Source organism: Magallana gigas, chromosome 4, assembly GCF_963853765.1.
Source record: "Magallana gigas chromosome 4, xbMagGiga1.1, whole genome shotgun sequence".
In the NCBI taxonomy this organism is placed as follows: Eukaryota; Metazoa; Mollusca; class Bivalvia; order Ostreida; family Ostreidae; genus Magallana; species Magallana gigas.
The window spans coordinates 53,625,767-53,741,820 of record NC_088856.1 but is presented as its reverse complement, the minus strand read 5'-3'; the positions used below and the strand labels follow the sequence as shown (position 1 = coordinate 53,741,820).

At 32.0% G+C, this 116,054-nt stretch overlaps 2 protein-coding genes and 3 long non-coding RNA genes across 5 annotated transcripts; 2 read left to right on the top strand and 3 right to left on the bottom strand.

The window, feature by feature from the left end:
- Positions 1 to 995: 995 nt before the first annotated feature.
- LOC109617258 (uncharacterized) lies at positions 996 to 4,444 on the bottom strand. The gene is made up of 2 exons (XR_002198403.3): positions 4,328 to 4,444; positions 996 to 1,334 (listed from the first exon to the last, which is right to left on the bottom strand). It is a non-coding gene; the product is annotated as an uncharacterized lncRNA (long non-coding RNA).
- A 32,606-nt stretch (positions 4,445 to 37,050) lies between these two features.
- LOC109619615 (uncharacterized) lies at positions 37,051 to 38,211 on the bottom strand. The gene is made up of 2 exons (XR_002200343.3): positions 38,078 to 38,211; positions 37,051 to 37,375 (listed from the first exon to the last, which is right to left on the bottom strand). It is a non-coding gene; the product is annotated as an uncharacterized lncRNA (long non-coding RNA).
- Positions 38,212 to 53,034: 14,823 nt separating this feature from the next.
- On the top strand, positions 53,035 to 66,472 carry LOC105335051 (protocadherin Fat 4-like). Its single transcript, XM_066082979.1, has 21 exons — positions 53,035 to 53,170; positions 53,672 to 53,912; positions 54,180 to 54,322; positions 55,477 to 55,790; positions 56,399 to 56,501; positions 58,100 to 58,329; positions 58,528 to 58,645; positions 58,796 to 59,038; positions 59,133 to 59,266; positions 59,642 to 59,738; positions 60,030 to 60,161; positions 60,465 to 60,599; positions 60,704 to 60,998; positions 61,120 to 61,626; positions 62,216 to 63,444; positions 63,610 to 63,886; positions 64,294 to 64,442; positions 64,762 to 64,972; positions 65,307 to 65,416; positions 65,755 to 65,961; positions 66,311 to 66,472. Exons 1-21 carry the CDS (start codon positions 53,125 to 53,127, stop codon positions 66,412 to 66,414), a joined length of 5,025 nt encoding a protein of 1,674 aa, XP_065939051.1. The 5' UTR covers positions 53,035 to 53,124; the 3' UTR covers positions 66,415 to 66,472.
- Positions 66,473 to 70,528: 4,056 nt separating this feature from the next.
- Positions 70,529 to 72,171, bottom strand: LOC109619617 (uncharacterized). Its single transcript, XR_010713394.1, has 2 exons — positions 72,062 to 72,171; positions 70,529 to 70,885 (listed from the first exon to the last, which is right to left on the bottom strand). It is a non-coding gene; the product is annotated as an uncharacterized lncRNA (long non-coding RNA).
- Positions 72,172 to 84,178: 12,007 nt separating this feature from the next.
- On the top strand, positions 84,179 to 107,288 carry LOC105337080 (protocadherin-23). Its single transcript, XM_066082981.1, has 6 exons — positions 84,179 to 84,282; positions 102,987 to 103,239; positions 103,368 to 103,510; positions 105,396 to 105,709; positions 106,269 to 106,365; positions 106,613 to 107,288. Exons 1-6 carry the CDS (start codon positions 84,201 to 84,203, stop codon positions 106,780 to 106,782), a joined length of 1,059 nt encoding a protein of 352 aa, XP_065939053.1. The 5' UTR covers positions 84,179 to 84,200; the 3' UTR covers positions 106,783 to 107,288.
- The last annotated feature ends 8,766 nt before the right edge of the window (positions 107,289 to 116,054 follow it).

Sequence of the window (116,054 nt, the reverse complement as noted above, 5' to 3'; positions counted from 1 at the left end):
CTTATCTTCGATAACATAAATTTTATAAACATTTACTTAACGTAAATAGACATTTAAATCAACAAATAATACATTACGGATTTTTATGTTGAAATATTATTTTTTGGTTCTTTAAAAAAAAAAAAGTAAATACGAAAAATAAAAGCCTTTTGAAAATTTCACTACATCTTACATGTTTATGTCTTCAAGATTTAGACTCTAGAAGTTGTTAGGTTTCTAGCATTCTGGTAATGTTCTCTGGCGATAAAACATACATCATTACGGTTTAAAATCACCGTGCATAATACATACTTTTTTGCAAAAAGTCTGAATCCTAATGAACAAAGTAATAACAAGATGTTTTAAATATTCAATATTATTTTCCCACGACGTCTCTATGAAAAAACCCCACACAGCACATGTTGTCATTGAACCCTATTTTGGCTCCGGTGATTAGATTGATTGAGTTTTTTCTATCAAGACTGAGATTATTAATAAGTTGATCTTTAAAAAAATAAGAGACTTTGTTTCATATACATATGTAACACTAGGAACTACAATTTGCCAAAAATTCAGAATATCATCGTTTTCAAAAAAATAAATCTTCAAAAAATAAAAGGGGGTAAGGCGTATACCACCTATTCGTCAGGTAAATGTATGTGTGCCTGCATATTTTAACTGGTTATGGAAAGACAACTTCCTCTTATTAAAATATAATTCGTTATAGCAAGTTCACTAACTCGTTGTGAGATAACAAACTTGTAATACCAGTGACTAGATTACAAATTTGTTTTAATGGTATCCTAACTTGGTATAACGAGTTAACATTATCATACTTAATTGAAATTTAGACTTTTCGGTCTTTATTTAATGCATTGATTTGCCAATAAAATGATTTTTGACATACATCAGTAAAAGTGTACAGCTAGCAAGTAAAATATCAAATCAAATTTAAACATCCCGCAAGTTAGCTGAATGTTTCTCCGCGACTTATATACAGACAAATCAACGAAATCTTGTTTTTTAATTTTGCATATTATTTAATTAATGACAACATTGGTTGGCTCAAACACATCAGTTACAATATACTGAATAATGCGTCATTTACATTTAGCTAGCAACCGTTGTAACAGGTCTTAAATGTATTGAAACATTGATTGTAACATCTGCTTTGTGCAATTATCTCAGTGCTTCTGCAGCTTTGACGGTAGCACATTAAGAAACATCTATTTCTACAAGATGCGCTGGCGTCTTCACATGCGCAGTGACACGGTTTGTTTTGGTTCCAGATTGAACACCCGGTACATGCGTGTACTAACAGACACACAGTTAAAACAAGAACAATTGTCTTCATTCTGTAACAGAAACAAAAAAATAATTTAATGAGACAAGAAACTTATGACCATTTCATTAATTTTTTAATATTTATTTTATCATCTAAACAAGACAAAATAATGTTAATGTGGATCTTTGTCAATCTGATTATAGTGCACCACATCAATCTTTATTATTTAACATAGATCGCGGGTTTCCTGACGTCACAATAGGATTCGACGTAAAGAGTTGATTGTCATAGCAAACTCATACATTTCATTTAAAAATAACAATGGATCTTTAGAAACATAAAATGGTATATTTCAAAAAGCTAAATTGCAGTTTATACAAACATTTATAATAATCAAGTGCTAAAAATCTAGCGACGTCACATACAGTGTCGTATTTAGTTCTATAGGGTATGAATGTGCGTTAAAACTCTTTCATCTAAAATCATGTTTAGAAAAGTACATTGTAAATAAATTGAGTCGTATGCATTAACTTCGCTCGTTTCTCAATCATAAATTCTGTATTTTCAAATACCGATCTATTATTAAAATTTTTTTGGATTTAGCTAGTTATCGTATAGTAACGATAACAAACTTATTAATATTTCAAGAGTTGTATAGTAATTGTTTTTGCATTGAATGATGACTGAGTTTCATGAAAAAAAAAGTAGCAATGTTTCTTCTCTTAACAACCTTACATTAATTTCATTTATGCATTCGAAAACATTCATAATAATTTAAACTAGATTCCCATGTTCTAATATGTGTTAACCAGTTAGTCTTGTCAACCAGCGCATTTTCATTTTTGGTTCTCAGACGTAAAAACATTGATGACGTCGGGCTAACGACGTGATGAAAATAAAGGTTTTTGTAAAATTGTTTAAAACGTTAACGGGTACCTGCAGCCCAGCCGATGTGAAACTTATGTCAAAGTGTTTAATTATCAACATTTAATGCAAAAAATCTCTGGGGTATGTATACACATGGTACACGAGTCTGGTGAACAAAGAGAGGGTTTCACACCTATAGACTAGTAAATTGATTTGAGTATAATTAGCTACTCAATTGTTAAAAAATAAAACAGAGAAGAAATGTGTTTAAAATCAAGCATTCGTAAACTACATATGTAATACATGTGTATAGTCCGTCAATCAGTGATTAAAGAATTATGCATAAGACAATAAAAAAGTAAACTAATGTTCGAAATAAATGCCTTTATTGTTACTCATCTAATCACTTAAATAGTGACCAAATTTACAATTCAGCAATTTAAACATTTTTTATGTGTGATCAAGTAATAATTTCGGAAGGTCTTAATTTCTTATTTAATAAAGTGCAACTTTCTTTCGAGCGCTATGGTCAGCAATTTAACGCTTTAACTCCATATAGCTGAAATTGTTTGACTGACAACGAATCATTATGAAATCTGAATAAACTTAACATTTTGACAAAGGATGTAAATAAATGTAAAATGAAATTCCATTTTAAAAGAATATGAGACAGACTTAATCATGCAGCCTTCTTGGACTTTCGCCTTGATCCGTTTATAATCTCACGTTTGTTTGTTAAAGAATGCATACTATTTTGATTGTTATTGGTCCGATATCAATATTATTGAATAATCGTGCGATATCATTTGTAATTTTATGCCTTATATGAGGAAGAGACCCCGCGTCATCTTTTACGAAATATGTGTTATCAATTTAATTATTAACCAGTTAATAATGTCACGGAAAAATCATTCGAAAGAATGAGAATATTAAAAAAATATGTTTCTTATAACAATAGGTGCTTTGATTAATTGTCATTTTGCTACATATGCTGTGTATTTAATTGCAAATTGTGTTACACATTTACTTAATTCATGAAGCAAACAATTTTCCGAATAAAGCCTTTAAAGTTGTTTTGCGAAAAATTGGCCGAAAACACATATTGATTATTTTTGTGATCGGCTTCGGCCGATTACTATTGTGTCCATATGAGGCATCCGGCAAATGCTTCCACGTGCGCACACATTCTGCCGGCATAAGTAGTTCTTATAAAACTTAAAGCTTTGGTTTAGTATTTATATAACATTTTACTCAGTTTTATTTCCATTCATTGATTTTAAGAGATGCAAACATACATTAAATACAGTTCGACCTGTTAATTCAAGAATGCACATTTTGTCTCACGCGTAAGAATTTCGATCGAAAGATTCATTCAGTAATGCAGTTGACTTCGATGAACTGACCTCGATCGTTGGAAGATGCTCAATGAACTGGCCTCGATCTATTAATGTTGCATAATAGTAGCTAGGAAGATGGCTTGATTTATAAACAAGGTTACGTTATATTGCGACCTTAATAGCAAGTTATGATGGCATTCAATGTTTTCAGTCGAATTAAATTATTTTAATACAACTCTCTCTTTGTGTACGTGTTAATAATCTTTGAAGAGCCCTACCTAGTATTCTGAAGAAGAAGAAGATACATTAACATTTAATAATTACGTTAAAAATTTAAACCAAGACAAGGATTTACGAACGGCTTTCTCCAAATTTATTTCGAAATAAATTTGTTTACGGTTTATAATAAGGAAATTATGGTGTACAGATTCAGAATATTTTATATTTTGTAAAAATACAGTATTTCATAATTAATTTACATCAAACTGATCATGTTGATTGCTTCTAGCTATCTATATATAATTATTGCCGATCATTCCTTTAAAAGGAATACTTGTTTATGAATTAATTCAAATTGATCTCTTCTGTTATTGTGTTGAGTAAAATTAAGTTCGTCTAGATCGTTTAAAAGTTTGGAGCATAGTTTTGAAATGCAGTTTTCGACTAAGATATGAGATGAGGTTTCGCAAAAGAGGTTTCGCAAAATATTTTGCGTCATGATAGAAAACCATCAAACAACTTAAATATTTATGAATTTCATAATGAAATGATCCACCTCCTATTTCGTAGGTAAAAACTTATAATAACGATTTTTATTGACAATTTCATAGTTGAATAAAGCAAAAAAGTCTTCACTTACATTTTTTCTGCCCGTGATAACAACTTTCCTGTGAAATTGCACTTTAGTTTGACAGTTGACAGTTTTGCATTTCGCTTTATATACTTACAGCTCAGTTCCCTAGGATATAGGAACAACACCTGATAATGACTACATCGTAGATTGTAACAAATGTGATCTAATTTAATAAAATAAACATTCTCATTTGTGGACACGTTAATCAATTTGCATTTTCGTATCAATATTCCACTGAAACAAACATCAACATATCCATTGCAATAGTTTACATACAAGTACTTAGATATATATTTACTCTTCTCGCACTGCGATTTACCAAAAACGCATTTTATATTTTACTCCGGTATTCTGTGTTTTTTCAGAATGTTTTTAACATCCTTATACACTTAATTTTCATATCACAAGCAAGGACTTGTAAATAAAATTGTGTGTGAAAAATTTCACGTGATAATTTAAAAAAAAATAAACACAGAATTCATGTGAAGACCGGTTAAAATGACATCATGTGACAAGAATATAAAAATGCTATTCCAAAAAATATAAACATATTTGCTGACATTAAGGGGGTTACTTTGGTTTTTCAATTTGTTTTTTTTAAACCAAAATAGCTTTAAAACAAAATATTAAAGTACATTGCAGGTTTTGAGTCCCTGCGCGGAAAACAAACGAAGCAAAACATTTATTACCTTTTATGTCAAGTTCATTTATTAATTTCGTTCATCATGGACTTACTATAACGTGTTTGCCTTTGGGTGGTTTTTTTTTCAAATTAAATATTGACACATTTTTATCACTGCATTTAGCAACGCAGTTCAGTGTATTTATTGTGCTTTATTTTGTTTTCTTCCAAACAAAATCATTATGTAATCAGAACGTTGATTCATTCATTATTTGTAAGCAATGTTACAGATGGAATTGTGAAGCAACCACCAATAAAAGTAATAATTTAATGTAAATCAAGACATATAATCGGTGAGAACTAGAAATAAATTGTTGAAAAAAAAATGGCAAACGAAATAACAAAAGAGATTCAACTGATATTTTTTTTTTGTGAAATAATTCAAATTGGCATAAATATTTGTACATTTAAATTCACTGGATGTTCCAAAGCATACAAACCTTATCGGATCATAGTAAGTCAGATAGAAAATAATTCAAATAAGCCATAAAAATAAAGATTATAGGCTTTAGAAATCGTACGGTCTCAGGGACACGATATTTTTTCAAAATTTACAAAAACCTTTTTTTTAAAATTTATTTTGTAAATCGTATGAACAGTTTCTAAGGCAAGGCAAGCTACTGACAAACAATTTGATAAAACAGGACTATCAATAGTCTCGTTTGAAGTCATCTCAGTCTCGTTTGAAGTCATCTTTTCGTATGGTCGATACAACGACCTTGTCAGCAAATACAATCTTCCAATGGGTCGCATGCTGACTGACGTTTTTCATACTAATGGTTAGACCATAATTAATCACCTAATTGTCTACGGACTTTCCTTTTTTCCCGATTACGAAAATTGCAAAGAGCACACGGCGGGTGTGAACGGTCAGCAGAGGATGGTCACTCCTCCTAGACACCTGATCCTACCTCTATCTTTTTAGAGGTCCGTGTTGCTTTGAACAAGTATTTCGTAGTGTGGATTTTTGAGATGGTTGACAGTTTGTTATAGTCATTTTTCACTCCAACCTTGTGTCTCTCCATCCAGGCGTGATAAACACAGACAATACATTGAGCGATTACAAAGCTACATATATTTTTCTAAAAACGGGTATCATAAAAAGTAAACCTTACATTAGAAAAAATTGGGACTACAAGAATTCGGAAATTACAAGCAAGACTTCATACTATTATCGAAAACACCACCTGAGATTCAATCTGGAACTTGTTAGAGAGTGTATACCTGAAAAATCGGTAACGAGTAGACCTAAAGACAAACCTTGGTTCGACTCTGATTTGGATATAACACTTAGGAAAAAATAGACTTAGACATAAAGCACTCAATAGTAATTCTCATCTAGACTGGGATAAATTCAGACACATTAAAATAAGTTCAACAACATGAAAAAAACATGCAATATAAAAATATCATAACAACACTGAATTACAGCTCACTGACAACAACATAAACAACACAAAATATTACTGCAAAATTCTGAGGGACACCTTTAAAACAAAACCACTCTCGGAAATTCCTTCTTTACAATACACAGATAGTTTTCCGATATCGATAAGATTAACGCACTGAATGAATATTTTGCTTCAATCGCCTGTGTTGATGATGATTTCTCTGTATTACCTCAAGAAATATTTATGTTTGACAGTATGTTTGACAGTATGTGTATTAATGAACAAGAAATAATCGATATACTATCTATTCTTCCTGTAAACAAGGTCATCGGTCCTTATTAGTCACAAAATGTTGAAAGCTACTAAACTTGCCATTTTTACTTACTTTTTTTCTTCAAGGATTTCTATCGTTCGTCTCTATCTCACTGGCTTTAAAAACATTTTACAAGTAATGTACAAGTACATATGTAAGTGAAATATATGTATAGTATATTGGGTCAAGTTTAGTTTAAGACAAAAAAATGATGTTTCAATAATCTATCAATACAGGTCGACAGGTTGTCAGGTCGACATTTAAATGATCGACAGGTCGACCTGTTTACCCATAGACCTGTCAACCGTCATCATGTCGACCTGTCAACCTATAGGCCTGTCAACCGTATACCTGTCGACCTGTCTGCCCGTCAACCTGTCAACTGTCGACATGTCAACCTGTCTACCCGTTTACCTGTCAGTCCATCAACCTGTCGACCTATCACCTGTCGGAAATTTCAATCGGTCTACACGTTGACCTGTCTATCCGTCAACTCGTCGACCTGTCTACCCGTCAACCTCTCAAACTGTCAACCTGTTTACACGTGGACCTGTTAACCTGTCGACCTGTATACACGTTGACCTATCAACCCGTCAACCTGTCTACACGTCGACATGTGTACACGTCGACCTGTCAACCTGTTAACCCGTCGACCTTTCAACCCATCGACCTGTCAACCCATCAACTGTCTACACGTCGACCTGTCAACTCGTCGGCCAGCCTACACGTCAACCCTTAATCCTGTGTAAACGCCGGCCCGGCTACCCGTCAACCGTCAACCTGTCAACCTTTTGACTTGTCAAGCTGTGAATAAATATCCAATCTATTTCTTGTCCATCTTTTATTGTAAAATTTAGAAAGTACATTTCTATCCATTTAAAACCAAAAAAACTTCTTGCATACCAAAAATTAATATGCCAAAACTACCGTCAATACACCACTTTAATGTCGAACCCGATTAATTATATAGATAATATATGTAATTTTGAATTGCTACGCAAAAAGTATTTGACATAAGAACCACTGTTGTCTTATTTTGAACTTGAGCCAGTATATTTCTTATGTGACATCATATTTATAAGCGAGGACTTCTTACATTGTTACTAGTATGCAATTTTTGTAATTTAATTTCATGACAATTACATTTCCCATCGACTTTTTATAGTTTTAAAGGTGCATGGTAATGATTTTGGTCAAATTCAATTTTACTACTTTTATTATTTGCAATGCTTTAGGAATGTATTTCTAATGATCAAGTGAAATTTGAGGGTCAGTCGTAAAAATATAAGCAAGATATGAGGTTCACAACTCTTCGTAATGTAAACAACGCTCGTGCCCTGTTTTTTGATTACATAGGTTGAATATATCAATAAAACATCTTTTTCAAGCTGATTTGTCGATCTTATTCATTTAAAGCATACATAAACAGTTTCTAACGTTTAATGCATTCATTTTAGGTCAAAAACCTGGAATTTTCACCTCAACATTCAAAATGTAAACAAACGATTTGTTTAAATGGCAAAGAATTGCAAGCTCTGTAACTCACTTAAAACTCAACAAATGATCCTCAAATTTTGGTTGCCTATTGAAAATGCCTTACTGAAGCATTGTACACATTAGAATCAGAAAAATAATTTTTGAACAAAATCGTGACCATGCCCCTTTAAAAATGTTTACAACCATTTAACATGAATATATTTATCAATTGCTGGTTTAAAAAAAATAATTTACAGACACAGGATTGACAACAACAGGAGTGGTTGCAGTGGCTATTCTTTCAGTTCTGCTTGGGATTTCGTTACTTGCTGTTTTCTTTCTGCTACGACAGGTATTGATCTGGCAAAGCAATAGATTTCGTTTAGAAATGCAACGGTCGTCTGAAAATAAAGAAGCATCGCAAACGTATACTAATTTGAAAGCAGTGGAAGAAGCAGGTTCTTACACAACTTTAGATTCAACAGTAGAAGAGTCGCCTTACCAAGTGTTACCGTGTTACAAGTGAAAAGCGTATCTCTGATTTGAATAGAAGTAACTCTTATTTGAATAGAAAAATATTTTAAAAGAAATCTTAGCTACTGTATACATATGCATGTGATGCATATATTTTACACCTCTTTCTTGTGTAATTTAACCTGCGGATAAATTAATTGACTTTATAGAAAAACACACAATATTAATAGTTTTTTTTTTTTTATAGATAAATCGTATGACATAAACAATCGTTTGTAAATTTTTCATGTTATAAGCCAAAATTTTGTTTTTGTTATTTAGTTAAGTTTTGATACAATTAAGCTATCATATGACATTTTTACGTCAAAGTTGTGGTTTGTTTATAAACTAGTCTTAAAATTAATAGTGAAAAGTAGATCGATCAGGCAGTCATAATACACACGTTAAATTTTTATACTCGAAGTCAATAGTCATTTTCTAAACTGTATACTTTGTCAAATCACCCCCTGGACGGGTTAAGCGTTCAATGGTTCAAGCAGTCTATTAACAAACGAAGACGACACAAGCTGTTTGCCATTAACTCGGATGACCAGAATATGCATTGTATACTTGTTTGTGATTCACATGTTTTCTTGGGAAACATAGCATGCAACTTTTGCATTTAAAGTCGGGATTAGAGAAGTGCAAATGTTTAATGCGATTTAATCTGACGTGTAACAAATATCTCTAGTTTTGTATCAAATCAACGTCGGTTGAATTAATTTTACAATTTAAATTTAGCTTTTTTAAACCATTCAAGCATTTTTCTTACAACAAAAGATTGACATAACTTACATTCAAATCGTTAACAAAAAGTACGGATGATTTAGTTTAATTTTTACTGTGTTATAGTGTCTTTGATAATTGTAAATTATGTATTACAATTAAGAATATATACACATATTTTATCAAGTTTAATACATGTAAAACGTTAAAACTTAAATTTTTTATTTATCTTAATCAATTTAATCTTTTGAAACCAAAAAGAAATTGTACATGTATAGTATGCTATGCTATGGCATTGTAAGTTAGGCAATATTATGACAAATAAGAAATAAATGGAATGCTAAGATAATTTAATGCTAAGAAATGATATTAAAATGTATAAATGCAATACTATGAAATAAACATGCTATGCAGTGGTGAATTAAATTTGTTTTCTGTTATTTTGAATTCATATCTTATTATACAATATAGTATTCCTTAATTTTTTACACAAGTGATGCGCCTTTATTATTGAAACGATGAAGATACACTTTTGTCTGTAACACCTTACCCGTAAGAAAGAGTGTTTTTTATTCTAGAATGTTTTTTAAAACCTAAAAGTTGTACGCATTTAAACTAGAAATAAAATGTTATATTGACATTTAGTTTATGGTATGCATCTTGTAACTCCGCTTAACAGCCATTACATTTAAAAGGGAAAGAAACTAACACTTTGTTGTACTATAAATCAATGAATTATCATCTACTCTGATATTCGAACTCACGGAAGCCCATTTAGGACCTATAATAGAATACTTTCGAATTTGAAATAACGAATTCTTGAATTGCATACGTTTGTCAATTGATTTTCAAACCTTTTTACATGCTAGACACTAACACTAATGAGAAGCTTGTAAGACCACTCTGAGCCCCAAAACTACTTTGAAAATTACCAATAGCACTTGACACAGAATTACGCCTCACTGCAGGTGGCTTGGGTACCTGTCAAGTGTGATTTTTGACTACAGCAGTCCTTTTTACAGCTTGTGCAATGGGAAAATGTGCTTAATTAAGCAAAAGTAAGCACAGTTCTTGTGGGTTATTTGATGTTTTTTTTTTAAGAATTTTATTTTTAATAAAACCAAATTGTCTCAAGTATGCCTTGGATTGGTAGATTCAGTCAACGCCGGAACTAGAGGGGGAAAATGAAAGCTTGTCAGGTAATCTTAAGTTAATTGGTTAATCAAGCAATTTTTCAAGCTACAGTAGTAATAGTTAATTTTCCCAAAAGTTAGATCGGTCTTAAAATGTGAATGAAGGCATATCTGTGTCATTAAGTCACGTTTCAGTAACCATTCAGTCATATTTCAGTTGACTAAATGGCACAGTTTCATCATATGGTAAGCGGAGTCAACTGTATTGCAATGCCATAAAAACGTAATATGTATATGGGAGGTATTTTAACTGTGGTGGAGGCCTGTTCCAAGACACAGTTAGATTATTCTAACTAAGCAGACTGTAGTGAAATAAAAAGCATTATTGTAGTCTTTAAGCTTGGTTATGTAAATGTCAACAATACGGTGTGTCGATGTACCTATTTCGTCAATGTCCAATATCATATGCAATGTCAACCCGTCAAAGTCTAGTTAAAATAATAAACGGTTAAATTATTTTTTGAAATTTTCTTTCAATATATTAGACTTCCCTACAAAAATAGTGTTTTATACACTTACATTACAATGCAAAAATATCTTTTATTTAATCATCAAAACACTTCTTGGAGTAAAATTATTAAAATAGTCATATATCAGTTATATTAATGTCGTCTTAAAACCCGTGATTGTACAAACGTACTCTGCATTTTTATTTACTTCTTTTTTGTGTGTGTGGTTTTTTGTTTTGTTTTTTTTTACAAAAACGAAGTTTTTTTTCTTTTGAACTACTATTTCAAATATTACCTATTTAAAATGGTTTTGTTTTCTTTATTGTTAAATCAAGCTATTTAAAAACTGTCAATTTCTCAAAAACTGTTGGATCTACACGACTATTTGCTTCCTTTAAACTTATAAAATAATATGTTAGATATCTTAATAATATATCGCTTTCTGATTTCAAATAAACAAATCTGTTTCAATGCCAAGTTTTCAAAAATTTGATCATACTATATGAAACGTGCAACCAATTTTAAATGACAAAATCTCTTTTATTAATATTCATCATTTCTGTATTTAAAATTGCTGTTTAAATCTTGTTTTAAATATTTACTACATTATTGTGGTAATTAGAGTGGAATCATGTCATTTAACAAAAAAAAATCAACAAAAAATATTTTAGATTTGTCATATTCTTTAATTAATGTCCATTTCAGTTGCTTCAAACACATTAATGGAATTGATTAATGTGTCCTATGGTTAGCAACGGTTGTAGCAGGTACTGAAAGTACTAAAACATTGATCGTAACATCTCCTTTGTGCAATTATCTCGGTGCTTCTGCACCTTTGACGATAGCACATTAAGTAACATCCATTTCTACAGGATTCGTTGGTGTCTTCACATGCGCAGTGACACGGTTTGTTCTGATTCCATGATGAACATCCGGTACATGCGTGTACAAACAGACTCACAGTTAAAACAAAAACAATTGTCTTCATTCTGTAACTGAAACAAAATATTGATTTCATGAGACAAGAAAGTTATGACCATTTCATTGATTTTTTTAAAATTTATTTTGTCATCTAAACAAGACAAAATAAGGTTAATGTGAATCTTTGTCAATCTTATTATAGTGCACCATGACAATCTTTATTATTTAACATAGATCGCGGGTTTGCTGACGTCACAATAGGATTCGACGTAAAGAGTTGACCGTCATAGCAAACTCATGCATTTCTTTGAAAAATAACAAATGATCTTTAGAAACTTAAAATGAACTATTTCAAAAAGCTAAGACCAGAAAAAAATGGCTTCATATTATTACTGAAAAAAATATGCATAAATGATGGTAAAACATTTCAACAAACTCAAAAAATATACATTAAAGCAATACTTCATTACCATTTTTTGTGAAATTACTGTAAAAGACATTTTTATGCGTGTTGTGAATATACACTAGTTATGCAGTAAGCTTTAAACCACGTAAAATACCCCCGAGGATAAGGTGAAAACATTGAGTGGTAAATCATAAGGTTAAAAACATGGAGCGGTAAATCATAAGGTTAAAACATTGAGTGGTAAACCATAAGGTTAAAAACATTGAGAGGTAAATCACGCATCCGCTTATTTTATAATCATGTGTATTCTTTGACTAAAGAAAACCCGTATTTAACCACCAGTGTAAATAACTGCTATTACAGTTTATTATTAGACTGTCTCGCAATGTTGAATGAATGAACGTTGCTTATCATTTTCATCTTTGTTTAAAGCTTTGCAGTGCTTATATCTTCTTATGTAAATTCAACTTGATACATCAAAGACTTCGTTCCATCCGAACAATAAAGCGTGACTGTTAAACATCAACTTTCTCAAAAACTTAAAAAGATAATGAACATTCTATCGGCTTATTAAATGAAACATTCATTCAGCGTTAATCTTTGTTAGTTCTCACTGCTAAAAAAATGCGTTCCTAAAGATGGCAGAAAGATAAAAAAAAAAACAATTTATTAAGATTAAAAAATATTCATTTTTTTATATAATGTTAATATTTTATTTCATAATTCAATAATGCAAAAAATTATTAAATAAATAAATAAATGAAAGAAATCATGACTCACCTTATTTCTGCCTTTGATTTGATTTTTTCAGTGAAGCTGTACTCCAGTTTGACACTCGTGTGTTTTAATTTATATAGTCTACAGTTTAGTACCCTAGGATATCAGAACAACACCTGATAATGACTCCATCGTAGATTGTAACAAATGTGATCCAATTTAATGAAATAAACATTCTACTTTGCGGACACGTTAATCAATTTGCGTTTACCTTTTTGTATAGTGATCGGATCACATCTGTCCACATTGTTTATATTTACAGGAAACTGTCACGTACCTTGTAGAATTTAGGTAAAACAACGGCACGTTTCATATCCCTATGGTGAGAATCATATCAAATGCCTCATGAACACAATTCAGTCCTCAAACTCGTTTATCATGAAGTGATTGTTTGGGGCTTGCCTTGGTTGTCTCTTTTTAAAAAGATTAAAATACGTTTTTAACGTTTCAAACACAACGTTTGGCAACCCGTTTCAGTATGTATGTCGTGTTGTACTTTGTTTTCGTTTAAACAAAATCATTAAAAAGGGAAAACAAAGAAAAGAAAACAAATGATCATAAATTCAATCTAATCAAGTACAAGTTTTCATTTCTTAGGAACATATTGCAAAGATATTGTTCTCGAATTAAATTATTATTGAAAATCACATCCATCTAATTTTAGCTCTAGACAGCACATGTATCTAATGTGGAATGATTTGAATTCGTGTAGGCTTAATTTTAATCGATTTCCGACCTCCCCCCTCTCATCACTAAATTTCAATCCCCAACGTATAATGAGAAAGGGTATTTATCTATTCATCACGCAAATCATTTTGTCCTCATGAACCTGCAAAAATTAAAATATCATGCATATTAGCCCAACTAAAGTTACTGACTCCATAGAACAGGAGAAAACCAGATACTGATCCCATAGTAATTAAAAAAATACCAAGATATTTCTGTTATAGATCTTCAATTACTTTTCTTCATTTTAATTTGTAGATATGGATGAAATAAGTTTTATTCACTTATCGCACTCTCGAAATAAACTCATGAATGAGAAAATACATTATTGTAATTTTTCTTACCGCAACAAAGCTAACATTATTCGAAGGATGTTGGGTTAAAACAAAAGTTCGCCCATATTTATAACAGTTGAAAAAAGTCGTTGTCGATTATTATTTCTTATTCCATTTTCTTTAAAAGCAATACATTTGGTTTCATCGCCAAAATTGTGCAAGAAATGCATTATGAATATAATTATTTGTATGTAGTCCATATCGGTAGAGAAGAAATTATAACTGGCAAAGTCATACAGGGTGTGACTATACTTTTAGTACTCTCAAATAATAAGTATACGAAAAACCTACAATAAATTTATAAATATTACTAACATTGCCAATGACACTTTATTATTCAATAACATTAATTTTATTACTTACACTAAATACATGATTATTATCCCTAATAGCGCCCCCCCCCCCTTGACTGTCCAAGTGCAATTCTCCCTCTACCGTTTATTTATGATTTAAGGAATTGCCAGAAATTTAGGATATCATCGTTTTTACAAAAAAAAAATCAAATAATAAAACGGGATAGAGCGTACACCACCTATTCGTCAGATACATGTATGTGTGCCTGCATTTGTATTGTGTTATATATTAACTTGTTATAAAAAGACAACTTACTCGTTATGAGTTTCAACTCGTTATAACAAGTTCAATAACTCGTATGATGAATAGATTACAAATTCGTTTTAACGAGATCCTAACTTGGTATAAGGATCGAGTTAAAATATTCTAATTAATTAAGATTGACACTTGTCGGCCTTTGTATTTGGTGCATTGATTTTGCCCATAAAATGGTTTCTGGGATACAACGGTAAACATATACCAGCAAGTAAATTATCAAATCAAAGGACTATGTGCGGTATGGTCTAATATCTGCCCCCAATTTAAGCAATCTTCATGACGCCGTCATTTCTACACTATGACGTCACTAAGGTGATAACCTTTTGCACTCTTAGTTTTAATATGATTAAAACTATTTTCACCCTTATTTTTAAAGCGCTTTATAAAACTTTAATTTTGGGGGCAAAAAATGCATAAAACCGCACATGGGCCTTTGAAAATCCCGCAAGTAATCTGCATTATTGTCAATATACAGACAAAAATCAACAAAAACACTTTTTTTTTAATTTTGCATATTATTTAATTAATGTCAACATTGGTTGTCTCAAACACATCAGTTACGATGTACTGATCAATGCGTCATTTAGCTAGCGACCGTTGTAACATGTACTCAAAGTATTCAAACATTGTTCGTAATATCTGCGTTGTGTAATTATCTCGGTGCTTCTGCGGCTTTGATGGTAGCGCATTTAGTAACATATATTTCTACAGGATGCGCTGGCATCTTCACAGTTTGTTTTGGTTCCACATTGAACATTAGGTGCATGTGTATACTAACAGACACACAGTAAAAACAAAAGCAATTGTCTTCATTCTGTAACTGGAGCAAAATAATAATTTCATGTGACAAGATTTATTTCTTTATTATTCAATTTATCAATTAAACAAAACAAAATATGGTTAATGTTGATTTCAATCAAATTATTATATTGCAACACGTCAATTGTTATAATTTATCATGTTTAGAAAAGTTTAAAGATGAGGTTTCGCAATATAGTTTGCGTTATGATAGAAAATTCTCAGAAGTAACAACTAAAATATGTATAAAGTTTATAATGAAAAGTTCGCCCTCCCATTTTATAAATGTATAAAAACGATTCTAATTATTAATTTCATAGTTCGATAAAAAAAATTCTTATTTTACATCTTTCCGCCTGTGATATTAACATTCCCGTGAAGCTACACTTCAGTTTGACAGATTTCTACATGTATTTCACTTTTGATACTCTACAGCTCAGTTCCCTAGGATATCCGACCAACACCTGATAATGACTACATCGTAAATTGTAGCAAATGTGATCAAATCTAATGAAATAAACATTCTACTTTGCGGACACGTTAATCAATTTGCGTTTACGTATCAACATTTCACTTGATCTATCTCCATTATTGTACATATGTTCAGATATATATTTACTCTTCTAGCGCTGTGATTTATTAAAAACGCATTCATATGATATTTTACTCCAGTATTGTGGGTTTTTTTTTCTCCGAATGTTTTTTACGTCTTCATACTCTCCCTTTTTTATCAAAAGCAAGCATTTGTAAATGAAAGTTTGTGTTGGAAATTTTAAATGTTCATATGTTTAAAAAATGTACACAGAATTAATATGAGATCTGTTTAAAATGATTTCATGTGACAAGAATATATAAATGCGATTCAATAGAAAATGTCTCTATAGTATGAATATATTATCTGAAATTAGGACAAACATATTAATCTATCACAACCTTTCTGTAAAATCAGCATTGAAGTATATAGTTTTTTGCCCCTTTTGGTATTTCTATTGGGTTTTTTTAAACACAAAATTGCACTTAAACAAACTATTAAACAGTTTCCATTTTGCAGATATTACTCATATAAACTGCAGATTTCAAATCTCTGCTAGGAAAACAAAACAAGCTATATCAATTACTTATTATATCAAATTCATTTATTAACCTCGTTTGTCATGGACTGACTGTTACGGGTTTGCTTAAAGCAGTTTTTTTTTTAAATTGAATTTTGACACATTTTTATTACGCCATCCAACAACGCAATCAGGTAAGTTTATTGTGTTTTATTTTGTTTTCGTCCGATCAAACTCATTATGTAATGAGAATTTTGATTCATTCATTATTTCTACAAGTAATGTCACTGATGGAATTGTGAAGCAACCGCGAATAATACATGTATTAACAATCTATTTTAAATCAAGACATATAACATTCGGCGAGAACTAGAAATATATGTTTGAAAAACAATGGCAAATGAAATAACAAAAGTGATTCAACTGATATTTGCTTTATTTTATAATTCAAATTTGCATTTGTTTTTATTCATTTACATTTGCTTGATGTTCCAAAGCATACAAACAACGGGTTATAGTAAGCCCGATATCAAATAGTTGAAAAAAACCGACAGTTATCAAAGATTATAGGCCTTTGAAATCGTACAGTCTCAGGGACACAATATATTTTTTCTCAAATTTTTCCTAACCTTTCCTTTTATAAACTGTGTATGGAAAGGGTGAAGCATACAAAATAAAATACACATGTAAGAATTTCAGCAGAACGCCTACTAAAACTAAAAATTTAAATGTAACTTTACAGTTTTCTAATGGATTTTTCAAAGTTCACATAAAACGATTTTAGACACCTTAATTTTCTTTCTGAAATGTAATGGAACTGCTCTACAGCTCTTAATTGAAAATCTGACGAGTCCTTTGAATGAAAAACTTTTTTTTAAATTTTGCGTTTATCGAAAGAGTATATTATTTTTCCTATAAAATAAACATTTCTTTAATATTTTCATTTTTATAAATGGCATCTATCCATCCTTGGTTTTACGGTTAAGGATGACAGTTGGCTCAAAGCTTATATTTTGTCATAGGCAGTATCGGTTTAATCAGTTCTACATTGTACCCATATTAAGCAACAATATGTACTTGTATGTGTGCTAAACTTAGGAAAGTCGATAAAACTAACTCTGTCACGCTTCAAGTCAGTGTTAAGTTGATTTTTCACTTGAACGAAGCATGATATAATCCTAACAATCGATAAAATGATATATAAAATGTATACTCTAGAAATTCCCAAAAATGGCAAAGCAGACTTTGAGATGTTTTTAAAACTTTATTCATGGATTTTATTTTCATGACTCGGTAAAATCTGCAGTTTTTTTAGATCTCTTAATCATTCGTGACTTAGCCAAGCAGAAAGAGACAGCTTCTGTTGCAGGAAGCGTTGTTTTCTGCACATGAGCTATTACAACGACTACGCTGTCCGCTGTCCGTCATGTCGTTACATCTGTTCTGACATGACCTCAACAGACCATAGCAGGAACAAAGACACGGGTTAATCTGTAACTTTACTAGATATCCATCGGAGGCCGTAAGGAATATAGCAACCACAAGTAGAATAATAAAGCTTTTCATCCTTGACCTATATGGTAGAAAGGGAACCAGGTCACAAAAGGGACGATTTGAATATACGTTTGTACCAAGGTGTTTGAAACTGAGAAACTGATGCCATTTACATGTATGCATCATCACATATACTTGTTACGCATTTTACGCAAAAAAAAATATTGGTTCCTACATTCCATATGAATAGTCTGCTTAAATTTGCATTAGATAATTTTTGATATGGATAAGCCGCGAAGATTGCTAGTTGGATATATTGCTGCCAGGCATATCGTTTAATATGTTTGTTTTATAAATATAGACCACAAAAGGTAACTGTTATAAATATATTAATAAAAAAATTCCGAAGTTATTACATTTTCATAAAACAAATCGGTAGTGGAGAGGAGAAAAATCAGGTTTTATGAAAAATATAGGGTTATATTTCATTAAAGGAGCATGTTTATAACTCGATAAGTTTAAGTTTTCTTTTACTGATTTTATACATTGTCAAATTGAACACAAGCACTGAAACTCTTTATTGTTGTTATCAATGATTCAGATGAAGAGTATACTTGAGAAAACATTGTAATACTTCATGTCTGTTAAACAAAATGCAACCAAATTCATTACACAGAGTTCTAATAAGATTATAACACCTTTAGCAACTAAGGATCGTTCAAACATTGGAAACTGCAGATACATGATTGCAGCGTTATATACTGAAATGTACGGTACTTACCTTTTTTTAGCGTTTATATGTTATGTATCAAAGTAACGATACTTCTAGCTCAAATTTCAGATTTTGCATGCCTATCAACCAGCTGATACTTCGACGTTTGGTTTTAGAAATTAATTAAAACTGCAACACGTTGAATATTGACGATCAAATAATCTGTTTTGTGGACGCATCGTAAATAATTTTAAAGCATAAAGATCATGCATTATTTTCATAATGATTCATTGACAAATAAAAACTACCACGTTTAATAAAGGTGGAGTAACACATCGTCACAAAATGGCTGACCTCTGATCGAAACGACATTTTGTTTTATTTAAAGGATTTTATCGACAGTTACATATAAATTATTCCATAGTCGAGTGGATAACGTGTCGGAATTGTGATCCGTACATCCCGAGTTTGAATCCTACAGGTGCTTTTGGTGTTACTTACTGAATTGAATTTTTTTATATTCAGTTTTACCCCCAATTTGCAAATTTTTTGCTTATTTGATATATGTATAATTCATTTAACATTATATCTTTAATAATCATAAAAATTACTGTTAATTTGAGTGACTTTTCCCAGGTGTGTTATTCCACCTTAAATAATCTTTTTAGCACACTGCTGATATTGGAACGTTAATCTGAGAAGTAAAACAAAGGAAAAAAATGCGAGTAAGTTTTATTAAGAAACATAAATTGTGAGAAAACGACCGATCATATGGTTGACTTCATTTAAATTGGTTTCCATGCAAATGCTGGATGGGCTCTTGCCCTTGTGAAAATTCGACATGTTAAAAAATCAAACAGTAGAACCAAAGACGGTCGCAAAGCTGTATGATAAATGACCTGATTTACATTTTCATGATTCCAATAAAAACTTTGCTTAAAATACATGTTACTGACCAGTTGGTTATATAATAAAATGAGGCATGTACGCCTGACTTAACGACAAAACGTACAAATTTATATATAAACGTGCTATTAGGAATTTAAAAGTACAAAGTACGAATGAAATTAATTGTAATGGTCCGTTTTTTTTTTCCATATATAAATTCGAAAACATTATCTTACTGAAATAAAATATAACGAAGAAGACATACGAATTGTAAGGCTTTGTCAAAAGTACGGAATAGATATGTTGGTATTCGGAATCATCTTACTTCAACAATTTGAAAGTATTATTTAGTGTTTAAAGATTTTTGTATACATGCATTCCAATAAATATCTGATCTTTTCCAGGTGTCCAAGTAGCGTAGTGGACAATGCACTTGCTTCTCACTGCTGCGACCACAGTTCGATCCTCTTGATCGACAGTGGCTGTATGTGATAGGGTCAAACGGTCGACCGCTTGGATACGTGGGTTCTCTCCGGGTACTCCGGCTTCTTCCCACAGCAATGATCCCCTCGCGCTAACATCCGTGCCAACGAGAGTTATTAATATAGTTTGTTGAAGTTTGTTTTTCAATCGTTGTAAGATGAATAAAGTTCTGGGTTTTTTTTTACGTTTAATAATTTGTTGGAAATTTTAACAAAAATATTACTACGATGGCATAGAATTTTAGCAGACAAAAAATATGAATACGAGAAATAAACTTATTTTCTAAAGGGAGTCGATCCACTTTTCCGGTAATTACAACTTCGACTTAACCGATAAATCATGAAAATGGGTCTGAAAAAACGACGGGCTTACAAATATATAAGAACAACCAAAATATGTTTCGGAGGCAGGGCGGAAAGTAGTTTGTGGATAACAAAGTTGAGAAAAAATATGTCTGCAAATACTGTATGTGTTATAAGAGGCACTATTGCCTGATTTCTTAGGTAGCATTTAGGAAATAATAATTAAAGTATTCGTTTATTTCTATCTATTGTTTTAATTGCCTGATTTTGATTGATCAATATCTCCCTTTCCTTATACATTAACCAAAACAACCATAATAATAATACATCACCATACGATATTTCAGTCTTTAACATTCAAACTGGACATTATTAATTATAATAAAAAGATATAACTTAACTTGATTCTATTTTCAAAATCATATTTCATTTGACTCGGAAGGCAATCGAAAAAAGTATCATTGTTGACAAAATGTATTTTACCTTGATAAACAACTAGAACAAAAGTTAAAGCAATGTCTTTTTAAGGTGACTAACTGCACCTTGAAATAGTTTCTCAAATCAGAAGAAAATTACTTGATTGTGATAGATAGCAGGATGGCTAAGAACAGTCTAACAAAACACTTAAATTGCCATCTTGTGACGTAGTTCTTAAAAAAGTATGTCTCGGTGAAATGAAGTACCTTAATAAGAATCGCGGTTTTTCTTTTGATCATGTTCTTGATCTTTAAAATTTGTTGTGATTTCCCATATAATTTGTTCAAGGCTATTTCACATTTTAATTATACAAATAATACACTTATGCACTTAACCAAATTCTTTATTTAGAACGTTTGTGAAGAAATTAGTATCAATCTCGAGTTTTTGATTCTTTGATAATGAACCTAATATATATTAGTCATATGTGGCAAACCAACGTCATCTTCGTAAGAATCTCCTGTTCTTTGAAAATACGGGTAAACTTTAAGGTTAAAATAATTGGTCGATGCTTATATGAGATCTTGCGATACAGTTTAAAACAAAGTACAAATTTAAAAATTCGCAAGCTATAAGTAATAACATTCAAGAAGTTCTGAATTTAGATAAAATACATCTATTGATATTTATTGTTTAATTAAAATCTATCAGCATTTTGGAAATAAAAAGTATATCAATGTAATTGAAAATAAGCTTTTTGTCTAGCATCGGCTGAAACAAAGAATTTCTTTGCCGGAACAATCTTCATAACATCTCAGTTTCTCATATCGGTTTCTTCTGCAGCCCCTGTCGTTACACGTTAGGTCTATACGGCGACACACGTTGAGACATCTGTCGTTGCTATCTTCACATGCACATTCACATGGAGTTTTTCCATCCGAGACTGAGCATCCTGCACACTTGTGTACCAACAGAAACACCGTTACAAAAATCAGAACTGTCTTCCTCCTTCAAACAAAATCTCATGATGAGTTACTACGATTTAATGTTTCAAATATGAGTAACTATTATGATATTGAAATATAACTTGTACGTAAACAGTTAGGAAAATTCTTTTCTAACAAAGGAAGTACATGAATACAAGATTCAATCAATCCACACCAAAAAAAACCTACGACAGTGTCGCCGTCTGTCGTTCATATTTCATTTCAGTCATAACTAACACATTTATTGATACGTCAACGTATATTTCATCGATTTGTGAATTTGTATTTTTTTTTATCATTTGAAAAGGTATTTTTGTAACTAGATTCTTAAAGCAGTATGTCCGACACCATGGAACACGGTATCGCCTTAATAAACATGGCGCCATGCAAAAGCATGCGAAGTTTATTAATATATCCGATCTATTTTTCAAACTTATATCTTATGCCTTTTCCACCTGAAAACGACTCTATCAGATGCCACTTAATAAATCGTATACCTTTATTCACAAAACTTTAACTGTAAGATAACAACAAGAAATTTTCTAACAAATATGTAGTGATCATCTATTTCTTTACGGGAGTTTTCCATGTCCAGGTCCCAGTTTTTCCCATTCTAAAAATTGTAAAATATTAAAACATAAGTTTGTAAAATTTCAAATTATTTGCATCATCGTGTATCTTAAGGTCAAGATCTAGTAAACGAAAGGTGCCTACAGGTTTATGATATTCGAGATATAAATTCTTTTAATGATGCTTTATAACAAATTTTAAAGGGTGTTCCGGGGCTTCAATTTTCGGTAAACACGATGAAAAATCATGTTTTTAACAACCGTTTTCTATAAAATATGAAGGATAAAAGTAACAAATCTTGGAGTTTTGTCCATTTTTGACTAATGAAATATATCCAGATTGATACAGTCTCTCCAATAACGGCTTTAAACAAGCTCTTGATCTCCTCTTTAAATGATGTCAAATTGAATAAAGGTACCGGGATTACTTTTCCCGTGATTAAATAAAGAATGTCGAAATATTGCTTTATTTTCTACATAATTCCTTTAAAGCCGGAAAACACGGGAAAAGATTCGTTAAATCGATTGTGACGTAATAATGGTTCTAACACCAAAAACACACCCTGGAATCATTTACTAGATCTTGACCTTAATACTTTGCACCGTAGTTTCCTTGAGTTGAACTGATACTGTTAACATCCGTCGAAGTTGTCATTAATAATCAAATCAAATGAGAATTATCTGTCTTTATAAAGAATTTTAGTTCAACAAAACAAGAGCCTTAGTACTTACAATTTTATCTCAATATTCATTTGAGATTTTTATATACTTGTATAATTGTTTTAGGTGTAGTTTGTAAAATTATGACTTTTAATGTTTTATGGCCAATTGTTTAAGAAATTTTAACATTCTCTTGGACGTCATTTTTTTGCAGTTTTAAAGCTGCTTGTTCCGATTTTATATCAAATTTTATGCACGCTTTTAAATGATGGTTATGCTTAGTATATGTATAATAATATACATTGCAGTAGTTTTCCCAGTCAATTAAGCCAAATTTCAATGAAGAAAAATACGTACAAAATTTGCTATCAAAACAAACGACACAAAAGGGTACCGCGTTATTTCGCCTCATGTTAAAGTTCACCCCTGACGACGAGACGGGTTTGGTTGTATTACGACTTTGAACTCTCTTTAAATAAAGGTCGAAATGATCAGACAAATTACAAATAAACATGTGTACGTTTTGTTTGCTAATATTTCTGAAGTTTTTCTTTACAATCGATGCATAGCGGGTTGAATAACCCCAATTTTTCGGGGGACGAAACCAGACGGTTTCATTTTCTAAACATTCCCGTGATGCATTTTGGTTTGTTTTTTCGTTTGCCCAAAAAGAAGTTATGTTTATTTACTTTGAATATTTCTAAATTTGAAAGGAGACTGATTCTGCTGATGTAAATAGGAGAAAGTCCATAACTTTCTAAGATAAATGTTTTGTTTAGAAAAAAAAATATACTGTAATAACCAAAAAATCGGACCAAGCAGCTTTAAGTATAAACTACTGTGTAAACAATAACAATTTTAATTTAATTTTCATTTCAAGTTAATCTGAATTATTAATAAAACTCTTAAAGTTTCCAACTGCAGAAACTTCTTACAATTGGGTACAGTCTGTCCTAAAATATTTAAGCACCACATTTGGACGATTTTTAATAAAACTACAAAAACCTGTGAAAGAAGACTTAGTGCAATAAAATTCGACGTGAAGGAAAATATTTAAAATATTTTCATTTACAAATCTTATACGTAAAAATTCACAGAAACGAAAACTGATTTTTTTAACGGAAAAATAGAAAATGTTGACATTTTTTTCCCTTTCGGATATTACTCGGAATAACTTATCATATATTATCAAAATAATAATATACATATTTACCGTTTTTATTCATGATACTTTTATGTAGTTCGCAAAAAACTTTTTCTTTATTTTGGGCTGTGTATTGCAACCTGATAAATATAAGGGGGATTCCAAAGAAGAATTTATTTTATAAATATCGAAGTGTAAGTTTGATGATTTAAGAAAATGTGCTGCAGAAATATTTGTAGACAAAATTGACCTTGAATTTTTAATCTTGTTAAATTTGAATTAGTTCAACAAAGTAAGATGTATTTCCAATCTATGTATGAATACAGCATAATGTAAATAAATCATCAAATATTAAGTTAACATTCATCCCCTAGGTTTTTTCCTTTAGAGACAAGCAAAGTAGAAACAAATGTTAGTTACCAATTTCCAAGTTCCATTATATGATCTCAGGAATAAGTTGCACTTAGTGTAAACCATTATTTTTTAAACATTTATACTCAACTGTCATGTCCCTAGGATATAAAGTTGACACATGGAAACAAGTGTATAAACGCCACAACACGTTGCTTTCTATCTAGTCATCAATCTATTTCTTTTTTGACAGATAACTTATTTAATGTTCAACATTGCAGTAATCGAGAATAAATGTTATACCTCAATACACAAAACAAAGTATCAACAGACATATACAACCTGGCGCATTTTTTTAGCATTGTGTTAAGCTAAGATGTTTATTGTAGCCATATCAACTGCATGCTATTATAAATAGATTTAAAGATTACTTTAACTTAAAGATTATAAGGTTATATTTTTAGATTACTCTAACTACTAAATAATTAAAAGCTATGATTTCATTTTTTTTGCAGATATTTATTCACATACTTGCTGAGACATGCCATTTCGCTTGAAAGTAAACCCATGTACCCAATTAAAAATGTCTTAAAAGGTAAAAAGTTAGTCTGTTGAATTTATATTGAGAGAGCAAGTTTCATCAGATTTTGATTGTCACTAGAACAAAAGAAGTATGAATGAGAAGAAATATCCCAGGAAGATTTTAAAAGACACAGGTGGTTGCAATGTGTTTACTTTTTTTAATTACTGTTTAATAATGAATTTTTAAGCAACGTATTTTGCCCTGGTTTGATATATATTTTCCATTACTCATTTCACAGCGTAAACGTTTTGAAGATCGGGTTTACAGTTTGTAAGTTCGAGCGCCTCTGCAATAATAATATGAACAGATACATCTTCATATTAGTCTTATACACATTGTTTTATTCCTAAGAATTAAAAAATGATAATCACAAACCGTGAACCATCTCAAAAATCCATTAAACGAAATACAAATTCAAAGCAGAGCAAAACAGACCTCCAAATAGATAGAAATAGGATCAGGTGCCCAGGAGGAGTGAGCATGATTTTATGTAGTGGTTGCAAGTTCTGTTTTATTTCCAAGCGTTTTTGTTAAAATTTTACGCACGTTTCACAAGTAGCACAGCCTATCGTTGATGTTGACGGTTTTATTTTGCGCTTATTTTAGTTAGAGAAATTAAGAGAGTCGGATATTTCTTGAAACAGAGAATGAAAATTTTGTGGAATAAAAGATATCCCTAATAACCATCCACCTTTTAAGGACAAAAATATTGATTAAGCTATCCTACATTACATCAAAAGTTTATAATTCAACTGTTAATTCAGAGTGATTTCTTATAAAGAAAACTGTACATTTATCTTTGCAGAATAAAAAAAAAATTAAAATAAATAGATGCAATATATTTGCATATATGTGGTTAAGCGTGAATATAAAATTACTTTAGCTTTCCAAAATAGGAGTGATTTAACTATGAATAAGTGTTTGTTAAACCCAACCTATTTTTGGTCTTTTCTGTCACGATATTTTTGCGCGATTGTGACAACTTCACGATTTCCAATCAAATGAATTTTTGTTCGTGATTTTGAATAAAACCGTCAACACGCTTTGTGGAAAGATCTATCTTGACTGACTGAGGTTCACTGGAACATATGGTGACAATTATCGGAAAATTAATGACACAATATATATATATATATATATATATATATATATATATATATATATATATATATATATATATATATATATATATATATATATATATATATATATATATATATATATATATGTGTGTGTGTGTGTTGTTTACACGTGCAGGGAGATTGTACATCGAACGCAGGAGATCTATAATAATATTTAACTAATATGATTATCATTATATCAATTGTACGATATTGTAAATTCGGGGTTTTCAACAAGGAAAGGTGATTAAAAAATGTATTTGTAATTGAGCATAATTAAATATATTTTTCATTGTAATTTTAAGTAATATGTTATTGAGCCTGTCTTCTATTACAAGTTATTGAACGTATTTAATTACATTCCAAAATATCATGTAAATTCTATTACTTTTTAATTACATTTCGTTAAAAGAAATATAAAAATTTGTATTTAACAATTGATGATCAAAATTAGTCTTTATGTATTTGTGAGAACATTTTTGTTTAATTCTAACATTCATAACCAGGCTTTGAGTCAATTACTTTGATATGTAATTAAATATTTTCAAATACATAGATCATTTTGTCAATTACCTGAAATGACAATTAAATTGATTTTTCAAAAAGATGTGGTAATAGCGAACAGTTTTGAAAATCAAAGGAGTCCAAAGGAAAAATACAAAACAGGAACAGAGCAAACACGGACTTCTACAAAATATGGAGGTAGGATCAGGTGCCATGGGGGGATAAGCACCCTCTGCAGACCTGTCACACCCGCCCTCTGTTCTTTGTCGTAATCGGGAAAATGTGATTGATTACTCAATTACTTTGACAAATGTAATCATTACTTTCCAATTACCTTTGAAAGCAAAAACATATATAAACAGCATTAAGATAAGATTTAACATATTTATATATCAAGTAATTACTTGTTTCTGTAAGGTATATCACTCGTCACGTTTTCATTTCATTGCGCACATTATTATTATATTTAAAATGAGTATGATATTATTTATGCAATCATCATAGAAAGATTATTATTTCATTATTACACAATATTCAGAAGTGAAATAAACAAAAAAAACCAAAACAGTTTATAGGGGAACTACTTTTAGGTGTGGAAGGTTTTTAAATGAAAATTACAGAATCACGCAATTTTATGAAATTTCAAAGTACTTTTCTTTTTTCTTTATTTTATTCATTTCGCACATTTTAACCATTTGATGGGTTTGAAAAACATTTTATAGATTTTGCGTGGGATGTACAATAAAAATATTGATAGAGTGATCGGTTTTTTGCAAAAAATCATGCAAATATATAGAACAAGTCTGAACATTTTAAGCCAAATTTCACAGGAATTTTACCTTTGAAGCTCTCTATCTAAATTTGTTCATTACTGACTCCTATATTCTATTATATTAAAATAATACTGAATGCATATCCAGGAAAACTTAATAAATCTTTAACTATTCTTAATATTCAAAAAGTTATTATCTTATTGAAATTGTAACTATTAAAGAAAGTTCAATACAAAATTTTTGAAGCTTTAAACATGTTCTTTTCGTAATTTCTCATCTCAGGATAATCATTATTTATTAATAAAAAAAAAATTGTTAAAATAATTCTGCTTCATTAAAATTTCTGGCAACACAAGTGAATTGGACTAAAATTGCATTTTGATGCAAAAAAAATCGAATTAAATGCACCATGAGTCAGAGGAATGAAACTTGCCTCCTCTTTTCTTTGTACTTTTTGGGAGTTGATTTTAATCAACTCTCCTATGCAGTTACTCAGACAAACCGAAAGTGAAACAGTGTTTGGACCTCAGCACAAATCATTGCTGCTGACAAGACTTAGTTCTTGAAAATAATTGATTAATTCGATGTAATGTATGCTAAAGCGTTGTTTTTGAAGGAAACGTATTTATCAATACCTTGAAAATAGTCAGATTTTAAATGGTACGAACAATTTAAATATTTTTTGTAGTCGTGTGTATTCCTACGCCAGAGTTCAATATAATCTCGTTCAACTCGACGCTCGCCTGTCTCCTAAATCCTTGTCGGAGATTTACGGTGTCAGCCGAGCGTTTGGTTGAACGAGAATAGAGTTCAATATTGCTTGGATCCATACAATTTTCGAGAAATATTTCTATTACTGATACATAGTTTAATTGAATTATTTTTATCTTTAAATATTATTTAACATGAATCATATGGTGGTTTCTCGACATTCCTGTCGAAATAGTCCAAAAATTCATATTATAAAAATGTGCGCAATTCAAATTAGAAACTACATGTAACTGTCATGCAAAGTAACATATCATTGATTTTCAAATAAATAAACATCGACAAAATCAACTCCCGTCAGTTCTTCAGTACTTTGATTAAAAATACATCTTGTCTACAGATTTCAATGGTATACTTTACATGAAATTTTTGATACGGCGTGGGGTACGTTAAAACGTTTTGAAATCAACAAATAATGTTACAGTGCTCATTCCCACATTCAGTCTGTACATCACTTTGTTGTTTTATCCAGAGTGCATGTTTTCATTCCCACATTCAGTCTGTACATCACTTTGTTGTTTTATTCAGAGTTCATGTTTTCATTCCCACATTCAGTCTGTACATTTCTTTGTTGTTTTATCCAGAGTGCATGTTTTCATTCCCACATTCAGTCTGTACATTTCTTTGTTGTTTTATCCAGAGTGTATGTTTACATTCCCACATTTTCGCTGCATAAAATGTATGATATTAAGGTATTCTTATGTAGTTTTCTTCAATGGTCGTTTTATCTTTCAACTAGTTAAGTGTATATTTCATCACATTCAATCATACTATTTATATGCCTGCTGCTTCAAGACAATGCTCGATATTAATCTTAGTTAGTTAAGACTATGATGTACAAAATGTCTCAAAATATTGGTTAACAAGGTAATGTTCACGAAAATTACATATTTGCACGTGAAACTTCGATAGGACTATTCGTAGGAACATTGTACAAAACTTAATTGTTTAAAATAAATATATTTAGAAGGTACAGTACCGATCAGACCCAACCTAACAGAAAGTAAACTCCAAATAAACCCTGGGTTTACTTTCTGGATTAATTCTCGGTTTACTCCCGGTTAACTAGAGTGGACCCAGAGTAATGCCAAAGTAAACCCAGAGTGGACACAGAGAGTAAATCCCGATCAGAACTATATCCCTGAGAGCTGCCGCTACAAGTGCATTCGGAATATACAAGGAGCAGATAAAATATATTGGTCTGCTTCACACCTCAGTGCGTACAGTTGACCCCAAAAGCAATTCTCTAGTAGACCCCGAGAAAACCCAAAGTAAACCCCGAGTTGACCTAATTTTTCAAACAGTAAACCCGGAGTTAACCCAAAGTAAAAGTAGTGTTAGGTTGTGTTTGATCGGTACTGTAACTTTTTTCTTTTTAGTGTAAGTTAAGTGTGTATATTTAAAAACAAAATTCATATAAACGCGTCTTTAGAATACATCATAATCAGTTTTTATTTCTTTGATTTTAGACGTTTAATAACAATAAAAGAGTGTAACGAACGGCTATTTTCCGGGTTTTAGTCTAATTCTGAGTAATTCCCATGAATATTTTGTTTTATCAAAAACTAAGATTGAATATTGTAAAAGCAGAAGGACAAATGGATAAATATTTCTCTTTAATAAAGATTCCTAAACAAATAAAATGTCAGGTCAAGAAAATTATGCCCTGTTCAAGAAAGAGGTCAACTGGGAAAATATTACTTACCTCTGATAATGATTCTTAGATTTTTTTTATCCTTTTTAAAAATGGCAATGCGTTAACTTATTATTTGTATATCCATGTTCATAAAAATACATTAAGGTCCGATGGTGTTTATTTCTCTCTCTATTAAATAATGTCTCTGTAATTGTTTATGAAACACATGCCACAATAAAAAATCATTACTTGCTTACTCAGTGCATCTTATTAAAACGTTTTCTAGTTTGCTGAATTTTTTGTAACAAGGCAAACATAATTTGGCGCATTATTTTTTTTAACTGTCCAGCAGTTGCACATAAACAATGAATATAAATCAAAATAAAAAATAACATCCGGTTTTATTCATTTTGTTATTTAAATCAATCAAAATTTCATTGAAAATGCCAACATTTTGATACGTTGATAAAAATTGTGTCTGTATGCTAGCATTGATCGTAGCAAGTATTGAGCGTATTGAAACATCTTCCAAAACATTCGAATTCTCCAATTCCGCCTCTTCTACAACTTCTGCCTATAAAGGTACACAATCGAGAACACCTCTGTAGACATGGATCGAGACCATCTTCACAGGCACATTGACAGGGTGTTCTTCCATTTGAGACGGAGCATCCGGTACTTCTGTGAGCAAGCAGAAACGCAGCCAACAGAAAAATAATGTTCTTCATCCTTCTAAAAACAAAACAAAAAACGAATTACCAAATCAGTTAAAAATCATACAACGCTAAGATTTCTTACTACTATTTTTACGTGGTGCAACGTAGCTTCAAAAAGTACAAATAAACTGGCCCTATTAATCAATAAGGAAATCGTTTGGCAAATACTGCATAAAAAATTTTTTCAATGTTTTTGAAAAACATATATTTCTAAAAGAGCATTAAAAAGCCATATCAAATGTTTACATCTTAAACTATTTATCAACCCCCGCATGCAAAGTAATGTTTAAATTTACCAAAAAAATAATAATGATAATAAAATTTTCCCAAAACAATCAAGACTCTTTGCAAAAGTACCTCGTAATTTCACACATATATCAGTGTTAATAGTTTCAGAAATCTGTTTGCTTCTATATGTAGCTGTAACGGAACGTGCTGCCTTTGTTCGTAATTTATGCAGAACATTTTAACCTTAGGATATTCATGTACCACGATCATGAGAACATGTACGTAAATGTCGGTCACAACACGTTGTATTTCACGAAGTCATCAATCAATTTTTTTTATGAAATTTAATCAACTCAAGATTTGCATTGCAGTAATTTTTAGAAATTTATTACAATCTTCGTTTTTCTTTGATATGTAAACATAGAAAAATAGATACTCCTTTGTTTTTATTATTTCGATCAAGCTTTTTTATATTTTCTTTTACATCTTGTTCCAGGGTTCACCATTTTATCTGTATTACCATAGTTACATGCAAGGCACGTGATAGAGGTAAGGAAGGTTGTACATCGACGACCGCCTTGAAGTCATTTAATGATCGATTTAACTTTGTAGAGCTAAATGGCTACAAAAATTGCGGCGCCAATGAGCTGGGATATACATGTATTGTTGAGCCGTAAGAACACCTTTTCTACTTACCTTTTTCACCGATTTTTTAAATATATATGATTACCATTAGGTATTGATTTGCAAGTGCTCGTTATAAACATTTTAAATATTTTTTTCCTTTTTTTAATTAATTATATAAAGTACGTTTCTCTTCAAATACAATGTCTGCAATATTTATTTTAGAAACTCCTTTTGATAAGTAGCTATAGAGAATAAATATATTGAAATACAGATTCATTAAGTGTTACTTAACATTTATTTGCTTACGCTTGTAACTGATCCACATTCTAAAATTCTAAAATTTACCGATAGATTTTTGTAATTAAATAAGCCCTTTTTCATATTTAGTCAACATAATATAATTCGAATTATGACAAACCTTTTTTTCGCTAAAGACATCAACCTTTGTATAAAGCTGTACTCCACTTAGACAGTTTTTTAATTTCATATACCCTATTGTAAAGTTCCGTTGAATATTACTCAAAGACCTACAATTGATTTTATTACAGTTTATGAATTCGACATTTCACTTTACGGACAGGTAATTCGCATTTACATACCGATATTGTACTATATGATCACTCGGCTACTTTGCATTTCTTTTTGCAAAATTTGTTCCCGAACAAGTTAAATATTTAAACGTTTTATTAGACGAATCGATTACTGACACATAAAGGACAGGTTATGTACCATCCGAGGTAGACATTTATTTGACGAACTGAATCACAGGGTGTCTGTAGGGTGTTTTTGGTTGTTGTTTTTGTTGTTGTTGTTTAGGTCACCTGAGTTACTCTTGTGACCTACTGTGATCTGTTTTCGTCCGTCGTTGCATCTTGTGTTAATATTTTAACTTGCATTGTTCAGCTTCTTCTCTGATACCACTTATGGTTTCTAGCATCCATAGGGGAAGAAAGCATAATTTATGACCCCCACCCTATGGGCCATAAACTTTGGGTAAACACTGTAAAATTTGGCGCAGATGTAAAATTAATATTTTTTTCTCTGCTACTGGACATTCATCAAAGAACCTAAGCACATGGTTTCAATGAGCAGTAATGCTTTTACCAAAACTGTATAAATCATAATGGATATAATCACGTGCGCAGCTGTACTGTTTACCTTATAATAGTCAAGCGTTCTTTAATTCATTTTATTAAGATAAATACAAGATTAAAAATGCATCCAGTTTGTTTGCAGATGGAAATGTAATATTGATTATTTTCCTTTCTTTCTATGTATGCTACAAGTCACTACAATATACAGAGGTAGCAACGTTATTCTGATTCTGATTCCTTATTCCCTAATTGTCTATTACAAAAGATGTAACATATTTCATAAAGAAAAATACCTAACCATGAAAAGATCCTTACAGAATTCAGGATTTGGGTAATTAGATAAAAATAATTGTAATTGAGTGCAATTAATTACATTTTTTTAAAGTAATTGGATGTAATTTGTAAGTGAGTCTTTAAATACAAGTAATTAAAAGTATTAAAATACATTCCAAAAATGGCATGTAATTTCAAAAACTATTCAATTACTTTTCAATTACATTTTTTCAAGCTAAGAGTTTAAAACGTTATCTTAAAATTATGGCCGATTTTAAAACCTGATTGCATGTGCTCAGTTTGTTCTACAATTATGTGTGTCAAAATTTATACCTTTTATTTATACAGCATGACAGAATGTATGAGGCAGTAGTGAAGGTCTAATTTTTTTTAAGTGTAAATCCCACATACCCAAAGATAAAAATACTAAAAAAAGGTCACAAGTCCAAAAAAATTCGAAAATGAACAAGAATAAAAAAAAAGAAACTGAAATGCTTATAATTACATTTTTCAAAGAAGTGGAGAGTAATCAATCATATTTTTAAAAAAATCAATGTAATTGTATGTAGTTGACAAAATTGTCAATGTTTTTGAAAGTATCAAATAACATTTCAAAGTTATTGAACCCAGCCCTGACAGGAAGACGGTGATATTATGTTAGGAATTTAACAAATACTATTCAAAACATGATAGAGAACAAACTCAAGTATTTTTCATATCCAAAAGTTGGTTTAAAAGAAAACAAATATATGTTGTTAGTGGAAATAATGGCTTTAATAGCCGATTACAGAGTCGAATAGGGCTGATGGGATATAAATCTTTCCCAAAATGCTCGAAACATATTAACATGTGATGGATAGCCGGGATAAAGCAATTGTAAGTTACATGCAGTAACGTTTGTTACCAATGGGAAAGAAGATAACTTTCTCAAAAATAAATTGAAAATCTAAAATCAAATTCGTTTTCTGATTTAAAATTGATTTTCAAATATGGACACAGTTTTTTTCTTGTATTTACATTTCCAAATGTCTTTGTCTGTGATAACATTACGAATCAATTTTGACGCCTATAATCCAATAATTTTATAAAAAGCTGAGCGACACAAAACGGGTGTCTTATAGCATTACTGGAACACGGTATTGTCTGCGCCGCGCAGTAATACATAGAATGTGCTACATGCAAAAAAAAAGGTGTTAATGTTATTTTAAACTGTATAACTTTAAACTGTATAACATAAAGTTAATTAAGTAATAAGAAATCATTTTAATACTTTCAATATTATGAGGTGATAATTTCGGTCGAAGCGTGGTCTTATCTATCATAAAGCCCTTCGGGTTTTATTGGATTTGACCACGCCCCGACCTAAATTATCACCTCTTTATACTTAAAAAAAAAATATTTCTTATTCCTTAAATATTTCACAAAGGTGTAAAATAAACAAGTTGATTCTAAATTCACTCTCTATTATTTGTAGAAGAGTCTATAAAAACCCGAAAATAACCGTACGTTATAACGATTAATGATTTTTCCTCAGTAATTCTCTAACATTGGTGCATTTTAAAAAATCAAAGGTAGCGTAATTAGAAAAACGACTGCGTTATGTACAAATATCAAGCACACTTAAAAAACAAATAATTTGACATAAATATTTCGATTTTGTAAACATGCTTCGTTGGAGGTTACCCTGACCTCTGTGTGACTGACTTTGAAAGTAATAAATTTCTTTCTACATAGTCTTATCAAGTTATATGTGTTTTTTCAAAATGGTAGGGATTAAATGAGGATCAAAGTAGAAATTTAATTTTTTTTTTACGTTGGCATATTTAACAATGCCTAACGCAACGGAAAAAGCAGCACCCCTCTATCTAAGTTATATTTTGTATACAAGTAGAATTCCAATGTCCTCCAAAAGTAGCAGAAATCTAAAGTTTTCTTTTTTTAAGTCGTCATCTGATTTTTTAGTCTACCTATCAAATAACCATTTGACACTCAAATTATAATGAACATTACAGCTGTTTCCTTTCAACAAGTGTTTTATTTAGGTTAGAAATTTTGAAAACTATTACAATAGTTGATTTGGTAAAGCAAACCAATGATTTGTTGTACATGTAAAACATTGGCTTTGTCTCAAAATGATAATTATGATTTATTCCTATTGTATTTTTTGGACCGATATTGACATAACCATTCAAGAGTTACCTTCCTTTGACCATACTAGTTTACGTCCGCGATCATTTAAAAGAATACTTCCTTACATTGTCACCTTTTTCATCGGATAAAGTTAGTGTTATAGAATACATCAGATACTTACATATATTGTTTTATTTTCTACCTATGAAAAACGTTTAGTTGAATGTTGAATAAAAATTTTTACATAAGCATTTCCATCCAGCTTAATTCAGTTACATACGGCTATTTATATTCATAATATTATCATTATCAGTCAGATTGATTAAATAACATAGGGAGAAAAAAATATAACATTTAAAGTAAGAAAAGGTAATGTAAAATACGACCCTCAGTATAATAGTAAAAGATAATAATGATGAAAAAATTTCAGAATTACTCACTTTATTTGTTATTTTATATGTTCTTTCTCTTTCTTATATGAGGAAAAAAAAACAATAATCACATGGGAGATATAAATCATTATTCATAATAAGAATACACTGTTTTCATTGAATCTTTGTAGACTTTCAGCTGCGCACCACATTTTAAAATATTTAAAGAGACAGTACAGCTGAAAACACATGTGTGAATTCGAATAACTTCAGATTTACCCATTGTTTCGTTAGGAAATAAGAAATAACGTTAATTGTAACAGTTGAAATAGATAAAAATCCATTTCACGTATCTGATTAATGTAATTATGAGCTTCCGGAAATTTAAGAATCGTACAATCCGAAATAATCTTATATCGTTTATTTGTACCACGTGGATTGTGATTGACAGTATTTGACAGTAATTGCTGAAAGCTACAAGATATTCGCCCGACTCCAATCATCGTGGTATACGAGGTGAAAGGACTCTCTAAACGGAACACATGATCACTGTCGATAATCTATTAATGGTTTTCCGATTTCGGCTCATTTTAAAATGAACTGATATAAATGAGTCAAATAACCCCTAAAGGGGCCTCATTTACAAAAATAAATTTAGCTTGTAGTCAACTCCTATGATAAGCACGCAAAGTACATCCTTACAAAATAATAATTGTGGTTATTTTAAAAACTTTGAACAACTATTACCTGGGAGAAGTAGAAAAGACATATTTTCATCAACAAACATGTACAGGAGAATCTTCGCGAGCCCTGCATGTGTTTTGTTTACAGTAAATACGCATGCGTAATAATATAGAAGGCTGACCCCGTAACACGTTGCGATGTACTTATGTGATAGGTTATACGTAATTATTAATTTTAATGAAATAATTTGATTTATTTAATGGAGAACTTTGTAATTTTCTTAAAGTTTGTACATTCATGAGTAGTACAAAAATACCGAACCCGATCGGAAAATTTTTTCAAGTCGGTTTTTTGATAAGATGCGCCGTACTGTCTCTTTAATATACACAAGCACATTCAAGTACATTTTTATCGTTCAGCTGTTCAATGTCCATCTCTATGTAAACAGAGAAAAAAAGTACCTTACTGTGTTCATATGTAACTTCAAGTGGGTCAATAAACTGATGTTGATCATAATGTTGCTCGTCTGTTCCACCCAAGGAAAGATCATACAATTTCGAAAAGCATGTTCGGAGTGACTTTATATGCAGTCGACCTTCATTTATGAGAATACATTATTTGTAAGTTCTATTATCAACGAATTTTATTTCTGATTTCTGATTGCTAAGTTTCTTTCAGACCGGCGAGAAATTGGTGATAAATAGTCACACGATTTGTAAACGAGTCTTGTCCGAACTGCTTAATTCATTTTTACACGTTTATATAGTATATTGTACCAAGGTCCACCCATTCTGTTCATTTCTGAGAGATATATCATCCTTTTAAAAAAACAAATTGACGAGAACCGTTTTAGCGACAATTTATTGAAAATTACATCATTGGATCTTTTTTGGTCTGTCGATTCTTTTCTTTGTAAATATTCAGACCAATCCGCATTCAGCCCTGTCTGCGTCGACAGTTTCCACTGCAGAACGAGTAGTGTTTTACACATTGATTTAGACACATGATACGCCACATGCCGTTTCCAGGGCATCTATTCCGACAAGACGAATACATATCAGAACAAAAACAGTGACACCAGTTTTTCCTTAAATATAAAGGACAACCATCGCAGGCGGATAGGATTGTTGCTGCAACAAGTATGAAGATAATAGCTTTCATCTTCGAAACCTGCAAATATATAATGGGAAAATATACAAAACATGGTCAAAACTTTTTGATTAGTACATGTAGAGGTATATCAAATCCATACATTGTCTTGAATTACATAAAAGCTCATTAATATACATGTATACTCATATTATAATGACAATGTTCGAAAAACCACTGTTTGCTTCAAAGCATTATTTACATGTACCAGCGACCCTTTTAAAAATATCGTCGAAGTAAAAAATAAACAACAAGCTTCTTAAATTCAAACAGAAATAAAATACATTCAAATACCTGAACTGTTTCAATTTATTCAAATTCTCCGTCATAGTTACAATATGATTTTACCCAACTTCATGCTTTAATATGTGTATAAACACATTATGTATGAAATATCTAACGTTACCTACACTTAATTTTTTTCTTACCCTTTAGAGAACAAATAAATACAATTTAAAACTTGAAATGATTAAGAATTACCTTAATAAGAAACATTATATTGCAAGAAAATCTTTCATTGGATATTATGATTAAACTAATGCGAAATCATCGAGAATAATTAGTTGTTGGGCTGTGTATTCTTTATACTGAGAGTTTTCCCGTTCCGTGAAATTAATTTACGAATAGCAACGTATGGCGATAATAATTTCGTACATATTTTAAATATTCAACATCAATCATTTCTTTAGTCTAGCATAATTCAATAAAATAAATATTACTTACCCCTTTTTTGCTTATGATATCAAATTCTACGTGTGGCAATACTTTAATTAGTTTTAATGTTGTGTTTCCTCTTTTATACTCATTTCTTTGTTCCTTGTAATGAATACATAGTAGGTGCAACACATGTGGTTTCATTTCAGAGGATTAGTGTCGTATTTTATGGACAGTTCATTTAATACTGTAAACAGTACACAGGTGATTCATTGCAGTACTCATACAAATGCAACATATTTGTAATCTTTTCGTTAAACTAAAGAAACAAAATCTATTTTTTTTTCTGATATTAAAGACAGACCTTTGGGATTACCAGTTTGTGTCTAAATACATAAATTGCCATCGCGGACAATAAAATTATCTCTTTATAGCATTGACTCATTGGCAGTTATACTTCCATATTATGATATGCAAATCTTATAGCTAGATAACTCCGTTTGTGTAATAAAGAAAACTTCTTCACCATTAAAATATATTCTACTTATATGTACACTTAGAAATACCGTGTAGTCATCTCTCTTTTATTGACAATTTTAGCTACGCATTGACACGTATTAATTGTCATATTTATATCAAGCTGGTGCTTTTAAAACGTGGTTTACTAATCAATAGCTCAAACTGTTATTTGCTTTTAGAGAATTTTATATTATACTTCACAATCTGAGCATGTTCGAATACGGCGAGAACAAAATTAAAAGTGTTTAAATACACTTCCACTTAATGTACATGCATTATGTTAAACCATATGACCTTCTTACATTGTGAATGCATATTGGTATTCATTATGCGAGTTAGTGTGTGAATAAATATTTTACTTCAACATAATATTTTTCTATTAAAAACGTTTTTGGGTGATTCAAAAACTCCTGTGTTACAATACAAATATAAAAAACAGATTTACAAATCTGTGAAATAAAGAAATATATATTTTGGAAACGAAAAAAGATCATCAAAGAGATTAAGAAGGCTGGCACCTGAAATACTTGTAATGTCAATTGACCGAAAACAACTTGGATATGACGATGGGGACCTAAAATGTTCATTATAGGTAAGTAGGAATCACCCATGTCCGTCCGTCCGTCCGTCCGTCCGTCCGTCCGTCTGTGCAAAATTCGTCTCCGGTTCCTATCTTCTTATGGAGAAACATTGAAAGTTTCAACTTCTAACTAAACAAAAACTGCTTATGACCTGAGAGTGTGTCATTACCTTGACCCATGGTCATTTGGGAAAAGTCAAGGTCACTGGCAGGAAAAGTGCAAAATCCGTGTCCGGTCCATATCTTTCTTATGGAGAAACATTGGACGTTCTTACTTCACACAAAGATTGATTATGACCTTGGGGTGTGTCATGAAATTGACTAAACGTCATTTTGGCAAGGTCAAGGTTATTAGCAGAAACAGCGAACAATTCATGTTCTGTCCATATCTTCCTTTAAAGTTCTTAATCACACAAATATTGCTTTTGACCTGAGGTTGTGTCAAGACCTTGACCCACGGTCATTTTGGCAAGATCAGGGTCACTAACAGGAAAAGTCAAAAATTGAAGTCTGGTTTATATCTTTTAATGTAGATCATTAATAGTTCTTATTTCACACAAAGATTGCTTTTAAACTGGATGTGTGTCTTGACTTGACCCAAGATAATTTGGGCAAGCTTAAGGTCATTGTTTATAAAAAATTCTTAAGACCAATTCTATGTAAGAATCAAAATTCGGTGGCCACGCATAGTCACGGATTTTCTTCATACTTGACAATTTGATAGACTTTGGTGAGTAAAAAAGCCTAACACCATTTGTTTGTTGCTATGTGGTCCAGTTGCCATGGTAACTGAGGGTAAAGATGTAAAAATGGCATTTTAATGCTTATTTAAGAACATATTGTGAGTAATGTGCAGAACTTGGGGTTTCCAGGGTAGAATATATTATTAAAAATAGTTGTCATTTTTCAAAATAAAGAAAAAAATTCATGGAGAAACGCATATTTTTAGAGCGTGTCCATGGTTACCTAACAGTAATTTTAAAATCTTTATTTAAATTGAATAAAAAGTGCAAATCTTGGATTTTTTGGTAAACGCTATTATGATTGTGCAATTAAGAATTTAAATATGAAAATTGAGAACCGTTGCCATGGTAACAAGCTTAAAAATAAGGAAAACAATAATATTTCTAGGCATCTTTGAATTGATATTATTCCCTTATAATGAATAAATATATAAAATCAAATGGTGAGAAAAAAAAAGTATGTCCTCAACTTAAATGACACTTGAAAAAAATCTGAAGTTTTCTAAAAATAACTGCCGTTGCTATGGACTTTTCAAAAAACAAGAATTTCTGTGTGATTTTTTACGCAACTTAATTTTCCATAGCAACAACACTTATCTGTTGCATAACAAAGCTTTTTGTTGTATATAATGAAAATTTAGATATATTTTAACAAGTTCCAACTTAAACAATTGCAAAAAAAATCTAAAATTTGGAATGGAAGCATATCAAAATCATCTTCAATTTCTTAGTTTTTCCTATTTTTTTGGCCTTGTTGCCATAGCAACGGATGTCAATTTTCATAATAGAATATATATAGCATGGACATTGATATGAATGTAAAAATTAAACAGTTTCTTATTTCGGCTTATTAAAAAACCTCCAAAAACTGATTTCAAAATTTTGTAACGGTTTCCATGGTAACATTTTAAAAGCATTGGTTTCTCCATCAATTTTCTGATAAAATTAAATAATTGAAAATAGGACAAAGGCTATAATATGTCTTTGGTAGTTTGCATTAGTGGGCAAAACCTTTTAATATAGCTTCAAAGTAGGTAAGTTTTGCTATTTTTCCATCTTTAGCCTCGGTTACTATGGCAACGGTTACCCCTAGCAACCAACTTTTAGTGCTTTTTTCCGTTTTACACTTAGGTGTGTCCAAGTATGAAATATAAGGAAAATTGGTGACTATGCGTGGCCAGACCCTTTTATAAATCTTTGATTCTTACATAGAATTGATCTTAATTCCTGTCTGTGTCATGTCTTGTATTAATGGAAATATTAGAATGTAAAACTTGACTCAAAGCTTGCTTGTGTCAGGTCACATGAAAAAAAATATTATATTATCATCCCCGTCTCTCTGAATATGGCCTGCTCCGATGCATTTTTTTTTTCAATTCTGTAAAACAAATTGATTTCAGTCATGTTTGTTATCATAAGAATGCAAACATCATAATGCATTATCAGTTAAGTTGAAATAAAATGGATTTAAATAATAGAAATTGGTGTGTGTACTCATGTAAGCATTAACAATTCTTTAAAAAATTAGAGCGGTTGTTATCGATAGAACATGGACGGTTAGATAGATAACATCCATCATTTACCTATTATAAAAAAAATATTTGAATTATGATTTTTTTCTTTGCGGGGGGGGGGGGGGTATCATTTGTAAGCTTGCTCCCAGTAATAACAGGGGTTTTTTTTACCCATGTCACATGCCATTTTTTGGAAATATGGGGCACCCAAATAGAAATGATATTTTTTTACTGAAACTGTGCTAAAAGGACTATGTGCGATATGGTATCGATTTCAACCAATGTTTAAATAGTATCGTTTAAAAATCAAATCTTCACAAATCTTGTTTAGAGGATGCCTATAACTTTAATCTTGATTTTGGTCATCATTGCTTACTCGCTGTTTGTCTATGACGTCGCCTAAATGACCTAATTCCCGCAAATTTGCAAACAAATGAAGATATTCTCATTTTTGCTCTGTATTTGGCATTCGGAAGTATTGAGCGCAGGTCTGCTCGAGTGAGATTTTAACATATGTTTTTCTTCAGATAGTTATACATATTATACTAAAAATGGTACTTGAGCAAGCCTGCGCTCGATGTTTCCCGGTCGAAAAACCACCGGAAAACACCCATTTTTTGCTACAAAACTTCAATTTAGCAAAATAATGCAATCTTCATGACGTCATTTTTACATTATGACGTCACTGTGGTGATAACCTTTTACACCTTTTCTCAATATGATTTTAACTATCTCTCACCTTTTTTTAAAGCTCTTTCTAAAACTTTGATTTTGGGGGCAAAAAATGCAACAAACCGCACATAGTTGTTTGGCATGGAAATCGATTATTTGAAGTGATCGAACAACGATTTTAGTTCGAACTTGTAGTTAATTTTGATTTCAATACAATATGAAGTTGAACATATGTAGTGGAAATAAAAGTAATATCTAAGTCTAAGTTTTTGCAACCTTGCTTTACTGGGGGCTTCCTATGCCACAACATAATTAAAATAAGAGAAATTAGTTATGCCATTTTTTATGCTTATAAACATATATTTAATGATACACATTTGTATACAACAAAATTTTATGGTAAACGTGATAACTTCAATTTTTCTATAATCAACTTTCCTTACTTATGTGGCAATATACTTTCTTCACCTACATATGGTGTTTTGTCTCACAGTTAATTCGATACACAAGGACATGCTCTTCGTATGAACGGTTTCTAAGCAAGCTACTGACAAACCAGTTGATAAAACAAGACTATCAACAGTATCGTTTAAAATCATCTTTTCGTACGTTCTATAATAGTCGATACAACGACCTTGTCAGCAAAAAAAAATCCTTCTTTGGATCACATGCTGACTGACGTTTTATACTAATTGTTAGACAATAATAATCAACTAATTGTGTATTGACTTTTCCAGGTTTTGTTCGATTGCGACAAAGAGCACACGGCGGGTGTGACCGGTCAGCAGAGGATTCTCACTCCTCCTAGGCACCGGATCCTACCTATATCTTTTTTGAGAACATTGTTGCTCTGCTTTGAATTTGTATTTCGTTTTATGGATTTATAAGATGACTGACAGTTTGTTATTGTCATTTTTCCTGATAGGTGTTAAATAAATGGATTTTTGAAATCAATCAGAATGTTTGCAATGCTGTCAAATCTAAATTGATCTGTTCATGTGCACAATACATAGCAGCAGTCCATATAATCACTGTTATTTTTGGAATAGTTATATAGATATAAAGATGACACTTAAAACTAGATACACATTTGTATACAATGGATTGATATGTTGTCACATTCAAAGTGACAGGGTGGTCTTCCATTTTGATTTTTTTTTGTAATTGAACGAAGCAAAATATCAATACTTATACTGAGTTTACTCCTTGTTATATCAATAATTATTATATATTATTTAATTTTCGTTTACAAAAATTCAAGAACAAAATCCTCTTTTAAAATCATGATCCGTGTTTTGTATATATCCAGTTTTAATTGTTTACTGTTTCTTAAAAATTTGTTTTCTGCCTTTTTATTGAAACAAAAGCTAACAATTTATCCTGTTTCCGTCTTTTTGTTCAGTGTGTAACTTTAGTTCTCAATATTAATACTTTACATTCCATGTCAAGGATATTGTTAGACGCATGAAGATAAATTGTAAACATCGATCACAACACGGTGCATTCTACTGGGCAAATAACGTTGAATAACTCGAAACGGTCATTGTAAACTTCGTCTCAACCTTATTAATCATCGCGACAAGGACAGTTCAAAAATATAGGTTTCTCTTAAAATCTGCTGCAAACACGAATGCCTTTAACATTTTTTGAAGGTTTGACAATCCCCTGTGTGTCCCTATATATTCAAATGTACAAACCTCTTTATCTCCCGTCAAATCCTAACACCAATCTTTCAATGTCCTTTCCTCTTATGCATTGCTGTCCCTTTCACCCACTGTGTTCATCTGCATGTATCAGTCATTCAGGTTATATCCATGTAGGTCAATGTAGGCACTTTTCATCCTCGGGGCACCACTATTATTATTTTTACTAGCTCTTATAACACTCTTAACGCATTCTGACTCTTATTTAATTTAGTAAAAGTTTTAATCAAATTAACCTCTAATAAAATGACCAGTATGAAAAAGTCATGAATAATATGTAAAAGAAATACAACAACATGCGTATTCTTGTAGTAAACGGTGCTTCTTTGTCTATAAACTTGTTTGTTATTATCTGCCTCTTTGATATTATCTACATTCATCCAGCGAATTTGAATAATATAATTTTAAGTGCCGTTATTAATGATTCAATTCATGCCTTGCGTATTTTCAGTCGCTTGAACTGTTTGGCCAATAAGACATTTTAAGAGGGTGGGTATTCAGCTTTGAATCTAAAATGATATTTACATTGCCTGATTTATACCTTAATAACACATATATAATCGAAACTACTTAACATACTAGTGGAAATGATCATGCAACCTGGTGTACAAAACATTAAATTACGGACAGTGCATAGATGAAATATTAATTTATTATTTTGAATAAATAACAATTTACTGTTTATGGTATTAAATACAATAACTTAAGAAAATTCAGATTAAAAAGGCAACTCTTTCATGCAATATTTAACGTACGATGTTTTAAACAGAATGACATTTTCGACTCTATTCTCCAGAGCAATATGAAGACCTCTGAACAGTTATTTAAAACCTAATGTAGAAGCTTTGAATCGTAATTACCATTTCAAGTTGTGTTTTTAAAACAATTAGTCAGGCATGTGAGTAGCGGCATGTACAGTGCTTACTCATAGCGAATGACAGTGGATTATAGCAAATGAGGCAGCGAAATGCTGGCATGCAAAGCAAGCTTTAAGAACAGGTTTGCAGGATAAAAACGAGCTTACTAGTATCCTACAAGTTGGTCAAAATATAGAAAGCATGCCTGCGTTCATTTGCGCTTACGTAGTGCTATTCAATAGATGCCTGAGTTTTTACTCGAAATTTGAAGTTCACATACAGTGATAAGCCTTCAGGCTTTTAAACTTTGAACTTTTGACATTGCTGTTTATAACTTATATATACGTTTGAGAAAGACAAATCGTTTAGAAAATCGTGTCTTTAGGCTTACAATAATGCAACCGTAAAAGGATAAGTGCGTGTTATAGTCATTGTGACGCCCGGAGAATTTTCACACAAAATTTAATTTTTATAATATAATATAGGTTCATATAAAATGAATATTTACAAGTTACATATTTCAAAAAAAATATTCGTTTATCTCACCCTCGGAGTAGCTGACTTCAGGCTGTTAAGAGCAACGTGGTGATGTTGACTCTTATTGCTACCCGAAATTTGGGTCTTTGCTTTATACAGTAAAACTTGTTTAGTACGAACACAGATATAGCATAATCCCTAATATAATGAAGTGTTTTTGAGGCCCCGGTAAACTTCGCAACAAATATTTACAAAATTTTACGGTTACAACAAATTTGGATGTAACGAATTTACGGATTTAGCGAACTGATTTTGAGTCTCGTAGAACTGAATAATAATCAAAATTCAACACTTTTACAACGAATTCCTTTAAAGTTTAAATACTGTGCACTACCACATAACAGAAAAGTTTGAGTGAATGTATTTTCACATAAATTCTTCGATTCACAATCCGATTTATAAAAGCATCAAAAGAATTAATTTTAATTTTAAGCATAAAAAGCAAAAATGGTAGTCTAGTGAAAGAAAACATGTGAATTCGCTATAGTTATATTACAAATTCGTTATACGGATATAACGTATTACGGATATAACGAAGCTAATCCATTGGGTCCTAGGACTTCGCTATAAACCAATTTTACTGTATCATGAACACTTATTTCCCTTCGAGCTTTCAGGTTATTGTTGGTTGTTGATGGACTCAGGATGCACGTATAGCACTGAAAAAACAACGTAACATTATCTTTTTATACGGATTGCCAGTGATTTAAAACAATATAAAAAAAAATTAAATTAACCGTAGACTTAAAGTGAGTAATGCCTGTCGTAAGAACAATTCAGACACCAAAATTTCAACTGCTCTGGTTTACTCCTAAGTTTTAGTAAAAGGACATCTATGATATGTTGAAATGATATCAACTATGATATGTTAAAAGTTTTCTAGTATATTGTTTTGTAATTTTAAAATTTGTAAAGTAAGCAAGGTTTTCATTAAAACGTTTTCCAATTGTAATTTTGCGCACCTAAATGTGTTATTGAGTTGTGATAATCTTTTCAACACTAAAATTGTACATACAACATTAAAATTGTACATACAACACTCAAACTGTACATACAACACTTAAATTGTACATTAGTATTGTCTACTAATGTATTCCAGTTAGCGGTAATTTAAACATTAGGGTTCATAGCTCATATTTGTGGCGTGATACGTTTTTCAGCAAAATGCGTCTGTATTTTAAAACTCTGAAAATGAAAGTAAAAGTTTGGAATTTAAGAGTTTCGGAAAGAGTGTACATCAAAAAAGTCTTCACATCAAATGATAATTTAATTTCGACGCTTGATCTTAAAATTGTTAATCTACTTTATTGACAGGTGACAAGCATTTTTATTTAAAATATCCCAATAATTGTATATACTCTCTGCAAGTATAGAACTACTTTGTTTAGGCACATGCAATATCTTGTTGTCCTACCGATTCTAAAATTATTAAGAGGGATATACATATATCAATCAGTGCAAAAATGGCAGAAAATAAACGACGTATATTTGTGCAATATCAATCTGAGAGCTTCGTATGTATCAACTTGATTTATTTTTGGGCAAAATGGCATATCTAAGTTAGTGTCCTAAATAATAATATTCGAAAATGAATAAACATCTAACAAATAAGCGTTCTTGTTACGTTAAAAAAAGTTAACATTTTATTTGCAATTCATACACAAAAACGAACACTCAAACATATGTATTGTCAAGCAAGCTCTTGTTATTTCATTTTTTGTTACGGAGAGAACCAATTTTTGTTTTTTACTTTTTAACAAATCTTCAATTTGGTATATTTTTTTTTCATTTCAGGGTTTTTGTTTAAAGAGTTGTTTTATCAAATTTAGCAATGTTTAACCTAAGATTAATTACCTGTTTCAAATAGAGATTGATTACTGAATAAAAAAGAACAGGTTGTGATTGATGATTACATATTTATTTCCATGTGTATCTCGGGAATTTCTGAAATGCAGGCAAGTTAGGTATAAATAAAGGGGAAAAAAGAACATTTTTACACTGAATTTTGCGCAAAATTTGGCCTTACTTTTTGAAGACAACGTGGCGACCTGTGAACAATTCAGAACCATAAATCATCTTATATGTTTTTATTGATCTTTAAAAGGTTTTGTACTTTTTTTCTTTTAAAGGCGCACATACTTTAAATAAAATAAAAATATAAAAGAGTGCTAATAGATCACTCCAATAGATGGATGTCTACAATCGACAAAATTTAAATTGATAATAATATTTTAATAACATTTGGCTAATTTCTATTGGGTTAGCCACCTATATTCCTGATAACTAGAAAGCTAACGAAGTTACCGTCGTTTTGTTTTATGATAAAAGAAGACAAGGTATTTCCACATATTTAATTCAGTAAATATATTGACTTAAAAACATGCTATGTATTGGAGGTCCGTGTTGCTCTGCTTTAAATTTGTATTTCGTTTTGTGGATTTTTAGATGATTGACGGTGTATTATTGTCATTTCTTCATAGAACTTTAAGATTTCAGATTTGTGTCTTAAAAAACTTTAGCAATCATCACAAACAATTTTTTATAGCATAGACGCACTGGCAATTATATGTATTTATATTCAACCATTGATTTATATATTTTTTATGTCTTAAGAATTCGGATTGTTTCCATGCTGCATTTAACAAAACCAGATCACGATCTAACTTTATAAAACCGATTTATTAAGTCAAATCGTTCAGCAGGTTTCAGTGCACTCAAAGGCCATCGATATATAGTGACAAAGCACGCACCAATTGACATATTTTTGTAACGATAATGTTTGTAAAACGTTGTTATACAGATTTTTGATATATTGCACAAACATTGTTTGACGCTTGAAGATAAATTGAAACATCGATCACATCACGGAAGTCAGATTTGTTATCCAGGAAAATGCGTCTCTATTGAAAAAATCTGAGTAGGGAATTGTCACAGTTTTGGAAATAGTGTACATAAAACAATTTCAATTATTTCCTTCAAATGAGAATTCAGTTTGGAGATTGCTTTTAAAATTGCAAATACTTTTTCCTGACATCTGACAAGTATTCTCATTAAAAATGAATAATACTCTTTGCAAGTATAAGGGGCTATTTTTCTTAAAGGCAATATATTGTTTTACATCTGTTTGATCGATTTTTAGAATAGTTAGAGGGAAATAGCCAAGTGTGCAAATATGATAGAAACAAAAGACGATGTATATTTTTACGAATTCAATGTGAAAATATCGTACATGTCATCTTGATTCAATTTGAGGCGAAATTGATTATTTAAGTAAGTGTATAAAGACAGATTATGCTTTAAATTAATTACATGTTCTTAAATAGAGACTGATGACTCAAAAAAAAGAACAGGTAGTGAGTGATGATTATATAATTATTGCCATGCGTCTCTAGGGATTTCCAAACGACAAGCAAGTTAGGTATAAATAAAGAAAAAATAAAGTGTTTACACTCAGATACAGAAACAAGGATTAACTAAAGAAGCAGATAAAAAGTAAGTTAGTGGAAATATAGAGTAGTATAGCATCCTTTTAAATGGCTCCAAATTATCACAATCCTTAACTTATATCATGATTTATTTTGATTTGAAGGATGAAGACTCTAGTTTTTCTGGTAACTCTGTTTCTGCTAGTAAACCTGTGTAATGGATGTTCAACTCTCTGTCAATGTGAATGTGACAACAAACATTCAAAGTGTATTTCGATTTGTCTCCTATCGTGTTGCAATCCCTATTGTGTAGATGATTGTTTAACGGCGTACATTTCTTGTGGCAGCCGCTGCTACACATAGCGCAATTCAATTGACCACTTCAAGTGTAAAGACACTGCTCAAATACCGATTGATTTAAAAGATATAAAGAATTTCAAATGGTGTATTTTGTTTTGATGTTTTTTTTGTAATGAATTTCATTATTTGACTGTAACGTAAATCTCATTTTTGTTGTTTATTTTGCTCTAGCTAAAGATATTTTTTTTAAAGTTATGATATAATTTTATTCATGTCTTAATGGTAGGGAAGTGCTAATGCAATTTTTGTACAATATGTGCACGTTGCTTATATGTTTACACTTTCTTTGTTCACGATTTTATTTTGCATGCATGGTCTAAAAAAATGCACTTACACGCAATACTTTAAATGTAAATGTTTTAAGAACTTTCGGTAGACAGTATGTAATGTCTGCCATCATTTGGTTAACATCAGGGATTTGGGTTTTTCATTGATGTCGACTGGCGGACACCGATTGAAGACCAAAAACTGACCAAAAAACGACTGGTCATCATGCTAGTACTAACAATTTTTATCTATTAGATAGTGTGAACAAGTTGTACATGTCATTGAAGTCAAGTATTATTTCTACAGTTTTACTTCAGTTACGATAAAAAAAAAAATTCATCTGCATTTTCTTTGTTGGACGATTCTGGTAAATCAGCTGACAGACGACTGATAGTATACTGATTATATTAAACAGTTCTCTCGATAAGCGGAGGCCGAGCGTCAATAAATTGAAGCGATGCCAACGTTGTTACAGGTGAAAACTCAGCGTTTGGGGATTTTTACTGATTATTAGCTGATAGTGATAATCAATCTGTGGTTCAACGTTTGATTATTGAGCGACAATTCATAGGCTAATAAAGATTCAAAATTTTGAGTAAATCAGTGTACTAATGCTCTGCGTCGTCCGATACTAGTGTCGGGCGATCGTGTTTCTTCAACAGTCGATTAGAGAAAGTATCCCGCTCGATCATCGGCTAAAATTTGATTTAGGTTTAGAAATTATAAAAACGCTTAATTTGGAAGAAGGTATGCCACAATGTGGAAGTTTAAGACAGTTTAAGACAGGACAGTAGAAAAACATCTTGTAGCTTCTATGAGATATTTGCTCGACTTCTATTATTGCACTAAATTTGGCCTTACATTTAAAAGACGCAGGAGCGGTATTACCTGGTTGACACTTTTTACATAGTGAGGTGAAAAAATTTGTTAGGAAAAACAAAACTTTAATTTGAAATTCATTTTTTTCAATGTCATCTGATACAATTATTTTGAAATTCACTCAGTCAATCTGCTTGATATAAAACGTGTATAAGTTTAATCATATTCAAAATACTTCTAGTGGATTTTTATAAAATTTTATAAATCTGATTTTTTAAAACCTGGAGCAAGCCAATACTCATAACTTTTTTTTACATCTAGAATTATCACAGGATACATCTCTGCCACTCAGTCAACTGAATGATAACTGAATGGTCTGGAAAGGTGACTGAATGGCACACATATGCCATTCAGTCACATTTCATTTACCTTTCAGTCACCTTTCATTGAATGGCAGAGATTCATCCTGTGTATATGAAATATATGTATAATTTCGACTAACTACTTTCTAATGCAAATCTTAACAACGAAATGTGGCGATAGCGGACAGTGTTCTAAATCAGAAGTCCAAAGGAAAATTATGAGAGGAGCAAATAGGAACCTCTACAAAAATGAGAAGAAGGATCAGGTTTCATGGAGGAGTAGCATTTACTGCTAACCGGTCAATCAACGATAAAAAATACACAGTAGCAAAATACTACTAATCAAATCAACATTTGATTAGTTTTTGAAACTAACAAAGTTTGCAACAATTGCACCGTGTACATAAGACGTTCCAAACGAAGAAAAGGTGAGATCAGATACAAACACAAGATAGCTAAATATAAACTGATGTTTTTACGGTAGGATTAAGTCTGTTTGGAAATGAGAACGTTTTGGATGCGTATTTCAAAGCTTTTTACATACAAAATGAGGTACACTACAATAAAATATATAACGAAAAGAAAATGTGGAAACGAATAGGTAACATTTTACAGCCTTTCACATACATAGTAAGGTACCATACAATAAAATATATAACAAAGAGTAAATTTGGAAACAGAAAGGCAAAAGTTAACAGCTTTTCACATACACAATAAGGTACAATACAATGAAATATTTAACAAAAAGTAAATGTAGAAACGAAAAGGTGAATTTTTACAGCTTTTCACATACACAAAAATTGCTTTTTCTCTTCAGTATATAAGGGAAGCTTTCATTTTATATTATCTTCCAAATAGACGCATTTGTGAAATTTAATCTCGTTTATGAATATTGCAGTCATTTATATTTATCTATTGATATTAAACATATTTCATAATGACACAAAATTAGAGCACAAAATACAATAATGTTTATTCATTTAAAATCTACAAAATTTTGATAGCACTAATGTTCAAATGAATACAAATAAAGGAAAATATAGGTGTTTCATAAAGTTTTGATACTGGAATGTACCGATTATGAGATAACAATATACATTGTAAATTTTTCACATTATGTTTTGTTGGTTATTTAAATATGCAAAGTTTCTAAATATCTTAAGATGCATTGTTAAGCTAACACATCAGGAAACTTTTTTAAGACATTTGTACTTTTAAAAAAAACCTACCTCCAATAGTTTTGATTGCTATTCTTTTAAAAATTTATCTAATGAAAGTACAATTGTCAATGCCATATTTGAAATATATTATCGAAAGTGTTTTCCACCAAAAACCTTTTGTTCAGAACCATAAGGCATTTAATGTGTTTTTATTGATTTTAAAAGGTTTTATATACATATTTTTCTTTTAAAGACGCACATTCTTTAAATAAAATATAAAAGAGTTTTACTAGATCACTCCAATAAATGGATGTCTACAATCGACATAATTTAAATTGATTTTATAACAAGCGCAGCGAAAGGCGGGCGAATCCAGCGAAGTTATGCTTATTGGTAATACGTATATATAATAAATTCAGTGAAAAATAAAAGTTGAATCGGGGGTAGTAAGGGCTTAAACATTTCTTTCCGACTCGCGGGTGCCGCCATATTGGTCGCCATTTTGTTCGACAAAGTTAACTCATTCATTAGATAAGTTGTGCTTTTCTACGTTTATTGTCCATTAACTCTAATAAAATTTACGAAGTTTACCATGGAATGTAATTAATGATTGACTTTGCAAACCAGATAAGTTAACAGTGCTTTATTCAGAAAATAAGACTAGTTTCACGCATGTCAAAATTATGAGGTTGAAAATAAAAACATTAAAATCAAGGAACCAATCTTTAAGACAATGAAAAAAATATAAATAGAAAAATTTAATAATTTACGAAAAAAAAAAGCATTGAAAAAAGAAATAAAAATATCGGAACCCCGTACATGTCTTCGAAGACAAAACTTTTACGTTTTACGTAGAAAGCATGACGTCATAATGTAGACTGAGCACGCGATGTTAAGTTTAACTCTGGCTTATGATTTGAATTGGCATGTAGATTGTTATGTCTGCGTTTCAAAACATACAAATTTGCGCTCGGCCTAAAGGTCGCACCTTTTAAATATTAACATTTTGATAATTTTTGGCTAATGTCTATTGTTTTAACGACCTATACTCCTGAAAGCTAACGAATTAGTTGTCGTTTTGTAATGATAATAGTAGTTTATTAGGTGTTGCAACACGTTTAATTCAGGAAATAATTGACTTAAAACATGCCGATATTTAGTGTAACATTACTCTAAATACTGACTAACTTAAGTTAGATTATATAATGTAATTGCATTAATTAATATTTTAAACAATACGTAGATAAGGTAGATATATTGCGTTATTTGTAGAACATTGGTTCTATTTAAGGTATTTTTAAAATTAAAAGACAAGAAGGGTATATACAAGACCACTTCTTGTTGAGTAATAAAACTAGCACAGGTGAGGCGCTTTTTTTGTTTTTAAATTCCATCACCTTTTAAAAAAAAAAAACTCATTTTGCTTTTAAAACTGATATCAGATCTTTACACACTTTGAATTGAACTGAAAATTATACCATTGCTTATCAAAATTGATGACGTAAACTTCACATTTTCTACTCGGCTTAAACACAACAATATTTCAATGTGTAATATTAATCATTGCTACATATTGGGAGATATTGCAGACCGAACAAATGTTTCTACTGTATGTTTTATTTTGCGGAGTGTTAATCAATTTTGGTGAGTTATTGTTTACTCAAACGTTTTGTGTTTGAAATAATTTTTTAAAGGCATGTTGTATATTTGCAAATAATTTTGTACTTGTCTATCAAAAGTTTATCCAGTAGTTTCGTGACAAGGTACACAATTCTCAATGCTGCGATCAGAGTTCAATCCTCGTGATCAGCAGGGGTTGTAGGTGGAAGGGTATGGTAGTCCCCCATATATTGAAATAAACACGTGGGTTCTCTCCGGGTAGTGCGGCTTCCTACCACATCAATGACCCCCTTGCATTAACATTCATGTTAAAGAGAGTTATTGAGATGAGTTGTAGAACTTGTTTGTCAAACATTGCAAAATAAATTTGCAAAATAAATTTTGTTCAGTTTTGTTAAAGGCCTAACATAAAAACAAACGTGGTGTAAAATAAATTTTTCACCAATGAATGTTAATCATTTTTTATTAATCTTTAGAATTCCTCTTAATAATATTTTTATTTACTTGTATGGTTTCTGATTTAAGGAGAATCGGCCCGACCTTTCTGTAACAGGCCGGCAGCTAGCGGAGAGACTTTGGTTATAACAGAAGACACAGCTGTATCTGTTACACTTTACAAATTTCAAGGCGTGGATCGAGATGGAGATATACTTGTCGGTGTTTCAGAAGATCCTATACCACCATTTGATATTGAAGGGATAAATCTTTATATCGCTCAATCTTTAGACTTTGAGACAGATCGACAATATAATTTCAACAATTTATGGTTAGTGAAATGCTAACAATAAAGGAATATATAAATATACGTAATTTTGAAAAATTGCATTTGTTTTTTTTACACTTGACCTTGTTTAGGTTTGATTTTTTAAAATGCAGTTTTACAAAATAAACAATGTAATCATTCAAACAATCGTAAGCCTGATTTAATTTACTAATTTCTATACTGTTACATTTATATTTGTTGGTTTGATTTTCTTAATTACAAAACTTGTTTCACTGTCTGTTACAACAAAAATAAATAAATGTTTAACAGGATTACGGAAAGAGGGAAGTATTACTTGCAGTTTGGGGATAAATGCGGACCTCTGACAATCAATGTCCTCCCTGTCAACGAGTTCACTCCCGTTTTCGAACCATTATTCCGAGTTGTCACATTAAAAGAGGGCTTACAAGGAAGTAAGAAATTTTAATTGGTTTTTTTTCATCTAAGAGAAAAAAAAACTGTTGAACAATCAATCTAAAATAGCGCATTTTTTAGTAGTATATATCATAGGTAATTGAAGCTTTTTCAGACAAAAAATTAGCTGTGGGTACAAACAAATATATTTACATTCTACTGTGTTTTCCCATTAAATTCTGTGATCTTCAAATGCCTCTAAATGCAACAAGTAGTCAAAGGTCAAATTGACGAGTTTTATTATGACGTCACAAACGTTGAACGCTGTAAACTGCAACGTCACAAGCGAAAATCAAAGTTCACGCTTGTGGCTGTTACTGTGGCTCTTCCATTAATATTAACTTACCCTTAGGATAAGATCGGAATTTTAAGGTATAATTCACATTTGCAGACAAGGCAAGAAGTTAAAAAAATGTAAATATAAGCATTAAATCATGATTTTGTGAAGTATACACTCTCATAACTGCCGCGGTGTATGCATACAAATTTTCATAACGCGCTAACGCGCGTTTCTCAATTTGTATGCACACACCGCGGCAGTTATGAGAGTGTATACTTCAAAAAATCATGATTCAATGCTATAATATGTAAACTGAATTTTAAAAATAAGCATAATATTAGATGCCCAAAAGAACCTTTTCTTAAAATGTCATTATCTGGACTCTGGTTTGTGTATTTGGTAAGATTTTTTGTTAGACGCCAGGGTTATAAAAAGTAAAGTTGTCTCTAAAAATATTTATAAATTACGATAAATTTTTATTCTAAAAAAGGTGTTTGAAATATAATAAGCCAGTTCGCATTAAATATAAAAATTTTAATAAATAATAAAACGTTGCTTTTACTTAGCAAAATCAGACAAATGATGGTAAAACATACATTGAGTTCATGATCAGTATATCATCTTTTATAATAAAAAATATTATCCTACTATTCTCGAAACCTCGTTTGGATAAGAGCTACATGTAATTAGAAATTATTTATATTGGGAAGTATTTTTTTAAACTTTATCATATAATGGTTTTTTTTCTGTAAAAATAGTTGAATAATAAAAAAGTAGTTTTTTTATATGTACCGTTTTGCTTTTCAAAGAGTATTCACCTTAAAAATCTGTCCCATGATATTATTAATATGTTAACATCATTTTATTCTGTAGATAGTCTGCTATCGAACTTCACCTGTACTGATGAAGATAAAGAGCCCATAGGGGCACAGGATGGCTGTTCTCAAGTTTTGATTGAGTCAGGAGATGACGCAGACGCAAAGTTTACAATAGTGGGTGATTCAATCGTCACTACCAATAACGTCATTGACTACGACACTGGTGACACAACATACACTCTTATCATTGTTGGTATTGATAGTTCAACCCGTGATTCTCGTAGAACAGGGACAATGACAGTTGAAGTTAATATTGAACCTGTGAACGAGTTCGTACCGACTATTCAAAATAGGCCGATATACATAAGTGTAAGTATATTCTATTTAGAATTACAATTCTGTAAAGTTCAGTTTTAGAAAACATTAATGGGTTAAAAAAAACCTCGATTATCATTTTTTTTATAGTCTGTCCCGATATATTTATGCAGCACATTTGGGCAAGTTTTAATAAAAATACCTCTACTTATGAAATAAGTGAAATTGAAATAAATGTCAGGGAAAATTTCATTCACACATTATCATTTCTCTCAAGAAATAAATCTGATTTCTAACGGGGATTGTTGAGATCTTTTTCTCCATTTGCAAATCGTTCGAAATACCTCGCATTGGGTCTGTTTCAATACAAATTCTCCGTAGACACCACACTTTTTTTAGCCGTGAATTGAAACCATATAAGCAAGAGGAGTGTTCAAAAGAGAAACCGTGGAGGAAATTTTTCATAATTTTTCATAAACATCGTTTTAACCCTGAGGTATTTATGATTATCATCCAAATAAGCAAAATGTGTATCGAGGATATTTTGGGACAGAGTTTAAAAGTAGTCTTGTTATTAAACTCCATTTGTCTCTGTTATTCTGTTATGTTCACGGATCAATTTACCAGTTAAACTGTTCTACATGATTTCAATCTCTCCCCAGATACCAGAAGACACCTTGGTGGGTACGAATATCTCCGTTGTGACCGCTGTGGACGATGACGCGGGACCCCACGGACATGTAACGTATAAACTACTAGGAAAAGGTAAAAAGGGTGAATGCTTACATTTGAATCCTGATTATATCGTGTTTATTAAAATGTTAAAGTTCTCTACTTTATCTTTTTGGTAACATCTCTGTGAGGTGAAATTGATATTAAATTAAATACTGAGTCTTTCTTGATATATCACAAAGGTTAAAGATAAAAAATCTCCATACGGCTACAAAAATAACACAATTTCTTAAAACACTAAGAGATGAGAACGACGAAAATTTACTTCAAACATCTCTGAACTCATAATAATAAAGGTAAGCCGAGACATGACCACTGAATGTTTGATTTCTAATTCAATTTTATGACAGGGTATTTTTGCTCCGGTCCAAATTCGAACAATATTTTCATCGTTATGTGACAAAAATATCTAAGATACCAATTCTATTACACAATTTTTACTCTATTTTTACTGTTCACTTATGAGCACGTGTTCCGTTCATATGTTTACTTGTGGCTGAAGGGACATCGAAAAAAATATTGTTTATAATATAATTGAATTGCGTCTATGATATAATTTTTAATGTTATAATCCTACACCTTATCCTACGTTGATAGATTCTGTTTAAACTTTTGGCCGTTTTATCGATTAATTACTAAAACAAATGTCCAAACGATATAGACAGCAATAATGAGTACTCGACTTCCTGTTAATTAAAGGTCATTTACAGGGTTTATTTTTAGTCAAAAGTTGTTCGTTTATTGATGAGAATGAACTAAAAGAATTATTTCAGTAAATGAACGATGCAGAGATTGTGATTGAAAGTTTACATGACAGCTTACATGAAGAGAGAAACCTGGTTTTTTTCGGCTGTAATATATACTTGCACGTTATGTGTTTAGAGACATGTCTGCCCTGGGTTTCTTTTCATAACGAACCAATATTGGGAACATTTATAAATTTTACTGATTTATTAGTGTTCAGTTGCAAAATTTGATTATGAAACGACGCTAGTTTTGCGCATCAATGAATTTTTTTGTAAAACATATGATATTGTATATATTTTGTCGTTTTTTAATTGAAAGGTAGAGTAAATATTCGAATACTTACATTTTTAATCTGACATTAAAACGTCTTTTTAAACGTATTTTTGCTGAAGCCTTACCCATGGTTTTGTGTAAGATTATTTTTATATTTATAATCTTCAATCTGGAAAAGGATTAACGGTGCAAATTTTAGATTTGAAGTCATTAAATAAAATGAAATGAATGAATTAGGGAAGATAATTTAAGCATACAAAATAACAAAAATATTTGTCGTTCTTTAGCTCTGATGATTTATATTTTGATGAATTTCATTCTTAATGAATAAATTTTGAATTCAATTATACCCCATAAACCTCAATTTTAAAATGATAAAATGTCACATCAGTGAACAATACTATTATTTTTTAGATAAAATATGACAATTTCCTTTTTTTTTAAATTTTTCTCCCAAAAAAGCACATATTGGTGCCCACTCTTTAACATTATTCACGTTAAAAAAAACTCCTCACAACGGTTGTTCTAGCAACTGAAAATGAACTAAATAAGAACTTATCATGCAAAGAGACATATTTTTTAAAAGTCATGCGAATTTTTTTTTTAATTAGATGACACATTTTTGATAAGTCAGACAACAGGAAGAATATACCTTAAGCGTCCTTTAGATTTCGAATCGACTCAGAAATCTTATTACGTCACAGTAGAAGCTTCAGACGGAGGTCTCTCATCTACGGCTGTTGTAAACGTCACAGTAACTGACGTCAATGACAACGTACCCGTATGTACACAGACAGAAAATAACGTCACAGTCAACGAAGATATGCCAGTTGGTTCTTCGGTAACGCTATTTATCCAGTCATTTATCCATCTATTGATCTATCTTTTGTTTTATCTATCTATCTATCTATCTATCTATCTATCTATCTATCTATCTATCTATTTATCTGTTTATCTATCTCTTTCTTTTGATTACTCATAGAAGCTTTATATTTTTCCCTTATAAAATATTAACAATAACAAATTAATTAATTTTTAGATAGTATCGCTCAGTTGTACAGATAATGACCAAGGAACAGTTCTAACTTACCAGATTTCATCTGGTGACAATGGCGACTTTCAAATCACCTTGCAAGGGGATATCAATGTTGCTGATGGTACCTACATTCAAAATAATTATTTAAAAAAAAACACTTTTCAATAATGTTATGTCCAAAATTATCCTTAGGTAAAATTTAAAACATAAATATTCAAATCACAGTTTATTTTTTTTTATTTACCCATCAATGTCTCCTATTGTTGTGCAGTATTGGACTATGACCAAGGACTGACATCGTACTATATGTCTATAGAAGTTTCGGACGGCATTCACATAACCATGGTATGGGTTTTAGTACAGTTGGCGCCTGTAAATGAGTTTTCACCAATTGCACCAAGCTATACAGTGAATGTTAGCGAAATAGCACCAATCGGTTCCAACGTTATCACATATATAGCAGACGACAGGGATGCACCTCCACATGCCGTGATGTCATATCAGATAATTAACGGTAAATTGTAAGATTGTGTTATGCATAAACCATAGTTTATCAATGTTTTATGATTGAAATATTTGAAACGCACATGCATTTTTTACCCCAACAGTACCAAACGGAGAACCAAACACCTTTTACATTGACAAAAACACAGGAAAAATATCACTCACGGAGTTTTTAGACTTTGAAACTATCCAGCAGTATATAATTGTTGTGAAAGTTACAGACAGCAGTGGGAATTTTGTGAGTAAAAACAAATCATATGCACCTAGGAAGTATTTTGTGATTGGCGTATTTGATTCCATTTTTTTTTTTTTTTTACAATTGAAGACTTTTTTTATAGTGTCTAAACATCCATAGTATGTTAATTTTGCGTTTTGTGTACTTGAATTTAACGAAAATGTAGATATGCAGAAAATAAAATTTTAAAATCGACTTGAATTATTGTACACTCTTCAAACTAAGATCTGACAGGATCTAAATATAATTGATTTGGTAGATGCCTTTTTATTAAATTTGTGGTTAAAGTTATATCATCCCTATTTTTTTTTTAGATCATTTCTTTTAAAATATCTCCCTGTTGTTAGTTATGATTTTTCAATGATATTATTTATGAAGGGTACAGGAACGGTTGTTGTCAACGTTGACAACGAAAATGACCACGCCCCTTTTTGTGTACAATCTACGGGGATATTCTCTGTGTCGGAAAATGCTGGTATGAACAATAGATTATATGATTTTGTTATATCACATTGCAACGTTTTATCAAATCAATCGCTAGCATAAACATTCAATTTAAAAAAAATTATGTTCTCACATTATCTAATCATTCAATTATTGTGGACATTATTTAAATAGTGTGAAGCTCTTGCGTTATCTAACTATTAAGTACAGAACAGCAACTGAATAAGTATGATCTCAAGTGATATAAATAAATATTTATCTACATAGGTACGTTGTATTTGTTGCCATTGTTTTTCTAACACATAGATAATATATATTGTAGCCGTTGGTGACATAGTGATTCCTGATTTTGAATGTACAGATCTAGACAACAATCTATTATCTTATTCACTTATCCAGTCCCCCGATGAAAGCGCTTTCGATATAGATGCACAAAACAGACTTAAAGTGAAAGGTATACAAAATACATGTTTATCTTTTGAAAGAGAATTTTGTTACAAGTTTGACCCTGAAATAAAAACATTTTAACCAAGATTTATTTATTCAACATTTTTGCTCTCCGAAACTTATGCATTTATAAAGAATTTTGAAATTAACCCATAGTTCAAGAATATATTTCTCAAATAAATAATAAGTATGCATTTGATCACGATCAAACTTTTTCATTACAATGACCGGCTTCTGTACGACTATTATTTTGTTTAGAGTTCATGCATTTTACCTAACAATCGTGACTTTAGTAATGGAATAATTGTAGGTCGACTGGACTTTGAAACTACATCATTTTACAGTATTGTTATAGACGTAACCGATGGATCACTATCTAACACGATGAGATTTACAATTAATGTCATTGATGAAAACGAGAGTGTTCCCAAATTCCTCAATGGCGGTATTGTATATAATGTCACATTACTGACATCTCCTGGTCACATTTTTACGATGTTAAATCAGAAATGAACAGAGGGATAATCAATGTCCACTTTTTTTCTTCAGTGGTGATAAGTACTATCAGAGAATCTGATAGAACAGGAACACATGTTGCTGTGGTGTCTGCTACTGATGAAGAAAACAATCCTTTGACCTACTCTTTTGTTGGAAGCTATCCGGAATTTATGATTGACCAAAGGACAGGAATTATCAGACTTAGAACCCAGGTCGATAGAGAAGAAGCGCCTATCATAGATATCCTAGTTATGGCTTCCGATGGACAGTTTACTTCCACAGCAACTGTTTTGGTGACGATTGAAGATGTGAATGAAATGCCGTTATTCAAAAATCCCAAATATGAGTAATATATATATATATATTTAAATCTAATGTCATTTTAAGCTGATTATTCATTTTAATAAAAAAGAATATATAAAACGCGGTGCTTCTATCGCTTTAACTTTAAGTTTTATGAATTTTAGATTTTCCATCGAAGAAAACAAATTGGCAGGCACTACAGTTGGAATTGTGTCTGCAGAGGATCCAGACATTGGAGATACGAATGGAAAAGTTCAATACAGCATTGTCAAAGGAAATGAGAATTTGCAGTTTGATATTGAAGCCAACACTGGTATTATTACTCTTAATGCGCAATTAGATTATGAATCACAACGGTCTGCGCTCTTGTTGATTGAAGCTTCGGACCTTGGATCTCCCTCGCTGTCAAGTGTGTGCACGGTTATTGTCCATGTTTTAGATCAAAATGACAATGCGCCAAGTTTTTTAAGTCTTAAACAAAAAGAGAGAATTTCAGAAGATACACAAGTTGGACAAACCGTAACTCGAGTTTATGCTTATGACAAGGACTCATCTGTTGATGATAACAACATGGTCGTTTATAAGTCAACGTCAAACATACCTTTTACAGTGGATTCTCTCACTGGTGTTGTGAAGGTTTCTAATAATTTGGACAGGGAAAAAACTAAAAGGTAGTGCCTTTTTTACACCTTTTTAATCTACTGTATTTATAATCAATATATACATGTATCCAATATATTTTGTTTCATACGTATTATTTTAAATGTTTAATACTTGAGAATTGATCAATGTAAATATATAAAAAATAATATCAAAAAGGTTATTCCATGTATTTTCTGTTTGTTTAAATCACTGAGTCTAAATTTTAGGCATTAAACCCTTATTTAGCATGTACACTGAGCTATACTTTTTTGTGGAAGAAAGAGATACTTCCTGTAGCAAAAAACATATACAATCGAAAATGTTTGTTATAAATATAAATGTTTTTCAATTTTTAAAAACTTTTGAACATATCTTTTACCAAGATATAATAACCAAAAAAGTTGTTTAGCATGTTCGCAATCCATATTAGTAAGCTTTGATGAAGTTCATTCATAATGCACTTTGTTTAAAACTGCGTCCCTATAAGTATACAATATATTACTCTGCATGATCATGTTGAAAATTTTCGAGGGAAATTGCGGCTTTAAAATAAAATTTATATGGCTACATAGTCCTTAATCTTGATAAATTGATTTTGCTATTTTATATTCTATCTAGATATGAGATGCTTATCACGGCAACAGACAATGGATCCCCACGGTTGACGGGAACGTTGACGTTAGAAATAGATATCACCGATGTCAACGACAATGACCCCATCGTTAAAGGAACGTACATTGCTACTGTTCCTGAGAATGTTCCATTGCACCACGTTGTATTTAGTATAGATGCTTCTGATGCTGACGGGGAAGCATTTGGTAAACTGAGGTATGAAATTGTGTCACCTGAAATGAATTCAGTCTTCAAGATAGAGGAAAATACAGGTACCGTACAGACGGCTTCAGAGCTAAACAGAGAATCCCAAGACTTTTATGAAGTACCAATCAAGGTCTCTGACAATGGAAATCCTCCTCGATCAACAACAGTGACTGCCACAGTGCATGTTTCCGATGTTAATGATGTTGCTCCGAAGCCTTCACATTTTTCTTTCGAATTTTCAATAGGTGAAAACGCTGAAATAGATACTCATGTAGGGACAATTTCAGTATTAGATGAGGATTTAGGAATAAATTCAAAACTAGCATTTTCCATTTCAACGTATTGGAGAGGATCAGAAACTCATTTTAAGGTCAACCAAGATGATGGAAGCATCTTCACTACCGGAACATTAGACCGTGAACTGGAGAGAAAATACATTTTTAGTTTAAGAATAGAAGATGGTGGGACACCTTCTCTATCGTCGGATGTTACAGTCAATATAATAATCACGGACGTCAATGATAACGCTCCAGTGTTTAATCGGCCATTTTATTCAACAACTATTTTTGAAAATCAGACAACTGGGATTAACTTTCTGTCTGCCGGGGCATCTGATGACGACTTGGGAATAAATGCAGTCTTAGCATACGAGCTTGACACGACGTCGGAAAAGGCCTTAAGATCTAATCTATACTTTGGGGTGCATAGTCAGACAGGAAATATCTTTCTGCGACGAAAGGTTGACAGAGAGGTGTATCCATATTTCACGCTAACTGTTATTGCAAGGGACAGTGGAGTGCCCTCACTGTCATCAGAAGTCAAAGTAAACATACAAATTGAAGACGTAAATGACAACCCTCCAGTGATCTCTCCCTTGTTTTATAATACAGAAGCGTCGTCTATAAATATGTGTGACCCTGTTATAACTACCGTGAGTGCCACCGACGCCGACATCGGACGTAATGCCGCTATCAACTATCACATCAATGAAAACGACGCTTCTCTGCCAGTTTTTGTATCCCAACTTGGTGAATATATTTTCTATATTGATACAGTAGTGTGAGAATGAATATATAACAATTTTATAAAGAGAAAAGGCATACTCTTTACTAGGTGCTAACTTTTCCTTACAAAGTCGCATATGTTAAAATGTATAACATTAAAACTTTCACGACTTTTTCATTTCTCTTTAGGCGTGGTTACTGTGAAATCCGATATGTTGCTCTCTAAATACATCATCAAAATAAATGGACGTGACAATGGAGATCCGTTCCTTTTTTCTAAAGATCCTGCCACGGTTCGAATTGATCGATTTGACCCGGATCTCTCAGTCATAGTATTTCATTTGGACATGACATTGACTGATTATTTTCAAAAGGAACTCGACTTTTTAAACAGAATAGAGAAAGCTCTCTCAAAATTTTATCCCAATGCTTATGTCAGAAAATGGTGCATACAGGAAAAAGACACGTGAGTTCAGAAATATGAATGATAAAAAATAATTTTTGATCTCTGATCTTAAAAATAAATACAAATATCGAAAAAATATGTCGTTTATAATATTTTAAGCTCTAATTGTCTATTATTATTTTTTTAATTAAACGTATATTATCTATTTAAAATGACTAATATATATCCAATTTCTGTGGATATGGACTCATTCAAAGCATTTTGAATATATTTAATATATGTACTGATAATCAGAATAGTGGTCTTTGGGGGGGGGGGCGGAGGAAGGAGGTGGTGTATTTTTTTTTATTTCAAAAGGCACGGCTCACGATTTTTACCTTCGAATGATTTCAATACAGTATAATGATGGTGATACGCACCTTTACTTTTTGCAAAACAACATTGCAACATCTAATTTCTTATTTCAGATACATAGTGGTTTACGTGTATGCAGTAAAAAATAATGAAACCAACGACGTCAAGTATTTAAACATAGAAAAGGTTTTTGTGACAAATGGTGAATTCCTTCCTGTTTTGCAACTAGACCAAAACAACAGACCAACAGTGGATATTGATGGTAAACAAATATATTTATATAAATATCTCATGCATATCACCTAGAAGAAAAAAAATTTGTAAAGGTCTCTTGCAAATTTGCAAGTATGAAAATAAAAATGTTATCTGCAAACATTTGATATATACATATGTACATGATGACTGTGTTGAATGCTAGAATTATTAAACACATCATACGGTTGAATTAACTGGTTCTGATTGTCGAATGAATTTTTCAGAATTTCCAAAATGAAATGATGTCTTAGATAGAAAAAATTGAGTGAGTATTGAGCGTTTTTATTTTTATTTTATAAAAAAAAGTTACATCTTTTGCTATGTAGGTAAGAAATGGGGAGATTTCTCTGTGATTAAAGTAGTCCAGTATGGATCAGATCTAGTTTATCCAGATCCAACTGTATCCCGTTTGTCAGACAGCACCGATGTCTTGGCACTTCCGCTAGGATTGTCGTTGCCCCTGCTGGCGCTTCTAGCTATCACAACCATCATTCTGATCTACTGTGCTTGGAGAAGGAGGTGGTGCAAACGAAATAAGTAAGTATCCAACTTGATTTAGGATTACATGCTGGTGTGAAAAAGATACAGCTTTAATACGATTGTACGGCAACATTTTTATGTAAGAAATTTTAATCTGTTTTTAAACGTTTATTGAAGAGGATATATGAATAATGAGATAATTCATTGAAGAGGATATATGAATAATAAGATTACAAAATCCAAAAATGACACTCCTTGAATATGGTTTACTTTTTGCTCAGAAATTTATTACAAACTTTAATTATATGTTTATCAGCCTTTCAATGGTTTGATATACTATTCAGGATACCGATATTTCATTGGTAGAGGTTTCTTTTTGAAAAAAAAATAGGCAAACGACAAAAGAACACTCATTGATGTCAAAGAAAGATAGTCACAAGAAAACAGACAAAAATGCAGACCAAAACAATCAAATGAATGAAATGGACGAGAATGTTTCTGGTAGGTTTTGTAAATGATCAGAATTTTTCTTCCACTTATTTTAAGAAGAAGAGGGACAATTTTTCAACATAATGTATGCAAACAAAAATAATCTTACTATAATTTTAGGCTAATCAGTAGACAAATATTACGATTTAACTCATAAAGATTAAGTTTAAAGTTGTATTTATTATTAAAAGAGCTCTTTTGCTTGTGTGAGAAATCGTACATTTTACCTTTACTTAAAAAAATGGGTCGAAGGGTCAATTACTTGAACTCGTCTATCAATAATAAAGTCCTTTAATTACATATAAGAAATTAAAAGATTTAAATTGGTGTTTTTAATAACATGGCTACAGAAAACTCATTTACTCATGTGACTACGAAACAAGTTTCTGGACCCTACATACCGACATCTTCCTACAATCGTCCTGAAAATATCTGGAAAACGGAATCATTTCCTGACCATCAGAAATCCCAACAGCTGATAGAAACACTGACCCCAAAATTAGCTTTAAACACAGGGGTGGAAGATGGCAGAAAAATGAGACGTGGTTATGACATAGGTATGTATTAGTAGCTTTAGTAAACAAATCTGATGAAATATTTAAATCGAAAAGGAAAAATATACAGTTGTTAAAGACAATGAAAAACATACATTTAATGAAATATATATTTATTTTCTGATTTTCAACGGTATTAACCAGTTTAAGAAGTTTATTAATGTTTATTGTGAACTGTAACAAGTCATGAAAACAGAATTTACCTATGATATTTACCTGCATCATTTTTTAATTAAAATTTTAAATCACTTTTTATTAATATTGTTTTCTACATACAGTTATAGCACTTATAATTAATATCACGTGAGTCGTTATGTAAGTTTTCGTTTTAATGAAAAAGTAACTCTATTAGTAACAGGATGGGTGTACGAGGAGGACCCAGATACTAGAGATAGAAAGTGGATACGATCGCCAACAGACGGAAGTCGACCATCTGAAGATAGTGGAATCTATTGAATAAATGTTTAAGACATCGCTTATAATATACCTTAAAACAATAAAGTAAACATTTTTAGTTGCTTGTTAACATATTTTAATTTCAAATGGCATGCATAGTAGGTCTGAATATCTATCCCGGCATCTTAAGTAATATTTTTTTTTCTATAAAAATCAAAGTTACAGTATTGACAGGCACATCATTCTAATTTACTAAGGCCCACCCATTATTTTCATCTGTATTCAAAAATAACAAATAACTACAAACCAGGAAAATTTTCTGCTGTATTATTTTCTTAAGAATAGGATAATGTCTTTATCCCCGCAACAGAAATGTGTCAGAACTATGGAAACTTTTTTAACGGTGTCGTTTATATTAACTCGTGTCTGAAAAACTATCAAAATTGATGTAGATTTCACATTAATTATTGTATAAAGAGGGAGCCTCAGAGAGTAGTTATATACAGCATATCATTCTTTAATTTGTTTTGTACAAGTATTTAACATTTAGCGATACATTTCTAATGATCAACCAAAATTTAAGCGTCAATTGCAGAATTATAAGCTAGATACAGAACTCACAATTCTGCTAGGTTTGAGTCATATTTTGTTCACATGAGTTTATTTCATTCAGCTAAAGATTTCCAAGAAAATGATTAAGGCCTTTTGGTTGATAAAAGAAAAAGCGGAAATTGTTAGGGTAGACATGTTCATCATTCAAAAAAAGTTGGTGTAATCCAAGATTCCAACTGAAATAAAACTGTCGTTCCAAAAATCAAATCTACAAAAATACCTTTTTACTATTCTTTAAGTGTGTAGCTGCAGGTATGTATCTCCCGATCCAAAAACAACTCGGACGGACGACCTAGAGTTCATTAAGTGTTCAAAAGTTGCAATTTACGGCGCACTACGTTAGAACTACGTTCTAAAACATGTAGATCAACAATCTTCAAAAACGTAGTTCTAAGTTGCAATAGAACGTAGTTTTAAAACATGTACGAGATCAACACTCTTCAAAAAACATTTTTATCTGGAGTGTACCTTCCTGTTTATTTATCACTGTTGTGATTATGATGACCCAAATTCAAAAAGGAGTGTATTAAGTAATGTCTCTTATCATGAATAAGACGCTTCAGTCTTGCAGTTATAGTTTATTTTTAAGCATAATAGACGCAATACGATCGAATTTGACTCAGCATTCTGTTTCTTTACAACTATAGCAGGTCTTATGGTTTAAGATAACACATAGGCTCTGAGACTTTTTAATTAATATTAATCTCTATCTGTAAAATGCATGATATATTAGATAATCTTCCAACGCTTTCTTTTATATCTTAATGGATCGTCTTTGTTGATTAAACGTCTAAATTACTTAAAATAATCAAAACCATCAATACGATTCATTATTAGCAATATATTTTCAAATTGTTTGTCACTGATCATTCATATCAATTTCATTCTTGCAAAATTGAATTGAAAATGATACAAATACAGTTAATGTATTTTTTTTTTAAATACACTGATGATTTGCACAACATCAATTGAAAAAAAAAATGCAATGAAGGAATTAATTCTTTTAAAGTCAATCTGGCGAGGGTCTGATACACTAAGAATTTAACGAGAACAGACTATTTTGATTGTTTAAACAACATCCAAAGTTATGCAAGATTAGTTTATAGTTTAAGTTTGACGATTTACATACCATGAAATTGATCCTAGCTCCTATAACCACCTGCTTCAAATAGAACACATGATTGTATTATTTTTATAATTTCATTCTGAATTCGATAACTGCAAATGCTATACATGGTTACCAATAATAAAATGTATTCTGGTGTGTATAAAAATTTGAAAAATAAAATATTCCAGCTAACACAGGCGAAAGTGAATATTCTGTTAGAATTAATTTTAGCAGTCATGTATTTTGCGGATATTAATTCCGAGTGCAAAAACAATTTCACCACAAACCGGGGAAAAGTTCACACTGGTAATTAAAATATTAAATAAGGCTCACAAACATGAATCATACATGAAACTTTCTATGAAATCACATAAAAAACAAGTCTTATATATACCTCTTTCAAAGTTAATATGTTTTACGGTGCGACCGTTGGGGCGAGCGCAGCAGGTGATCAAAAATGAATTATGATAAATCAATAAAAATAAAAGTAGTGACGTAAAGTACACGTAAATGAAGAATGCAAAATAAAATAAATATACCAATTTTCCAGTAAATTTTTATTATTCATAATTCATAAGATTTTTTATTTACTTATATACCAATCTGATTAAAATCAGATCTTAATAACGCTCCGAAATTCTGATAGTTTAGCGACATCAGAATTTGTCGGAGCGGATCAAAAATCTGATTTTGATCAGATTGTTTTATATACTGGTCGCAGGCCAGTATAGAATTTATCTCAGATAAAATGTTGTTGAATAATAAAGATTTTAACATAATGTTTTAACATAATATTTCCTCTTTTCTTGCAGCAGACATTTTTCTTAAACAAATAAAAATTGACTTATCACAGAATCCCCCCTCCCCCGTTTAAAAAGAAATCAAATTTACGTATAAAAAAATCTGTTGATCACATAAGGAAAATGGATCCCCCGGTAGCATGTAATACCGTAAATAGTAGTGAAAATAAAGACACTTTTGAGCAGCTAAAGAGCTAAAGGCATACCACGCACTCCCCATTCCTCACCCCGATTAGAATTTTCCTGATTTTGAGAATTTTATTTTTCTTTTTGCTTGGGAAGATTTTTTGAATGATGTTGCCACGCCCCATTTAAAAAAACGTTCCTGGAAATTACCGTAAATACAGTGAATAAAATAAATGTGAGCATTCATCCAAATGAGAGCAAGTTACAGCTGTTTCCTATCTCTGAAGAAATGTCTCGATTCGTTAGGTCTGCAAGATTTTGAGAAGATTTTGGTATTTATATTTCAGCAGATTTACAATAACTACTTAGAGTTGTTTCCCCTTATTGTGACGCCAAAGTTCACGTCGGTCAAGTGTAGTCTGTCTCTTTGAAAACACACTAGAAAAAACTACGCGAAAAATATTGATTGTTTACTTAAAAAGCATGATGTTCTGGAAATTACACAATTTATCTGTTTCTCAAAAGTTTTACTTTGATTCTCGCGAGATGGTATCCAGTCTAGTGAGATCGGCCGACATTGAGGAATTGCATTGTGGGTCAAAATTTACTGACTCCGAAAAATTCTGTCGGATCAATGTGCAAGAAATCCATTGTGACGTCACTCGAAAGGACGATAACTCCGTTAGTCTTAAAAGTAATGGAAATTGGCGTTGTGTTATTTACAATGCATGTACATAGTCTTTTATCTTGTTCTCGTGAGAGTGTGAAACGGGAAACCATAATTACAGGGAACTCCTGGGACGATTAAAACAAGGCATTACTGGTCCGATTCACTGACGCCAAAAAAATCCGTTGAATGAATGTGCAAATAGTCCGAATTTTCTATTCACACACGCCTTGCCGGTAGAGCTCGCTTCGCGCCGGCGCTGCGCGCCGGCGAGCTGCGCTCGCTATAAGTAATGTCGAAGATTACCAATACAATGTCTCCCAACGTTTGACCACGGTTTTCTTTTTGTTTTTTGTTTTGTTTTGTTTTTTATTTGTAACTCATATCAGACATATGGTTATCGTAAGTCTAAGAGTGTAAAACATTTAAACGAAAAGAGGCATATATGCATATGAAGCTATATAGATTTAGAAGTGAGTAAGATATCTTCTCTTCAAATTTTTAGTATATACTTCTCTCTGATTTTCTAAAAGATTCATATACTTTCAAAATCTGGAAGGTTTTTTCCAAAGGGTTGTACTTCTGAATGAAATTGACGCTATTTCAACTGTAATATGTAGCCATGGATGCAGTGGTACATTGTCGTTTCGTTCAATTTATTCATATCTATTAGCCTTCATTAAATGGGAGCTTGACAACGTACTGCCTAAAGTCCAAGCGCTTGTTAAAACTGCTACAAAAGATCGTTTCAGCGTTATTTACTTCAAAACCTCTAAAATCTATTATTCAAAGTTTAAAGTTAATTTTGACAAAACAGACACATTGAACAATGCAAATGTATTTCAAAAGAAAATAAAACCATTGTAATTGTACATATTTTATTGTTATTATAACATTTCTTTAAATCTGTCGTTCATGGTTCATATAATTTGGTCTTAAACATTATTCCGAATAGGTTTTCATTGTCTGTCCATCAGCAGTTAGCCTGGAAGAGGTAGGCAGCTTCTGTTGCAGCGTTGATAATTGTCTCCACACGATGTCCGGCACCTATTACGCGCACTGTATGACATGCCCTCACAGTTCGCCTGGCAAGATGTTAGCATATCGTAACAGGCACAGAAGCAGGGGCTACTCTGTAAAATAGCCGGACACCCTTCACAGCTATGCAGGAATAGTCCCACAAACAGTGTTAAAATGATCGCTTTCATCTTGGGGGATCTGAAACATAATATAAACAGGTTTCTAAAATTTGCAATTATTTCCCAACTTTGGTGCACGTTGCTCTAGAAATAGTAAATGATATTCTTTAGAAAACAATCTTTTTTTAGTTCAATAATCATTTCGACGCAATATTAATTTCAAAAATACCAAATAGCTATTGGTTTTTTCAACTTAAAGTCACGCAGGTCTAAAATAGCAAAACGATTTTTTTATTATTTGTTTATTAATATTTTCGATGCAATATTGTTTTTAATAAATGCATTGTTTTCTAAAATAAAGAATAAATAACATTCCTTTCTACAACGTATTTTGATAAGAGATTCGATGCAATATGTCTACTTAAATAATCAAATATTTCATCTTCCCAGTGCGAGGTACATCACAGCGATATATATTTATTCTTTCTGGGAGCCTTTCCGAGTAAGATGTTACTCAAAGCTAGACTTGCCTTCAAAAGGTTGCGAGTTTGTAAATCGATGTTTCGAATCCCGAGATTGGAAGGAGAAATACAAGGTTAATAGCGCTGGAATTTCAGAATAGGTAGATAGTATAGATTTATATAGACACCAAAATTCACCCAATATTTAATGCTTATTTGATTTAAATAAAAAACGTAATTATATTGAATACCGTTGAATACATGTATGTGCATTTAGAAAGAGAAAAAATGAGAACAATGATGTTATTCGGAAAAAAAAATATATTACCTGTTTAATACTGAACATGCATGAAGAGGGTTCTAAATAAGTTACAATGTCCATTAAACATTTTTTTTAATTTACCCTCAAAATAATATCAGTCAGTCTCTATAATTTTGATACATGTTCATTGCTTGAAGAGTGAAGAGTCTTATATCTGTTAAATCATCTTCTATCAACTGAAGGAGCGCATTTATGTCCCATGAGACTCGAAATTGACTAATCGTCCCCCTCATATAATCATTATTATTTTAAATAACGGATCATATTTCAAAACTCTTTACATAAATTAGAATACTCAACATACAACATGTATTCATACATGTTGAGTTAATTGCTTAACCAACATTAAGTATTAAGTGTATCACACTCCAACTGCATAAAATATGGAGATTATTAACACAGACATGAACTAAGAGTGCGACAAAAGGTTAATACAATAACACAAAATCAGTTAGAAGAAAGCTTATCCTACCTTTTTGTGTGAAATTGTACTAGAACTTCTGTTGAAAGCAAATTATGGCAACGGAATGCCTTTACAAATGTTTGTGTGTGTATATATATATATATATATTTAAATGTGTCAAGGGTTTAATTCAACAAGTGAACGATATCATAACAAAACACTTATATGGTTCAACTGCGCATTTAATATGAAATTTAAGAACCGTACTCAAGAACTTCAATGCAAATATTCCCCCCTCCCTTTTTTAGCTCACCTGAACCGAAGGTTCAAGTGAGCTTTTCTGATCACCTGTTGTCCGTCGTCCGTCCGTCCGTCTGTCTGTCTGTCTGTCCGTCCGTCTGTAAACTATTCCCATTTTCGACTTCTTCTCAAAAACCACTGGGCCAAATTTAACCAAATTTGGTACAAAGCATCCTTATGGGAAGGGGATTATAAATTATTATAATAAAGGGTACAGTCCTTTTCAAAAGGTAGATAAATGCGAAACAGTGAGTATAGGGTGCGTGTCTATAAAACTCTTCTTCTCAAGAACCACTGCACCAGAAATGCCAATTTTCACACAAAAGCTTGTATATATAGTTAAAATTCTAAATTGTAAAAATCGTGACCCTCGGATTAAAACTGGGGCCTAAGGCGGGGTTCAAAGTTTAACATAGAAATACATAGGAAAATGTTTTAAAAATCTTCTTCTCAAGAACCACTGCACCAGAAATGCCAATATTAACACAAAAGCTTGTATATATAGCGAAGATTCTAAAATGTAAAAATCGTGACCCCCGGACCAAAATTGGGGCCCAGGCGGGGTTCAAAGTTTTACATACAAATACATAGAAAAAATGTTTACATGACTTTTGTTCCATATATTCAACTAAATTGTGCACCAAAAAACCCAACTGTGTCTCCCTGATTATTGACAACTCATTACCTAAGTATATAATGTTGTTTAAATAAAAAATGACGGATGAATACGATAAGGTGTAAAAATTCACTAAATATTATTTTAGTTCATCGCTTACATTTTATTTGGATACCGTGCCCGATAAAAATAAAAATTAATATATAAATTTATTATTTATCGGGCACGGTCTCCAAAATAATTATAAGCGATAAATTTATCTTGTGGTTTTGTTGCAAGATTGCAGCTAGTTTGGTTGAGCATTATAGATACGGCAGATCAACGCACGTGGTGTGGATGTATTTGTAAACAACCATACCATAGATAATCTTGTTTTACACGGGAATTCAATTTAAAAACAAGTATGTGTAATTATAATTAGGGAAACAATAATTATGTGTTACCCTCGTATACAAATGATGAACCCGTAAAATTTGTTCAAAGAGTGTTTAAAGCAGAAAGAAGATAATTTATTTATATTATGAACTTTGAAATTTCTTCGATTTTTGTAACCATGATGAGTTATGATTCATTGTATTACAAATGCATCACTACGTATTTTATAAGTAAATGTACTGAGTATACAGTCACATGGTGATGTTAAAATTGCATATAGAAATATAGTTGCATATTGTGGTATTTATGGACTTATTGTATGTACGACCTAACTCACACAGCGCGTGCAGGTGTCATAACAGTATTTCACTGACATGGCTGAGGCAAAACAATTCCCGAATTTTTCTTTGAATTCGGGGCGTTTCCGCACGCAACAGGAGCTGGTTTTTCTATAAGATGAAAAACAATGTGTAAGAGGTCTAACTATCCCAGTTTTGTAATAATGCGAGATCACTTGATTTTTTATGCGTGTTGTTTCCGGAGGAGGGGGGGTTAAAGTTGTAAATTGTATAAATCGTGACCCCCGGACAAAAAGTGGGGCCCCAGGAGGGGTTTAAATTTTAACATATATAGGAAAATGTTTTAAAATCTTCTTCTCAAGAACTATAATGCAACAGTTTGGGATATTACTATGCATACAGGTACATCCTTAAATAATTTAGATTCCAATTTGTAAAAATCGTGACTCCCAGACAAATAATGTGGCACCAAGAGGGGATCAAAATATAAACATTTTAAAAAATATAAAGGAAACATTTAAAAATGTTCTTAACAAGAACTACAATGTTATAGTTTGTAGAATTACTATGCATGCATCCCTGGCTTATGTAGATTCTTAATTGGTAAAATAATGACCCCCGGACCGATGCTGGGGCCCTAAGAAGGGGTCAAAGTTTAATATAGAAATATAGAGGTAACATGTTAAAAAATCTTCTTCTCAAGAATAACAATGCTTAAATTTGTGAGATTACTAGCATGCATAACACCTTGGATAATGTAGGTTTGATAGTTTTAAAATAGTGACCCCTGGACTAATACTGGGGACCCAAGCTGGATTAAAAGTTAAATGTAGAAGTATAAATGGAAAATATTTTAAAATCTTCTACAATGCTTCAATTTGTCAGATAACTACGTAAGCATTCTCAAATAGTGTAGATTCGAAATTATAAAAGCCGTGACCCTCGATCTTATACAGGGCCCCAAGAAGTGTTCAAAGTTTAGCATAGAAATATAGAGGGAAAATGTTTAAAAATCTTTTTCTAGGGAACTATAATGCTTCAGCTTATGAGATTACTATGCAAGCATCCTTAAATAATGTAGATTCCAAATAAATAAAGCTTTAGCACAAGACTAATACTGGGGCCCCAAGAGGAGTTCAAAGTTTAACATAGAAAGATATATTGAAAATGTTTTTAAAAGTTTTTCTCGAGACTATAATGCTACAATTTGTGAGATAACTATGCAAGGATCCTCAAATTGTGTAAACTCTAATGTAGTGGAACAAAAAGTTATCTTTCTTGATGTTGTTCTGTATAGTCTGAGAGTTATTCCTCTTGATGTGGAACTCTTCTACGTTCATTTTTTCAGGCTTTGTACGTGCGGTCCCGCCACAGTGCTACACATTTTCATTCTTTTTAACTATTTATGTTGTCAAAGCCAACTATAAACCTAGGACCAATACTGGGGTCCCATAAAGGGGTTCAATGATTAAAAATAGAAAAAAGCATATGCTACGAAATATAATGTCACAAGGAACTGCTGTTCAGGTGAGCGATGTGGCCCATGGGCCTCTTGTTTTAAAAGATGGTTAACAGTGATATGCAAAACAAATACGAAACAGCAAGAAAAATTCTGTTGATTGGTTAAAGTCAAAAATAAGACTCTACAATCGTCAAAACACGGTGCTAAAACAAATACATTGATTCAGATTTTAAAAGTATTGATTAAAGCTGAACACCGCTCGTAAATAAGCACTGTTTGCCATATTTCTCTTTCATCATCGGTATCCTACAACTCTTAAACAAGCCACAGATCTTTCAGCAGATTTAAGTATTTCCCTGTATATGTCTCACCTATGTCTCACCTATATGGACGTACATCTTGCCTTGCCCTGTTACATGGTCGCGAAAACATTACCAAATTTTAAGCACTTTTTTCAAGCCGGGAGAGTACAAACATCAAATTAACAGGTCAATGCATTATTTACAAACAGAATATGCACATAAAGTAAGAAATAAATGCATAAAATCCTAAGACCGTGAAAGGAATACTACACATCGGCAACGATTTCAGGTGTGTGATCGGGTGTAACGAAATCGAAAGGTTTATATACCTGTGTGACGTGCCTATAATTTACGAGCGTTGTACAGCTTTAAGGATGCTAACTGGTTGTAAAATAAAGTCTTGGGAGGCATTATTTTGGTAAGTTCTTGTCTGTAAAAAAACGTTTCGTTTTTCATTGCGTTCTGTCAAGATTAACTCGCTGATAACTGTATATACCTATATTATTTCCCACATTCTTGAATATATCCTTAACAAAATCCATTTTCAATCAATATTGGTGGAAGGAATAGTCATGTGATACAGAGAAATCTTCAAAAACGGGTTCACTGAAGATGTGTATCGAGGAGCTGTGTCAAAAATAGTTCTGAACCGAAGTATTTGATAAAGGATGTTAAAGCATGTTAAACTTAATATGGCTAAGTTACCATTTTACAGGACAGGTTTTCAAGATGAAGTTAAAAATAATAAACTGTAAACGGACGACAAAAAGCAATACGTTACCAAAGTGTCTCAAGTAACTTAAATATACCTGTTCACTATACGGCCATATTTGTTACATCCCACCCCATCCCCTCCCCCACCCCTCCTAAAAAAACTTCAAACCCCTGTCCCATGGGAAGTGAATTCCACAATTTATGAGCGGCATATTATGTATAATTACAATGCACTTAGTTTAAGACTGTGAAAGACAAATTCAATACATTTTACTATGTGGTTATATTGGCCCTATCCAAAGGGCCTGAACATGAACCCCTAACCCAGTGGTATGAATTTCATAATTCAGGTAGAGGGCTTCGTGAATATCATAACAATGCATTCAAATTCCGCTACTTTGGAACATAAGGACCATTTTCCTTATATGGCCATATGTGACCCATTCCTGAACCTCTGGCCCATGTACCTTGAATTCCACGATTCAGCAAGAGGGCTTCATGGACATTATAACACTGCATTTAGGTTTTCTTAAATGCGTATGAATTTGGAGAAAAGGCTTTTCTCAGATTTAATACATTTCACTATTTGGCCATATTTGCCCCGCCCCAGAGCAAGGAACCCTAATACAGGGGCTATGAATTTCACAGTTTTGGTAGATGGTTTCATGGACATCATAACCATGCATTAAGTTTTTATCAGATACATATGGGAGTAAAAAGATCCTAGATTTAATGCATTTTACAAATAAGAATACGGTTATATTTTAAGAAGATTTTTGAAATTTTGCTTATTTTCTTATTTTTCCCGCCCATGATGCCCTTGAGGTGGTATGGTCATTTATTACACAATTTATATACCTCTTTTCCTATATATGATTCATATAAAAATGATTACAATTGGTCTTGCCGTTTTCATAAAAGAGAGTACAAAGAAATGTAAACTGTGATCTGAAAATACATACTTGTTCATTTATATGTTTAAAACACGGGACGGGGTTCTTCCCTCACGAACATTCCACAGTATACAATTAAAGTATAAAATTTAGGGAGTTAGCAAGATTCCAGTTCCACGAGAGCAAGTCTTTTTTTTTCGAGGCAAACATGTTGGAGGCGTTGAATTTCCAGTCTTCGTAATGGCGCCGGTTCTGAGGTTTTCTTGGCATATAAAATATCAAAATCGTTTAAAAGGCCAGAAAAACGTCAGATATTTCAGACAAGCTAACTGACTTGTGTAACAAATTGCAATAAATCGTATGTTGATAATTTTGCAGCATTTTTAATTACTATAAGTGTGATGCTGCACTATTCAATGGAGTTTTAGAAAAAGCAAAGAGTCGTAACGCATATCGGGTTCAATATCGTAACGGCGCATATGCAAGGAGGACCTCGGATTTAATTAAGTGATACGAGTACTCATAAATGGCTAATCAGTTTGAGTATTTAGTTATGGTAAATATCGACAATGCGCATTTAATTTTCTGGCAAGATTGTAAAAAGTCAGCGTTCTCGTGTCTGAGCGGGGCTGTATTTGACTGGTAACGTCATTAGCTAAACAAAAAATCTATACTTATTTAATCAAAAAGTTGTTCACAAAAGATTACTTTCCTGTTTATTTAAAATCTTTGTGTCGCAAATTGAACTGCATGGATTACTTGAATCATAAGTAGCAATCATTTGTGAAGAAAAAACAAATAGGCCTATGTGAGATGTCCTTGTGTTGAATTTCAGTTTACATATAGCAGTACACTAAAAACAAAGTAGGACAATGAATCGACCTCTTTTGGAAAAAGTGGTAAACATATGTACTTGAGAATTTAATGATGCTATTGATAAATATTGTAATTATCTACTGGTTAGGAGAATTTGTCAGACAATGTTTATGGACTGGGTGATATCACGCGCAGGCGCGGGAATTAACACTTTAAGTATTTTAAAATATGACAATGTTTCATGTATCTTTTTGTTGCAGGAAAAATTACGAAATATTTTCTTTTTCATTTTAAACCATGGAGTAGCTGTATTATAATAGTGCGTTGTATACCTTTCCTAAATTTTAGTCTTTAGGTCTTTAGGTCAAATCTCACTTTAACTATTTTTAATGCCCCCAAAAAGAATTCTAGTTGAAAGACTGTAGCCACACCCCAACCCATTTAAACTTCGCCGTTTAATGTATATATCATCTATTCATGCATCCGTAATGTTGTTAACACAATTTGTTCATGGTTCACAAATTAATGTATATATAAAAATGTACGTAATCCAAAAACGCTAGATTTAAGTATATGCATATATATTTCGCATATCTAAAACCATAGTTGTCAGATCCAAGATAACTGCCCGATGATTAACTCGCCGTACACTTTTCGCCATGACGTTGATTAGTCAACCCGCGTTCTTGGTGACCCAGGTTTGGAAAGTTCTATCTATCAAAATTAAAATCGCGCATGAAATTCAAGAAACGAATTGCCTCATTTTATTTATGCAGCGTTTGCCATATCTAAATTTCTACACATAACCCTAAATAAGCTGTTAGTAAATATACTCACTTTTTACGTAATCATTCATTATTTTTTCATTGCAAGCATATATTTTGACGCAAATTCCCACTGACTCGGATCCGTCAAAGCGTTTCCACCACATTACTCTCATTTTTTGCTATTTCAGACTGGTTTATCGAAAATGGAAGTACGTTTTTCAGCACACCAATGTATCTTTTTTTTCTTAAAGAACTTTCCACAATATAATGCCAGTGGCGTAGCGCCCTTTACGCAAAAACGCAAATGAATACACAAAATTTTGCAAAGCATAGGTCTTATGATTTGAGTTTCCTATTGTTTGCACGTAAACAAATCGTATTGAGACTCCCATAATCTGCATATTTAGTATTCAGTTCTCATCGTAAACCACGCAATTACTACGATTCCGGAAATATCGTCATTCCATACTTTACACTAATTCATGCTTTTTATGCATCCGGTTTTGAGTTTACTACGTAAGAAATCTAAATGTAAAAAGTATGTCATGTACAAAGCAATTTAAAATCGTTTTTAAAAGCACAACAGTTACACAATGAAGGCAAAGACGATCACGACACGGTCACCACAAAAGAAAGTGACATCAGTCCTTCATGTTGCACTAAGGATTAATACTTACATGTAATTTAAAGTCGGCGGTCGGGTGATTAAAATTTTGACAAAGTCACAATACATTGTGATAAACTTGATCAAAAAATTTTCATTTAGGTAAGTATGTTACGGTTTGAATAATAGACCTGTTTCAAAACGCCTATTATCTTTAGTCATATGCAGTTGGTTTCCGCTGGGGTATCAGTGTTTCATATATAATTACACATTCTTTTAAAATTCAACATTTCCCTTACACATACAGTATCTAAAATTGTAGAAGCATCGGGGGTCTTGAAAGTTTAAAGAAAATATTCGAAGAGTACCAGGTAAATAATGTTTGTCTCGGAATTCAGCAACTTTTGTTCATATTTATTGGAATCATAATACTTAAAAAATGTCATATTTTTAAGGCTGTTTTGTCATTCAAATAACATAAAATCCAGGAGCCCCCAGACCCCTACCTTTTTTGAATACAGTAAATTAAAAGGTAGCTACGCCACTGAATGCAGCGTTACCTTGTTTAAGCTGTGGAAAGGGTTTGGAAAGCTCACTAAATGCCTTTTTTGATTTGTTAAGACGACAGAATGAAGCTGTAGTTGTTGGAGGAGATGCTAGGTGTTGTTCGCCAGGACACACAGCCAAATATGGGTCTTACAGTCTTATGGACTTGGAGCTGGGACAAATCCTTGATGTTCAGCTTATTAAGGTAAAACGAAATGTTGCTTGAAAAGCTTTGTTAGTTGCTCAATTGATAAAAAAAATTCATTGGTCCAAAACTTTATATTTGTTATATTAAGTGTGTGCTTTTAATTTGTTAACTTAGAGTAATGAAGTCAAAAATACATACTGGATGGAAATGGAGGGTTTAAGAAAGTTTTTCAGAAATTGGAAGAGGAGAGTGTGGTTAAAAGTGGCTTTGTTACTGATAGACATCCCCAGATTAAGCCTATATGAAGAAAGAGAGGACTGATATTACCACTAATTTGATGTTTGGCATGTGGCTAAATGTAGCTTAACTAAGCTCATTAAGCTGATTTTTATTGAACAGTATTTGGTTTATTACATGTATGCATATTATTTACATGTATATAAAAAATTATTTAACAAAATTAATGTTGTATTGTAGATGTGTACAAAAAGCTGTTGTTAAGAGGAAGAAGCGTGAGCCCGGTCAGTCTCAAACCACCTATTCTGGTAGGCATCATCGAGTGACGGAGTTGGGAAATTGGTGTCCGAGGAATGGCTGTCCGTCCTCAACCATATCACTGATGTTCATGAAGGTCATGGACAGCGATTTCCAAAATGTTTACGAAATGTTTACATGGTGAATTAGAGGATAGAGATTTGATCAAAGTGATTTTTGATAGTCTTTGCCAGTGGCTCAGATTTTCTTCCAAACTTCAATGCTGTGATGTAAAAAAAATCCTGTTAGAATTAGGGGTTGATTCACCCATTATCACCGACACAATTGAACTCATTTCTACTTCAGGATTTTTATTCAGTGAATTCATGCGAGAATGAACGGCATAAGAATAAGAAGCAGTAATCCTGCCTTTTCTCAGATCGTGCCATAAAGAGTTACTTTGAGGTTGACTTCATTTTCTGACAGCAATTGATGGTCAATAAAGTCCTCATCTGTTTGATGACCTGAGGCGATGTTGTTCAGGCAGTACCTGTAGGCTACCACTTCACATGCTTGTTGTCCAAGTTCTTGAGAATTTTCAAGGGGCAATACTTCAGATATATCTGTACCTGTTAATAACAGAAAAGGAGCACAACATTTTTGACAACTTTCTCATATGTATATACATGTATTAATTTATTTAAAAGGAAAAGTCAAACAACAATCACTTCTAAACACAAACACACATTAAGTTAAGGACTGGTTGAAATTTGCTATAATACCTTTTAACAGATAAGCATTTGGAACTGCTTTTCTCGGCTCATCAATAAATGTATTTCTGTCATTGTTTAAGAACTCGAGCGGTTTAAACTGGTTTTTCAGATTGGAAACTAACGGTCTTGTTTTTTCTACAAAATGAAATGGTGAAAAAATATATTTATCCACAACAGTATAAATTTAAAAAATTTTAAATTTTAAACATACTATAAGACACAGTTTATTAAAATACCTTGCCCATGGCGCGACTTTCTAGCGGTCAATTTTTTTTATCTTTGTTGGCACCACCTTAGTTGCTGCTGGGACCTTCAACGGGCATGGTAATGATATGGACGATGTAATTCTGAAATTTGAAACTATATTAATATTTTTTAAATCTTTTTTGAAAAAGTGATTTTGTTCTCCTTTTTCTCAAAAACGATTAATGATAGAACATTGAAATTTTCAAGAATAATATATTTTTGAATTCCTAGGGCCGATCAGGTCATCAGAATATGTTCTAAACTTATCAAATTTTAATATGAGCATATCGTCCGTCACTTCTGGTCGTCACCGGAAGTGATTAAAAAAATTTGATTTTTGTTTTTTCAAAGCATAAACGTTTTGAAGACATTTTTGTACGGAATACAAATCTAAGAACTGTTTTTAAATCGGACAACGCATTGCAGAGATATTGCAGTTTGAAAATGACATTTTCCGGAAATCTCAATTTTGCAGTGTAGATCCAAAAGTTTAAAAGGAAGTTAATATAGTATGTCAACATTTTAATTTAACCTTATCATTTATTCATTATCAAACGGAAAACCAACTCGTTGCTCGCAACGAGATCGTGTCTAATTTTACATTTTTAATTTTATCTTAAAAACGACAAAGTAAAATGTCACGTTGCCATATTAAATCAAATGTGTTCTATTTAATTTCCTCTGCATTGTATGCTGTAGTAATAAAATACATGTATATGCATGTTGTGTGCATCACAAATGAAACTGAATATTATAAAAGATTGGCCTTTATAGGCCGCCTGTAGGCCTCTTTTAACCACAAGTTGAGACAATTATTTTGCCGCAGGAGCTAGCCTCTACCCCCCTCCCCTTATTTATTTCTGTATTTAACGCAACTTTTGTCATACATTATGAAAAGCAGCTTGAAGTGACGGGGAGTCTAGGAAATATAAGCTTGCTTGCTTTTTCCTATCACTGAGAGCGATTAAGGGACAACCAATTATTTTATATGTGCCAATTATTAGTTTATCAAATTGATTTCATGAAAGCCCACATATTTATCTAACCTTGCCAAGCACATGATAATAATTTCCTCAAAAAAACAGGAAACTAGAGTTAACTTTAAATAGCGAAAAAAGTATACGCATTTAATTTAAATAAAACTAAACAATAATATTTTAAAGAACGAGTTTTTCTCACAAAAGTAATCTCTTGTGAATTTGCAAATTTAGTAGTAGTCTTACCTTAGACCAATTTTATAAATTTCAACCAAATCAAATCTTGTTTTTATTAGAGGCAAGTACTTTCCTGCAACATTCAGAGACTTTTATTAATCATTTCCATTGAACAGCGTTACGCCATCGCCGGAAGATTTGGTGCTATGATAACATGTTCCATTGGATGATAACATGAAACACCTGTTGCATTTAAATGGGAATTTTGATAATTGTTGTAATAAAACTCGTTCTGTTACAAGGAGCCATAGGCAAAAATAACAATAAAAGTATTTTAACCAAACACACACAGGATGCATGAAAATATTTAAGATTAAGTAAATGGAAAATGCTCGGTACACGCATATCACATTTAACGGTGTGCATTTGATTTATTTATAGTGTTTTATGACACTTTTAACTTTAAAAACAATTTTCAACAAGGAAGATGGGATATACATCAATAGCCAAAATTAACCAATCACAATTAACCAATCACAAACTAGATATTATAAATGGGGAAATCTAGTCTACAGCTGTAATGTAAATGCGCTAAAAAAAACCTAACAATTCAGAATTAAGATATTCAAAATTGAAATATTTGTTCAGTTTCTAATGCAGTATTAAAAAATCATATGTTTTTTCAAATTAAAATATACTTTTTAACAGCAAACATGTTTATAACAAACTTAAAATTGTTAATTCATTGTAGTATCCATATAAATTCAGTGCATTTGTACATCTGATGATTCTTCTGCCCGGTATAAGGCGGATATGATCGTCCGTTACTTTCGGTACAAACAAATAAACAAATAAAATCTTAATTTTAAACATTATAGTACTACAAAAAACATTAAAGGGAAAAACTGAAAATTTTAGTCCAAATTTCCTCTATATTGCTAAGAGTCTAACTTTGTTTAGCCCTAAAAAAAATCCCTTATATATAGTTTTAATAAAAATTGAATGTTATGTAAATTAATTTCAGAAATACTTTTTGTGTTTAGAAAAAAATTTCACTTATGACATTGAACTTTATAAAAATCCGAATAAGAGAACTCAAACCCAGCGTAAAAAATAAATTATTTTTCAATGAATACTTTTCATAATCTAGAAAGAAGGAATAAAGATTTTTATTAACATTCATTTATTGCATGTGGTTGACTGAATCGTTATTTAAACCTTTCTCCAAATAATAATCATATATAAACCACATCTTTGAATTATAAAGTTATGGGGAAATTCTAACATGGCCTTAATGAAACAGCCCTTTCATAAAACTTCATATCAGTACAGTAAAACTTCAAATAAAAGTAATTTCGAACAAAAATTTCACATAGAGAAAATATACTTTGATCATTAAAATTATTAAAATGTTGAAGGTGTTACACCACTAAAACAAACAAAACATTTTTTTTTATTTTAGCTAGTACTGTAAAAGTCATATCACATTTTCAAATTTCAATCGACTTGATTTCCATTAAATCGTATTTAGACTATTACAAAAATATGGCGCAGCTCAGACCTATTCTATAAGGAAATAAGCACTGATGTTCTTCCTTAGATATTGATCAAGTTTTGGCTTTGTCTTAACGAGATTAGTAAAAGGTGCCTAGTTTTTCAACCAATGGAATACGTTCCGTGTTTATAGATATTGGGAAGAATTTACTGTTGAGTACATTTATGGAATGTTTTTGTATACGCAAGGTCATTTTAAAGATGATTTTACTCTATCTATTATTGATGGTGTGGTGTATCGACAGTGGTAAGTTAAGTTTGTTTTACATATTCTACGTATAGAAATCTTTTTTGTTCTGATTTTGCAAAACAAACGTAATAACATTCGAAATGGTTTTATTTGATGAAATACAGATTTAAGTTTGCTTTTAGTATTATAGGGGAGAAAGCATGAAAGTACCCCAATTGAAACAATAGTAAGCCTAGACTTGACAAAAACGTCTTTCTACTTTATTCAGAGTTCTCTATAAACAATTATGGAACTATAAACATTAAGTGTGTGTGTGTGTGTGTGTGTGTGTGTGTGTGTGTGTGTGTGTGTGTGTGTGTGTGTGTGTGTGTGTGTGTGTGTGTGTGTGTGTGTGAAAATACCAACTGTTTAATATTGTAATATTTCCTCCTACAGTTTTTAATTAGAAAATCGTTAGAAATCGAGGTGGCTTAGTTTAAGTGGTATTTCGATCATGGGCCTGGTTTTTATATGATTATCCATCCGATGCATTTTTTTCAACGATTTTGTTTTTAACATGTTTTTATCAAAATATATCCAAATCCATTTTATAATTCAAATATGAGTAAACTATATTTGTTAACTTCATATATAGAACTTTTGGAAGAGGGTGTTCATAGGCTTTCGCTCGGTATAGTACCCAAACCTTATTGTTTAAATTAAGTCTAGAACTAAGATGGAGGCTTAAATATTATTCAGTGTTTTACTGTTATCATTGTATCATTGTGTATGTTTTCTTCAATGAGTGTAAAATTGCTTAAGGAATACTGTTTTTTTTTTATCAATTTGGAAATAAAAAAAATTACATATTTTTATAATTTTTTAAAAAATGTCCGAAAAATGAAAGCGAGATTTTAAATTCGCGAGATATTCTTCTCGCGATTTTACGCGAATATTAATTCCTCGCGTTTAATTAGTAATCTACTATATAAATACCGAATTACAATCTTAAGTTCTCTAACTCAATAGTACTGTCTTATAATACTATGAACGGTAGAAATACACAAAGTTGGTGTATCGAATGACATTTTATTTACAATCCATACTTATCGTTTCTACACGGTCTAAGCAGCCAGCATGGACATTTCAATGTCCAATGCCCAACTGATTATCATTGCGGATAACGACTACTTAATAAGCAAAACATACATATACATAAAATAGACATAATACTCTTGACATAATGGATAAATAATTGAAAGGAATACTCAAGATTTATAATTAATTTAATAACAGGGGCCAGATTTTAAAATGTCCGACGGTCATTGTCGAAAATTAACTATTAACACTGGAATCATGAAACAATATTTCACTCAAAATAAGTATTTTTTACACGGCGACAATGCAAACACAATTTTAGAAGGCTCGGTGGTCAACAATTTAACCTCAATATCTGCCTATAATTTGAAGATATGTTTTGTTCTCTATGGACTAATATTTTACAATATGAGTTGCAATTTTCATGATAATTATTTTTTTTTTTTTTACAAAAATGTTATTTTTTTCTACAGAAAAGACAAAATATGTCATGGTTTTTAAATTTCTATTCGCCAGATTTTTGTGAAAAAGGCCATTGAGAAGCCTTGAGAGCCAAATTGAATTATTGTCGCCCTATACAAAAAATGTTTTGCTGTATGTTCCTTGAAGAGAAATCTTTCCTCTGACAAAAATTTATATTGCTTTCTAAACTTATTTATCATTAAAGGTAAAGTAATATGCAGACTGATCATACTAGTAGGTTTTTGTAGCAAAACAAAATTTAAAAACAGCTCATATTGCTTTAAAACAAAATCCATATAATTAACATATTTTTCTATATCTTTATATAGAACTCTTCTTCTTCAGGAGATCATTACAGTCCAAAATTAGCCACAAGGTTGCACGTATTGAAAGTATAATAATAGGTCAAGTTCGATCTTGGGTACAATCGTGCAATTTTTACAGAGTTATACCCCTGGACTTGGAAAAATTCCAATGCAACTGTTTATAATTTCCGTTCATTTTCTTCGCAGAGGATACGCGTATTGAAATGAAATTTCGTATAGAGAATTACCACAATAATATCTAAATCAAGTTTTATTTTGGGTACGATCTTTTAATTTTCGATAGATTAATGCCAAGTGGACTTTAAAAAAAATCCACTTATTTGCAGTTTATATATATTTTCTTCGTGGATGTTTCCAACTGAGGGGACATAAGTGTTTCACAAACATCATTGTTTCTATAAATTAATTGCTTGATTATGATGTCCATTAAATTGGACACTTACATTGTGAAATTAATAGCCACTGGATCGGGGATTCAGGTCCCGAGGCGGGGCAAAAATAGAATGCATGAAAAATCATTTTGATGTAATGACGCCCTCTAAAAAAAATTGTAATTAATGACGCTAGTTAAGGGACTCTGCCCTTTGCTGGGTCAATATGACTTTATTGTTATGATGAATTTAATTTATAAATAAGTTTTCTCTTATTTGGTAGTAGTGGGAAAAATGAATGTAAAAGTGTTCATGTCCCAGAATGCCTAATACCATTTTCTCATTGAATAACTGTTGATTGAAAGTATTCATCAAAAAATCAAATGCATTTTCGTCAATGTACATGATGTAATTTTCAATCGACAATTTTCCGACATAAATATTTGACAAATTAAGCATTATGTATAAAAACACAACAAACAAGGACTCCAAATCACTGTTTTTTTGGTGATTTCTTATCCATGACAACTTCAAGTCGATAAGTCAAATATCTCAGTATTGTCACTGTACGGATCCGGTTTTCTTAAATCTTCTCACTATTCAAATAATTTGTTGCTAGTTCGGTTGATTTCCTCCAAATTTTCTTGTGGGAAAAATAAACAGATTTTACTTTTTACTTGAGTTTCATTTACATGTTTTGGCTGAATATTATCAAATATAAATGATATTTAAACAGTATCTACGAGAGCCGAGAAGGATCATTCGAGATTCGAGATTCAAATTACGAGATTCAATATCTAAATTAACCAATCAAATCAAGCACCTGAAAATATGTATCCTAGCGACATCAAACTGTTCTAAATAAAAATCATACGTACATGCTCTTATATACAAATAAATGCTATGTTCACTTCTCCCTACCTAACTAAATAATTATTTGTATTTACTTTTACACAAAATATCTACGTAGACTAGTAATAATGCAGTGTGCTTCGCGGATCTAAGTGATTTTTGTTTGCCCTGGTGCATTTCCACCTGATGCGTTTGAACCTGGGGTATTTCACCACCAGTAATAGTTTGAAACCCGGGTTTATCACCCCTTTTGTGTAAAAATGCGGTTATGGTAGAGAACTTCATTAGCGTAGCTAATTTTTTTCTGTAGGGGGGTCCTATGTAAAAATGCGGTTATGGTAGAGAACTTCATTAGCGTAGCTCATTTTTTTCTGTAGGGGGGTCCTAGACCAATTTTAAATAATTTTACAATTTTCCTGAGGAGGGGGTCCAGATCCCCTGAACCCCTCCTTTCTAGATCCGCGCATGAAGATTAGTACATGTATCTAAATAATCTAATTATAAATAATCAGTCCGGCTTCACCAATAAATATAAGCATTAATTATCGCGTTTTTATGTATGCATACAGTCATACACTAGTACCATGATGATAAACAAATCGTTGAGATATTATCACATCATACGGAATTATTAATTAATACAATTTTTTTTCCTTTTCCTCAGTAAACAACTTATTATGAGTCTTACTTTTGGAATTGCTTTCAACATAACTACTATCTACAATTAAAGGTAGGGATGATAGGGTGCCAATTTGTTCACATTGCCGATTTCTTGTGCAGAGAACAGTAAAACTTTTTAAAAATTTGATTGTGCATGAATATTTCATAATTAATTGTTGAACATGTATTTTGATATAATTCATTCATTGATATATCAACAAGAAAGAATAAAAGGTATAGACAAGCATATGTATCACAGCCAAATTAAGTTTCTCTGTAGTTTCTTACATGTAACCCCTCCCCCCTCCCCCTCCCCACCCCCACCCCCGCACCAAAACTGACAATAATAACATATAAATCACACAAATGTTTACTTTGTATGTAAGTAAATCTCTAAAGATGTAAATAAGCACTGCAAACAAAGATGTGTGTATTTGATATACATGTACTACTACACTGTACATTACACTTAGCCAGATAAAATGTAATCAGGGTGAAGCTACAAGAGGCGAGTGGTGCAAATTTACCAATTTGTCGCCATACACACAGAACACCAAATAAAGAAACTGTGAGTGGTGTGTGGAATGCATAAAAGATGGCGGCAAATTATCTCAAATAATCAGTGCAAAAACCAACAGATAGGCTGTTATTTGTTACCTATCCTGCAAAAACATTGATAAAAAATGTTATCGTCACATAACATAGCCGATTAAGTTAATGTGTACATATGGTAAACGTACATGTAATTCTAATATACAAGAAGGCGGATGTATCAGGCGGGGATCCAGAAAATTAAATTTCAAAAATGATCGGTTGAATTACATTAAATGCTTTGAAAATTGTTTTAAACTATCGCACGGGTCAAAATGCATAATAGAAGCTATGTACAGTGTAATTGGAAACTTTCATTTTATATCAATATGTAGTATTACCTATTATAACAAATGAGAGTATAGCACAACTGCCACAAGCAATACATGTACATGTCCTTTACCGGCACCACCTCCCTCTCCGTAAAAAAATGAAACAATTGTTGTTTTATTTGCTAAAATGTGTGTGGTTCAAGATTTGTCTAAAGGAAATACCCGATTAGAATTGAAAAAAGAGTCGTACTTTTAAAAATAATTTTGTCAAAATTTTTAGATTCATTTGGTTATATTTTGGTCCATTTGGGTAAATAGATGCACCAGCGCAGCTCTAATTTATATAAAATCAGGCCATAAATTCAAAATATTTTCAAAACTTAATAGCTCTAAATCCAGTGGATAAAAAAGGGAAAGCAAGTCGAACTCGATGAGTGCTAATACCTGTGTTGAATGAATGGTACAGTAGGATATGCGCAAAAAAGTCCCGTCTACTCTTTCCTATCCTATATTTATTGGAAAATTAAATCCGATTATAAGAGTCAAATAAAAAATCAAGTACGGATATGTACCTGTTTATCGAAAGTAAAACTACTCATGATTTATATACAGTGCATCGTTATGGAGCTACACAGAAAGTTTTATATTAATTTGCCGAGCCAAATAAAGAAAACCTGGAAAACGAAGAGAGAAAAAAAGTGGGGACAGTATAACTGACAAATTAATTAGGACTGTATAGCCCCCCCCCCCCCCTCTTGAAATGTATATACTGAAAACAGATTATTGAGTACAACTCCGCACACAATTTAAAGAAAATTTCATGGTGTTTTTTTTACCATATTTGCTAGCTAATGTAAAACATCACAAATACCATAAACCCCCTTACGGAAAAGGAAATGCTAGGTGATGAGAGAGAGAGAGAGAGAGAGAGAGAGAGAGAGAGAGTCGATGTAAATCACACGTGCGCTAACACCGTTCAAATTAAAGCTTGCTGGTTGGTCTGCCCTACCCTAGCTACCTCCTATCTTTTCTCCTTTTAGAGGCTTAATTATTGTCTGTATATGCTTGTATCAAATCAAATCAATTTCAAATTCTAAATCAAAATTGAATTTGACACTACAAAACTCTCTCTCTCTCTCTCTCTCTCTCTCTCTCTCTCTCTCTCTCTCTCATGTCGACAATGGCATTGCCCCATACCCTACAATACACTATTCTTATCTGGATTTTCTTCTATGGTTTAAAACTTTATCATAACCTATTTTTGACATGTCGATTATTTCATAGAGTTTCGTTTCATAGCTAAAACCACACTCAGTTTTAATTATTTAGATTAAACAGATCTTTCTTCGCGAGCCGATTTTTACACAGTTGGGGCGAATACACATCAGGTTAAAATTGTTCGGGGGGAAATACATACAGGGAAAACAAAACCACTTAGATTCGCAAAGCCAACAGCGTTATCACTAATTTAATTGTTTATACTGTGTGGGGTTAATTTATCAATGTTAATTTAACCATTTTATAACCACTATATAAGAACTGTTAAGACATTTATTTGTAGAAAAGAGCATGTACGAATGATCTTTATTTAGAACAGTTTGATGTTGCTAGGATACAGGTTTCAGATCCATGATTTGATTGGTTAATTTAGATATTGAATCTCGAATTTCGAATCTTGAATCTCGTATATCGAATCTCGTATTTTGAATCTCGAATCTCGAATGATCCTTCTTGGCTTTCGTAAGAACGAGATAATCTGGGACATCCTGTGTGATTATGATATTCATGAAACACTCTTCTCATATCGTGCAATTAAATTCCCTTGGGTCAGGGGTCAGGCCATAATTATGATTTACCTTTATTGTCAGGGGCTGAGGTGTTATATAGTGCCTTTTCACCATAGCCATCCCCCCAGAAAGATGGCTCAATAGCAGTTTTCCCCCGGAAAATGACTATATAGTAGTTCTTCCCTTCACGGAAAGCCAGCTTTATAGTGGTTTTCCCTCTTTTTATGCCAGATTACCCCCATTAAAAAAACCTACTTTATAGTAGATATTCCTCCTGTTTTACATTCCGGTCATGTTTATGGCGGACCATTCGTGGCAATAGTTTGCAATATCTGGGATGATGTTCATTTGATTACTCATAATTTAGGATAATAAATGCATTTATTAATACATAGAATAAAATATAAAATTCAGATTTTTTCATCCCTGATATGAACGAAGGCACGCATCTAACACATACTGTATCATCATCCTTTATTTCACCCTTTGTTATGATTTTTTGGAACACTTTTCCTCCTTTTATTCAGATTTCGAAATACCGCAGATATTTTTGTGGGGTTTATTCCGGTTCATGTTTACGGTGTAGATTATGACGTTATCACATGGACATATTTTTTAGAAGACGTCACAATACATTTTAGCGTCAAAAGTGTGCCTGTTTTGCGATGGGGGGAACTACGATTACGCTGAATAAAGTTTAATCAAATCAACTGCCAAATAATATCAGCCTAATGACCTTCGATCATCAGGCTGATATTGAAGTTTTGGGTTGGTATGGGGTGTGGTACAGATTTAGCCATGTATTTTTTTTCTGTAATAAGCTTCTTTCAAAGAAAATAACTGATAAATCTTGACTTAATTATAATTTTTCAAGTTTGAAAATGTACATAAAGAACTTCGAACGCTAACGCCCATTTCTCGCCTACATTTTACATCCAAATATTTCGGAATTTCTGTCAGATATTCAAAAACTAAGTTTTCTACTAAAACGTATAATTAAATCCTAATCAATTTATATCAAAATAGAATTTGTAATCGAATTATTTATTTTTAAACAAAAGTTTTGCCAACGTGGGGTCTTAAAAAATTTCATTGAAATCGGTCTCTATAAGTGAGGAAAATATTATTTAGCAGCCAATATGTGCATAAAAACTTTATAATAACATATTTACAGCATATTAATGTAAAATTTCATTTTAATTTATATCTGTTAATTTTTTTCGAAAATTTACAAAACAAAATTCTTTTTTGGAATGTATTTCGGTCTGTAGACATAAGTCCCGTCCTCCCGTAAAATAACAAACCCTTTGGTAAAAATATGCTAAAAAACAATAATGAAAACCCCTCAAAAGGAATTTTTGTTCCCGGGGGGATGTTTTTAAAAAAATATTTCCGTATTCCGTTATTTTCTATTATGAAATGAGCTATTTAAACCCAAAATACACAGTTATCTCTTCGTTTGACCAAATCATCTATACTACTATATTAAAATATTAGACTCGAATTTTGGACCTTTAATACCGAGAAATCGAAAGAGAACTGTCTTTTGTTTTATATATTTTGAACATCATTGGTACTTGAAGATTACCATTTTGATTTTATATCTTCCCAATCAAGCTTCGCTAAATAATTATTAACAAAAATTTCTTTTAAAAATCCGGAAATCCTCTAGATTTTTTGGATTTTATAATCGTGCGCATGCGCATTATATTCACGCTAAATCATGGGAGGTTCTTTACTTTATGTTTCAACAATATCACATTTGCATAGATAAACTCAAACGATATTACAAATTCGTGTAAATTTCCATTGAAAAGTTGTCATATATTCTGTTAATTAAAGGAAATACGGGAGATAACTCTAAATCAGTGCATTTAATAAGAAAAATCAAGAGAGTTCCGAATGTCAACATATTGTGTAGATTCGAAGCGAGTAAAAACGTTGGTGAAAAAGTGTTGAATTCTTCATTGATATAAATTAAAGCTTCAGTTGAAAGGTATTTACAGCCTCAAAATTGTTTGTTATGAATAATTTGACTGTTATTTTCAATGCAGCTTCATTTTTCTAAAAAATCGTTTTGGAGCGATTCTGCAATTATTTGCTACATTACAGGTATATGGGAGTCGTTTTAACTGCGGTGAAGACCTGTCCCGAGACACAGTTAGATTATTCTTACTAAAAAAATAATAACTTTGATAAAACTTTTAAAAAATGACTTTTAGTTAGGCAGCTAGACAATGCTATCGTTCGCAGTCCTTTTTATTTTTCTGTACTTATCTTCTTTATTTGTGAAATTCGCTGTCCATTGGGTAAGGGTTCACGCTTTTGGGGGGATGAATATGTGTATTTTGTATTTTTAAGGTCACCTAAGTCACTCGAGTAACATTTTGATGTTTGTCAATGGTACTAATGTGACCGTGAAGGCCACTTGTTTGTTTGTTTGTTCTTGAGAGGGGGCGTTTAAAATCATTTATTGTATGTCTTTGCTTATAAAAACTTTTATATGTTTTTCGTAGTTTTAATTAAGGTCTTCCGTTTCCAACGGAAGACCTTACTATTATTCTGAAAAAATTTCAAATTTCTTATTATTTTTTTTTTTCTTCTAGACGCCAACTTTGATCCTTAATATCTCGCTCGTTTGTTCACCGATTGTTTTGAAATTTTCAGGACTGATAACATGCCGCGTGATGTTGTCGTTGCATATTTTAGTTGAGGAAAATCCCCATTCGGTTTTGAGTTATTCCCCTTTTAGTAAAATTTAACGACTTCTTTTGTCCAGGGGGGTTTAGCTATAACGATGGATGGCAGAGTCTCAAAGATGGGCTGGTTTGGAAGCTAATACATTGAATTTGTGCGAGATATATTTTATTTATTATTTAAATGCAAATAAAAGGGGTGGTATAGATGTTGAAACAAAGGCAAGAAAAAAATTCAAAAAAATTCGCGTATTTTCCGTGTTAGTTTCCTACCTGATAAAAATTTGTTATAACATGTATTTTAAAAGATCTTGGTCTTACCAAGACCTTTCATTCGGTATACAGAAAAAGGGGCTGGCCCCTATAATTAAGGAGTTAGATGCGTCAAAAGTTTCTTGTCAATAACTTGTAAAGGAATAAAAATTTCTAATGCATTATTGAAGCAAAGTTGTAAAGAAATTAATTTTGAATCCTTCCGTGGTATTCAATTTAATGTTTTCGTAATTTATAGCCAGTATTTGCAGAAACAATTGTTGTCAGTTCGGTCCATTTTTGTGGGGGTGCGCACGTTTAGGAGGTTATGAAAGGGCTTTTTGTAATGCACTAACTGATACATGCAGCGCGCAAAAATAATTAAGGTTTTCCGCTGAGAGCGGAAAACCTTACTATTATTCTGAAAAATTTTCAAATTTCTTATTATTTTTTTTTTTCTTCTAGACGCCAACTTTGATCCTTAATATCTCGCTCGTTTGTTCACCGATTGTTTTGAAATTTTCAGGACTGATAACATGCCGCGTGATGTTGTCGTTGCATAATTTAGTTGAGGAAAATCCCTATCCGGTTTTGAGTTATTCCCCTTTTAGTAAAATTTAACGACTTCTTTTGTCCAGGGGGTTTAGGATTAAGGATGACTGGCAGAGTCTCAAAAATGGGCTGGTTTGGAAGCTAACACATTGAATTTGTGCGAGATATATTTCATTTATTATTTAAATGCAAATAAAAGGGGTGGTATAGATGTTGAAACAAAGGTAAGAAAAAAAATCAAAAAAATTCGCGTATTTTCCGTGTTAGTTTTCTACCTGATAAAAATTTGTTATAATGTGTATTTTAAAAGTTCTTTGTCTTACCCAGACCTTTCATTCGGTATACCGAAAAAGGGTCTGGCCCCTATAATTAGGGAGTTAGAGGCGTCCAAAGTTTCTTGTCAATAACTTAAAAAGGAATAACAATTTCTAATGCATTATTGAAGCAAAGTAGTAAAAAAATTAATTTTGAATCCTTCCATGGTATTCAATTTAATGTTTTCGTAATTTATAGTCAGTATTTGCAGAAACAATTGTTGTCAGTTCGGTCCATTTTTGTGGGGGTGCGCACGTTTATGAGGTTATGAAAGGGCTTCTTGTAATGCACTAACTGATACATATAGCGCGCAAAAATAATTCCACATAAAATTCCCAAATGTTTTTATTGATATGTACATTTTCATTTCATAAAGATGAACCTCTTTGACCTTATTTTTGTTGTTTGTTTCATTACTGTGCCCCTGTATATATTTAGATGCATTGCGAGACTCAGGTAACCGATCGATAGGCGAGTCGCTAGCTGTATTCAGGCCGTCGCCTAGACGACAGACTGGTGCATGTGCTTGTAGAGCTGGACGTACACGTTTAACGCCCCACTGTGTTACTGTAACAGAGACATTTTGAATTGTTTCAGTACTGGGAGATGTGTTAATAAAATGGTTCCAATGCATGGTAATTAAACTCAACTGTTCTACAATACGTATACACGGCCGTCTTATAAAGCACAATGTGTATTACTGACATGACAAATGTACGCTAGCAATTTAAACGAACGCGGGATTGCTCCCGATAAAAGAAAAAAAAAAAATACTGATTGGCGATGGATATAATATAATTATCATCGTGGAGATGATTTTAAAAGGTGAACTTAATATTCGTATTCGATAATATTTGAATCCAAAGCCGCTAGTTTTAAGTTACGGTTATTAGGGATATTAATTATGACTTGCCCCGCGTTTCACGTTTTTTACTTGCAAAACATCTACAAACGAAAATACCAAACAACCTTCAGCAGCAACTTATAAATTATTTATTCCATACACAATTCTAAAGAGGTAATTAAATGAATTTTATGAATGCTTTATACTTGTATTCGCTATCTTCCATGGAAATAAGTGGCATGGAAAAAATGTTGTTTAATGTTCATCAAATACGCTGTAGCCTTAGCAATCGAAAATAATTAACAAACTGTATATTGATAGATTGACATATCAACAAACATTCAGACCCGCAATGTGTTTTTGTTACAAGTTCTATAACATGTAGACTCAATGACTGAATTCTTTACCGTTTTCCGTCTGGGTAAACTTGAATCACGTGTGTACGTTATGTGTAGCCATATAGATGAACTCTTTAAGTGTTTAATTTTTAAAAGAAATTGTGTACATACAGAGCAATGCAATGCTAGGACAATTAAATTCCAACAATGTATATGGTGAGGCCGGTCGGACTGATACTGGTTCTGCTTGTTCTAGAAATAGCGAATGTAAGACGAAGTATTGGGGTGTTATATTTTAAACAAATATAAGTATTTTTTTGGAAGCATTCTTAGTTACCTTAGCTGAATCTATGTACCGCTCGGTCTGTATCCCGGAAAAAATGACTACCATCCGAAATTTTTCATACAAGGTCTACAGACTTGCAGCTAACATTACCTTTAAAAATACATTTTAGAATTTGCCGCCGTTTATAAATTCATTAAAAAGACGCACAGAATCAAGTGGTAATATGTCGTTTGATTTGGTATTTATGACGTCTATTTATATTGTTTTCATTAAAATTATTTTATTATTTCAAGCTTGTGGGTAGAATGAAATCAGTTTCGCATGTTATATTACATAAACATGTCCTCTCCCCACTTTTTCTCGCAGCAACTATTTTTTTTAAATTTACATATATAGTGGAAGGGTTCCAGACCCCCCCCCCCCCCCCCCGAGCGAAATTTCTTTCAATTACGTGTACATTATAAACTTACCAAATATGCATCGGACATCCCTGTGCAAACTCAAATAACCGTCTGACTTTTCAACCCCCACCCCGGAAAAATGTTTTGGTCCGAGCATGTTCCCCCTCCTCGAAATACAAAATTATTCTTCAAAACCCCCTGTAAAATTTCCAGGATCTCCGCATATGTACTAAGAGATTCATTGGCGCTTGCGTTCGATAAAAATGCGTGTAAAACGTTTGCCAATGGTCTTTTTACCTTCGTACCGGACATAACCACAGTCCCACTCTGTGAATAAAATGCAGCGATTCAAACTAGAGACAACGTGTTAAGATCTGTATTTGCTTATAAACATGTAGTATCATCGTGCAAAATGCACTGTTCAATTATATTTTTTTTGGACTTTACTTGTAAAATTCAACATCTGTTTCGTAATTTTTTCTCACAGTTTATTTCTTACAAAGTTACTATTTATTTAGTGATTGACACTTTTCAGACTTTATATGTGATTTCAAAGAGACAAAGTGTCATGTATCAAGGACTGTTAATATTGTGCAATTATCAGATTTTCATTTCTTGGACATCAAAGACTCATTGAGTTTATTTAATTATTTTATATCTGTGAACCTTTCACTCAGCTTACTTATATCATTACCTGTCAATTTATACTCATTGTTAAGATTCTTATAAATAATTATGTACAATTGTCAATGCGCAGTCTGGAATACGGCGGCCAGCCTCGGCCACGTCCGACTCTCCCAGAGTCTTGAGTCTGGAGGCCACTACTGGCCATATCCGACTTGTTTGTAACATGTCTGTCTGTTAAATTGTTATAATGTTGCCATCGTTGAGTCTCGTCCAATTTATGTGGAATCCTGCATCAATTGCCTGTTTATTTCTCTGGAACTGTATACTGGTGGACCTTCGGGAATACGGCAAGCCTACCCTTCGTTTTAGCTTACGGCCCACAGCGCGCCACAACCTTATACACTTTACGCCAACATTCCCTCACCCGGTTCGTACTGCACACGACCGATTCAGATCCAGACGAATTCTCTAGCACCGAATATAATAATTTGTTTCTCAGTGTTTATACATCTAATATTGTACTATGGTTAGCTATCAATTTTTTGTAATACGTCACAAGTATGACGCAGCTACGACGGAAAACCTAATCGTTGCTTGCAACGAGCTCGTCTCTAGTTCTACATAAAATTCCCAAATGTTTTTATTCATATGTACATATTCATTTCATAAAGATGAACGTCTTTGACCTTATTTTTGTTGTTTGTTTCATAACTGTGCCCCTTTCTATATTTAGATGCATTACGAGACTCAGGTAACCGATCGATAGAAGAGTCGCTAGCTGTATTCAGGCCGTCGCCTTGACGACAGTGCATATGCTTGTAGAGCTGGACGTACACATGTTTAACGCCCCACTGTGTTACTGTAACAGAGACATTTTGAATTGTTTCAGTACTGGGAGATGTGTTAATTAAATGGTTCGAATGCATGGTAATTAAACTCAACTTTTCTACAGTACGTATACACGGCCGTCATATAAAGCACAATGTGTATTACTGACATGACAAATGTACGCTGGCAATTTAAACGAACGCGGGATTGCTCCCGATAGAACATTTCTTTTAAAGCAAAACAAAATACTGATTTCCGATGGATATAATATTATCATCGTGGAGATGATTTTAAAAAGTGAACTTAATATTCGTATACGATAATATTTGAATCCAAAGCCGCTATTTTTAAGTAACGGTTATTAGGGATACATGTATTAATTATGACTTGCCCCGCGTTTCACGTTTTTTACTTGCAATGCATCTACAAACGAAAATACCAAACAACCTTCGGCAGCAATTTATAAATAATTTATTACATACTAGTACACAATATTAAAGAGATAATTAAATAAATTGTGCTTTATAATTGTACTCGCTATCTTCCGTGGAAATAATGGCATGGAAAAAATGTTGTTCAATGTTCATCAAAAACGATGTAGCCTTAGCAATCGAAAATAATTAACAAACTGTATATTGATAGATTGACACATTAACAAACATTCAGACCCGCAATGTATTTTTTGCAAATTCTATAAAATGTAGACTCAATAAGTTAATTTTTCCGTTTGGGGTATTTTGAATCACATGTGTACGCTATGTGTACATGTACATATAGATTAATAGCCATATAGATAAACACTTTCAGTGTTGAATTTTTAAAAGATATTTTGTACATGCAAAGCAATCCAATGCAAGGGCTATTAAATTCGAACAATGTACATACGATAGGGATCGAACTGATACTGGTTCTGCTTGTTCTACAAACAGCGAATGAAATGCGAAGTATTAGGGTGTTATTTTTTAAACAAATAAGTATTGCTCTCTTAAAACCTTGCATTACTAAACAAAGTATTTCATCGGAAGCATTATTAGTTACCTTAGCTGCATATATGTAGCTCTCCTTCTGGAAAAATTGAGTACCATCCGAAATTTTTCATAGCAATAGCTTTCCAAAAAGCTTGCCTGACTACCCAAATTTATTCAATGGAAGCATGCATGTATCAATTAGACTATCTTATAACAAATGAAATTTAATTTTCGCTGCGGATCATAAATTATTAAACTGAACGTGCAGAGTTTAGAAGCAATTTCAATCTTTTCCTTCGATCGAGTGCATGTACCTGTATATCACTGGAAATTAAATCATTTCATTATTTTAAATCATTTTAGGAATGTACATGTATCGAATAATCTCAAACAGCCAAATTGAAAATTGAATTTGTTATATATTAGATGCAAAATCAAAGACATTTTGTTATTTCTAACCATATAGGAAAGGATATTCAAACACGTACATGTAGCATCGTTATTTGAAAGTGTGTGTGTGTGTGTGTGGGGGGGGGGGGGGGGGTTTAGGTGGGCAGCTTCATCAAAAAAAAATCTTGACAAGGAATTTAAAAAATGGGGAATTTTGAAAATCCTAATCCGTAGGTGGGAGGGGGTATTTACATTTTAACTTCAATTTAATTCAATTAGAATTACTTTATTTTTTGGTTCCATTTATTACATGCTCCGACAAAAGTGAAAGATCCATGATATCTCTATTTATTATATGACCAGTTAAGAAAATAGAGTGGGTAAGACCATCTACACATCATGTGCTCTGGCCTAACTTGGACTCGCCCACTAATCGGCGAGCCAAAATTATGAATGAGACGTATTATGGCGCGAAGTCTTTCTTTACCAGCTGAGATCTCAGATAGATCCATCGGCATAGATCCACTGGGAGGGTGTCAACTAATAACTACATATATTATACTTGGGATTGAATGTTTTAGAAGAAATCTATCGAATTAACATACACACTTAATTGACTAGCAATTGTTAGATGTACATTTACATTTGTACACGCGAGTGAAACCCTTTTCCAGATGAATGAAATCGCCCAATTGATCGAAAATCGGGTCACACGTACCCCACTTCGGCGAATTACTTGTACGTAGCCCCTCCAGTAAATATTCCAATTATATGAATTTATATTTGTTTTAATTAATCCAAACTGATGATTCTTTGTTAATGATGATAATCCAACACCAACTATTACTTACATTGTACTACTTAGACAATGTGTATCATCTTGCGATGACACCTCCCTCTTTTTTTTTTGACCTTTCAACTATGGCAATCTATTTTTAAATCAGGATTACACACGTGCAATGTGAAATGCCCTTTTAACTGAACACTCTTGCTCATTGTGCTTATTACATCCCATATAACGTTTTCATCAATTATGAATATAAATGTTGACACATTAAAGATGCATCCTCAGGCAATTATTAATTCAAGCTTGTGGGTCCCCCCCCCCCCCCCCCCACTTTTTCTCACAGCAACTAATTTTTTTTAAATTTGCTTATAAAAAATTGAATTATCAAGGATGTAAAACATTTATATAAAAATAAGGAAATTAGGATTGAAATTGGGAGTTTTTTTTTTTTTGCTTGTCAAGATTTTTTGGATGAGTCTGCCCCCCCCCCCCCCCCCCCCACACTTTCAAAAAGGATGCTACGTGCCTGCATAAAGATAACAACATTCAAGGGCCTTCCGTCATTTTCAAGCCATGACAAACATGATAAAAAGGACTCTCAAAATAAGAAAATAGACGCAAAGTAAACTGCATTCATGGCATATGTTCACATTGTATGATGTGTCTCAAAATTCCTATTTTGGACTCGTCCACTATAACTACGAAAAAATTAATAAATGAGACATCCTGATTCTGGCGCGGAGTCTTGTAAATGAAATTTCCATTGATCTGAATGGATTTTTCCGTGAGGGTCGGGGTACTAGGTATAAAAACAAATTTAATCGTTCAAAGTTTTGAATTGTTAACAACGATATATCAGATCGAATGTTTTAGAGCGATTTATAAATTCAAAATACAGTCATTTTTAATCTGTTGACGCGTGAGCATATGTATTAAGTAGGCGGGCATCCCTACACCCTATTAATTGAAGACAAATGAAATCGCGTCCAGCAGAACTCCCTGGCATTTTAGTGTTTGTTATTATAAATTTATGATTTTGTTTGTTAATAACAATTCAACATCAATTATTAATTAACAATGTACACTCTAGTACGCTTATACACAGTTTTGTTGCGATGACCCCCCCCCCTCCCCGGACATTATACCTATTTTTAAATCAGGATTACACACGTGCTTGCATGTGCAGAAGACAATCTGGAACTTAACTGATAACTATATCATCTCTTTGGAGATTTATTTCTCCGTAAGCAAATACGTGTAGTAACTGATACATGCAATTGTGAAAACCATAGAGGAATGCATAATCTGCGCATAATAACTAACTGCTTGATGCAATATTTCTTTTTTCCAACATGTTTTAAGTCAATGATAATATGAAAATATATGCTTGACTTCATATCGGAAATTACTCATTTTCTTTATTCCCCTTTTCAATAAACAAAACAAACCAACAGACCAAATTGATCCAGATAAATAAATTATCAAAAATAAACCTAAAAAACAAACTACACTTTCATCCTTCACCCACAATATTGCCTTTTCGATATTTGTCATCGTGGTAGATCCGTGTAACAATCTATTAAGTAGGTGCTTGCACGACATAGAACCGGCCCTTGCTGATCAACGTTTTCATTAACACATATAAAGGAAAAAAAAATATTTAGATTTTTTCTTGGATTTATTTTGATGTAAATAAAAAAGAGAAGAAATTAGTTCTATAATATATATGCGATGTAAATCTTTTTTCCACGCAATATTTCGTATAAAACAACGAAGAGTAGTATCTTGAAACTTCATTCAAAATTTGATTAGACCCTTAAATTGTAAAATGCTTACATTGAAAATTGTGCCCGATTTCTTTTTTTTTTAAGATAAAACTTTATTTAAAAAACTGATTCTTTGAGACAAAATAAATAAACATAATCAGTTTGATATTCTCTAAGTGCAGTTCTGTAGCTCTTAGTCTGAAAAAGAATCGGATGGACGACCTAGGACCCAGCTCGTCCATCCAAATTTCTTGAATATTACCATTTCTTTCGTACGCGGACGCATGTTGGCCGAATACTCACCAAGACTAAATGGTTCGTATTTTAAGTTTTAACTGCGTTTAAAGGTAATATTGGAATTCCGATAATTTTGAAAATGATTAATTAAATAAAAATGGTTAAAATTACCGTCAAATTACCGGCATCGGCCTTCCCCATGCGCGAATCAAGAAGAGTAGGGTGAGGGTTCCAGACCCCACCCCAACCCCCGCAAAATTTCTTTCCATTACATGTACAATATAAAATTACAAAAATATGCCTCGGACATCCCCAGGCAAACTCAAATAACCGTCAGACACTCAACCCCCACCCCAGGAAAAATTTTCTTATCTGCGCATGCCCCCTCCCCCCCCCCCCCCCCCCCCTCAAAAAACAAAATTATTCTTCAGAACCCCCTGTAAAATTTCCAGGATCTCCGCATACATTCTAAAAGATTCATTGGCCCTTGCTTTCGATAAAAAATGCGAGTAAAATGTTTGGTCTTTTTACGTTCATACCGGGCATACCCACTGTGTGATTATAATCGTCGTCCATATTCTGTGTATATTGAGTCAATTATGATGATTCGATAAGTTTCTCAAAATAAAATGCACATGCAAAAAAACAACATGCGGCGAATCAAACTTCAGACAACTTTTAAAGATATGTATTTGCTTATATAAATGTACTTTGTTTCTTTTACACAGTGTTTATACATCTAATATTGCACCATGGTCAGGTATTAATTTTTATATTACGTCACAAGTATGACGCAGCTACGACGGAAGACCTAATCGTTGCTTGCAACGAGCTCGTCTCTAGTTAAGATCTATTTTTTGTTTCGAGTCGTTTGTTAGTAATAACAAGTCTACATGTGTGTGTTTGTCTAGGATCACAATGTTGATAAGAAAAGGTGTTTTGTTTTTCATGACGTATACATCTTTTAAATTATCAAACCAGAGAAATCATTGAGACCTAGATGAATTGTGGTGCTGATTAAGTACGTAATTGCTGTTTTGTTTTAAAACAAATATTTGTTTAAATTATCAAAATAGGAGAATCGATTAAACCCAGATGCTTTCCGTCGGAGACAGAATCAAAAACTGTGAATGTAACAGAAGACAAACCAGTTGGGTTCACCGTGTTCACTTATTCGGGTTTTGATGCTGATGGAGATCGCATTAGATTTGTGTTACTTGATAACACGGTGCCGTTCTCGATTCCAACAGCAGGATCCGGGGATGTTGATGTGGCTTTACCTGCCTTAGACTTTGAGAGGAAAACTCAATATATTTTGGACAAAATATAGTATGTATTATTATGAATATAACGAACATTGAATATGTATGCATAAATCGTGGTAAACTTAATGCAAAATCTATTGTTCAATGTTTTATTCAAAAAATTCAATTAACGAATTTTTTTTAATTTTACAGCGTCACTAAATTTGGATTGAGTGCACTCCTGTTTGGTAATAAATGTGGAACCCTAACCGTCAATGTCCTCCCTGTCAACGAATTTACGCCAGTTTTTGATCCCTCATATCAAAATTCCTCACTTCCAGAAGGTCTACTACAAAGTAAGATTGTTTAAACCTGTGTTAAGTTATTGTTATCCAGGTTTACCATTTTTCACTAATAAAGAAAGCAGTATTGTTATTTTATTAAGGAGGCTCGGTGGTCAACAAATCAAACGTCATCTTTTTATTTTTAGTTTAAAAGAAGAGAACTCTATAATATTAATGAAAATGTCAAACTTTATAAGCTGAATTATTAGAATATTTTCTTGACTTAATAATAGTGTAAAACTAAAATGTAAAAGAATATTTTACTAATAATAGTTGTTTTTTGTTTGAATGCCCTAGGTGAAAAGTTTCTGCCTGACTCCATGAAATGGGGGATGGGAAGTTATTTTATATTAAACATATGTTCTTGCCATTATGTTTAAGTTCATCTATAGAAAAAAATAAACACATTAAACCTACCTTAAAAGTTAATAAATATGAGGAAAGTATTTCCTATCAGAGTCTTGCACGTTTTTAATATCAGGTCATGCACTCTATTATGATCTTAAAGTTTTTTTATCAAAATTTTAGGTTTCATTGTCCTTCTTGAATGATTTATAGCAAAGAGGTGGTCATCATTACAAATTTTATTTTTTTTAATTTAGATTTAAACTTAATTGATTGCATATATGAGATTCCTCGCCAGGTCTTTGTATGGGCTATCATACTCAGGTGACCGTTAAGGCCTGTTGGCCTCTTGTTTACAAGTGGTTTTGGGAGTTGATTTTTAATCTCTCCAAACCGAAACTAAAACAGTGTTTGGACCTAAGCACAAATCACCACCGCTGACAAGATTTAGTTCTTGAAAATAATCGATAAATTCGATGTAATATACATTGAAGCATTGTTTTTTAAGAAACTTATTTATAAATACCTTGAAAATAGCAAGAAGTTAAATGGTACTAATAATTTAGATACTTATTGCAGTCGTTTGTATTCATACGCCAGAGTTCAATATAGTCTCGTTCAACACTCAGCTGTCTCCGTAAATCTCCGACAAGCAGAGAATCATTCTATATATTGAGGTCGCGTCATCAAGCTATCACGTGACCGGGTGAACACATTCTCTTGCTTGTTGGACATTTACGGAGAGAGCCGAGCATCTGGTTGAACGAGACTAGAGTTTTTTACTGCTTGGATCCACACAATTTTTAAAATATTTCGATGACATACATAGTTTGATGGAATCAATTCTATCTTGAATTATTACACAACACGATTCATACGGGTTTTTCTCAAAATTCTTGTCGGAAAAGTCCGATAATTCATATTTTAGAAATATGCGTAATTCAAACACAGATTATAAACTACTTGCCAAGCAAAGTAACATATCTTGATTTCAAAATGAATAATTATCGATAAAATCAACTCCCGTCAGAAATTTAGTACTTTTATTATACGATTAGTTTCGTGTTTTATCATTCTTGTAAAGGAAATCATTAATAACCTTGACTCTGTCTTTCTATGCAATGATGGCAAACGTATATATAATCGATACCATTAATCAAGCTGTTTTTAATATGATTGTGACTATCTAGAAATATTCAAGATTGTTGAATGCAAAATAGGACAATGTGCATCCTCTGGGGACATGTATTTGAATAAGCTTTTTAATTACCAGTAAATGAATAAATATAATAGTGTCATGTAAAAAAAGATGTTAGCGTAGTCCTTGACTTTTTTGACAAATCTTAATCCTAAACTAATAATTTACCTTCTGAATTTTATTCACTGTTTGCTATTTTAAATATCAACGCCTGTGTTTGATCCCTCATATCAAAATTCCAGATTTCCATAGGGCTTACTTCAAAGTAATAAAGTAATATTGTTTAAACGTGTTTTGAATTATCATTACGCGTATGTACACAGAATGCGCCTGTTATAGTACTATTTTTTAAAGATTCATTGCTTGCTAAACTGAATTGTTCTGATGAGGACAAAGAACCCAACGAATCCCCTTTTGGATGTTCATCAATAACTATTCAGACTGGAGATGACATTAAACCGAAATTTACGATAGTCAACAACGCTGTCGTCACAACAAACAACGTCATTGATTTCGACACTGGTGACGTCATTTACACACTTGTCATAGTTGGTGTTGATAGTTCAACACGTGATCCACGTAAAACAGGAACGATGACGATAAAGGTCATCATTGAACCTGTGAATGAGTTTACACCTGTAATTCATGATCAACCACTCTGCACAAATGTAGGTATATCATTGCAAGTACCGTTCGATGATATGTGGGTTCAATTATTGTGTTCATTGACAGAAGTTTAATGTTGAGATTAAAATGCTATAGTGTGTGCTATTATAGATTCATGTTTTGTTAAAAATGTTTCTTATCGCCATATTTCTCCCATCTATTTATTCCCTTCTAAATCTAAATATGCAATGATAAAGTTTTGGCTAACACAGTGGTTAAAGATTAAATTAATAGTGTTTAAATACAAGTTTATGTTGTTTTGTTGAACCATTATCATTATCATGTAATATAGCGGTTTAAAATAACTACATGTAGAGTGATCTTTATTATATTCAATAAAATAGAACTACGTCCTAGAATGTGATGCTTAGTTTTGCTGAAACATGTGTTAATTTTTTTATATAGCACTTTATATTTGAAAACAAAGGATATGTTTCTTTAATGTATATTTTGCATGTTAAAAAAACTGTAATGTTTGGCAATAGTATGACAGCACTTTACTTCTTTTGAGACATAGTGGTTTATTTGATTCGTTACATGCAATGAACATAAACATTGTAGATAAGCAATGCCACACCTCTTGGTACCGATATCTTTTCCATCAATGCCACGGACGATGATGCACCACCTCATGGAAATCTTTCTTACATGATAACTGGTAACTGCACAAAATACACCTGGTATATGTAAAAGACAATTTTTACTTTCATTATGCGTATTTAATCAATTACGAGTTGAACACTTATGTAACACGATATCAAATTAATGATACTATGTGCATGACAAACAAAGGTCAACATAATGTTATTCAAAAGAACTTATTTTAAAATGTAGATGAAATAAAATGGATTTTTTACTTACACAAACCAACGTAATAATTTTTCAAATGCTTTATTTTTTTCTAGATGGAAATGAAAAAGGTATATTCCGGATTTGTGAGAAGACGGGAAAAATTCATTTAGATAGGTCGGTAGCATCGGCCGCCGGGACGACCTTCACTCTGACTGTGAAGGTCACGGATGGGGACTTCTGCTCGTCAGCTGTTCTCAAGATACTGATTACTTCAAGCTGTTAAAATGGAATAGTTATGGCTGTATGACACCGGTTCTAAAGATAGTGATTACTCCGAGTTGTTTAACTAAATAAGTTATTATACACATAGAAAGCTTTAATGTTAAAATATCAATATGTTTGCATATGATATTGTCATACTCCTTTTTTATCTAAAAAGCGGTATGCATTTCTATTCTTTTTAAATAGGTCGCTGTGCCTTTTTTGTATTTAAATAGCGAGCTTTAAACATATTGTTCAACGCATTCTTAATGCTAGTATATGTATATTACATCGTTTTAATGGACAATGCCAAAAAAATTCAGTATGTAGTTCTTCCGTTTATAATCAAACTTATGCATCTTTTTTTATCATTCCCACTGCTTGTACAATACTGAAATTACCTTATATATTGCATAAACACAATAACATGTCGTATACATATGTCAATTAGTTTTAGGAAACGAAATAAACATTATTTGCTTTTAAATTGATGATCCTAATTGAAATACAAATAAAATCATTTTAATACAGTTTGCTTTTTAATGAAGATGCATATGCATATCGAAATAGTTGAATAAAAGTAAATGAACATTAAGAAACACTTTAACCTGATTTGAACAGACTGATTTAATTGAGTTTACAGACGATGTCGAGAAATCTAAGATCAAACAAGGTGTAAAGTGTCGAGATTTATCGGACAAAATAATAAACTTCATCCCTTCAGAACATCTACTTGTTAAAAACCTAATTCAACGTATGACTCACTTGAAAAATTTATTGATAAAGCCAAACTAGAGATATCATCTATGCCAAAAAAACAATATCAGGTTAATATAACTAGCCAGGAAATGCAGCACTGGTATCATTAAAATACAACCGCCTTATTGTTATTAAAAATGCTGACAAAAGTTACACAGTGGTCATTCTGGACAGAAAAAAATATCATTGGAACACTACGTCAACTTGAATCAAAGCACTAGAGATTTCTTTGATACCTGCATCAGTGAAAATTTTGCCGGATCTACTTTTCTCTACTGTTCTGGTTTAACACTATTTATAGAACTGGAATTTCCAAAATAAACACTGTCAACAAAATGTAAAGTTGTGTCTGTTTAATTGTAAGCGAACAAAATACAACTTTATAAATATAAAAAATTAAAAGTTTAACCTTGAAAAATAAACAATACACATTATTTAATTCACTAAATAGATAATTAAGCTTCTTCTCACGATTTCGTCTGCTTGAGATCAACGATCAACATTTACGGCGAGGCTGGCTGTTCCAATTCCAGGACAAATTTTAATGAACACATAGGCCTATACACTTTTACGGCAATACTGCCGTTTAAAATTACTAACGATGAGTTTTAATTTAACACACGTACATGATCGGTAATCAGAATAAGCATCGCAAAGGAAAGCTATGAGTAGTGCATCAACATTTTTAGCGTACTCCGTCTTTTCGTAACTCTAGTTTCGCAAGAGTTGTCGTTCTTGCGGGAAGGTAATCTTTACATTTGGTTTACGAGTAACAAGCCGCTGAAATTTTAAATTATTCTTCCTGTGATGAATTCAATTATTTCATCTACGGGATCATTTCCCATATCACCTAAAACAAATGTGGAAGATACTCTTACTTTCACAAAAACAGAAATACAGAAATTCCTAAGGTTAAATCGTTTAAAAATTAGTGGTAGCAAAGTGACACTTGCTCAGCGTTTTGCCCAACTTGCTGCCGAAGAACATGTAGGTGTACCCCCGTTCTTATGTGCAAACAATGTTCCTTACATATCAAACTTACAATCTGGTTGGTCGGGAGAGTCTATTAGTTACTCCAAGGTGACCATCAATGACATAGAGAATAACCTCCTTTACGGTAGCCACAGGACGGAGGATTCTGGTAAGATGCAGCGTTACAGGCAGTGTATCCGGGGACTCAACTTTTATAAGGAAGGCTATATTCACAAAATCATGATCAATGAAATAAGTGACACTTGCCAGATGTGCTACATACATGTACGTTCAAAATGTTATCCATCTATGTATAAAGGTGTTTATGAGCAATGGCTTTTGGTATCGAAGGATGAACCTTTCCAAGTTGTGAAAGCCAACTGTACATGCTCTGCAGGGTAAGCTTAGAGCATCAAAAACAAATCCAACAAGTATCATCGAATGAATAGCCATCCTATTATTAATTTTAAGGCTGATAGTCATTGTATATATATAGTGTGTTGTACTGGAATTGTTACAGTTGCTTTTCGTTTTATTTATATAAATGTGTTTATATTTCAGTTGTGGAGAGGGATGTGCACACATCGCCGGCATTTTATTAGCACTCGAGGGGAAGCCATCCATAGATGAGTTGGAAGATATGCCATGTACATATACCTCTAAGCCATGCCAGTGGAATCGGCCAAGTGAAAGAAAAAAACACCCCAGGCCTATCACAGATATAAGTTTCAAACGAATAAGATATGAAGATACTTTAACTGTGAAAGAAAAGAAAACTGTAAACTATCATGTAAACACTCTATCCTTCAGAAACTCTTTATGTTTAAAACTGGGAAATAATTTAAGGGCTGCATTGTTTGACATTATTCCTACAGTGCAAGATGCATGTGATGATGTTGAAAGTGATTTAAATATTTCAAACTTTGAAGAGGTAGAAACTTGTGAACATATTTTGTATGATTCTGATAGATATATTCATATTGTAAATACAGTGAAAACAGAAAATATGTCTATCTCAGATTTCCACAGTTTTGTGTCAACATGCAACAAAGAGATCATTGATGAAATTGAAGTAAGAACCAAGGGTCAGCATGACAATTCTCTATGGGTAGCAGCACGGACTGGCAGGGTTACAGCTTCAATGTTCCATAATATAAAAACAAAAACGACACAACAAAACCAGACATTATTATTCATAAAGGTTTGGGTGAAAGCAAATCATTTGACAGTAGTGCTGTAGCATGGGGCAGAAAACAAGAACCAATAGCTAAGAAAAGATATAAGGCTTATAAAAAACTAAAAGAAGGTAAAATAGTACATGTGTCTGAAATGGGCCGTATGCTCTGTACTGACAATCGTTGCATAGGTGCAAGCCCAGATGGCCTACTTTGCTTCAACTCTGACCTTTATTTAATAGAAGTTAAGTGCCCCTATAAATGGGGGGAAAAATCATGGCATGATGCTTGTAACGACAAAGAATTGTGCTGCTTTTTAGATAATAATAATGAAATTCAACAAAGAAGGTATTATATCCAAATTCAGGGCCAAATGGGGGTTTGTAAAATGCAGAAGTGTGACTTTGTACTGTAAACAGTTGTAGACTTTGTTATCATAACAGTTCAATTTGACAGTGTGTTCTGGGAAAGTCTGTTGCAAAAACTTACAGACTTCTATGTCAGTGAAATTGTTCCCAAAATATATAGCTAGATTAAAATCATGTATATATATATATATATATATATATATATATATATATATATATATATATATATATATATATATATATATATATATATAAATCTTTTTTTTTCATCTTAAGGTACTTCACTACATCGAGACTTATACTTTTTAAGACGTCACAAGATGACAATTTAAATGTTTTGATAAATTGTTTATATTGATTGAATTGGTTGAATGTGATAATAGCTCAAGGTTTAAAGTATTGGCCTTTTGAACGGCAGATCATGAGTTAAAATCCGCCATGGGCCTTTGTTTGTATTAACTGAATCATATTTGTTTAGATTCGTAACTTTTTATTTTCTCAAAAATTGCATATTTTTTCGGCTAATTAATATATACATGTATGATTCTTATACATCATAATATCTATCCTAATCAAGTAATTTTTTGCTACTTCGTAAACCTTTTTCAAGGTGAAGTGTGCCACCTAAAGCATTTTTTTTAAATTATTGCAATATGACTTCAAACACATTCATTGTTGACTGGAAACATATTGTTCACTTTTATATCCTGTTGTACATTTAAATATTCTCTTCTAATTGTTAACCACAAGGACTAATAAAAATCTGAATTGTAGTATACACAGAGTCTTAAATTTGACATACTGTAGTTTCATTATAATTGCAGTACATTACATAATAAATTTAAAAGAATGATATACATCTATAAAAATGGAACAAAAGTGTGTTTCAAATAAATTTAAAGTAAACTAATTGAAGTATTACTTTACATCATTGTAATGTAGATCCAAACATTCTTCATTTTTTTTTCTCAAAAATCAGTTTAGCCTTATTGTGATACTAGAACATGCAGATTTTAAAATATAATTATGGCTACTAGTATATCTTAAGAAGTTTGCATTTACTCTGTTACAAGTGGAGGAAGTAAATTTGTCATTGCTGTACAAGCAAAAAAATGTGATCAGCAAAATCACTGACAGCTAAAGGCATGACACCTTGCAAAATATGGAATTTTTTTATCTGCTCCATTTTTCTTTAAACATGAAATCTTGCTGAAACAATCCTTCTTGTGGTTTGCACTTCTCCCTTGCTAAACTGAATTTTGGACTTAAATGGGGGACAGTGGAGCTTTACCCCTATGGTTTTCAAATCTGATTGGATGTGAATGAAAACTTTATCCACCATCACTGCATCTCTCTTGTTCAGCTGCTTAAACAAACCGCTTTTTCTAGTTATTTTCATATCTAAAGTGGATCCCGGCCACAGTTTTGACATAAATACTACTGCACAAGTCCTACTGAACCCTACAAGAGCTTTAAATGTTTCATGAGATTTATAGTTTGAATAGATTTTTTTTCTAATGATGATGGAGACTGAATGAACACCTCAGTACAAAATCCTGGTATCTGAAAACTTCTTGAAACACTTTGGAACTCGTTACTATAAAACATTTAGGTCTGGGAGAGTAATAATTGATTGCATACACTCGCACATAAACAAAATCCATGAATTAAACATCTTTGATACTGTACTTGAGGAGATTTTAAAGCAAAATTCTAAGTCTCTGACCAATAATCTAAGCATTGATCTCATCAAAACTAACAAAAACTTGCGTTTTCTCCATAAACTGGCAATGTTCAATTCACCAACAGATTCTGTGCACAATTTATCAGCACCATGTTCCATTAAAGTGTCAAACAAAGCTTGAAATGTTTTAAAATCTGTGAGACCGGTGTAGAGCATGATCATTTCATTTGAATGTTTAATGTTTTCTATAGTTATTTCTGGCATCACAACCCCTACATCAACGGAAACAGACTGGCTGCACATTTATGTAGACTTGTTGCAGCTGAATGCAGAAGTTGATGTTAATTCGTGGCATAGATTTGAATCTGAGACATCAGTCTGATCACAGGTCTGAATGGTTTGTGTAAAACTGGCTGCTGTAGACTCTGGCATGATGTTTTCCTTGTTTTGAACATACCTGTAAAATATTAAAATTAATATTGAGTTAAATTATTAATCAGATGTACATGTGGGGGTTTTTTCAGCTTCTTTATATTGAAAACAAAACATAACAAAAATGAAGAAAAAATCCAATAGTATAAAAACAAGGACAACAAAGTTCACACAGTATAAATAAAACAAAAACATTGATAATAATAGCATTACTGTCATATCAATACATTGATTATTAGACCAGTTTATCGCCAAAAGGCCACGTGATCAACATGCTTTACCCCTTTATCAATTATTCCATTTAACTCACATTCAATCTTATCATTGCCCATTTATACTATATACATAAAATAAGTATAAAATGTGTGTGTTTTAAAACTATCTAACTAATTGAAATTCAAAGGCCAATAAATACGTCACTGAGATAATTCAATAAAATAATAACCTTACCTTGTTAACTGAACTAGTTTGGAATGATATTATACATGCAAGTCTTATTACATGTATCAGCTACCATTTGATTTTGATCCTTGACCCCGTACATGTACTATTAAATAACAAAATCAAGTAATCTTTAACAGTACTAGACTTTGACCCGTGTGTGCACGGGTTGACATTGCATATCGGACATTTACGAAGTAGATACATCGACACACCGTATTATTGACATTTACATAACAAAGCTATAAGCCTATAATACAATAATGCTATTAATTTCACAACACTTTCCTTAGTTTGAATAATCTAACCGTGTCTCGGGAAAGGCCCTCACCACAGTTAGAATGCCTTCCATACCCGTAATGTAGCAGAAAATTGCAGAACCGCTCTGGAACGATTTTGGAAAAAATTAATGAAGTTGCCTTGAAAATAACAGTCAAATTCATCATAATAAACCATTTTGAGACTGTCTGTGAATACCTTTCATCTAAAAAATTAAATCCATATAATGGAAGAATTCAACACTTTTTCACCAACGTACACGTATTTTCTTTGCTACAGAGACAATACACGGAACGCATTCTATCGTAAAACTAGGTCTGTAGGACATTATTCATTTTTACGATAAAATATATCCTATCTTCACTTTCCTAAGAAATATAGGGCCTAATGTGAATTTTTTAAAATGTAAATATTTTTGTCATCACGAAGACAAAAGTAAGTACTCAGTTGAAATGTATATTTGTTATTTTAGACTTTCTCTCATAAGGAATCATTAATATATATGAACAGAATACTGTAAATTCCTTATTTTACGCGAGTACTTAATTCCGCGATTCAATTGTTCTGTATCAAATCGCGAGAATATATACTCGCCATCACCAATGTTCTGCAATAATTTGCTATAGTTCAAAACTGTCTGAAAAATAAAAGCGAGATTTTAAAATCCACGAGGGTTGCCTCTCGCGATTTTACGCGGAAATTGATTCCTCGCGTTTAAATAGGAATCTACAGTATGTAGCAAATTTCCAATGAAAATGTACCCGTAATTGTATTATCATTTCTGAGTTTAATCATGCAAATATAATATTGTGGAAACATAAACTAAAGATCCCGTAAGCGTGAATGTATTGCGCAAGCGCAAGATTGTAAAATCCAAAAAATCCAGATGATTTCCGGATTGTTTCGAGGAATTTTCGTTGATTATTAATAAGCGAAGCTTAACTAAGAAAAAATAAAAACAAATTGGTAATCTTCAAGTACCAATGACGTTTAGAATATATAAAACAAAAGGCAGTATTCTTCCAATTTATCGGTATTAAAGACCAAAAATTCGAGTCTATTATTTTAATATAGTAGTATAGATTTAACAACTACATGTATGATCTATTTTTCAATATGCATGTCACTTACGATTGGTGTTGTAATGCATCGATGGGATTGCCTACGTTCTGTAATCTCGTCCGTGGCTGCCTTTTATTTTTATTGGTTATGATTCCTCTCTGTGGCAAAAATTTTGTGAATATTTTATTTCGATCGACTGAGTTTGGTCCTATACCGTCCCTGAAGTGATCAGAGCAGACACGAGTGTAGGAGGTCGGTTTCCAGTTTTTTCGGCTGATTGCTCTTGTCCACGCTCTTCGTATATACTGTTCTTTAGGAGGTTTGTGTAAAGTCACTTTCTTGCCAAATTTGCCGAGTCTACCACTAATTATGACAATTAAAGATGCAGCAATAGTCTTTCCCCATTGTTTACTATTAAACCGGAAAAAAGGTATACCGTCCCGCATGAACGACAACTCTTACAAGCTTTCATTACGAAAATCCGGAATTCCAAGCTGCAGTTATACCATTTTAGTACATGTACCTCACTGGCTATCTAGTTACTACAACACTTACAAAATTAAGCCGCACATACATACTATTCGTTGTCAACATATAAACTTTTTTCGTCCACGACCGTGTCTCCCTGCATCATGGTTATGCCCAGTTGCCTATTCCAGCGATCTATCTCGCATGAAAACCGGTTTAACAAATCTTGCTGCAGAGTGAATAATATCACAAGCCATCGCATGTATTTTCCTTTCTTTTTTAATTCAGCCGGTTCGGATTTCAACTTTCTAATCCATGTAACCCATTAAATTCAGCCCAATTGCTCTGCATCAGCTGAAGGCGCATCCATTTTGAATATTGCTGCTGTTATTGTTTTGTATTCATACGCGCCGCTTCGGTTACAGTTTTTACATTTTTTATCATGGACACTTCAAGTTTAATGATTTAAAATGTTTTAATAAATGCGTAGCGCATTTATGAAAAAGTTTTCCCGTCAATTTTTCCTTTGATACGTCGATCAATAGAAACATTATTAAATTCATTTTCTAAATAATACAAGACAAGGTATTGATATACATATAAGAGGAACACTAGACAAAGAAAAAAAACCATATCGTCATATAAATGATAAAGGGTCGTCCTTTAAATGCAGACATTTATACTTATATAATATCTTGACTGCCCTCAAGAATGACACGTGCAACCTCAGAAGGTTATCAAATGGGCGACAAATTATTTCACAATGCTACACACCAACACATAGAATTGGTGCTTTCTGTGATTACTTTCTTATCATAATAGTTAAAAAAAACACTCGACCGTCATAAAGGATACAACTGACTTTATCAATTAAATCGAAACTTTATGTTTACCATCGCAGATTTTACAGATCAGTTGTACAAGTATGTATACTAACATTGAGGTTGATAGAACCATTTTAACAAGACCTTGGACTTTCAGTAGGGCGTAGCTATCTATTCCTTGCGCCAAAACAAATTAAAAATGACGCACTTTCAAGCAAAATATACATCGATTGCGTAGTCTGAGCTCAAAAGCCAGACAAATCTTGTTTCAAACAGCCATGGTTGAGTGGCATTCAATGAAATAGACAGGTCTACGTCACATTGCTGTTTGACACAACTACCCAAAGTTCAAACTCTTGTTAAAATGGTTCTAAATTATCATGCGCTTTGGAAAGCCTACAGAAATAACGTAAGAGACCTTCAGATCTACCTTATCCCGATATCTCAGATCTCCTCTTTCTTGTAAAGTGTATAGTCGAAAATAATCATTTCAAATTCGATCGAAAATATTACAAACAAATCATTGGCAATGGTTTCCGTTGCTTCCCCGGAGGTTTCTGAGTTACAATGTTCCAAATAATAATGTCTTGTTTCACGGCAGATTTAGACATGAGGGTTTTATCACATTCAATGGTTCTGAGACTGAGATTCTCGAATTCTTTGAACTTGGCAATCAGTGTCACCCGCAATTAAAATTCACTTTGGAAATTCTAGGTGTCTTGGTGAACCTTTTAGACACAACAGTGTATAAAGGAAGACTTTTTAGAATCCAACAAACCTACATGAAACCAACAAACAATATTTAGTGTATACACAAAGAAAGCTCTCAC

Excerpts from the sequence above, each read along its gene's own strand:
- LOC105335051 (XM_066082979.1), top strand. The coding sequence starts at position 53,125 with ATGTTTCTACTGTATGTTTTATTTTGCGGAGTGTTAATCAATTTTG. Across the intron at positions 59,039-59,132 it reads GTCATATCAGATAATTAACG|TACCAAACGGAGAACCAAAC; the intron begins GTAAATTGTAAG and ends TTACCCCAACAG. Across the intron at positions 60,162-60,464 it reads AAACAGACTTAAAGTGAAAG|GTCGACTGGACTTTGAAACT; the intron begins GTATACAAAATA and ends GAATAATTGTAG.
- LOC105337080 (XM_066082981.1), top strand. The coding sequence starts at position 84,201 with ATGGAATGTTTTTGTATACGCAAGGTCATTTTAAAGATGATTTTACTC. Across the intron at positions 105,710-106,268 it reads ATCAACCACTCTGCACAAAT|ATAAGCAATGCCACACCTCT; the intron begins GTAGGTATATCA and ends TAAACATTGTAG. Across the intron at positions 106,366-106,612 it reads TCTTTCTTACATGATAACTG|ATGGAAATGAAAAAGGTATA; the intron begins GTAACTGCACAA and ends ATTTTTTTCTAG.